Source organism: Trachinotus anak, unplaced genomic scaffold, assembly GCF_046630095.1.
Source record: "Trachinotus anak isolate AG129_WGS33_773 ecotype Australia unplaced genomic scaffold, CSIRO_AGI_Tana_v1 ptg000024l, whole genome shotgun sequence".
In the NCBI taxonomy this organism is placed as follows: domain Eukaryota; kingdom Metazoa; phylum Chordata; class Actinopteri; order Carangiformes; family Carangidae; genus Trachinotus; species Trachinotus anak.
This window is the reverse complement of record NW_027273875.1, coordinates 783,916-926,145: the sequence shown is the minus strand read 5'-3', so window position 1 is coordinate 926,145 and position 142,230 is coordinate 783,916. Positions and strand designations below refer to the sequence as shown.

General features: G+C 39.7%; 6 protein-coding genes across 9 annotated transcripts; 2 read left to right on the top strand and 4 right to left on the bottom strand.

Moving 5' to 3' along the window:
- Positions 1-10,916: 10,916 nt before the first annotated feature.
- On the bottom strand, positions 10,917-13,516 carry LOC139607712 (5-beta-cholestane-3-alpha,7-alpha-diol 12-alpha-hydroxylase-like). Its single transcript, XM_071460841.1, has 2 exons — positions 12,057-13,516; positions 10,917-11,966 (listed from the first exon to the last, which is right to left on the bottom strand). Exons 1-2 carry the CDS (start codon positions 13,163-13,165, stop codon positions 11,630-11,632), a joined length of 1,446 nt encoding a protein of 481 aa, XP_071316942.1. The 5' UTR covers positions 13,166-13,516; the 3' UTR covers positions 10,917-11,629.
- A 22,270-nt stretch (positions 13,517-35,786) lies between these two features.
- Positions 35,787-39,026, bottom strand: plac8l1 (PLAC8 like 1). 2 transcript variants are annotated; one of them, XM_071461387.1, is made up of 5 exons: positions 38,867-39,026; positions 38,228-38,442; positions 37,419-37,651; positions 37,050-37,186; positions 35,787-36,561 (listed from the first exon to the last, which is right to left on the bottom strand). In XM_071461387.1, exons 2-5 carry the CDS (start codon positions 38,251-38,253, stop codon positions 36,430-36,432), a joined length of 528 nt encoding a protein of 175 aa, XP_071317488.1. In that variant the 5' UTR covers positions 38,254-38,442; positions 38,867-39,026; the 3' UTR covers positions 35,787-36,429. The 2 variants fall into 2 exon arrangements, with proteins under 2 accessions (XP_071317488.1, XP_071317489.1); XM_071461388.1 differs by having other exon boundaries at positions 37,437-37,651.
- Positions 39,027-40,752: 1,726 nt separating this feature from the next.
- Positions 40,753-64,346, bottom strand: LOC139607507 (leucine--tRNA ligase, cytoplasmic-like). Its single transcript, XM_071460420.1, has 32 exons — positions 64,227-64,346; positions 63,761-63,882; positions 63,251-63,338; positions 63,031-63,111; positions 62,567-62,704; positions 61,877-62,038; positions 61,409-61,521; positions 61,105-61,168; positions 60,537-60,625; positions 60,158-60,383; positions 59,554-59,641; positions 58,550-58,626; positions 58,172-58,225; positions 57,861-58,001; positions 57,173-57,250; positions 56,858-56,943; positions 56,635-56,700; positions 56,403-56,485; positions 55,057-55,195; positions 54,250-54,462; positions 53,455-53,512; positions 52,988-53,051; positions 51,504-51,687; positions 49,550-49,640; positions 49,116-49,256; positions 47,861-48,001; positions 46,342-46,452; positions 45,997-46,107; positions 44,592-44,696; positions 43,412-43,507; positions 42,970-43,102; positions 40,753-41,913 (listed from the first exon to the last, which is right to left on the bottom strand). Exons 1-32 carry the CDS (start codon positions 64,230-64,232, stop codon positions 41,708-41,710), a joined length of 3,555 nt encoding a protein of 1,184 aa, XP_071316521.1. The 5' UTR covers positions 64,233-64,346; the 3' UTR covers positions 40,753-41,707.
- A 147-nt stretch (positions 64,347-64,493) lies between these two features.
- Positions 64,494-84,706, top strand: rbm27 (RNA binding motif protein 27). 3 transcript variants are annotated; one of them, XM_071460422.1, is made up of 21 exons: positions 64,494-64,769; positions 66,333-66,451; positions 68,046-68,173; positions 68,492-68,571; positions 69,485-69,684; positions 70,182-70,523; positions 71,651-71,878; positions 73,153-73,338; positions 74,263-74,409; positions 74,504-74,657; positions 75,460-75,613; positions 76,135-76,368; positions 76,495-76,626; positions 77,295-77,420; positions 77,614-77,688; positions 77,866-77,994; positions 78,140-78,244; positions 80,070-80,297; positions 80,421-80,504; positions 80,671-80,790; positions 81,918-84,706. In XM_071460422.1, the coding sequence occupies exons 1-21, from the start codon at positions 64,711-64,713 to the stop codon at positions 82,020-82,022; spliced, it is 3,135 nt and encodes a 1,044-aa protein (XP_071316523.1). In that variant the 5' UTR covers positions 64,494-64,710; the 3' UTR covers positions 82,023-84,706. The 3 variants fall into 3 exon arrangements, with proteins under 3 accessions (XP_071316523.1, XP_071316522.1, XP_071316524.1); XM_071460421.1 differs by having other exon boundaries at positions 77,866-78,042; XM_071460423.1 differs by lacking the exon at positions 73,153-73,338 and having other exon boundaries at positions 77,866-78,042.
- A 3,202-nt stretch (positions 84,707-87,908) lies between these two features.
- pou4f3 (POU class 4 homeobox 3) lies at positions 87,909-90,536 on the top strand. Its single transcript, XM_071460854.1, has 2 exons — positions 87,909-88,133; positions 88,524-90,536. Exons 1-2 carry the CDS (start codon positions 88,014-88,016, stop codon positions 89,460-89,462), a joined length of 1,059 nt encoding a protein of 352 aa, XP_071316955.1. The 5' UTR covers positions 87,909-88,013; the 3' UTR covers positions 89,463-90,536.
- Positions 90,537-104,880: 14,344 nt separating this feature from the next.
- On the bottom strand, positions 104,881-129,634 carry rad50 (RAD50 homolog, double strand break repair protein). The gene is made up of 28 exons (XM_071460938.1): positions 129,544-129,634; positions 127,939-128,072; positions 127,726-127,809; positions 126,975-127,126; positions 126,679-126,864; positions 126,342-126,546; positions 125,539-125,667; positions 124,338-124,503; positions 124,109-124,167; positions 123,602-123,736; positions 122,958-123,164; positions 122,454-122,636; positions 121,996-122,153; positions 121,721-121,896; positions 120,756-120,993; positions 117,914-118,103; positions 117,547-117,673; positions 116,210-116,403; positions 115,802-115,912; positions 115,309-115,401; positions 114,960-115,073; positions 114,467-114,594; positions 114,124-114,225; positions 113,741-113,863; positions 107,011-107,096; positions 106,740-106,882; positions 106,462-106,595; positions 104,881-105,726 (listed from the first exon to the last, which is right to left on the bottom strand). The coding sequence occupies exons 2-28, from the start codon at positions 128,065-128,067 to the stop codon at positions 105,540-105,542; spliced, it is 3,939 nt and encodes a 1,312-aa protein (XP_071317039.1). The 5' UTR covers positions 128,068-128,072; positions 129,544-129,634; the 3' UTR covers positions 104,881-105,539.
- Positions 129,635-142,230: the final 12,596 nt, after the last annotated feature.

The following is a 142,230-nucleotide window of genomic DNA, read 5'->3' as shown; positions in this document are numbered from 1 at the left end:
TAATTCAAGATTGTGATCACATCTGTGAGTGCCAGTTCTGAAGTCTGCATCACTTTCCACAGTAGGTGTGAGGGCATTATATGTGGGACCACGTGTGCTAGTGTCAATATGTACAGGCATGTAATGTCCAATCTATAAATTCATACATATTTGAATTATTCCATTTCCACAGTTTAAGGACGTGTTCCCACTCAGATTTGAAAACTGCTGATGTCAGTGGCAACTTTTTCTGCATCTTTAGGAGGCCATTTCATAGAACAAACACTAATCTAACAAAAGGATGCCGTTAATGCCACGCATGTCGAGATCAATCTTACAATTATCGTTACAGATGACTGTTATTAAGCTGTGAGTAAATGGATGGTGTAAAAAGAGAGTGAGAGAGAGAGAGCGAGAGTGAGAGAGAGAGTACTGTAAGAAGACAACGACCCTCTCCTGTCTCTCCCCTGACCGAGTGTCGGCTTAATCAGATTGCAGAACAAGCAAGTATGGTCACTCAAGCGAGAAATTGTTTCGGGTGCATCGCAGAGACGGAATCGTTTAATGTGCCAGGATTCTTGCTACTTTCATTTTAAATTATTGGGACTATGAATCTGTCCCTCTGTGTCTTCACATTAACAGTTCATGTATGTTATATTATCCCCATTATCTTCCCTAAATATAATATACAATAAGAGCTTCATCGCTCAGGTACAGTACTCGCTCTCTGCTAGCTATAGACCTTCATCTAATCCATTTTCACTACTGAGGGTATGGATCGAAACTTCGAAATAATAGTTTTGGTTTTATTTTTTTACTGTGCTAGTGGTAATGCATTTAGACCTGAGTGTGCAAGACAAGGCTCATTGAGCCACCGATTTAAACCCACAATGTAAGTCTGTTCCCCTGATGGCCTGATGCAAACTGTACCAGTTAACTATTGTGGATGTGTAAATTAGAATTGAAACTCCATCTGATGCTGTATCCATGAACCAGGTATAAGAATGATGAGTGCAGGCTGCTCCTCTTTAAATCTTTTAAATCTGCTTCTGTTTTGTCTTGCCCTGTGCACGTTAGCAATATAACATACTCCAAGTTGTTTATGCCTCAAACACTCAGCAGCTACAGTACAACATCCTACCTTACCCTGCACCAGTGGCTGCTCATTATAGGAGTCATTTTGTGTTTATAGGAACATGTGCATGTTAAGTTTGATTATTTTTTCCAAGAGTACCCTAAGGAGGTGTGTGCATCACACATGACAAGTCTCACTCTGAGTGGCTGAGGGAGGCATATATCCTTGCCACCAGTTTCTGGTGCGTAGGCCTACTGTTTGGTATACTCTCTATCTCCTTCTCCCTTTCTCTCTAAAGTTTTACCTTGCGTAACGCAATAAAAATAAAAAAATAAAAAAAAAAAAGAAGGTGAAACTCTCACTTTTAAAAGACACCCACTCATTATTTTGCTTGTACTATTTCTGACGCCCTCCCAAGGGGAATGGTATTGACTGACTCTCACATCAGCAGCACCTATTTTCAGACAACAGTGGAACAGCCATCAGTCAGAAACACTGGATTCAGTTTCTCCATAGCAGTCACTATCCTACAGGCACGTGGAGCATCATTTTTTGGAAAAGGTGGAATTACTTAGTGTCACACAAAGATTTCCTAACAATGAACTGTCCCTTCAAGTCAGCAGACTTCAGCAATGAGGTAATGATCACCTGGTGTTTGTCACACATACACACATGCAAAAATACAACAGCTTTGCCATTTTAGACTGAAACTGCTATTATCCTATATCCTCCCTCTCTTTCTCTGCCAATTTCAGCACCAAGCTCAGATTGTACTTTTTGACTCTCTTGCGCTGCCCTTAGGCAGCTGACAGGCAGGAAGGAGGAAGAGTATGAGAGGAAGACAAGATAAAGACAGATGGTAAGAGGGAGAAAGGGAAAGGCTGGGATTAGAGATGGATGGGACTATGGGGGAGAACCAAGGAGAGATAAGGGAGGAGCGATGAAGCCACAGATGAAAGACCATATTTGTCTTAAATCATGGCTGAATGTCACATCCTTTCTGAAGGTTGCAGGCAAAAAGAAAAACACCTCAGACAATAGATGGGGCTGGGCTTCATCTAGTCTCCAAGTGTCTTTCTAACGAGTTTCATTACATCTATCACCAACTTGAATGTAAATACACATTCTTTATAGAAAGGGCCCAGGTTTATAGGTTGTATACAGAGAGCTGTATAAGAGCTGAACAATGAGATAACAACTAAAATCAATACATTGTGTGGGCAGGTTCTTGTTTTCTCTTTTTTTAATGTAGGACTTTGCATTAGTGTGATATGGACCATTATTAAACAGACATTTCAATCCTAAACAAGAAATTTCTTTTTAGAAAGAATCTACAACATTGGGTGTTTCTATAGGGTTTGCAGCAGAGAATGCAGTTGCTGTGCGTGCAGCTTTCTACGGTGTTTACTGACTGTCTAAAAAGCTAATAATAAGGTAGAGATCATACATACACGGTCCAAACTGTGAGACACTTTGGCCTTGGTATCACAAAACCACGACAAGTCGTACAAATGTCTGAAAGTTCAAAGTCTCCTGACTATCTGTGCCACACATTTTAGGATCCCTGTGTCAGTACAACGGCTTTTTACGCAGAATTGGTTTAGACAAGAGTCCCCTTTCTATGCCAAAAAGGTGAAAAAAAACTTCTTATTTACTGAGACTTGTGTACAAAAACAGGGGAGTCTGGTAACAGGTTAAAAAATACCCTTTGCATGAACAGATAGAGTAATTTTTTTTTTACTATGAGGAGATGGGACTACATTTCAAAGTGGTTTGACTTTAGGATTTCAATCAAAATTACCTGCCCAGGATTAGATCAGGTGAAACGTCACTTTACCTTGCCAAAAAAAAACCAAAAAAAAAGACAGCCAACTTAACAGCAATTAACATATAAATGACTTGATTTATATTTCAAAAACAAACTCTGATAGTGCATAAGTTGTCCAAGTTTACTGATGACAAAGCAGAAACCTTCAACACTGAATTAGATTAGACTGTCATTTAAAAAATTCTGTTCCACAGCAGCAATGTTTTAAATAGAACTACTAATGCATTTAAACTTCATTATCTTAATTACAGTGTCTATCAAATGATAGATGTTGCGAGTCACAGTCAAGTTAATATTTAATATTTCACTGGGACTGAGTTTCTATCTCATTTTAATTAGCTGTATGGTTGTGGTGGTGTTCGGCTCCCATGAAACCTTTAGCTTATGCAGATGCTACAGAGGCCTCCTCCTGTGACCTCTCCACCCCACTCTAATTTCATCTTCAGAAAAAAAGTCCCGTTCAGAAGATGATGCATGACTGTCTCCACCAACTGCAATCCCAGCCAAAATGAAATTCAGGACAGCAGCAGGGGAATGAGGGCAGGGAACTGGCAGGAATCAGCAGACACTCCTACTATGCCTTGTAAAAGTATGATTTTGTTGCAAGAGGCTTGTGAAGTAAAGTTATATTATCTGAAAACCAAACTGAAGTTTGCTAACAAACATAATTCTGTATTTGGCTTCTAATACACTACAGCTTAGCAGCGTATAAGTTGTACTGAGCTAAATGCTAGGATAATAATGCAAACATGCTCACCATGACCAAAGTGCTGGACCTCTGACAACTTTGCCCTTATGATGGCACTAGAGGGAAAGTCAGTCACCAAAGTATTATCCTGAGACGGCATAAGAAACTGCATGTACCAAATTTCATGACAATCCATTTAATAGTTGTCAAGACATTTCACTCAAAACCACAGATGTCAACCTTGTGGCTCTGCTAAGGAAAAAGTCAGAGGCTCTTTGAGGTCATTAGAATACATCCTCTGGTACCATGGATATCTGCACCAAATGTGATGGAAATCCATCTAACAGTTGTCAAGACATGTTACCAAAAGGCAAAATATGTCAAAATATCAACCTGCAGGGCCTGTCAGAGTAATTGGAGGACTGCCATTAGGATTCATTCATATTGCTACAATATCATACTGTAGCAAGCAATCTAATTGTTGTTGAGATATTTCAGTGTGGACTAAGGAGATGAGCTGATAGATTGACATTGCCATGTCTAAAGCCATGGTGTTGTAATGGCTAAAAAAATATGAGCGAACTAAAGGAACAGTGGGGCCATTGTGGCGAACTTGTACGTGGAACATTTTGAAACGACTGCATTGACACCAGATCCAACCCCACCTGACATCTGGTACTTGTATGTGGATGACACTTTGATCAAAGTGCACTGCTCCAGCTTCACCCAACAATCCCATCAACCAACAGAACAAGTTCACGAGTGAACAGGAAGACAATTTGATTTCATTAGTGAAGAGGAGGGCAGAGAGAAAAGAGGCTCATTCTGCACCAGTGGTTACGAAGAGTGGATGATGAGAATCCCATCTTGACTTGAGACCAAGGCAGACAGAGCCAACTCAACCAGTGCCACCAGAAGCATCCCAGTGGGACTCTTTCAATACGTTAAGATGTCTGCTGCATCGCAGACAGGAACACCGTGAAAGGAAAACTGCAGGGGGAAACCACATACACACACATCTCATTACCTTTTATCTTGCTATTCCAAACCTCTGTGAAGTTGTCGTGTCAGAATTTATCAGGCAAACTTGAGATGGGCAAACCTGTCTTATTAGCATAATAAAGGATTTCACAAACAAGTGCATAAGTCATCATTGTTGAACCTGGGTATTAAAATGTCGCACCGTTTCAATAGGCCAGTGACTTGGGTTGTGATCGACTGGGCAATTGTTGGAGCATTGTGAATGGGCAGTGAGGGACCTCTGAATTGACATATTCTTTAAACTAGATAGTTCAAATTTAATCAGGTCGTAACTTCAGGCAGTCAAAAATCCTTTTAAACATTTTGAATATTGTTTGATTAAAAGGTCAGTGCAGTGACCTTTCTGTGCAAGTTACCCATATGCTAAAAAAAAAAAAAAAACAACTTTAAATCACCATGTATCCAAGAGCACAATAAAACCAACATTTAGAAACATGCACAAATCCAACTGTGATAAATAAGATGGCAGAGCAAGATCAGGATGGACTGACTGAGAGGTAGATCATTATAATCACTGACAAGTGAGCAGTGGATAGGAATGATAAGTAAATGATTAGAGGAGACAGAGTGAGAGACTGTCCCATTTACTTGCAAGTGAAGGATTTGTGAGTGGTGATCATGGGTGTATCTGGTCAAATTCTGCGTTCTGCCTGAAGTGACACAGTGTCTGGAAGTGAATATGCAGTTTTTGGCATCAGTTGTACAGGTTGATAGAATGCACCATGCTTTTATAGCTTCTTACCAGTGCTTTATCACTTCACCTTTTTATCACTTCACCATTTTACTGCTTCACCTTCTTTGAAGCAGTAAAATGAAAGCATCCTGGGAATTGAAGACTACAACTGAGATTAGCTCTAAACAGGGAGGAGTCAAATAGCAGATGAGGAAAAATGCTCGTGAGCTGATCATTTTTTTGGCTGATAACTATGGGCTGTCTGCAACCTGAGCTCACAGTTTACATGTCTGCAGAAGCCTTTGTCTGCAGAAGACAAAGCCATAACCAGGCAAAGTTTGGCAGGTGAAAGCAAGAAGACAGAGATAAAGAGTCTAGTTAAGATTTTAATTTAATTTTGTTTTTTTTCCCCAGTAACTACGTAGACTGTCTGACTTGACCTAATTGAATGTAAGTGTGTTCTTTTATGTTTTAATCTGTGCCAGAGTTTTGTTGTTTATTTCTAAAAATAGCCAAAGGAGCAAAGGAAATTGAAGCAGCATTTGGCTGCATCATTCCCCATCTAGTGGTTTTCTTGGCTTCAGAGGAGGCCCTCATTTCAAGAGGGTCTGGCTGCACTGCAAAGAGAGGAATGACTGTGGCAGATGTCACTTTAGAAGAGGGAGTTTGCTCTGGAGCAAAATAAAGTAAACACATAATAATCCAATATAAACACTATGGCAGCACGCAATAGTCTGAAAATCAGAATTAATGTCCAACACCGCCAAATTAATTTGTATATATTTTGATATAATGGCATCAATAAACACTAGTTGTCTTATAACTATTTGACAAACAACATTTCTTTAAATTATTTTGTGATTGTGTACATTCATGAATGGCATTTTATATTAATATGTCATGTCGGTCTCCTAGCAGAGATATGTTCTGTTATGGCAGCTGCTGATGTGTTTCGATATAAGAGCCCTCATTCTTTGGTGCTTTCACTAAATTACTCCAGGTGCATTTGATTTAGTTACTTTAAAGAACTCAAGAACAGCTTAAGGCAAGACACTACTTCTTATTTTTTTAAATATGCAAATGAAGAATTATCTAATTAGCCATGCAAGATTTGCATACATATCCACAATGGAATCTGAACATTGGATAAAGCAAGGTTCAAAATTATTTATACATTTATTTATTTGACGTAGTAGAGTCCAAGGTTTTTACAGAGGGGATTTTGAATATCTTCTTTTTTTATAATCACTCCATAAAAAAGGAAATACTGTCAATAGTCATTAAAAGAAATCAATCTTAACCATTTTTTTGAATAAAATGTTATATAAATCAGACTGTTAATGATATATGAACAAATGCCTAGGTAAAAACCTGAGTTAGTCAAATCAAATTAATATCTTCCAAAGTTACTCTGTTTTTTGTACAATATTATATTTATCTATCGCTATCTTTTTGTTGATACCCCTCAGCAAGAGTACACTGTCTGGATTAATGAAAAGTGGAAATCTTGCACAAAAAAGACTGTAATATAGGTTATATGCAGGCTATATAGGTTATGCATCAACAAAGAAGCTAGTGCAACTGAATCCTGATGAAGAGATCAATGAAATCAAATGTCAGAAATGAACTCCTCTTACCTTTTTTCAGGTTCCCCACTCAATTGCCACACATTACCTATCATAACAACTCTGCAAAGTTCTGGAAAAGTATACTGTGATTGTACAGTTTTTGTAAATTAATTCCCTGAGGTGTCACATTTGTTTTTCATCGTCACTGTCTTTGTCAATTTCTCTTTCACCCCACCGACCCAGCATTATAATTGGTCTAATAATGGGGTAGATGACAGCCTGTGGCTGGGGCTCTGCACTCAGTCTAACATACTTCACCCTGCCATAGATTCCTGTTATTCATATAGGGAGAACTCATATCATCTTTCCAGTCCACTGATAATCTGCTCTCTCTGCAGGTCCCCAGTTCAAAGATCACTTTTCTCTCTTTTTGTTCACATGCCACAAGACCCGAAGGAAAATATCACAGATGAATAAAAGACAATGTGTGCATGGAGAGTAAAGATTTTTCTTTTTCAAAAATACACAAGATTGAGTAGTTTTCTACTTGAATTTGTTACAGCTCACAGTGCAGTTATTAAAGTTCACAGAAATACATGAAATTGTAGCAGCCAGTCAAAATCAAATGAGAAGAAAATATAGTCTGAATATTATTCTTGCTCTCAGCTGTGTTTACATCTCATTGGCTATTATAGGATCCAAGCAAATCCACTGATGACCTTTAGAGGGATATTACTGTACATTTATAATAACATGAGCATGCACAATGGGATTAGGCCAGAGAAATGACAAAAAAAACAAGCATCACCTCATATTTATTATGCAGGAGACTGCTGATTCTTATAGCTGCAGCTTCTTTTCAGTTTCAACCTCCTTGTGAAACCTTACTAATCCTCAATACAAAATACAGAACTATAGCTGTAGTGCTGTGCTGTATGTGCTTTGTGATTCCTGTTTTATTAATAGCTTTGTAATTCCTGTAAGCACATATGACAGTAATTAAAAATTGTGTATACGAGACACATTTCTCAATGCTTGACACAGCAGAGACGACCCACAGAGAGAGAGAGAGAGACACAGCTTGTAAACCTCTGAACCCTGATGCTCAACTAGTTGTAAGAGTGACAAAACAGTGAGGCAGTGCTACTTCTTAATGCTTCATGTCTAGCTAAATCTTTCTATGTGTGTGTGCGTGTGTGTATGTGTTTGTCTTTTCCCTCTTCTAGAGGCTAATGTTTTCTATGCACAACAAAGAGCAGCTTACCATCTCTTGGTTGGCTGTCGTTCTGTTGTCTGTCTGCCCATTCTGTCAACTCAGCCTGTCCTTCTCCTCCTGAATCCTGTACGATAAGCCCAAAACAAGAGATGTCACGCACACACAAAAGAAAATTCGAATAAAATAATTCAGAGACACCTACAACAATGCAGCCATAGCCAAAACAAATCAAATTTTACTGTACTAAAGGGAAATTGGGGCATGAGCAACTAAAAAGCTACTACTTACCATACTGGCAATATGGAAATAAAACAATGAGCCATCATCTCACAAAAAAATGGCACTCTTCTACAATTTAGGTGTAAGGTCAACTACAATATTAACTATCGTATTACAGTTAGAGCAAACAAACAAATACAAAAAACATATGTGGTCTTGGTTTAACTCAAACAAACACTGGCTTCTTTCCCTCAGGAAAAGTGTGAGCCTTTGTCCATTAATGCCAGCCACAGATTGTACAAGCATGGACTGGTGTGTTATGTGTCATAAATAAATGCACTGTGTGGCAATGGACTTTATGCTGTAACATGTTATGCTCCAGTGGCTGTTTTGTCTTTGGTGGATTTTTACGATAACACTTATAAGGAGCTCTTTGTACGTTTTTGCTGCTGCTACATAGCCAGCGTTAGCATTAACATTTGTTTACTTTCCAGTCTTGAAGAAATATCGCAACTTCAGCATCAAACTTAATTCCTTTACTCGCCCCAAGCCAGTAGTGGAAAGAAAACCTTTTGTTTTTCCTCTATTTCCATCCCTTTCTTTCCCTCTATTAAAGTTACCATGCTAACCAGTGAGCCTTGGACTGATGGGCCAATCTCATCAATTTCTTATACTGTGTCACTGTAGCATCCAGTCTCCAGTCAAACACAAAACCTACTCCTTTAAAAAACTTTTTTTTCAGGTTGTTGTTTTAGAGTGTTCCTGATTCACCTGCTGTGTTTGGCTCTCACATACAAATTCAGTAAATAATCAATCAATCAATCAATCAATCACAAAAATGTGAAATTAGGATTATTCTTTTTGGAATTCCATAAGCACAATCATAATGGATGTAGATATAAACACCCAAATTGGTATTTTCCATATTGTTCGCCATTTGTTATTTAAGGCAAACATCAGCCTATTGTATTGAGGACTTAATATGATATTACATAAATATGAATTCACCTGTGCTGCTTGGGATGTAAGTTGGAACTGACACCTGCTCCTTTGTATACACCTCATGTCACTCTCCTTAAATACACTGTACACACAGTAGCAAAGAGCTACCATTTATCATCTTTCTAGTCCACTGATAAATTTTGACAGCCCTGAGTCGTGTAACACCATGGTGGATGATGTTGTCTCTTAACTCTTTTCCTCTCCTCACCTCCTCCCCTGCTCTGACCTCCATTTCTGCTCCCCTCCTCCATTCAGTGCTGGATATTTCTCTCTTGTCCTCCCTCTAAAGCGGATTTACCTGTCATACTTTCACATCCCCGAGGTTTCCTTTCTCTCCTCCTTTCCTTACTTACTCTGCTCTACTCTTCTTCACTCTCAGCAACACACAACTGTGTTGTGTTACTCTGACTTAAACATTCAATTTATTTGATACTCTGAGTCTTCTCTTACAAAGCTGGGGCTTCCAGGGCCAGGGCTGAGTACCACACCAACAACTCACCTACATGAGCAGCTTCAATTATACATGCTTCTCTGCATGATTACCAAGTATGACACAAAGCCATGGTGACAGAACACTTTGAGTAGACCAAGACTGGGGAAGAAATGAAGGTAATAAGGGAGAAAGATGTGGAGGATGAACCAAGACAAAAATAGTCTGTATCAGTAGGTCATTAAAGTGTTTAAAGTGAGAATAGACAATTTTTTTGCTTGAACCTATCATTATGAAGTAAATGTTGATTGAACAATGTAATGGCTACATAATAATGACACAATTGCAGTTGAGATTGGTTCCCTATGCACCTCATTTTCACTATGCAATTCTGTTTACCACAGGGTACAAAATCTCCTGGGAATGCGAAGACTCGATTTTTGGCAGAAAGGAAGTGTGTCTGCTGTTGCACAACCAAAGCAGGAAGAGGACTGCTATCAGTAGCTTTCTCCAGGTAGTGGAAATGGCAGACAGTCGAACAACCACAGCAAATATGGAAACTCTGCCCGGGAAAAGAAAAAGCCCCGCTGTCAGAGGAGGCAAAGAAGGCAAAGAAGGAGAGTGACAGAAACAGAGGTAAAACAAGAGTGAACCTAGGATTGGCATTCACTTGAGAGAGAGAGAGAGCCGTTTGTCACAGACTGGGACAAAAATTCAGCCCCCTGGTATGCTCAATGGCCAGTCCAACTGTGGAGAGAGCTCCGGTAGCCATGTTGCAATCCAGTGTTTGTGGCAGCAGCGCCAAACGTGATATGACTTGGAAACGCTGGAGGTTGAAGTTTCCACTGTTTCCACTTTGAAGGTGAGGCAGCTATGCTTTCACAAATCAAATAATGATAATCTTCAGGGTTTGACAGTTACCAGTTCAGAAAATGTCTATCTCTCTCTCTAATTACTGTGTTCCCGGAATGTTTGGGAAAAACTGGTTTGAATTGTACATTTGTACACAACACTTCACTTCAGTTTAGCTCACTGATTATCATCTATGATAATCACCTATGTGATCTGATGGATCACATACGTGATTAATCACATAGGCACAAACACAAACTAATCAGAAAAAACAAAATATGAATTGTCACATGAACAAGTATACAGAACACAAAAAACACAAATGACAAGTGTGTTATTGATTCAGTTTTGCATTTTGCGCATTTATTAGATAGGAGGGCATAGAGTGACAGGAAATGAGGGGGGAGAGAGAGGGGAATGACATGCAGCAAAGAATGGGACCAGTCAGGGGTGAAACTGGTGACTCATCTGCTCAGAGCATATACATTCACATGGTATGTGCCATAACCACTTGACTATTGGGTCGCCCTGATTCTACTGATTGTAAATTATGTTAATTTATGTTGTAATCCCATACAAGACCACAAACAGTCTTCAAAAAAAAAAACGAAAAAAAAAAGACAATAGAGTTAAGAAGAAAAATGCGTCCAGACTTGTAACTCAGAATCACTGAATTATTGAATATTTGTTCATCTTATGTTACTGTATAATTTACAATCTGTATAATATGAAATAATGGGATCACCACATGACACATTTCCTCCATCACCAATTCAAAGACACAGTGCAATTTTTAATGATAACTGGGATACAATCATAACTCAGTGACATGTTTGCAACAAGAGTTTGTTATTATTTAAGATGATTGGATGGTTTGCAAAGTGCAGATACATTTTATAGTACATAATAGCAAGGTTACAGACAGAAGCTGAAGTTGTTTTGTTTCACGAGTGCATAAAAGGAGTCAGATTTCAGTGTTGTTTTACATGACATCTGATATTTCCTAGACACTGAACTGTCAAACTCCCAAGAAAAGGAAAGAGGGTGTGATCATGGCTTCAGAATTTGAATCTGTACCGAAATGGGATGTCGTTGATGGGATGAAATGCTCCAAGGCCCAGACGATTGATGACAGGGCTGGGTATCTTCTCATCAGGGTTCTTCAGCTCAAACTCAAAGTAGATCAACATGAGGAAAATAAACAGTTTCAGCTCAGTGTTGGCAAAAAACCTTCCCGGACACAGGGACACTCCTGCCCCAAAGGGCATGCTGTAATACTTCACCCTCTTCCCTGCTTTGTAGAAATCAGTTTTCTTGCTCCCATCTGGATTCAGAAAGCGATCAAATTTGAATGAAGCTGGCTCAGGGTGAATCTCCGCGTCAGTTTGGACAGCACTGTGAGGAAAGACAGCCATTGCGTCGCCCTTGCGAATATGGTATTCGCGACCATCAGCCATTTTAAGAGTCATATTTTGTATCACTGACCTGATGAGGAGTGGTGCAACGGTGAGTCGGAGGGTCTCATTTATAGCACTGTCCAGGATTGGTGTTTTCATCAGCATGTCACAGGTCAGGTTGATCAAAGGACCACCAGGTATGACCTCTTGTCCAGATTCCTTCAAGACCTTATCTATCTCCCCCTTTACAGCTGTCATAGCTTCTGGGTGCTTCATGAGGAAGAAGAGCAGCCAGAATGCAGAAGGCCCTGTGTTACCTTGGGAAACCCAAAGAAGAACAATCATGTACTTGTCTATCATTGACTCCTTTATACCCATCTCCTTTCTGCCCTGCTGCATGTCCCATACCCAGCCACTAATGTTTTCCTTAGTCTTCAACTTCTGCATTGACAGAGCATTCCAAAAAAAATTCTTCAGCTTCTCTGCCTCCATGTTTTCCCATGGGGACTGGACTCCAAAAAACAGATTGGGAAATAAATCAGCATATTTATAAAACTCGTGAAATAAGGCTTCTGATTCAGCTATGTCTTTCTCTTTGGCTTTCTCTACATTTCCTTCTGTCATGGATGATGCGTTGCCAAAAAGAGATAAGTAGCCAGCCCTAAAAATAATATTGTAGCTGTATACAAACAGTTTTTCTTCCATCCAGGTATTTTGGTTTGCAGCTTTGTCAATATTCTGCAGCATCATTTTCTGCATATTACACATGATGGATTGTGTTAACACCTCCAGTCCTGGTCCGCTCAGGTATTTGTGGCTGGCTGACACGATAAGGTGGTGCTCATTCCCCATAGATTTGTAACCAGAGATTCTGTGCACCAAGTCCTTGGCAAACACGTTGAAGTCAAGAGTTTTTCGACTCTCCTTAACAAATACCCCCAATGATAGAGGATCCTGCATGAAAGTCATGTAAAAGCCTCCCAGCTGTACTGTGAATACATCACCGTGCTTTTTCTTCATCCTCTCTAGGAACTTAGCTGTGTTCTTGCGAAATTCTGGGACATGACCAAGCCAAGGGATGAGCCCCTTATCCAAAGGGGGTTCTCCTGGTTGCCTCTGTCGAAACACCCCCAGAAGGTACAGGCCTGAAATGAGAGCGGTAAGAAAACCAAGGAGGATTGGAATCAGCAATGTCATGACTGGTTCCTCTCACAGCAACAACGTGATGTGAAGTGAAGGTTCCCTTTGCTCATGGGACCAGTTTTACCAACAAAAGAATGACTCACTTTTGTATTGGTGTAAGATAATTTACCGTATTTTACTTAAGTAAACTCCTTGTTTGTTGAGAACAAAATATTCTTTTTCAGCAGTACCATGTTTCACAGAAATTACAAATTTACATAAATTTTCTACTACAAAAGTCAAGGTCACAGTGAACTCACAAAACTTGGTTTTGGCTTCGTCAATGCAATAGCTTGGATTCACTTGGACTCAAGGACGAACTGATTAGATTTTGGTGGTCAAAGGTCAAAGTCAGTATGATCTCACAAAACACTTCTGGCCATTACTCAAGACTTCACACAGCAATTTTGACAAGGTTTCACACAAATGGTTAATATTTTATATGACACTGGATAAACAGGGATGTAATCTGATGCTAGTTTGAATGGTGGAGGCATACAACCACGAGGCAGTAATTTTAGTTTACATTAAGACCACTGTTCATTTCTCACCTTTGTCTGTGTCTGCTCTCGGGACCAAAACAGTTACAGAACAATCTGGCCAAATATGGACCCAGCTGACTCTGACCCCCTCTGCCAAGCTTTTGCCTTTCATTGTGCAGTTATTGGACACCATGAACAAAGTTAGGGACACTCTATGAACCCTCACCCCCAGTGTCTTTCAGCTCAGCGGACAAATGGATCAATTAATCACCCATCTCCCTGTCTCATAGACAGCAGGTGCAACAGCAGCCCCAGTCAAAGCCACTAAAGCTCCTCCAGTGCAAGTCACTTCAGCCTTCCCTGTGAGCCTTTTTCACTACTCCTGAATGCTGTTTGGGAGATACTTGATAATATTGAGAATGAATTAGCGGCCAGGGATGACACAGATAATTTAGATTCCCTAATTTCTCTGTCCTTCTCTGTGAACATTGTAGGGAGAAGTCAAGCCATCCACAAGCCCTCACTTCTAGTCCACACCCAAGAATTACTCCATGTGCCAGTTCTGACAACACCCCCTCTGTTAATCCTCATTCAGTTCACCCTCTCCATTTAACAGTGAAGAACCCATGCAACTAGACAGAGCTCATCTCCCCCAGCTGAATGTCAGCACCTTGTTAAAGCAGGCCTGTGCATTAACTGTGACCAAGCTGGTCATTTCCTTGCTGCGTGCCCCATTTGCCAAAAGATTCTGCTAATCAGTAACCAGGGAGGTCCTGATGAGCTACACAACCTCCTGCTCAGCCCCTCCGTCATGCATGCAATTTAAAGGAACTTTTCTGTTTTCTGGTGAATTCTACAGCTGACAACAGTTTTATTGGTTTATATCTTGTGACCCATGCAGAAATACCTGCTGAACCACTACCAGTTTCTAAGGACATTAATGCTCTTGATGGTAAGCTCCTCGCATGCATCACACACACCGCACTCTTCCACTAGAGCTATCCTTTCTGGAAATCACAGTGGAACACTAAATTGTTTGTCATCTCCCCTCATCATCCAATAGATTTTGGCATACCCAGGTTAAAACTACACAATCTACACATAAAGTGACCTTCTGATACAATCAATAGAGTATTTTCTGTCATTCCCACTGTCTCCAATCCACTCTTACCCCCACTCTGAACACCATTACCCCACAACTGGAACCTCCTGATCTCACCTCAGTTACATCTGAGTACCATGATTTAGGATATGTTTTCAGTAAACAGCATGCCTCAAGCCTGCCACCACGCAGATCCTTCGATTGTGCAATAAATCTCCTCCGCGGTGCCCCCCTTCCTTCTAGCCGTCTGTACAACCTCTCATGCACAGAGAAAGAAGCAATGGAAAAAAACATTCATGACTCCCTCGCTGCTGCCATCATCCGCCAATCTTCTTCCCCTGTAGGAGCAGGGTTTTTCTTTGTGGAAAAAAAGGATCATACTCTCTGCGCCTGCATTGATTACAGAGCTTTGAATGATACACTGTTCCTAATAAAATCCCTTTCCTTCTGATTAACTCAGCTTTTGAGCTCTTGTATAGCGCCACCATCTTCAAACAAACCACTGTTAACTTCTCACCTCTGTTTGTGTCTGTTTTTGGGTCAAAAACTGACAAAACCATTAAAAGGTCTTTATTTTTAATTCATACCGGTACTTTAGTACGAAGCCTCATTTTCAGTCACTCCTGTTTGCTGTATTAAGGATACTGCATTGCATCTCAACACAAACAGTTCTTGTGACCATTTTAAATTTAAAGCCCTCCAGAATTTCAGTGGGCAGAAATCCTTTATTTCCTAACAAGAATTTTATTGCGGTGCTGCAGTAAGAGTTTGCTGATGTCTCTGTTGTTTATACGCTATTCAGATCTGCTAATTTGTGTAGCAGTTACTGATGACTTCTCTCTCCCCCCTCCATTCTCCTGCTGGCTGAGTCTTATGTTAAATTATTCCTCTGCCTCCTTTAGTAATAATGATACATGTAATTAAAGTAGTTTATTTGCTGTTATGAAAGCAAGGCTCAGTGTATTTGAAGCGCTCCTCTGCTTCCCTGCAGTTCCGGTAAGCTGCTCTTAACAAGAGGTGTAGCCCTAAGCCCACGGTTGGCATCCATGTACAGCCCAGCCATGTACTAGGTTAACACCCAGTCATGTTTGAAAAAAAGTCTCGGAATCTTGTGACAATGATCTAAGTTGGCAACACTGCAGGCTGCAAACACCCTGCTAACAGAAGCTGTTTGCACCAGAAACTCCAACTCAGTGCCGGGACATTCGGCTGAACAGTGGTGGAAATATGATCACTCAGTCAGTCAGTCAGGAATAGATTATAGGGCTGGCCCAACTGTTGCGGTTCAGCCAAAAATAAAAGTACGACAGAATGAAGAATCAGCTAAACTTAAGGTCTACCGTGGCTCTGTGAGGCTGTACTTAGGCAAAGTGGTGAGCAAGGCTGGAAAACTAACTGAGTAAAGCCAACTGCACAGCTACCCTACACCTCCAGGGACCTCAAAAGCCCCAGGTTCACCCCATATAATTTGAGTATACATAATTTGCTTAATTGCACATTTGTTAGAAATTTGCGCCACTGTAGTACAATATCAACTTGAGCCCTTCATCCTCCATCAGGCCTTGAGGAGGGACTCTTAAAATCTAGTTTTAATACCTTGACTCTTTTTATAAGGTAATATTTTTGGCTGGTTTCTGGGCATCTGGGGAAATAATGAAACTGTCAGGTCAGTGAACAACAAATTTTAGACTGGGTATTCAAATCCACTCCTGAAGACAGACATGGCACACTACTTTCTTATCCTTTGGTGATACAAAATACATTCAGCTACTAATGGTCAATTTTGAATTGAGACATGATTGTGAACTGAACTGATAACAAGAATTGAGACAAAATCGTATCATAAGATTCCCAGTGATTCCCTCCCTTACTTACATTGAAGCAGCAACTGGACATTTGTTTTTCTTTTCACAAACACTAAAGTTATTATTTGCCAAGAACAGTTCCAGTTTCTCCATTATCAAAAGCTATGAAAGCTTTTTGTACAATACAATGTCATATTCCCGACCTTGGCTTCTGAAACGAATAGTACCCTGACCTTGCCATGTCACCAAAACTTTTTCCCATATCTCATGCTCTGTTTTTACACCCCTGTTCTTACTGCCATGTTACAATCAGAAAAAGACTCAGAAATGACAATAACAATCCCTGTGATCTAAGACTTGAATTTCAGTAAAATAAATCAGTATGTAGTACTCGATGTAGCACATAATAGTGCAGTGAAGCCCAATTGGATCAAGATTATAGACTTGTTACTGAATAAAAGAGAATTGGTGTGCAGAAAATCATTCCAAACTATTACAGGATTTTATGCTTTGAATCAATTTCAGTCAAAAAAAAACAACAACAACTTTGTTTATCCTGAATGTTATGGCAACTTTTATCCGTCATGATATGCATTTTTTATTTTATTTGTTTACTTGTCCAATGTCAAAAGAAAACAAATAGCTGTAACTGTGAGAGGGACATAGATAGATAGATAGAGAGAGAGAGAGAAAGTGAGAGAGAACTGCACCATAGAAGGACATTCATGATAATTCTTCTGCATACCCCAGAAAACAGACTAGACTAAGCCTAAGATTATCGTATAACTTGATCTCTTACACAGCAGCCAAATTTTAAGATGGGAAGCTATAACTGCTTAGATTCCTTTTTAAAGAGCTAATCAGGGTTAAACTGCCGCAGGGATATGATCATGTTCAGGGAGGAAGAACGCTGATAAGGAAGCTCAAGGACAGTTGTTTTAGAAAGGCACTATTTGAAGTTATCGATTTATTCCCCTTCACAGGTGTTAGTGCTGATTTAAATGACCTTGCTGAGCTGTTAAAATCAACGTCCGAGCTGGTGTACCCAGCCTTCAGCTCCTCTTGTATTTTATGCCATAAAACATTTATTATTGGTAAAACATTAGCCAGTCAGCCTTTCCTGATGTTAAGATTACTTTTCCTCAATTAATGTAGTGTGGAATGTGTGTGAATGAACTTTGTTCTTAGCTCTGTCCCAGTGATATGTAAATGTAAACATTGCACATTAAAGTGGCAAAAAAAGATTTCATTCTAGCCTTTTCCAATCTGCCTTCCTTTAATCATCCCTTTCTTTCCTACTTTATCTAAATTCTTGACCTTTCTTTGTCTTCATTTCTTATTCTTCACCCAGCTTCTGTGGATATCTCTCTCAGCTTGCTATTACTGTGGTATAGTGAGGGGAAAAGAACAAAAAAAGAACAGCATGGGGCATTTCATGGAAGCACATTTCTGGCATGGTTTTCCCCAGTGGAAAAAAGAAACCCTTCGATGCCACATTCTCTCTATTCAGCTACATTTCTCATGGACAGTGCAGGGGGTTCGCCAGCCTTGCCGGGGCAGACACATCACTGTGTTTATATGCACATCTGGAGTCAACTGTGGCAGATTTTTAGCGAGAATGGGGTAAACTTATCCACATTCTTGTCACAAAGAAACACAGCATTTCATGGTGCTTTCATTATCTGTGGTGGTTAAATGTTCTCTGTGAGCAGCCAGCATGAGTACAAATACTGCAGTACTGCCCTCTATTAGTCACTCATCTTTATTCTAATATACAGTTTCACCACAAGTTCCCTCGAGTGGAGTCTCTGTTATTTTCACTGGGAGACAGAGGAACTGAGCTCAGCAATGAGAATATATTAATGCTTTAAATACACTAATATCCTACTATTCTCACCTTCCTGTCTGTCATGAGTAAGATCTGTGGAGCTCCATACACTTTGGCTGTCATTTGTTTTTCCTGCATTTGATTTCACTCTGTGTCTCTTCCTGTCTGTGCCTCTCTTCTTGTCTTTTGTCTTTCTCATCCTTGCCTGCTCATTCCTTTTTACACATTGTTCCACCGAATGTCAACATCGAAACGTCAGCTTTTTTTCCCTCTTCAGATTGTCACTGAATCTCCGAGAAGAGGATGTAGAGCATATTGGTGGCTTCATGCTCCTTTCCCCTCTCATCTCTAGTTTACATAAAAACTTGTCTGTCTGTCTTTGTCTCTATCCTGATCTGTCTTGCTATTTTTATCACAGCCTTTCTTCCTGTCTGGTGTTTTGGTCTCCCCTGTCGGTCTTCTGCCCTTTACTTTGTCTCTCTCTATACTCACACAGTTCTCAGTTGTTCTAATGAAAGGATGAGTGATGTAGTTGTTGGCTGGGGAATGGAGCCTGTCATTTATTTTCTGGTTTTCTGCCGGGCTTGCCTGAGGCCAGGCTCATCTCGACCATAGATGACATTATCATGAGAGATTTTAGTCCATACTGAGATGGCACACATGTTCGGTACATTGTACTGCCGCCATACATATGCATGAACGGACCCCACACACACACATACACACACACACACACACACTCTTCAGCCCTGCCATTGCCACTGACAGACTGATGTTTCCTGGTGTCCCAGGGAGTGGGAGTTGGAACAATACTCCGTAATTGAATCCCTGTTGCCACTGTGTACCTTCCCCATCCCATTGTGGTAACAGTCTCTCACAGCCAATGTCTTTCTTGAAGTGTGTTTAGTTGCCATCAGTGCTTTCTGTCAAAATGTTCTTTATTTTTGCTTTTGTCTTTTCCCACTTTCTTTTCTCCTTTCTTATTTCCCTCAGATGTTGTGTTTTTGCAGAGGCTACTTTTGCATCCCTGTGGTCAATAACCATTTCTGTCACTGTTTGCATGTGTGAACTTGTGCAACTTTGTGACCATGTCTGTGCACATGGGCATGTATACCACTTTTGCAAGTGCATTTGTGGGTGTAAGTATATACATTTCCATGTGTGTGTGTGTGTATCCTCTGTGTGCTGAATGACACCTCAACCAGTCGGTCTCCTCCATGCCTCATCGCTCTTCATTGCGTTCCTGTTCGTTTGACTGACATGTCATCCTCAAAAGATGTTTGCATCGCCTAGGCACTCTAGATTGGACACGCTTGCGTGATCCCAAGCCTGGGCTGCGTTTGTAGACAGGCAGTTTGATTCTGGTTTATTTATAGTCTCTCATAGTTGTTCACACTTGAGACTGTTTTGATTAGAGACGCCCCACACAGAGAGATTAGGGCCTCAGTAGTCACACATTATCTTCAGTATTTGTTTTAATGCTCTCACATTGGTGAGGTGTGTCAAATCAAGATAATACAGATACTGTTTCTGGAAAGTTTGACAAATATTACCTTCTGTTAATATTTGCGTAAACTCAACCACAGCCAGCTGACTAAGCCAACGACTGATAACTAACACAGAGACAAAGGATGCCAAAAGACAAAACTGAGCTTTATTAAAGGTCATTCTGGGGACAGCAATAGAAGGGGTCCATCCAAATGTAGTGTAGATTTGAACAAAATTGTAAGAAAAAAGGGCAAAAGAAAGTTCACATTAAGGTGTCTTTTCATCCATGTGAATATTAGGAGTTGGTTCATCTGGATAATCGACTGGTGTTGCCGACTTTCCACTTGTGCCATTAAACAGTTGCATAAGATGAGGGTGCAATTAAATGACACAAATAACAGAGCCTCCAGTCAAACCTCAGATGTGAAAAACAATGTAGGTAACATGATGGAAATGTGGTATTAATGTTTGTTTCATGTATTCATTCAAGGAAGGTTACAGTTTGTTGCTGCCGCTATTTTGGTTTCTTCAGTGGATGGTTAAGTGACACGCTTGCTGTACATCAGGAATTATTCGCTAAGTCTGTTTCCATTGCACTTTGTCGCATTTTGCTTTTATCAATACACAAACCTTCCCACCTCAGCCAAGTTTAAAAACGTTTTTGCAGTATTCTGCGCTTTTCCTGATTTTTCTGAATTTCCACTGAGGTTTTTGAAAGTTGCAAAAGGGATTTGAATTGTTTTTGAAAATGCATAATGGAAACCTGATCTATGACTATATACCTGCAAAACCAGTTTCATTAGCCTCAGCTGAACTTGGTGCTCTGATTAACAAATGTTAGCATAGACTGGTAGCATTGTCATTGTGAGTGACAAAAAATAGATAAATAACTACGGTCTCACAACTTACCCACCTGTGGCCACACAGCTTATTTGGCCACGTTTTGAGAAACTTCTAAGAGATTTCTGCTTCCAACCTAAAGACAAACAAATGTGAATGGAACTACATTAGTGGTGCCCAAACCATTGAAAAAAATGACATTTATAACAGTAGTATCTATCCACCGACCTCATGAACGGTTTTCATGGGAACTATTTTCTACAGAACGGCTGTGAGCCACGTCAATGTTTTAAAAAGGCCACTGTGATTTCCTCTTAAAAACACGGTGTATAGTTTATGGACATTTTGAGGCACATGGGTTAACTGTGGGAGAGGGCTGAGTATGAGATATGGACAGGTGAACAAGAGAGGCTTACAGTAACCCACCACCCTGTGAAGAAAATGCTCTGGTCATATCTCTAAGTGACAACTGTGACAAGCACATACAGTCATCTAGGGGTCTGTGATAAGGTAATCCATTTACTGGTGGAAACTAGTATCCTGCTATCATGCTGAATGATGGAAACCAGCTTTCATTTTTCAACTCTCTCTCTCTCTCTGTCTCTCTCTCTCTCACACACACACACACACAAACATTTTAAAATCATTTTCAAGGATTAATCATCTTATGAGTATGTGTAGGTGGCAAGAAGAAAACTCAACCCCACACAGATAAGCAGTATAATGTTTGGTCTGTAGCCTGTAGGCAAGTATGATGTAATTCATTCACTTTACTCGAGACAGTAGAAATATCAGACTCCTCACCAGGTTCAAATATTATATAGAGGCTAGACATTATTGAAGGACATTTTAAAATAAAGTAGATTAATGCCTGTGCAGATAGACAGCTGTACTTCAGGTATTTAGGTAAATAATGGCTTTTAATGGAAAGGGAAAGTGAATTTATGTTGAATTTACTCTGAAAAGCTTCAGATTTGGGCAGACAGAAGAGTTAAGAACATTCACATGGCTGATGATGACCTCGCGCACACACCGACACACACACACACACACACACACACACACACACACACACACACACACACACACCTGTCACAGAAGGGGGTTTCGAAACATTGGGTTTATTGGTGAAAGTCTTTGAATTAAGTTCTGGTCCATCTGTCATTGTGTGTGTGTGTGTGTGTGTGTGTGTGTGTGTGTGTGTGTCTTAATGAGGTCCACAGAGCTACTTTGTGTTCTGATGTTTTATTCTATTGTTCATTCTTCATCTCTTTTTTGTGCTGTGTGTGTGTGTGTGTGTGTGTGTGTGTGTGTGTGTGTGTGTGTGTGTGTGTGCGCATAAACATGCGTATGCACTGTCTTTGTTGCCAATTAAATTTTTTGATGTTGTGGACATGGAAGCCTATTGACTAATGTTTCAGTTATCGTCCCGGAGGAAACTCAAATCTACAAACAAGGACCTTATTCTGGAAAACAAGCCTGTGGCCTGATCTGGTAGCAGTTCTTAGAAAATCCTTGAAGAAGCAGTGAATCTGGTTTCATCACTCTGTATGAATATTTGAATGGAAAAATTCACATCAGCAAATATAAAGCATGATTGAAAGTGCTGCTTGAACACTGACTGCCAACATTAAAGGTAAATGGAACAGAAAAAAACATATTCAGAAGGCAGCGCTTCAATTAAATCTTTGTATATATTCCACTATGCTAAATCTACTGTTACAAAGAACGGCTCAATATTGATAAATGTGGCCACAAGGTGACACCACAGTGGGATCATGTGGGGAATATTGGGTATGAACACTGGAGAGAGACCTTGACATTTTATCATTACATTGAGGATGTGTTTTCAGCCATTAATGACAAGCTGTTGCATGGAAATAGGACTATTAATGGAACAGTCACACATGTACACATCCCTATTCCTTGCTCTGATTATTGGCCATAATCTGATTATTATGTGCATGTAAACATAGTCATTGTCTGGTTGTCTAATTCCACTTCCCCTCATTCAATTTGCAGTGTATGCCATATGTAATTAGATCTTTAAAATTAGCTTGAAATGAAGTGCTGTGCCAGCTCACAATGACGTCTTTAACATACAGAGACAAGCATGAGTCACAAGCAGAACTGCCAAAGCTGAATGTCGGGGTTAATGTAGAAATGGCAGTACTTGTAATTTATGATTTTGAAAATTCAATTAGAAAGATACGAGTATCACAGAAATGATTTGTCGTAAGGATTTTTAAAATGATTTTTAGAGATTTTGGGGCTCTGTATTAAACAAAAGGATTTGGGATGGAGGTTTTTTGCAGTAAACACAGTCTGGCGTTTGAATTGTTGTTTTTACACACACAAAGAAGCTCGAACTTAAACAAGATATAACTTTTTTTTATTCCTGAGATTTAGAGATGCTGATTATGGTGGATTTTGTTACATTTGCACAATGCCAGACTGGCTGTTTCTGTCCATTTCCTGTCTTTTTACCACACTAAGCAAACCAGCTGCTGAATGTAGTGTCAGATTTAACAGACGGATATGAAAGTGGTCTCAGTCACCATAGTTAACTCATATAACAAACATATATATACATATCAGGCATTTTTGGGAAATAATAGTCTGCAGTGTTTTTGGACTTAAATGCAGAAAAAGTATTTCTATACTTTATTATATTGCTTTGTCGAATAGTCTTTGTCTCTTAGTTTTGTGACATTTGAGAGTTCTATGGAAATTCACGTTTCCATTACTCATTTTTTAGTTCAAAATTTCAAATTGTGCACGAAGTTAATAGAAACTAATGGATGGATATTGTCAGGGCAGAAAAGTCAAGACATCAAAGGGCTTATTTGAAATGAATAAAAGTGTCCAATAATAACATCACAAATAAAGTTGTTCAATATTAGCATAACACACTCCTACATATTTTGACTATGAATAGACTTTCTTTGATAGGTGCATTCACACTCACAGATTAGTCATTTGGCTGATACTTTAACAGTGATATACAATGTGAATGACAGGATTACAGTGAACTGATAATGTCATGTGTGACAGTTAATTGCAGATGGAACGCTACACATCACTAAAACAAATCACTCATATTTCCCATGTGTTTGTGTGTGTACTCAGTTGAAGTAAGGTGTGTGTTGCAGGCTATTATAGTGCAAATTCTCTGTTACTCAGTGTTATGCAGCTGATATGTTTGTAGTTAAGATGACAAACATCTGTGGACCACATCTGAAGCTGCTATACAAGTCTAGCATGGGATGAAGGAGGGAGAGAGGGAGTGCGGAGAAGGATGGTGTGGATAAATCCCAAAGACTGTGCATCATTCGCTCTCACACTCTCTCTCTTTTCGTCTCTGCACCATTGCAACTGCCTTCGCAGCATACACCCACGCATTTTTCCACACTTACCAAGGCACTGCAGCCTTTTGACATGTAGTAATCGCACACACACACACACACACACACACACACACACACACATTTTGAGGTGCCAGCAGATGAAAGAACACCTACATCAACTGCAGGACTGTGGAAGCGCATGTGTCGTAGAGATAAAAGCATTATGCAACACAACCCTTCACTTCATGTCAGCCATGAGGCTATACACACACACACACAGACACACACACACACAGACACAGACACACACACACACACACACACACTTATAGGTCATATACTATTGGTTCATCTTCACAGAAAGACATATAGAACTCATAAAGGACAGGAAAACTTAATGTGACAGGACTGACAGACTGAAAATGGCCTGTAGGAACGTCCCCGGTGCAAAGGATGATAATAGACGACAGCATAACAGAAGATCATCTTCGTGGCTTGTGCAAGAGATTTATGTTTCAGAAAACTTTAATAGAAATATTTACTAACAGGACATAATGATGTAACAAATGCATAATGTGGACTAGCATAAATAAGTATATATAAAAGTGTGAGACAGGTAGGTAGACAGGTAATAAAAATGAGGGCTATTAGTGTTTTATGAAGGAAATCAATCACATGGACAATTCACGAGGATTTGAAGAGTTTTTGGTCATTTCTAATCAAACCGTAGGTACAGTCTGAATCCTATGAATCCTATGCCAACTTGCTTGCCCAATAAGTAAGATGCCACTTTCCATAGCATACAATATTATGAATGGAGGAGTTGTCTTTACAACCTTATTTATCCAAGTCAATACAGCTCTCTCTCATTCCAGCAAGCAGGCTTCTACTGTACTGACTGTACTGAGATATTACAGGATACAAGCCCAGAGCCTACAGTTAGGCATCATTCTGTCAGAGCTGCATGCCATCTACTCTCCTGTGTCACATCAGCCAGCAGTAAATAGAGTGGATAATGAGCAGTAAAGCCCCTGGGACAACATCAGGTCTTGTCTGCTATGACAGTGTCTACCACTCTGTGCTGTTTTGTGTGGTACGAACGTACATTTTTTTAATGAGATTTTTTTTCTTCCTTTCTTTTTGGGAGGGATTTTCTGAATTCTCATTTCAGTGCAAATGTTATATACATGCACATCAAATGAATATAATTATGATAATAAATTAATGCTGTCATGAAAGTATCGCCATTTGTGAAACACTGCAGCATCCTTTAATATTAATGTCACACTGGTGGCAACAAAAGGTTTCGCAACTCTTTGAAAATAATGTTTTGATGTTTTCTGCTGCCAACTTACTTTAACAGTTGCTGTAATGAACAAAAAAAAAAAAAAAAAAAAAAAAAAAATCGGAATAATTCATTGTAGAATTATAAAGAATAAGAAATAAAGTCTAAAACTTTTATAAATAGCTTAAAAGCTGTTAGAAGTTTATTATACTCATAAATGATTTACTATCATGTGTTATGGAATTAGATGTAATAAAAACATGAGACATTTTGGTTTCTCTCCAAGAGCAGTACTCTTACGTCTGTGCATTAAAAAAATGGAGCTGGACCCAGGAAGTGATTAGCTTACCTCAGCACAGACTGAGAGCAAAAAATGACAAGTTGTGGTTTTTCGCAGAGATTTCCTGCAGGCAGTCACTGCCACTGTTCGCCAAGAAATAGTTACAGCGAGAGTCCATAAGCGCAAACAGGCACATTTCCCAAAATGTCAAATTATTCCTTTACAGATGGTTATATTCATGAGATAAAGTGACCTACAAAAAACACTAAAAATATGTGATGTATAAATACTGAATACTTGGGTCTTGAGGACAACTTCTTTTTATTTACATCAACTAATGGCTTCTAGCGCTTTATCCATTATGCAGAGCAATCACATACATCACAGCAGGCAGCAGACAATATACTGAGCACTTTTTTTCAAATGTAAATGGACTGAGTTGGAAATGGATAACTCAGACTGTTTACTGTTCTTCATTGCTCACGGCTTCTGGTTTTTGCTCCTCATGTCCATGGATGGATTCCTGTATGGTCCTACCACGCACAGAGCCTGTGTCCGATAGGCCCCTGTAAGCAAGAGTGGCCCCTGTAAGCAAGAGTGTCTGTATGAAGTGACTCTTATTAAGATTTCTCACTGCACAGTGAAATGGCAAAAAGTCATGACCTAAACACTCACTTTGAAGTTGTCACAAGAAAGAAGCCGTCATGACACCTTCAAAGGGAGTGTTTATCCCCTCAGGTTTTCTGTTGGACGTTTAGGACCAGTGCTCCTTACTGATATCTTGCAATATGGGCCCTCCAAGTCCGCAGGGAGAAAGCAAAAGGTGACGACACTGTTGCAGTAGAAGGCATCCATGCCCAAAAAAACCCATCATTTCATAATCCAACCTCACATCAAAATATGTGTGTTTTTGCCAGGGGAAGACTCAAAAGCCAGTGGTACTGTGAGCATTTCTGTACTGAACTCCACAGGTGCTCAAAGAAAAGAAGAAACACTGCGGAAAATTACACCTCCACAAGAACTGTAAGACTTCAGCATCCTGGCATTACTGTGAGTATTAACAGGATCTATGCAGGAGGGAAAGAATAAATCAAAAAAATGATCTGGCAAATGATTTTGCCTTCTTTGGGGGTGTTCAAACAAGAATGAGTGACATTCTTGACATTCAGCAGAGAGGGATTATTTTTGCTCACTGTTGTGCTAGGAGGCCCCGGATTGTCTTGCTACTCTTCATTTTGTTTTTCTCCAATTTCCTTGAGCACTAGTTACAGCAAAATTCTGCAGTCTATTATTAGTTTGTGCTTATTGTATTATCTTTGTTATCATTTAATATATTTGCAACTTGCATGTTCTGATCCTCTTCTTACGTGTATTTTTCCTAACTGTGGCACATGGATTTTGCTCAGTAGAGATTTTTGTTCTGCAAGAAATCTTATAGTTTGATCTCCTTTGATATCAGTTGCTTGCCTAATGTTGCTTCATCTCACATATAAATGTGATCACATCTGACCTTGTTTCAAGATGACATATACCTCAAATTGAAATTTAACTTTGAAGTTAAGAAGTTTAGAATTTTTTTTTCTATTTGGTGTTTCATCTTAATTCAGTTTAAACTGTTTCAACATACTGAAACCTGTGTGTCCATATTTCACATAAGTGACTAACACTAATTTGCAATTAGGAAAAGTAAAGTAATGTTTTGCTGTTACTGACTTCATCATCAACTGATTTAATTCTTTCAAAACATTCATTTTCTATTATATAACCATATAATTCAGTATGACCCACAACTAAACTGTAAACATAGCCCATATTTGTTTATTTTAATTAACGCTGGAGGGAAAAAAATGACATCTGCCATGTTCTGGCAACCGCCACCATTTAATGACCTCAAAGGACACAAAGCTGATATCACGAAAAAGATGATCCTCCCTCTTCTCGTCAGGCAAGGAATTTAAGAATAAATTCTTCAGCAGACAAGAATATAGGCCTGCTGCGCAACAAAAGCTACAATAGCAGGCAAATCTCTAGTATTATAATCCCTGTGCATGACAGTGGTTTTTGAAGTCAAATCATTCCTACAACAAAATCCTCTTCCTGTCTGTCTTAAGAAGAAAAAAAAAAAAAAATCTATAAAACCGCCTGCTTAGTCTGAGGAGCCGAGTGGTGCCAATAAATTCAAAGCTTCCATCATAACACACATACAACCCAAAACAAGACAAGTCCGCTCAGCAGCAGAGCACACAAGCTGCTGCATAAACTGCCAGCCCCCCCCCCCCAATACCTCCCTCCATGATGATGATGTGTTTGAGAGAAAGGCAGAATGAAAAACAGAGAGAGACATAGGAAGGGCAAGGATGAAACAAAAGAGTATCACAGAAAATGATATGAAGAGGCTGTGAGGAAGTGTGTGTGTGTGTGCGTGCGTGCATGTGTGTGTGTTATGTAAACCCCAGGTGGTGCTTGTTGTCCTGGATAGAAGTATCACCAGGGGGACAACTGCTCCAGCTTAGCAGGTCTCTCCACACCTCTCTATTTCCTTTCTCTCTCTTTTTTTTCACAAACACACAAACGGAGGAGTCGGGAAGACAAGATGGGAAACAAATAAAAAGAGGGCAATGAGGAAGAGGTGAATGGAGAAAGAAATGGGGTGATTGAGGGAAAGAGGAGATGGAGGGAAGGCAAGAATGGAAAGAGCAAAAGGAGAGCAAATACATCCAGGAGGCAGAGACAAGTGTGCGCTGATCAGAGAGATGGTGAACGAAGAGAGGCGAGTCAAATGTAGAAAAATACATTTCAGAAATGTCAGTGTAGTTTGGGAGAGCACAAACACTCTGCCGTTTGCTCCTTGTTATTCAGCTGCTCTGTGTGTGTGACTTGAATGGGAGGATGTGATCTATTTTTGCCAGTGCCATGTTCGGTATTTTATCCGTTTGCTTATATCGCTGTAGTTCACAGTTCACAGTGAGCACAATCAAAGAAAGAGCCTGTCTAGATACATCTGCATACATCACACCCACCCGCCCACACAAACACACACCCCCCCCGAGGGGCTGTTGTGGATAACAGCCTGCAGTCTACACCTGATGCCCCTGTAGGGATAGTCGTCTTTGTGCTGACGCAGCAGAAGTTTTATGGTCACTGTCTGACTGCTGACTTAGGAAGAGCTTCACTGTTCCAAATCTTGAGTTCTGCTGCTGCTGTGGAGATTCCAACTCTGACCCCAGATCAGCAAGTAAGACCGATTTCAGCCCAGTGAGCAGCTGTAAGAATAGGGAACAGACACTAGGGGCCTAGATCTGGGGCAACACTGCCCTCTAATGGTTCACACATGGAGGTGTGACTGATATATATGACGTAAGGCCAGTCTGTCTCTCTGTCTCTCTCTGTCTCTCTCTCTCTCTCTCTCTCTCTCTCTCTCTCTCTCTCTCTCTCTCTGTGTGTATATAACAAGGCCTACATGTGTTTGGGGTCTGAACACATGCAAAGGTTACAGTATTCATTTGATGTTTTGAGGTTAGTTTCTCAAAACAGCACTTAAGGATACAGTATTTTAGAGTTGAAGAATCAGCTCAAAAATAACCAATGTGGGGTTTCTAAAACAAGAAAAAAAAATCTAAAAAAAGGGGAGGTGGCTAGCTTGACCCCAGTGGGCCCTGCACCCAGCCATCAAACTTAAGGTAGATAGAAAGATAAAATACTTTATTAATCCCTTGGGGAAATTCAGATTGTCCAGCAGCTCTGAACTGTAGCTGCTTCTCTGGCCTGCAAGGATGATATGGAGAGGGTGGTTGTAATTGTCAAAGGTGGCCTGCATCAAAATTGTATGCGTCGTTCCACAGCAGTCCTCAGTGAGTCCCTAGCATTTTTTACTGGCTTGTCCAGTCTGCTTGTGTTCTTGTCTGACATGCTGCCGCCCCAGCAGACTGCAGCATAAAAGAGGACACACTCCACCACTGACTGATAAAACATGTGCAGCCTTTCACTGCAGATGTCAAAAGACCTGAACTTCCTGACGACTCTGCCCCTTCCGGTAGATGGCACACACATTCAGGGACCAGTGCAGTTTACTGTCCAAGTGCACACCCTAGGTATTAATAGCTGTGTATCACCTCAATGTACTTCAACTTTGACTGGATGAAGGGGGGGCCTTCTGAAATGATACACGCTTCACTGGAAAAGCTCAGCTTTACTCAACACGCTCCAAAGCCTCGATGTCTCATGTAACATCACTAGTACAGATACTCCTGGTTAAATCTTAAATGTTACTCCAAGTGAAAGTTGTTCAGTCTTATTTTTACTTGCATTAAAGTACCTGTGTATTTGCTTTTAAATATAATTAAGTATACAAAAGTACATTTAATGTCAACGCATTGCTGTATTGTTCCACATTTACAGAGCCTAATGACTCAAACAACCTACTGAATGAATGAATGAATTAATGACTGTATAACCTGTGGGATAAAGAGCTTGTACAATATGACATAAAGCCTGTAGAAATGGTCATAAAAACAACTGAATCAACAAAAGGAGCCATTGTCATTTTCATATGTCTTTTTTCTCTCTTTTAAGGCAGTGGTGAAGTTTGGTTGTGGTAAACACAGCAAACATTTTAAATGAAAGGAATATCTATTTCTAAAATTTCAAACATGGACTTAGGATAAGACCACGGTGCTCTGGTAAAGAATCTTCTGCCTCTTTATCTAATGAAGGGATCGTTAGGCCACTGCCAAAAAGGCAACGAGCACAACATGACTGACAGCGTAGGAGTTGGCTGTGATTGGTTTTTCTCCTCTGACGAGCACAGTCTATAGTCTATCACATTTTCAAAATAAAATAAAATTCATTCCACTGACTGAAAGCTCTTGTTCAAAGTAACAACTACTTCAAAGACATAGAGTGGAGTCAAAGGTACCATATTTGACCTCTTTTAAGTGCAGTGGGAATAAAATGCTCAAGTACAGATACTCAAAATATATTTAGTATATACAAAGTACAGTACTTAAGGAAAAGTATTTTGCTACTGTCCACCTCTGGCTGTTAGTCATATGACTCAGCCAAGTCCAGCCCGAGAGGTCAGGTTTTTTTTTAATTTGTCGCTTTGTCTCATGGACACACAGGAAAGAGTAAGGAAAGCCTAAACCAGCAAACATGAAGCCCAGAAAAAACACCAGCTGTAAGTGACACAAAATCCATAAACTTCAGCTGCTAGTAAAGGAATGTTCAAAGTTAATAAGCTGCAGCAAAAATCCGTAAACTGCAGTAGTAAGTGAAGGTAAACTGCAAGTAAAAGTCCAACAGCAGCTGTACAGGAAGTCCAAGCTACTAATAAATAATCATCACACAACATACATAAACATACAGTTCATTCATTTCAAAGTAATTTTGACTAAATAAAGGTAAATATCACATATGTTATTGGAAGCATAATGCATTCACTTGAGGAAAAAAAAAAATATTCTGCTATTTTTCCCAATTAACAAGATTAGCTCAGAATTCTCATTAAAAAACAATCTGCTTTTCTGAATTATTATCTCAAAATTCTGAGAATATATATTTTTTTCCTCAAGTATTATGCCTCTGTAGTTATTCCTGTGCCCAAGGACAGTTAAGTCTGTATTATCTGTCCTAAAGCTAGAAATCAGAGGGAATCCTCCAATGCCACTCCATAACACAAGGGGCACTGATTTCGAAGTATCAGCAGTTCATTAAAATATCAGTTAAATGGCATAAGTGATAAATGAAAATGTGGAATGCAGGAATTGCATGTGTCTTTTTAATTGAACCCCCCACATTTAGAGCCATTGAGTGCAAATGATGAACTCACACAAACACACTTTAGAAGTATTGTAAATGTGAGTCTAAAAATGTCAAAGGCTTGCTCTCATCAGTCAGGCTACTGAAGTTATATAGCCGAAATTACTTTGAGCCACTGGAGGAAATAAGATACCTCAGTAACCCAAGAATCTACAGTAGCTGTGGTGTGTGCAGCGGGTTTCATCCACATTTTAAATTGGATATAAAGTTTAAAATTTGAAACGTTGAGGTGACATTTCAAGATTCTCCCTTTGGTCTCTAACTTTAGGGGGAAGTGCTGCATGTTCACAACTATTGACCAAAATGTTCTAGGGCACAGGAACACAAAATGTTAGTTCTCAAAAAGGGCTATAATCTCCTTTAAATGCATGATTCATTATCATAATATAGTGTTTCCATCCTCAAAACTTCAGGTGCAGAAAAATAACAGACTAAAATTATATTTTAAAGTCATTGTAGAAGTCTTTGGGGGACACATGTATGTGTTCTAGGATTTCACTGGACTTGACTTTATATGAGCAAGATTAGAGATTAGATGTACTCCTCAACAACAAAATCAACATGATTTGAGGAAATATAATGTCATAAACTACTCACTCAGTGCACTCAGGAACAAAGGTGAAATGATGGAGGGAAGCAGCTCAACTAAAGGGCAAACAGAGCATGAGCTCAGGACACAAACAAAGAAAACTCAAAGCACCTGTGTGAGCTGCCCAGTCAGCACACCTGTGCTCTTCAGCCCAGCAGTCATGTGACCCCACTCCCCACAGGATGCGTTATTTAGGTAAAAGTTCAAAAGAAAATGCAGTAATCTGATTTGCATTTTAATTTTCACATACTCATGTGGGCCTTCTTTAACCATATTAAAATGAAAATTGAAAAGCTGTTGAAAATTAATTTACAAAGACTTGACCTGCTTTACAGTAGACAATATTCAAATATAATAAGCAAACAGTCCTCAGTCCATTCATTTACAGTCAGTCTAAATTTATGTCACCACGCTCTTCTGGGGTCAAAAAGAAAATGAAAATACAATCTGTCAGTCGTCTCATCAAGGCAGGTTATCAGTTGTCTGTTGTCTGTTTGTGGGACAGTGGCAGCAGCTTGTTTTACTGTTTTGTGTACGGAACTGTGTTTTATATCAATACAACTCAACAGAAATAACTAGATTTAAATAATTTGAAATGTATTACAATAAGTGATAAGAAGCTAAGAGACAGGAGTCTGGTCGTTATTCTGATCCCAGTTGACAGCAGAGATGCAACCAGCAGAGGGTATCAGTGCAGACCAGTGGGGTTAGGACTGACTGATAATCCACTCTGATAAGCAATATTTAATGTTATTGGAAACTTTGTGATCTCCCACTGTTGTGAGTTTAAACAATGTTTGATCACGCAACAGAGATTTGTGAAAAAAAAATATGAGTGATGTATTTGACTACATGTTAATGTAACCATGGTAAACAACAGGGAACATGTATGTTTGAAACTTGAACTGTTACTGTGTAAAAAGTGTGAATGGGAATACAACCAAACATGAAGGAAAGATTCTGTACATTTTGAGTTTCGAATGGAGTTTCTACCTAAAAAATATAAATGAGTAGAAGGGGTTGAAAAATGCATGAAAAGTTGTGGAAAACTAGAGATTTGGTCCTTTCATCATAATGGGAAAAATGTCACCAAAAAATGTAGAATATTTTGGAAAATATGAAATATCTCAACAAAAAAACCCCCCAAAAACAGTAATTCAATAATGAGCTGACCATTTTAAAGTCTGAATGGAGTTTCTGTGTTGAAGTGTCTAGAAGGAGATACAAATCAAACTGGAGTTACCACCTCACGGCTATATGCCTCTGCCAACCAGCCAAGTTGCAGGAAATATGGTCAGAATCTCCCCTTCCCGAGTTACAGCATTGAATAATAGCCAGAAGTGTTTTTGTACATTATGTTGCAGTGAAGTTGACCACTGACCATTTGGATATAAAACGGTGGAATAATTTTAATTATTAAATAAAAATAATTTTAGAATTCTACCACATTCCACTGATTAGTAGCAACAATAACGAGCTAGTTAGTGCATTTCAAGCAACTGAACAGTTAAAGCATAGAGAGGATCTACTTCCCAAATAGTACAATTCTTTATCACTATCAATATAACAGTATGTCTCCCTCAATAACTCATTACACTGATTTTTTAAATTTATTGATAGCCAGGGTGGGCTGTATGCAAACAGGAATTTATTTATTTATTTAAAAAAAGGGTTAGGGTTAGGGGCATTTTTCTGTCACTGTCACTTTCTGGAGGCAGCTGCTCAAGCCTCCTTTGAGGTCTGTCTATGTATGTGCCAGATTCAGGATCAGCTTCAGACCTCACCAAAATGGTTTTCATTGTGACATTGGAAGAAGTTCCAGTGAAACTCCTAAAAGCAAGATCTGTATATTAGTCTAACTGGAACATTCATTCTGTTTATCACATAGTTGAAGTAGGGCAGGGGCAAGCAGACTTTTGTGGGGACCTGAAAAAAGTGTTTTTAATGCTACTAATATGGAAGGAGCTGCTAAGGCAAAGAAATGTCACTAATAAGGTCATATGCAACTACTTAAAAGATCCTGTTGGCTAGCAAACCCTCAGTAGGCAGAGAGCAGAGGATCTGCAGGAGCATTTATCCATCCTTGGCTGATCAGGAAACGCTGGAGCCTGATGAACACATAAGTAAGATATTTTGATCTTATTACCACGGTGGCAATCCTGAACCGTATAAGTATTTTTTATTTCAAACTGAGGACTTAAAATAAAGCAACAGAACTTTATAATTTTGTAAACAACAATTCATGTTTTATCATCAAAGGTATTGTAGCTTATACTGGGTCATTTTTCTAGTTAGCACGATTAGAGTCTGTACCAGTATGCTATTTGTTTATTTATTTAGGCGACAAAAACGTGAACTTACTTTTAAGATGGTTTCAGCTGGGACTTTGTGAGTTGCAAAATGTTTGTCTGCTTGTCGATGTTTCTTTGATCTGCATGGGTACACAGCAGCATGATATGGGCTGCTCTTGGTCTTCTGTGTAGAGTCTGAATTCGAAATGTCCACAGAGGGACATAATCTGCTAGATGAAACCCCTCATAATGCAAAGTGAGGGAGTGATACTCTCTCTGAATCTAGCAGCATTTGTAAGCAATACAAATTTGCAGACCACTGTGTCCAACTAATCTCTGAAATCATTTGTCTTTACCCACAAGTGTGGGTTACCACTGCATAAGAGGCATTATCTGTCATTCTGATGAGGCAATAATAATTAATAATTAATAATTAAATGAGAGACTGGCAGCGATTTAAAAATATTTATTTTCATCCAGCAGATTAACTCCTTGAAGACTGTGGCGTACTATATGTAAAATATGATGGATTTTATTATTCATATATCTCTATTATTTTTTATTTATTTATCTATTTTTTCACCAAACCAATTTCTCTTTTCCCCCATTTCATTTGAAGCAGCTGGCAGGTGGGGGACCACATGTGTAGAAGTTCACAAATTATATATTTGCCCTTTGAGGACCCATCTGCTTTGAGCATAAATAACATTTTCATGTCCGTTCTTGCTGGTTGGTATTTCAGGTTCAGGGAAGAACTGGATTAATAATATGATTGAATGCCTGAGGGTGAACCGAGGAGTAGAAGGATAAAAGAATAACAGAAATATGGAAATAGGCTTTATTATCATCAGACTGTACCTGAGCTGTTGACTGTAATCTGAGCTGGACCACCCGGCTAAAACAGGTGGCCCTGCATACTGAGTGGAGCACCACTCTTGTCTCGTCCCACACAAATGAATCAACCTTCAAAAGCATTAATGCTAACTTAAGAAACCAAATGACTGCCTCGATCAAACTGAAGTGGCATGCAGCTTTCCTGTACTTTATTTTAATTTAGTTTTAAATGTGAGACTGAAAATTAGATCTATTATTATTCTGAACATGTAGATATTGTCTCATGTCTGAGGAGGACTGAACGCATTAATGTGTCTGGTGACCTTTGGCATGCATGACAGAATTAAAGAGGACGCTGGGTTTGCACAAATCACATTAATATCACCTCATTTGCACTAATTTGTACACTTTCTATTGAAGAAATTGTCCATATGAACTATTGTTGGCAAGATTCCTGAAATGTCAAGAGCAGGTTTTTCAAATCTAAATCTTTTTAACCCACACAAAGAAAGTTCCATTTACCTCCATTACACTGCTCTGACCACAATATAACTCAAACTAAGCATGCCTGGATACCATTAGTGGTGAGTGATAATATATTTTGAAGATTTGTGTGAAGTGAGCTTTGAAAGAAATCTGTCAAACCTGTTATCATGCCGCTCATCAAATAAAATGCTTTATTAAAATTGTATATATCTTAACATGGGTTTAATAACTTTGATTAAGATTTATCTTGATTAAAATAACCAGACGAAGCTGCTTACATGACAGTTTCAGTAGTTCGGGTATTGTCTTGTCGGGTTAAAATGTAAACACATTTAGCATAATGTCTAACTGAGAGATTCCAGATGTTTTGCTGTTTTTATGGCCACTGAAACCAAATAATTATGTGTCTTGCCACCTGCTTTTCACTCAACTCAAAATGTAATCAATGAATTCTTGTCTCTGCAAGAAACGCACAACATAGTCATGATATCCCCTCTAAACAGAAGTCCAACAACAGTTTAAAGGTTGGTTTAACAACCTCTAAGGCAGTTTAAAACCCTACACACGGGTTCAGACCTTACAGCTGTTGTTGTTTACCCTATTAATCAAAGTTCATCCTCTCCACTCTTTTTCAAATAATGTACGCTTGATTTATTGTCCCCGGGCATCCTCAGGGTCATTTAAAAGTACGTTCACGTCTTTAGCATTGATTCTTCAAGCTGTTTATAGCAGGAATCTCAGCTGGCCCTCCCCAGCCTCTGTCACATTGTAAAAGGAAAAGCTTCATCTACTCTCCACTGTTTCCTCAGGAGCACTCCAGGGCAGTGGACACATGATACGTCTGAGTCTTCATCCTCCTCTTCATCTCTCTTATCATCTGACATACTGCCAGAGGGTAACAGCAATACACTGTGGTCCAGTCCTCACATGCACTTCCCTGTGGATAAATGTGCAGACAGGTGCGCCCACACACACACACACACACACACACACACACACACACACACACACATATGCAAACACATATAGAGGAAGCACACATGTGGACAAAACAATGCAGCAAGAACATGTCCAGACCCATGAGTGAAGAAATTCAATCACACGACTTAAACTGAACCGATGAATGCTTTTAGTAAAGAGTACATTATGATTATCTACCTTTCTGGTAGCCTTTGGTTTTGCATTTATTATAGAGTCTTAAAACTTACTTGAGAAAAGTAAACCACCGTGCTGAATATTCTGTCACCTTTGCCGTCTGCTTGCAAAGTTACTTTCTAGATGTATGCCAGTGCTGGTATGAGCAGGAACTATTTTGCAAAGTCTACCTGCTGGGGTCTTTAAGGGGTGCTCTAAAAAAAACAGGGCCAATCTTCACCTCCCTTTGACAAATACAGCATGTTTTTGCAAGTGAACCCACACACTCACCCGTATCTTGTACCGCTCTCTGATCCCGACACGCAGGGCAAAAGTGGACCCTGGTAAGAGGGGCATGCACAGACACTCGCCGTACTGGTGAGCTAAACTCAGGTCTAAACAGCACGGCACCAGAGCCCCGAGAATACCTGCAAGCACGGACACAGGTGCGTGTGTCAATGACAGTTTGTGACAGACGTGTTTATTCTCCAGCACAAAACATTTTCTCAGAGTGAATATGAACTAATGATGAATGAACGTAACTGTTGCGCACATCAAATTAATTTTGTGCAAATATACATTCGAATTTAAAACAGACAAAGAATAAGAGTCATAAAGTTGTGACTGGTGTATGTAAGTCCTGTGTTGTGTTCATGTTACATGTAGTCTTGTCCCCACAGATGTCAAACAGCCCGGTGCTCCAGTCTCCTCCTGTCTGCGTGATGGTGGTGATGGTTGTCGTAGTGACGCCGAGTCCGGGCTGTGTGAGTACCGGGTCTGTTGCTGCAGTGACATTGTTTGACCTCCAGTTATCTTCACTTCCTGCGGTGAAGCCCCCCACTTCCCCCTCCTGAACCGCTGATGCTGAGGCTTCAGTGACTGACACTTCTGGTCTGAAATGAGATTTTTAACGATTCCATCTCGAGACAGGTGGTTGATAAAGTCACCATGACTTGTCAAGCCTCTAACATGCCACTGATACTCAACTGCACGTTTAATATTACAAGCAAATGTCTCAAATTAGCCAATTACTGTGTTTTGCTTTCCTGAGAGCAGGAATTTAATTCATTTAATCCATTCAGCTAATTTCATTTTCCTACAGCAGCATGTTTTGTACTCGGCTCAAGCTTCTATGAAAGATTAGCAGCACAATTACACAACTATAGCCAACTAATATTATCCTACCACTGGTAAGATACTGTATGTAACAGCATTTATGTTTATTATTGCATCTAATTTAGGCCTTCAGCAACACTTTAATCACAGCAAACTGCAAAATCAAAATACATTTAATTTAGCAAAAGCTGCAGCAACAGTATATTTATAAAATGGTCCTGTTTCATTTGTGTTATCATGGAGGCATAAAAAAAAACAAAAAAACAGAAGAAGATAAGTGAGCTATTGGCTGTAATTCCATTGTGCTCATTGGTGACAAGACTTTGTGCTGGAAGGGACAAAGAAGCACTTACTGGTGTGTGACTGTCGTCTGCTCCATGACTGGAAGCCACAGGCATCCAGAGAGGGGTGAGGCGAGAAGATGAGAGAGGAGAGGCTGAACAGAGAGTCAGCAGAAATGAGGGGGTGGGAGGGGAGTGGGGGGGGGGGGGGGGCAGGGAGACACTTCCCCAGTGAGAGGGTGTGTGTTGGAGCAGATAAACCAGCAGTCGGATGGCTTGGCCAGAAGCTGTGTGACAGAGATAAGTCTTAGTTGTCTTCTGCCTGAGTCTACACTGTGCCGACCCCACTAATATAGAAAATGCTGAAAAGGGGAGATGCACATCAGGGTGCATGAGCATGTATATCTGGCCTAAAATAATCAGATATGAATGGATGGGTACAGCACACACAAGCACACGAGCAGGACAGAACAGGCTGAACTCCTGTAAAAGCTAATTATGTATTCACATTTACATTTATAGGATGTACCGCACAATCCAAAACACGTACACAAATCAGCAGTCAAATAGATTCATTTCATTTGGATGTCAAATTATGGATGTAAAATAGCACACAGCAAACAGTTTGTTTGACCCATGATATTCAAAGGCATTCATTGCTTCTATTAAAGCGATGTATTTAAAAAGACGCAGAGCAAATGTTACACTCACCCTTAAGGCAGAAACACAGACTCGCAGAGTGAAGAGAAGGGAAGTGAAAGATGTATTTTAGAACCAATGAAACACCTGTGGTTCATGTTTAAAGGGGACTTACAGCATTCAGGCATTTCCTGTCTTCTGACATTGGCCTTTCAATTTGGACCGATACAGTAGAGTGAGTGTGTGTGTGCCTGCGAATGACAGAGGGGGGGAGGAGTGAGGGGAGCTTTACGTGGTGGAAAGACACATAGTGAAACCTCCATGGGTTTGGAGGCTCACACAGTTCACACACACACACACACACATATCAGGTCTTAACTGAAAATTATGAGGAAATGTAGTACATGAAGAGACACTTTTTTCACTTTGTTTAATTCCTATAAAAGAGATTAAAATGCATTAGTCTAAACTTAATAACCCAAAGTGAAAACATAGCTTTAGTAATTTTTCCAAATTTATAAAAAAAACAAAAAACAACAGAAATCTTTTCATTTATTAATGAAGAAAGTATTCAAAACCTTTCATTCAGTACTTAGAACCCCCCTTTGGCAGCAATTACAGCTTTGAGTCTGTACAAGATTTGCACACATGGATTTAGGCAGTTTATCCCATTCTTCCTGGCAGATTCTGTCAAGCTCCGTCAGATTGGATGGGAAGCATCTGTGAACTGCCATTTTCAGGTCTCTCAACAGATGTTCTCTGGGGTTTAAGACCGGGCTTTGGCTGGGCCACTCAAGGACAGTCAGACACTTGTCCTGAAGCCACTCCAGCGTTATATTGGCTGTGTGCTTCGTGCCATTGTCGTGCTGAAAGGTGAACCTGTCGCCCCAGTCTCAGGTTGCATGTACTCTGGAGCAGGTTTTTTTTTTTTTTTTCGGGGACCTCTCTGTATTTGGCTGCATTCATTCTTCCCTCAATTCTGACCAGTCTCCCTGTCCCTGCCACTGAGAAGCTCCTTTATGCTTCGCTACCATTGGGATGATATTAGCCAGGTGATGAGCATTGCCTGCTGTTCGCCAGATACAATGTTTGGAGTTCTGCCCAAAGAGTCCAAATTGTTGTCTCATCAGACCAGAGAATCTTATCTCTCATGTTCTCAGAGTCCTTTAAAGGTGCTATATGTAAGTTTTCGCTGCCACTGATTGTGGTTTCTTGATGGGAGTGGGTGATGGTGGTGGTGATAATGGTTGCTTGCTGACAGCTTCAGCCATCGTTACATTTACAAGGTGGTTACGAGGTTAGAATACGTTCTCTGGGCAGCGCTAAGTCTTCATCCCTTTATGCTGAACTGAGGGCAGACTGGACGAGCAAGCTGTTATGAGCCTTAACTCAAAGATATGTGTTAATTACTGACTTAGGCGCTGAGAGGTTGGTTTATCAAGCTTTAATTTCCAGTCTTTGTGCTAAGCTGTGCTAGCTAGCTGTTGGTGCTATCACTGTATTTAGCATGCACACGTGGTAACAATCTTTTCATCTAACACTCATCAAGAAAGTGAATAAGCATATTCCCCAATAGGTTAAACTTTAAACTTTCTCAGTATCTTGAACCCAATGGTAACGATATACTTATGTTTTATTCATTCAGTCAGTTGAAGTTTATTGCCTATTCCATCTCCTTTTCATACTCCGCTCCATGTCATCAATACATATTGCCTGTAGGTGCTGAATTCTTACAAACTCAAACCCCTCACAGCCACAGTTTGCAGCTACACATCGACCTCATCAGAAGCGTGCTCATACAGAGTCCGCGCCGTCTATGCTATAGAGGAAAAGATCCAACAACTTCCCCAAAGCATCAACACACTCTTGAGATGAGTCTCATACTTGTGGTGAACACTTGTCTGAGTTTTTTTCCTTAGAAGAAAAGCACAGAGCAGAAAGAGAAAAAACACAGAGGCTGAATATTTCATAGGTTTTTATTATTTCTCTGGAATAGCACAAGTCAGACACGTGCCATCCATGGCTAGAAAATAGGAAAGCTGTCTGACAGGCTGATGAAACACGAAGGAACGATATACCTCACCTTCGATGTATAAAACACCACAGCAGACACATTACCATCTATATGAAAACAACAGGCATTCAGGCGGGTGCAGGAGCAGTCTCATTTTATGTAATAACATAAAATAACTGGTTGGTCAGCGACGAAATAGGACATGGTGGTAGATGTTTGTTCGTTCCCTTTCATAAAAACACATTATTCAAAAGCTGCATTATACAAATAGTTACTTATTTATTGTGCGTGATGCTAAACAGGAATAATGACCCATGGGGAAAACTTACAATTTTAACCTGACAGAAAATGAAGAGAAAGAACAGAATACAAACCCTGGTGTTATACTCCCATCTCAAAACATGAAAAGAACGTTTCTTCACACCATTAAAGAACCTAATTTAGGTACCAAGAACCCAATAGTCTTCAAATTTTATCAGTGGGATAGGGTTACAAAAACCGTGAACCACCTCTATTTTGTCCAGACCAAACCCAGAACTGAATGTACTACAACTGTATGAGATGTTTGAAAAAAGGAAGCTAAAGGCAAACTGTTCAGGTCCCATTACATACAGAAATTCCCTGAGGTCATATTCAGCAGTGACAAGATGAAGAATGAAAACTCAGTGACAGTGAGTGGGAGAAGATCTTTCAAATCGAACACCAGAAGCTGCAGCAAATGGTGCAAGTACAGAAACTGAAATTATAAAACGTGCAGTTTTGAGTCAGTGGTCTATGGCTTCGACTCAAAATGCCCATTTCATTATAATATTTCATGATTCATTTGAACCTGTCACAAATGATTTACTGCTGAATGTGTCCCCGTGTGCCTGCGTGTGTGTGTGAGAGTGAGTGTTACTCTAATGAACCAGATAAACCAGAGTGTCCCCTATGTCCACAGTGAGACCGTTGTCAGCCACAGTGACTCTCTTCTCCTGCAGATTGATGTTGAACACAGATTTGTTAGAGATGGGCAGTTTTCCCTGTTCCTCCTGTCCCAGGATGGGCACCCGGCGAGGTCCCAGCATGGGGTCCTCATACCTCATCAGCTTCACTCTGGACAGGTCTAGTGGAAGAGAAGGATGCAGAGTCAGAGAGATCAGAGGTGAGGTGAGGTGAGGTGAGGTGAGACAGACAGAGGCAGAGGCGAGACACACCAGAGGAATCAGGCAGGAACAAGGAATGGCACAGAAAATAGAGGACAGAAGGAGAGGATGAAGTGAAGGAGGTAAAGTGATGAAGGAGACTGAGAAATCAGAGCACAGAGGGGAGGAGGAGTTATAGGAGAAAGGAGAGGGGTGACAGGGATACAGACTACGAAGCAAACTGGGTCATATATTGAACAGCTCTTACATAAACTACATAAACTACATTCTGCTTTTTAAAAATCTGCCAGCTTGTTAAATACTAAACTAAAAAGATAATGGGGAGCAATGGAAGGAAATCCTCTGAGAAGGCAGAAAGCCTGATGGTAATGTAATTAGTGGAATGTTTTCTGAAGTTGCTCATGAAGGGTGGTGGTGATGGTTATTCTGGCGGCACACTGGTAAGAGATTTGCCTTCTCTTTTTTCTGCCCGTATAGAATGGGTGTACATTAACCTCACATGAAGCACACAGCTTGGTTCTTCCCAGCTCTAATGTGACGTCAACCACTTTTTGTGAGCTGACTAATCAGTAATAAAGGAAAAATGCCACCTTTACTCCATGTGGGCACTTGCTATATCAACATCACAGAAAAGCACAACCATTAACGTGATTCAAAAAGCTAGCAGTAGGTGTTTTTCTGGTCACAGTGCCTTACCCAGACCCTGTGCAAAATGAAGGCAGATGGGAAAAATGTAAAAGGACCGGAGGGATGACATGGACAGATTCAGCTGTTGAACAACGATTACATAATGCGTCTTCGTCAGCTGAGCCACCAGCGCGTGTGTTGTACTTTCTATTAAAAAGCTTAACCCTTATGAACCTTGATCCAACTGTTCCGACACATTTTCACCTAAAGCAAGTAAACATTTTCATCATCTTTGATTATAGCATTTATTTTTGGATATTAACAATCCCAGTTTTGGTTCCTAAACATAGTTAATGAATTTCTTCTATATATTCATTCATCTTACAAACCTTTGATGAGTCTGTTGACCTTGGCTAGTCTACGGACGATGCTGTCTCTGCTGTCCCCCTGCCTGATGTCAACCTTTGTAGCAAACATGCCGTTGCATGGCTGAGGGTTGACCAGAGACACACACACTCCAGGCTGGGTAGACAAAGGGAAGAAACAAATGCACAAACACACAATTAAATGCTGATTTGTGTGTGCAACAACCACTTTTTTGATCAGGGACACAAACACTGCTGCTGAAGGGATGCACACAGTCGAACAAACACCTACAGAGACAAGCGCGCACACATGCAGAGCAAATATACAAACAAAGAGCAAAATGAGATCTTAAAAGCTGACAAATGGGTGACTGAAAAAGAAGCTGTCCTCTAACACACACTCACACACTCACACACACACAAAGTCTGCTTTGAGAGCAGCCAGCACACAGCCAAAAGCATTTACCTCTGATCTGAAAACACAGAACGGTTTCCCTGGGCAACAGTCCTCCTTCACTTTGTCGTCAGCCTCAGATGCAAACAACACATCTATCTGCTCCAACTGCAGAGGAGAAACAATGTAATGGAAAACACAAAAACAAAACACGATAATCGGCTGATCAGTCCGCTCTACCAGATAGTGTGTGTACACAGGTGTGTTAGGTATGTACACTGGCAAACGCTGGTGTTGTTAACCAAGCTCCTGCAGTGATCAGTGACTTGACATCTGGCTTTGTACTAATCAGTCACATATTCCCAGTCAGGGATGGTATTTCAGTGCAAGAGTGCACAGAATAACCAGAAAACTACTCTGCCACTGCTGATGCCAACGGCGGATTAAACTGGTTTGAATTCAACAGAGACCAGTTTTTACAGGGAGGAAAAGTATCAAAATGTCCATAGAGAATTCTCAAACCACATAAACCACTTCTCTGCTGACTATTCATATTATCAGCCATGCTGTCTCTCAAAGGACAGATTCAGTGGAGCCGCACTTCGATTGAAGCCCGTTCTCAGTGTTGGTTTGTGAGGTAGGTAATACCTTTTTTGGTCCTACATGATACAGCACGTTTCTGTGTCATTATGCCTTTTGTGCAGGAATTCATCTTTAGCTTTGATCGATCAGACACATGGGAATTGGTTTCAGGGTATCACTTTGACATGAATTATGTACAGCTTTTCTTTTCTGTGCTGGTTTGACAAACATATCTCAAGGTTTTAGTTTTTGACTTGGCTAAGCTTCTGTGCAGACTAAAAGTATTAAAGGCTTTTCTGACTGACAGCTGAGCTCAGGATTGTCTCAACTGACTTTTGCAAAAGTAGTGAAACTAGGCTGAGGTATTTCTGAGGAAACCAAAATGCTGTAACTGCATGTTACAGCTTGACACATGCAGACAAATGGAACCTAATCAAGAGGATTTGGTTAATTGCTCATATTTGGGAAGAGCTGAGATGTTGTGTTTTGCTGCTTGTGTTGTTGTTGAGCCTCAACAAATTTATTATTACACTGCTACCCTTCTTCAGCTCTAGGCTCACAAAAATGTAGACCTTTCAGGTGTGGTTTTGGTTGGTTTTTTTTCCCCTCTCAATGGAGTCTGCCTTAAATGCCATGTCTAATTTGAGGACTAATGGATCACAAAATGCACCTCCAGAGAATTGGTTAAGTAGACCAAGTTCTCCATCAGAACTGCCCGCTCATCAAACTCCAGCTCCAGATCCAACACCCTGGGCCCGTTCTTCTCCAGGTTCTCCTGCAAAACACAAAGCAGAACCCAAATAGTCAGAATCACTGAGACACAGATTTGAATGATGGACATATAATTAATAAATAATCTGAAGAGGTTAGCCTATTCTGTTTTAATCAGCTAAGTTTTCTAACACATTAGCAATTCGTAGAATATGAGAAAACCTGATATTTCATCCACCTACTACAGAAACAGGTCTTGGTTTATAATTCAGCATAATGCAGAATGTTCATTGTTATGCTGATGTTGCCACCATGAGATTATTAGGAAAAAAGATGTCTGAACAAAAGATGCCAAAATAAACCATCAAACAAGGATAGAAAACAACTTGAAAGCTGAAAGACCAGCTTGAGAGACACGTCATGGACAAACACAAAGCTCATCATGACTATTTATTAGTTTCATTCTGTTTGATCACTGCAGTGAAAACAGCAACACCTGAACAAAGCCCCGGGCACCTGGGAGATGAGACATCTAAAATTTTAATAAGCATCGTCTCTCTGATCACTTATTAGCGACTAGACCTTAAGTGTATTTATACTTACACTTAACTGTAGTGAGACTTTCATGGTTTTTCCTGTCGTTTTAACCATCATGTCCTGCCAGGATGTATTTACTGAACGCTGCTATTAGATTGAACGAACACCTTAACTAGCAGTGGTGCAGTTTGCAATGTGAAGTTAATATAATCTGCAATGTAAGGCAGCTAAATTGTGAAAGGCTGGAATAAGAATTAACAAAGACACATAGACCCACTGCCAAGTTGTTGCCGAAAAAAAGAAGAAAAAACCCACCTATTTTTAAATTTTTATGAATGTTGCAAACAAACATATGAATAGACTGAGATAGCCTATCAAACGGGTGTTTTGTACTCTTTCAATCAATAAACTCTGCAGACCAAGTATTCCTGCAATTTCTTTGGCATTTCACTGTAATACTGTTGTTCAAGCTGTTCTATCATATTGGCTACAGTTTTGCCATTGTTTGACACAAAGAGGGATTAAAAAAAAAAAAAAGAGACAGGATTTGAAAATACAGACTCCAACATTTCAACAGAATTACCAGGGGAGACTTTCGACCAATCAAAAGCAAAGCTGCATGCAAACACAAAAGATAAGCCACCTTACGGACATAATGAGTAAACAGCTTCTTAGAAGGCAAACAACACAAAAACACCAAAAAGCTATGATGGAAAAAAGACACATAAAACGACAAACATGCATTCATTATTATTATGCCCCAGTTAGAGGTCGGCAGGACACATAAACACGACCATACTGTCACCCCCCAACTCCTCCAAACGTACCTTGATCATGGCCACAAAAGGCATGACTCTCTTCATGTATTTCTTGAGTTCAGGCAGGGCTCCCAACTCGCTTGCTATCACTTTGTTGTCTGGAAGGACCCCGTTGTTGTTCTGGACAGACACCAAGGAAGAAACAGGAAAGACATGCAGATAAACAGAAAAACACAGAGAGAGATGTACTGTTGGAAAAACATCATAACTTACAGGATCATTTAAGACACAATAAAATACAATATTTGTGAATAGCACATCACTAAGCTATGGACCTCTGTATTTTAGTATATAACATATGTAAAAACGTCCATATGCTGTGCATGAATGTGGGGTTGTGTGTTTGTTTCTCACCTTGTAGTGCTTGCCAAGCAGGGATAAGGCACTGTGCTGCCATGGAGGGTAGCTCTTGGCTACGTAGATGGTGCAGTGGGAGGGCTTGGCTGGGGGCTTTGAGTCACCTTTCTGTTGGAGGAAAACGGTGTAAAAAGGAGCATTTCACATTCATCTCATTTATCCCTATAGTCAGGTAAACGAGACTTTGATGGTTTGGCTTTTACTCAGAACAGTGAAAGTATATATTGTGTGCGTGGGCGGCCTCAATAGGGAAGCAAACTGTGTGTTTGGATAAGCTGTTTTTCATGTGCGTGTGATCTTCTACAATGAAGATGGGCATTTGTGAACTTATTTTACGTGACAGCTGTCAAGTCTACTCTGGTCCTGTACGGTATGCGTGCCTGTTCGTGTTTCCATTAATGAGTCTTGATATGACAGTATATTACCACTATAAATTAAACATAATGAAAATTAGAGAAAGGTCTTGAATAGGTGTATTATGCAAAGAAAAAACATTTAGCCTTTTCAGCAGCCAGTTATACAGTCTTTACTGTATCAATGCCGCTGACTCCAATTTTGGCCTTATTACTTGAACTGAGAATGCATTTAGTTGGTGAAGAACGTCGGAAGTCTATAAGTTGCATAACAAAAACAACATTTATTTACAAATAATTTGTTTTAAATATATAGTCTTTTGCACATTGTGTCTTGTATAATAATGGTCATGAGATGCCTGACGCTCCAGCTAGGGGGAGGCTTGAATTAGAAACTTTTTTTCCAACAAAATGTATCGGCCTCCTTACCATGCATGTATGAAAATGCTATTGCTATCATGATAAAAAAAGACAGCCTCATCCATCTTTCCTGTTCTCCTCTTTTCCCAACATCTCTCCATCTTGCCTCAACGGCAGCAAAACATTTGCAGCAAATCGATAACAGCATGAGATATCGGCTATCTCAAATCTTGTCAATACTTATTGAATAGCTGAATCACTAGCCTTCCTGGTGTAAACACAACATAGACTTGAGTTGTACAATGTATTTAAAAGGATACAGGATGCCTTGGCAAAGACAGAAGGTGACAACATCAGTAATCCACGACTGCTGCATGCTGGACTAGGAGGCGGGACTGCTACCCTTTTTATATTTTATATAAGAAGATTTTATGCTGGATACTGGATTCAGATATGACAAAATACTGTTGAACCCCAGCTCTGCTTGTGGCTGCTGTTTACTGATATTTTCAAGCTTCTAATTGTGCTCCTGTTTTTTTTGGATTATTTTCTGCCTCATTGTGCTCCCCATGAATCAACCATGAAAGTGTTAAAAAATACCTGAGGGAGAAAAGACTCTAATACGTTGCCGCCTCAGATTCGATTACCACACTTAATGATCACTCCCAGACTTGTGTTGGATTTCATAAAAACTATTAAAAACAATGCAATCAATATTCATTTTCATAGTTGCTTGAAAAAGCCATTACAGCAGTAAAGTAGGGTGGCAGTGAAGCATGTGAAATAACAGAGAAATATTTTACCTTGTTTTTGGGGGGAAGCATGTAAGCTTTGAATCGCAGTCGGAGGTCGTGTGCGGTCTCCATCAGGTACTGAGAGGACCGGATCAGAATCTCGTCAACTGGACCCACCACAGGCCATGATGCTTTCATCAGAGAACCGGTCTACCAGGGAGAAGAGAAAGGATTGAATGGAGGTGGGGTATGATAGGGGAGAGACTGTTGTTTGTGCCTTTTGGTTTAAAGAAATTTACTGTGTGGAGAGGAAAAACATTTCAGATGTTTGACAGGATTCCAACACCTTCTTAAAACATCGAATTCAATGACTTTTCAAGGACTTTCCAGGCCCAATTCCCTCAAATTCAAGGGCCCAACACGACATAGTTTGAGATGCAGATCAAGGTTAATTACTGTTACAACACTAAGACTTTCTATAATGAGAACTAGCAGGCTATATAGAAAAAAAGGTACATTCAATTACCGATGTCAATTTATGTATATTCAAAAACGTGCAAGGCCTTGATTTTTTAATCCCTCAAATGCACAAATTTGAAAAGGATTTCAAGGACCTGTGGGAACCCTGGTTTGAGGCCTATTGGAGGTTTTGAATCCTATTAAACTGCACAGCCAGTGGTCTCAGCATCTTCATGACAAAACCAGGCACACAGCACATTAACTGGGCATGTGTACAAATCACTCACTGCTGTGTGTACCTCTGTGCCCACTGAGTGCCTCTTAGCTCTTTAGCTAGCGGTGTTGAACACATGATTGGAGAAAAGACTGGTTGTGGGGCTTTTGTTGTTGCTAAGCGACAACTGAAAAACCCATCTACAGTGTAGCAGAACTCTTTCATATTCATAAATTTGAGTGTTAAAAATATTCTCAGCTGTCTGTGCTGTGGGGAGTGTGTGCATTCCTTTCATAGTAATGAAAGAAAGAAGCCCATAGTGTGGAGACAGGCTCCTGGTGGACATGTGCAGAGGGAATATGTGTGTGTTAGTAGCCATTTCACACAGATAAACAGCAGTGGGATCAGCAGCACTGCAGGGCTACATGAAGCCTGTATGTTTGTTACCTTGTTGATCCCAAGTGTAATCATGAAATGTAAATGAACACAGGGAGTTAAAATGTCTCTTTTGAGTGTATTTCTATTTTAACTCAAAGTATACAAGGGAGATTAACTCAAAAGACAAAAGTGAGAAGCGGATGAAAGTCAGATTTGAGCCCACCGTCAGAACATGAAATCAACATTATGATGCCAAATCTGTGTGTTTCTTACCTTGCCCAGCAGACCCCAGGTGTATTCACAAAGGTGTGGGCAGATGGGGGCCAGCAGCAGTGTTTGTCTCTCTATGAACTGGAAGACAAGGTCTCTGTGCATTCCCTCGATAGCCAGCTCACGGTACTTATCTTTGGCTGCCTGCATACACAGATAAAAACATTTTTAAGGCTTAAAGGTCATCATCATAATCACTGGTTATTATGCTTTTCCTGCACTATCCCACATCTTATATTCAATCCAGTAAATTCACCACATCCTCTGGATGAACATAACTCAAGATTTGAACCTTGAGTTATGTTATGGTCTAACTATTGTTTAATCCGTCACTGACATATCCATAATATCATCTCATAACATGAAAAAATGCTTTTCTTTGAGATATAAGGACGATTAAGAGAACACTAGAGAGCATTTTTCTATCTTTCATTTACCTGGAACTCGAAGAAGCCACTCTTTAGAGCCTCCTTGTACATCATCCTGTCGTAGTGCTGCTCTGTCTTCAAGATGCCTGCATTCATCTCACTAGAGAGGACACAAAACCCTTTCAATCAGTCGGCAGCTTACCACTCATGTTTCAGCATTGTACAGCACAGACTCAAAAAGGTCAGGATCTTCAAGGGAATCTAAACTCTGGAGGACCAGCTTATTTGTAGTTGCCTGGTGTCATTTCTTGCCTTGTGAGTGCCAACTGACTACAGTGTATCTTATGTTTACTTAAAAACTAAAATATCCTCCTCGCGGTTGTAAACCTCTGCAACTCAGATTGGTTTCAGATTACATCCCTGTTTATTCAGAGTCAGATAAAATATTAACCATTTGTGTGAAATTTTGTCATAAAAGTCTAGAATAATGGCTAAAAGGTTCATCCTTGAGTCCAAGTGAATGTTTGTACCAAATTAAAAAAAAACCCTCAAGGCGATATTACATTCACGAGGCCAAAACCATGTTTTGTGAGGGAACCGTGACCTTGACCTTTGATCTTTTACCACTAAAGTCTCATCAGTTTGTCCTTGAGTCCAAGTGGACATTTCTGCCAAATTTGATGGGATTCCCTTGAGGAGATCTCCAGATATTGCATTCACAAGGCCAAAATCATGTTTTGTGAGGTCACAGTGGCCTTGACCTTTGACCACCAAAATCGAATCAGTTTGTCCTTGAGTCCAAGTGGAAATTTCTGCCAAATTTGAAAATTTTAAATTCCTTCAAGGTGCTACTGAAATATCGTGTCCACAAGAATGGGATGGACGGATGTGCAGACGGACGGCCAACCCAAAAACAATACGCCTCTGGCCCTGGCTGCATAAACCAATCTGACCAGTGCTAAATATTTTTGCTCAGCATAGACAACAGCTGAAATAACTTGTACAACTATCAAGTAAATGATAATCAACAACAATTTTAATAATACACTGTTCTCTAATTTATTGATTTATAAGAGTAAAATTCTATTTCAGCACTAAGTCCAAGGCAAAGGGAGTTATTCTCTCCCACAGAAAACACCGCTCCTGAAGTGCCTGAAACACCTTGTTTGGCTTTTTCTCTGCAACTTATCTCTGTGACTGTGTAACACATTCACATTATGCCCTCCTACTGGCTGGTTTGGCACGCCCTCAAGCAAAGCTAGATAGAATGGAAGCCGAGAAAAGTTTGGTTAGTTTTAGCCCATTGCCATGTTGCCAGTTTTTTTGAATTGTGGATGTTCTTGCCGTCCACTCTCATATTCTGGATCAGATTCAGGCTCCAACATGTACAGATGGATTTGAGAAGCTGCAATATTAAATCAATTATGCTTTCAGAACCTCTTCACCAGTAAGAGGATGAGGTGGCGCTCACAAGCACATGGTGCTGCCCTGTGGCAGGCTCAATAAAAATATGGAGCTGGAAATTAATATAATAGGTCACCTTTAAAAAATAAATCCTTTTGGTTTAAATCATAATTTAGACACTAAAAGACATTGGAAGATGACACTTTGAGCTCTTGGTTTTACAATGAGTCTTTTTCCTTATTGTCTGACACTTAATAAACTGAAATATTGATAAGAAAATTATATTATAAATTAATTTATATATGGATTTGAAAACTATATATATATATATATATATAAAAATATGGTTATTTCAAACCCATTTTTCTGTTACTACTACTTAGCCATTATCCATACTACTGCTACTAACTATTTTTTCTTTCAATCAACAAATAACCTGTTTATTGTTCAAGTTATCAAGAATCAAATTTACCTCTATATAGCCCATCTCCAATGATTTAAAATCCCCTGCATATAGCCTTTCTTAGTGAGAATACTGCACCTTAATAATTTATGTGAGCTACTCAGTCTTGGTACATGTCAGTCTACACACCAATTCTTAATGAATTCCTGCATCTACCTGGCAAAGACTCGATCGTTGAAGGTGTCAGCAGGTCCTGTCCTCAGGTTGTTCTGGTTGGCAATCATCTCCTTCACCCACTCCACCCAGGTGTAGAGGCGCAGGATGCCAGCATCAGCCATTGTTTCTACAAAGTTTGCATCTTCCACTGTATCACCAGCATCAGCAAGAGCCAGACGCATACCTGAGAGAGGAAACGAAGGGGTGTATTAAAACAGCAGGAACAACAGAATAGCTGCAGTATAACATGTTCGAAGTTGATTTGTAGTTCATGTTTTGGAGCATTGCATTTGGGATTTAAATATCCAACTATATGGGTCCCTTGATCCTATGATATACATACAAGCACTGAACATAGCCCTTCTTTTCTCTTCTGCAAAATATTTTAACAAACAGGTGAAGTTCACAGACTTAGCAGAAATCTCCACAGTCTGAGAAAACTTCAAATACCCAGCAGACATCCCTCCAAGCTCTTAGACAGAAAGTCAACTTAAAAAGTATATCTGCTGTCAGGCTATGAAGTTCTTTTCTCCCATGGTAGGGCAGGTTCCACAGAAACAACAGACACATCTATCCATTATTCAGCTCTTTCAGAACATGAAAAACAAAGCAAGAGCAATGGATATCAGGGTTAATCTGTGCACCATCCAGGCACAGATGAAAAAAGAGCAAATAATTATAGCTGGAAAATAGAAAACATAACAGAAAACATATGTAGATAAACAACTTTCTCCAAATGAGTTACTATACTAATTATGCCAAACATGACCCCACCACTAATATAAGGCTTTAGTTTTACATTACATTTTCAGAAACCAATTCTGCCTCTGTACATCAAGTCACATTCTTGGTTTCTGAACTCCTCAGTGAAAATCTTGTCTTCCTCTCATGTTCCTATGAATATTAGATTTTTAGAGTTGATACTTTTCCTCTTTCCTCTGGAACATGTTCCTGTTAAGACACCAGCCAATTGACCATCATACATTACATGACAATTCATGACTGATTAGAACTTTTCTATTGCAATAAAGCTGTTGCACATTAATTAGTTGCTTCTGGTTGAGAGAGCATATTGGATATACACTGCCTTACTGGTTACACTTTGATTAAAGCACACATAATAAAGTATTATACTAAAGCTCATTGCTTACAGTGCAGCATTAGAGATCTGACAAGTACAATGGCTCATGGCACGCAATATCAACACTTCAGCTATCTTATAAAGACAGGGCACTTTCTAATTATCTTCACCCAGGGATAAAAGATGTTTATAGTATAATCAAGTGTAATGGCCCATGCACTATGAAAACACACTGTAATCAGTTCTAAATGTACACCTGATGTGTTTTTCTCTATGTTTCAACAAAACATTACAGAGATATTAAAAAAAAAAAAAACAGAAAATCATGCGAGATGGGGAGAGAGAGAGGAAAAGATGAGACAGACGACTTGGGGGTGAGATAAATCAAGAAAAATGAATGTACCATCTGCTGAGAACTTCTCAATGGCTTGGGTGAGAGTGAGGAAGTTTCCAGTTGATTTGGACATCTGGTGAATGGAAAAACAGATGTTAGCAGCCAGAGTCTTTCAAGTATGCCCACCTACACAAGTGCATTACAAAGCATAGAGGAGTAAAACCATTGAGTCACAAACTGTCTGTGTTTTAATCTACAACAAAGCAAAACAAGTGCAAATCAGCAGCACAAACCGTAATTCAATTTTCAACAGCATCAAACACGAGTTGATTACTAGGACATGAGAAGAGCAGTTTTTAAACAAATAGCTTTGCTGCAAAATATAACAACACTTTTTAATGTTTCAGATATGTCAGTCAAACAAGCCAGACAAAGACCATTTCCTCTTGAATTATAGCCTTAGAAACAAATATATATTTTTACATATTTTGTTCTAATAACAAAAAATACTGTATATTCATATTCATATTTCGCACCTTTTCAGAGTTAAGGAGCAGATGTCCATTGGCTCGCACTGCTTGTGGCCACTTCCCACTGTAGACGAGACAGAATGTTCTCATTAGTGTCATATTCACCATCACCATCGTCATCATCAAGTTTGCTGCTCACTTTTTTAAAATCAATGTTAAATCTAATATGTTTCCACTGAACAGGGTGCACTTTGTAACCTAGGTTTTGAAAGGTGCTAAGTGATGTCTGAGTATTTATACTGAGTTATTGCAATGCAATTATGCAATTAAAAACACACAAGGGTGCCAAAACCAAGCCAGTGTAAGACTGAACAAATGTCAAGGGTGAGTCTAAATACAATGTACAGTTGTGAGCTTTGGGATGTGGTGGTGGGTGAATTTTAACTTTGTTGGACTGTTTTTCCCCAGTTTACATTCTCTCTGCTAAGCTAAGAGGCTGCTCTAAGCAGTAAAGTGGTATCAATCTTCTTGTGTTAAATCATAGTAAGAAATTGAAGTGCATTTGCCAAAAATATGTTATTTCCTACAAGTCCGATGGACTGTTAAAGAACAGTCTGAACAAGTGGATGATAAATTAAAAAAAAATAAAAATCTGTAAAGCAGGACATTATTAAAATAAATAAAATCACAATCATACTAGAAAAACATTCATTTATACTTACATTCCTCACAAACAGATGCTTTCCTTAGATCTTAAATCTCCTACTGTTGTCGTTGCTAATTATATTTCATGATACAAATCTAGCCCCTCGTTTATTGACTCCAGTCCTTTGTACATGTCAGTCAAGTGGGCGAACTCACTTGTCTTTGGGCCACATAGCAACATGGTTGTACAAGTAGTATGACAGGTGGTTGGGAACCAGGTCTTTGCCAGACACACGGACATCGACAGGGTACCAGTACTCAAACTCCCTCCTCAGCTTCTGTAGATGCTCTTTAGGGATGTTTGTCTTGGGGAAAGGAGATGTCTTAAAGAAGATAAAGTCCCACACCTCCCTGGTCATCTGCTCTGGCCTGTGGGAGATACAGAAAAAATGAAAGAATGGAAAAAACAAGGCTCAAGGTTAAAATGAGGGATGTACTGGGCTGAAATGAGGCGAGAAGACACAATTAAAAGCTTGTCTGTGACTGCTTTTGTGTCATGCAGTGTTCGACAGTGTTTGATTTCTCTTTGCCAATCTGGATCTGGATGCTGAGGATGAGATTTGAGGATGCTTAACTGAGTTTAAAAAAAGAAAAAAAAAAACCCCCGACTGTTTCTGAAATGCTGCATTTGTCATTCAACGCATGGTATATTGACCTATTTATTGTTTTATTTCATGGATGAATACCGTGCAACAAATTGACTTAAAAAAAAAAACCCCAACAATGTCTGAAAGGCAGCACCTGTCATTTGAAATGATTTAATTTAGTTATTAAATCTGAGTCTTTTCTCCCTCAGGTGAATCATGTTTGAAGGCAGAAAGAGAACGACAAGAGAAAGTATAATAAAAGATAGAGAGCAAATTACTTAGGGTTTAATCATTGTGTATTCTGGTGTGTAGACGTGTGTGTGCTTGTGTGTGTGTGTGTGTGTGTGTGTGTGTGTGTGCGTATGTTTGTCCATACTTTATGCCCAGTGGTGAGGCTCCTTGTCCATTGAGCACACCTCCCTGGAGAAGGTGGGCTACAGTGTAGTAAGCCATGTAGATGGTGGAGTCTGATAGAGACTCAATCAGCCACTGTTCATCCCAAGGTAGCCGCGTTCCTATGGTAACCAGGCGACGTGCACAGATACAGACACGCACATAATCAGAAAATCCAGTGAGAGAAAGACATGCACATAATCATAACAGATAAAGCGAAAGAGACACAAAATTATGTAGAAAGACAATTGATGTCTCCTCTGTATTGACACAATCTTTTGTTGCATTAGCCGCCTTGTCAAGCTGGTTACAAGCTGGTGCCAAGAAAAACACTAACACAATGGAATAAGTCCCGGGACTATGTGGGTAATCCGTGGCAAACAAGCTGAGATGTAAATCTTTATTATCAAATAAACTAAACTCAACTGAACCACAAGTGGTGGACCTGTTGTTTTTACAGACACCAGCAACTTCTTTTTTTTTTTGCTTGAGCAATTCATTTTCACATTATGTGGTCTGAGCAAGATTAAATGTGAATTAACTTGCTTTACTTTGGTGTTACAGAACACAATGTCCACATCATTATATTGTTATTATTTTTTAATATTATTTTTTTAAAACCCAAAAGGTGTTAGGTTTACAGTCTATACACGTTGTGACTGGAGTAATGTCTCTCTATGCCTCAATGATTTTTCTTTATGAAAAAAATTAAAACTTATACAACTTTTCTCTGTGGTCATGTTGATCAGAACACACACTTTCTTCTTCCTCTTCTTTGCATTGGACCTTTTAGTGTATGAACTATTTTATGCTTCCACAAGCAAGACAGAAATGAAAGGAATCTTCATAACCTGTGCTTCATGATAAAATCTCTGAGCAGCATATCAGCCTGTTCATGTGGTCAGCCTGTGCTTCATGTTCTGAAAATGTGTGGGGAGATTTCTACAGTAGGAGTTTACAACAGGCCTAGACTGTACTGCACTGGCCTGGACTGTATGCCAGCTGGCCTACAGTCTACATCTATTCCTGTATGAGTAGAAAGGCAGACTGTTGCTGGGTGCTATTTTTTTTTTATCATCAGTCCTCTGTCTCCATCTATAGACCACTAAAATAACCATATAAACATCAGTCATATGCCTGTTCAAGGTCCTGTTCATCTGTGGCTGGGTGGTAAATTTAATCCTAATACATGAAATAAATAATATTTTGATTGAGACAAAGATGAAAACATAATCAAAACTGTAAATAACATTACAGTTGTATGGGTAACCCGCATAAACATTCACTGTGGTCCCGACACACACAGACACACTAGAGGAAAACGCTCACCGAGTCCATAGGTTCGAGAGCAGGCATGCTCCTGTAGCCAGGCCAAAGTTGCCTCAAAGTTTCTCCTGGTCTCTTCACAAAATCTGTGGTGTGCCAAATTACAAAAATACACACATATTTCACGGTAACACAGGAAGTGGATGCAGTAATTTATCTTTTTTTGATTAATTACAGTCTGTAAAGTCATTAAATTTGCATAAAAGAGGCATTGCAAAGGGGGTAACTGACTTACGTTTCCAAAGACTTGAGGGCTTCATTGGCCTGCTGCTTCCACTCAGCATCACCATAATCCAAATACCTGAAAACCAAATACAACATTATCTTCAATCATCTCTTTTTTTGTTCGGCCATAATTCATGAAAAGTTTAGCAACCAGCATGCTCCTTTTACTAACGAACACACTTTATATTATAAAACTTAAAGATGGTTATGGTGAGAATTGAGGTGTTACTTACCACTGGTCACAGAGAGCCACGACACACTCATCAGCTGAGCGCGACATCACTTGTTTTTCTGGCTCCATGTAGATCATGGCCTCACCCTGTGATAGGTGGACACAGGGGAAACAACAATGAAAATAAAAATAAAATCAAACTGCTCATCTCTATCATACTTGAATCTAAATGCTCTGCAATGGCGCAGAGACAGAAAAAAAACACCAAACACAATTCAGGATCAAGTCAGGATTTTAAGTTGTTCTATATATGTCTATATGCTCTATATATTCAAATGTTACTTGAATATACTTTACTCTACAGATAATGTCTCACCTTCTCCACCATCATCTTCTGGATGGGCTTCTTGACGTCCTGGACCTTCTGCCCCTTGTAGCCATCAACCAGCATGATCTAAGACAGGAACACACAGAAACATATCATTTACACTGATGCATTTCTTTCACAAATCTGGAAGCTCTGTCAACAAGAAGTGGGCCAAGTCTCTGCAGTTTACTCTGCATTCACAAATGATCATAAACTGCTCAGTTGGAAGACACATACTCAGTATACACATATGAAATGCACTCCTCTTGGTGTGCTGCTGCATCGCCCCTTGTTGATTCTGCCTACATTTAAGTTCTTATCTCTTTCAGATTTACAGTCTACTGACAGTGAAAGCAGCTGACTTTGTAAATTCTAACATGACTAATGTCATAATGTTGTGACAGAAAATTAAAAATCCTACGCCACATGTCTCTGTTTGGGTTTCCTGTTATACAAATTCAGCATGCTCTTAGGCACACTAGTTGACAGAACCTAACTCTGTGAGGGCAACACATAGCTAATAGCCAGCTAATGAATAATTTAGTCTAGCCTTAATGTGTGAATCTCTTGGTTTGTGTCTGGGAGATAAATCATATGAGCTTCAAACCTTGATTTGAATCCACAGGGGGGTTTGGAGAGGGGCGGCATTTTGCTCTTTTTTTTTTTTTGTAACCCATTAACCCCTACGTCGACTCACCCCTTCATAAAATCCTTTCAGGTAGACTTTCTCCTTGGCCTCAGCCAGCTTCTCCTTGTCATTCTGGCTCTGGATTTTCAGCTCATCACAAACCAGAGGAGCTGACAGGTTCCCGTAGCCTGGGATATCTATGATTGGGACCTGACATGCGCATAAACAAATAACAAAAGCACACACACACACACACAAATTAAGACTGCGTTTACCGACTCAGAATGATTTTTCTTTTCACATTTATGTCTTCTTTATAAGAACTGATGTGTTCAGTGGAACCTGACTGAAGTCAAACTGACTTTAGCAGATCAGCTTACCGGCTCAAAAGGCAACACCATCTTGTCCTCGATTCCATACTTCTCCCGCAGAGCCTTTTAGGAAACGCAAGTATTAACAGTAGCATTAATAAAATCTTAAATGTAGCACGTACTTAAATAATACATGTCTTTAAATGGTCACATTTTCTTTCCTCAGAAACCTGCAATGTAGTCCACCTGAACTTAAGCAATTAGCATAGCAGATTAGTTTATAATAACAATCTGTTATATCATCTAATTAAATACATTTCCAAATTGCATAAGACATTTCATTAAGGTTCTGTTTTCTGTGAATCTCTGCAGCAGGCTTAATTTGAGCAATAAAACCTCTGTGGATGGCTGCATTGTAGTTATTTAGTTCCAGGTTTGTAACTTCACCTGTTTTTTCTTGATGTCCCTGAGAGCAGCGATGTCATCAGGAGCATCAGAAGGAACACTGGTAACTACCCCAGTACCTGAGGGAAAGGTAAAGAAGGCAAAGGCCAACACATAAAATGTATTCATGCAAATCAGGGAGTTTTGTTTCTCAGGGATACTGTAATTTACATAATACAAATTCAAAGCTATGAAATGTACATTGCCAACACATTTCTACAAACTAATAAACTGAGAGGGAAAGAAGTAAACCTGATCTGTAAAATGATAAATGTTGACCCAGATTCACCTTTGCTCATTGCTGACACACCAGGCAGTTTCTTAATGAAATTATGACATTTAAAATTAGTCATTCAGAGATTCCAATTAAGGCTATCAACAGGACACATGAATACAAACAAGAAAACTACACCCCTGGAGCACAACACACCAGAAAAATAGGCAGGACTGACTTCTAAGAAAACAGAGGAACTATGTGCACAATTATATAAATTTATATCCTTACAAATGTTCTCCCTCAGGCCAAAACAGCAGTAATTACCTCCATCCTTTGACATCACAGTGCAACACATAAATTCTATGTTAACTTGGCCTGCTATTTTGAGACTCCTCAGTTTCCCACGCACCCCACTAAGAATATGATTAGACAAGGAGGAATAAGGGATGAAGCACAGTGAGTAAAGTATTGCCTAAAACTAGAATAAATTATCTTTATTTGAAACACAGATATAAACATATTGATACATTTCAAGAGTTTTTGTTGGACTATTCAGCAGCTAAAGTTCAAGTTGGTACTTAAGAAAAGAGTGCAACGCACCTCCACTCAAGAGTATTCTGACTGCTGAGCAGCACTGGCAAAGAATCTAACAACAACTACAAACAACTACAGCACTTTAACCAATGTGACTTTATTCTGCTTTACAAAGCCATTTAAAGCAAATCTATAAACACAACCTCTCTAGATGAATTAATCTCTTTGCTATTTTCCTCCATATCTTGACTCGTACCTTTGTCCTCCTTGATGGTGAGCATGGGCAGCGCGTAGATAATCTTATAGGAGGTGAGGGGAGCACTCAGGGCACAGCCAAGGATATCCTACAAGAGGGGAAAAAAAATGATAGAGTCTGAGTTGTTAGATTCTTGTAATGTATTGCCAACCTATCTGATCCTGCTCAGAAAATTTGGCTGACCTATTTATTTCAGAGGAACAGGTAGAACAGAGGTCCCTGCAACAGCTTTATTTTTTGGACATTTAGAGGCAGTGGAAACAAGATGGGAACACAGAACTGATAAATCACTTTTTAAGTTGATGTGGTGAACTTGTTGGCAAAGGATCACTTATTTACACATCAAGTAGGTCCTTCAATAGGAGTGACCCCCTTCCCCATTACATTGTAATTTGATAGATCATTATTATAAAAATATCAATTGTACCACTTTAAAGGAATCAGTTCTGCAGCTTGTTCATACCATAGCCATGAACATTTAACCTGCCAGCTGTCTTCACATGGCAAACTTACCAAACTGGTTTACTGTTTTTACATAGTGATAGTTTTGGCCTTATATTATTAGCTTGAACTGAATGAAAACAAATAGACAAAAAGTTAGTACCTGTCCCAGTATTTCCATGATCACTGGCACCACTCCATTCTCCTTGGTGAAGCCCTGGAACGACATGTTCCTGGCAGACCTACTGGTGCAGATGAAGATGTCTCCACTCGTTGTCTCAAAGGCAACATACTTCATGTCGGGCCTCACCCAGCAGTTGGTCTGACCGAACATGGTTTCTGGTCTCAGAGTGGCAGCCACCAGGAAGATGTTTTTACCTTTCATGCCACTGTGGGGACGACAGCATCAACACTTTACCTCTGTCTTAAATCTAGAGTTAGTGGTTTTGTGTTTATTAATATCAGAATCACACTAATGTGCAGTAGTGTTCTTCCCAGTCAGAGTTATTGGTAATAAGTGTTCAGTGTTTGTTATTTGTTACCTGCTGTAAAAGACTTTGGACTTGAATTTAGCTGTGTACGGCTCAACTATCTTCATCTTGATGAGAGTGTACTCCTGAGGTCCAACTCCCTGCAGGTGAGGGGAAAATGTTAGATGAAAGAAGAAGAACTAAAAACAGCTCTCAGATCAGCCCAGATTCAATGTGAAAGAACAGGTTTTAAGGATTTTGTTGTTTTTCCTGATATTGTAGGATTTTGTGCTCACATCAGTTAAAAAAAAAAAAACATTTCCAAAATTCAATATGCAGAATTTTCTTCATCCCTAGTAAACCTCAGGAACAGGCAAAAATGAAAATCAAATAAAATCACTATTGATTCAATGGCTGAGTGTTTTGAATGTGAGGTCTGAGGTAGTGTGGTGCATTTGCAGTACAATAAAGTACAATAATTTCAAGTATAGGCCTACTACACAGAATGACTCAAAACTATGACAAAATTGTGAGAACAGTTTTTTAAATGTTTATCATAGGACACACAATGGATTACAAGTATATCACAGTTTTGTTTTTCACAACTAATTTATTATTTCATTGAGTCAGGTAAGTGTACCTCTCCTGTCTGCCTGTCATGGTCCATGCATGGCTGCCCATCCCTGGGGGAGTAGATGGTATACCTGCAGAGGTGTCAAGGACAGTGACGTTATGCAGCTAAAAGAGCATGAATACTGCAAAATCAAATTAAACTGCTGTAGACCAAAAGGCAAACTTTAAGGTCAGTTATCTTCAAAGGTCTTTATTTAAAAGTTCAAGTTTGCTTTTAATCAATGAAAATAAATTAGACTGAGAGGGACATTGCCAGAGCACCAGTAAAAAAAAAAGAAAAAAAGATTCAGAAACCTCTAAAACCATCTCACCTTTTGCCAAACTTGATCTTTTTTCTCTCCTTCAGTGTGACAAACTGCCACCTGACAAAGGAGTCATAGAAGGGGTTCACATCTGTGGTGATGAATGAACGCCTCCAGTCCACCTGTCAGGTGATAACACGACACCAGGATTTAGGAATTGATTTTAAATTAATTTCTTAATCTAATTATCCGTGGGGTCATAAATCCGGGCAATTTTATCTTAAGTATCAAACAAAACATCACTATGTGCATGTCATGAGGGTTATCTAGTGTGTGCATCTTAACACAGATGTTTAATTTGCCTCCATGATATTCCATGATGGCCCAATAGTTGACTGTATTTCACTCCTAAAAAAAGAACGTGAATCAAAGCACACATTTACTTGCATATTCGATCATATATAGGGTCAGATACAGGCAGATTCAAAACAAAAAGAGGTGGTCGTTTGCTTGTGTTAGATTATTATATTTAGTCACCTTGACACCCATCTGTTTGAGGTCTTTAACAGCCAGAGGAGGGAAGTAATCCAGCCAGTGTTCAGCATTGGCAAAGCTGGCAATGTCCTGGTCATTCAGGCCCAAAGACCTCATAATGTCCCACTGGAAAGTGGAGGATCCAGCTTTGGCCGCTGCTTTACTCTAATAGAGGAAAAAGACAGAGTTGTAATATTGTAAATAAAAATGAATGCTTGTGAATGTTGAACCAAGCATTATGTGGGTAACAAGGGAAAGAATAAATCCCATCACAGACATGTTAAAAAAATAAAGGCCTGTATCTCTATCCAGTAGGTTTAGTACTAATATTTACTCAATCTCATACAGTTAATTTAGATTCAGGATAAGTTGTTAATATGGCTTATCAGCAAATACCCAGATTTTTTCAAGGAACACATAATCTACACTAATTTTAGCAAAGCAAAAAAAAAAAAAGAATCCACCTTTTACCCATGCTTTTTTTTTCTTTTACATAGTTTAAATTAAAACTACATATTGTTTAAACTACAGATTGCATTTTTGATTTTTATCCAGTTGTTAAACTTTTTAATGTATATATTTTCTTTTACAAAAAAAAACAAGCTCTAGTTGTTACTAACAAACCATACTCTAAATTAATGTTGTTCATCCCTATGCGGAAAATGCCACCAATCTGCTCGGTTGGATCCTGACCTTCTTGCCCTTTGCTTTGTCCTTGATGATGATTTCATCAGATGTCTTTGGCTTCTCCTTCTCCTCTTCCTCCTCATCTGGAAACTGTGGAGGGTTTCCATACAGCTCCATCTCTCTCTTCAGCTTGTCTGCACAGGCCTGATGGATACAGTATGGATGTATGAATACAGAAAATTACTAAACATTGATAAAGTAGAATGAATGAATACCACTTGTCGTTTTGTTTCCTTTAATTGTGCAGAGACATTAAGAAAATAATGTGGTTGGTGACAACCTGCACATTGTGTTTGTTGGATGCATGTGTGTTCTTAGATCATGTGTCCTCATAAAGAATCTATGTTGATGTTTGTTACAAGGCAACATCAACAATGATCATACCTAAAATGACCTCTGTACCTCATTTAAATTGCACAAATAACACTTCATGGACTGAAAAAAACAAAACAAAACAAAACAAGACTCACTTTGATTGGCATTCCTGTGCAGTGCAGCCCAAATGGGAAGAGGCACTTCTTCCCTCGCAAAGCCTGATAACCAACGGCAAACTGCAAGAAAAAGGTTGAACAGCAGCAACTCAGAGACCAGTGATCATAAGATGAATATCTGCATCTCAAGTATCTGTCATTGGTGTAGATGGATGAAGTTCGTTTCTCAGTGTTCATCTATGTCTGTGTGCAAACTTACCTCACACTTTGACAAGCTGAACGTATGGCCAAGGTGCAATCGGCCGTTCATGTAAGGGTAGGGGAAGGTGACAAAGTACTTGTTTTTGCTGGAAGAAAAAAGAAACGATCGCTCAAAATATGTATTTAAGACCAAAAGGATTTGATGTCTGGCATCTTTTTTCCAAGCAAGGTGCCTCAATACAGGAAATAACACCAGACTCAAAGGCTCACTCTACTCACACAACTAAACGGCATAGCTTGTTTCTTCAACACCATCAACATACAGTCTACAACTGCATAACATACCTACATTATTACATTAAAAAAAATTGTTTTACACATAGTTGCATCAGGGAGAGGTCAGTATGAGGAAATACACTTGTACAAACTGCTCTGGCATTCCCTGAGTACAACTATATGAAATACTTCCTTCACCAGTGGTCTTACAACTGCATACAGGACTATTCCTGCACATACACACACAACATAGGGTGCTCCCTCATTATAGCAACACTGGGCAGCTACTCACTTTGTGCTTTCCCCAACTGTTGTGGGAGCATCTTGCTCAAATGTCCTCTCCTTCTCCCATTTCTCCTGGATTTCAAGCTCGATCTTCCTCAGAAAGTCCAACTTTGCTGTTCCTTTCCGCTCCTGGAGTACATTAACGAGCAATATGAGAGTTAAAAAGCTAGTACAGTGATAGCCACAAGTAAACTCAAAACAAATTCCATAATAAAAACCCCCATGTTGAAGGAACTGTTAATACCCGAAAAAAAAATAGAAAATAATGTTAAACATGTTTTTAATAATAAAACTGTAATCTCCAGATGAGTCAGATTTCTTTCATGTCTACTTATGCAGCTGTCTCGAGAACTAGCTTGATAGCTAACTTAGCTAATAGCTAAAGTAACTTAATATAATGATATAGCGTAACCGCTGCCTCTACATCCGCATTAACCACTCCAAACTGCAGAAAATTAGAGCATTTGACCTACCGTCATTTTGACCCGAATTAGCCGCTATTTACAAATCCGCAGAAACAGTTTCCAGATTGACAAGGGAGACCCACGCCACCGGTGCCTGGCTGACGACACCCACTGACAGATTCTCGCATGGGTTTCTGGGAAATATAGTCCGTAGAACTTTACAAGCGTCGTATTGTTCATTTTTGCGCAAATTAAGACCTTTATTCGTGTAATAACACTCTGGTTATCCCTAGATATTTTAATGCACCGCTGTAAGCGCGCTGATATGAATTTAATAAATCGCGGCTAAATAATTATACGGTATGATAATAACGTCCGTCGCCAGGCCTGCGTTACGACAATTTGCCTTGTGTTGCCATGTCGTAAAACACTTTGTCCGACCTGCCAGTGAAGAGAGACAGGAGGCCTTAAAGCTTATAAATTTATAGATGATGAGAGTAGGGTTATCAAAACGCACTTTCATTTTATAGACAGTGTTATAGTCTTTCTCACGATGATCATAGAGAATGTGGAAGCCTTGAAGTCATGGCTGGCAAAACTCCTGGAGCCAATGTGAGTGTTGAATTGAAATGACATTTAGCTTGCATGCTACGTAGCTACGTTAGCGGGCTAGCCAGCGGGTTAGCCTCGCATCAATGGGGACTTGCTAGAAACTGATGGCAGATTCTTGCACGAGTTAGCGAGCCACCATTGCCGCTAGCTGGCCTTTTCATAGCCAAGGGAGACAGCGGGACTTTTCATTAACTACAGAAATGAGATTTGCGCACAATGTAGTGTGTTTATCTGTGTTTGCTGCGCTGTTATTTTGGGTTAGTTAGGCATGTAGTTGGCTCACGGTAATGTAACTTTATCACAGCTCTGTAGCAAGCCAGCAAACTGGAACAGATAACCTTACTTACATGGTGCTACTTGTGATTTAAATAGCTAGCTGTTGAATCTGTTGGACTGTATGTATAGATATAGCTTACGTTACTAAGTTCTGGTTTGTCATGTCTTTTAAAAATAAACGAGAATCGTTTGCTCATGGAGTTACCATTGTTACAATGACTATTTCTCCCTCTCTTTCAAATGTAAAATAGTCTAATTAATTAAGTATAAATGGAAGCAGATGTTGCCAAAGAACGCACATAAATAAGTAGATGCATTTAAATATTTGATAAAGCAATTTAAGAAGGGTTGGTGTGTAGAGGCGTGGATAGTGATACACTGGTAAACAGGTGATGCAGTAACAGTCACTCACTGTTTTGCAGATTATGGTTTGCTCTTAGAAGTGTTGCTAGTATGCCACTTTTTGCTTCATAAGGTCTCTAGCAGTTAGTTGAATCTCGATGCAGTTGCTTTGTTGAGTTTACAAAAAGACTTATCCCTGACTCCTTTTACAGTTTTCAAATTGTAATTAGTCGCAGGCTCATGAATGTCGCATTTGTAACAATGTCTTTAGGGTAGCCCTGTTTGCAATGCCTGTCCTTTTCTTTTTAAATGCTAAATTATGCTCAAGCATTGTTTGCCCGGTTAGTGTTTCTGTTGGTTATTTTTTTCAGGTAACTAACTAACTACTGGTGGCTTCAGATTAAATGGAAGTTAAGGTAGTCTTGAGAGTTAACAGTTAACAGTAGTTTGGTATGTTTAGTGTTTTCATTAGTGCTTTCCTGGGGTTTTGTCTGTTTATAATGTTAGTAATATGTAATAGTCTCACCACTTGCTGGCTGAGAGGACTTCTAGCATGCCCTGTTAGCAAACATTTAGTGAAGAGTGCTGTGTGGTTGGAACTCTTTCTTTCGGTTTAAAAGTTTGGAAGCTACTTCAAAGTTGTTGCAGTAATGTTCTGGCCTGCAGGCACTGTTAGGGCTTTCACTTGGCACTGACAATGATTAGGTTCATTTTGAAGATTTCTGCATGCATGGATAGTTGGACACTGACACATCACTGGCATTCAGACAGTATACTGCATTTGGTTGAATTAAGAATTGAATTCAATTTTCTCTCTCAGTTTTGTCACCCCTATTGCTCTCTTTAAATAGTTTGAAAAAGCCTTCATTGCTTTTTCCTTTGCATTGTTTTGTTAAATTAAGATACTCGCTAGCTGATACTGACAAGACATATTTTAACCTGCAGATGTGATGCTGACCCCTCTGCATTAGCCAACTATGTGGTTGCTCTTGTGAAGAAGGACAAACCAGAGAAGGAGCTGAAAGCACTTTGTGCTGATCAGCTTGATGTCTTCCTACAAAAAGGTATGAACACCACACAAAGCATTTCTGCCTATGTGACTGAATGCAACATGCAGTTTTGGTATAGGCTCGAGCTCTTGCTGGTAGTTTTCTCTGCAGCAGAGATTTCCACCATTCAGCAAACAAGGGAACAGCATTCATCTTACTCTCCTCATACATCCCACAGACAATAGAGGCTTAGCAGTTATGTCACAAATCCTCTTGGAGCTACAGGCGGTGGCATTGTGGAGATCTTTCAGTGAAATTATTTTTTCCCCAATAATGGCTAAATCGACAAGGATCAGGCTGGAAAAAGAGTCTCAGACAGAACATGTTGATTTTAAACAAGGCACTGTTCTTTAGTATTATTATTATTATTATTATTATTATCAAAAACTGTTTATTCAGAAACAACAACAACAAAAATATTGAATTTCCTCTTTAGGTAACTGACACAAACTGAAGTGACAAGTGTCAGCCTTTATATCAAAGCACTAAATGTTGCTCGTAACAAATCAGTTCAGATAACCTCAGAGGGCTAAAAAGGGCTCATTTAGCACCACACTAAGTATTAAACCTTTTAACATAGATCCAGTAAAGACTCTTACCAGTATCCCCAAAGGTCCAGTAGTCCAGAAGTCACATGTGCTGCCAAGGGGTAGTGATTCTTAGCCAGTCTGACACTATACGTTGTTTACATTATACAAGCAGACGTAATGTTAGCGGAGCATCAGATTAAAAGCAATGAGACTGTCAAAATGCACAGAACTTTTCAAATTCTTTCAGACCATAGACTTTAAGTTATACTTTCAGAGATGCACTCAGCTATACATTATCACCATCTCCCACTTGTATGTCCCCAATATGGCCACTAGAGGGCATGTCATATCATTTGAATGTACTCTTACCAGCTGGCTGGTAATGGGGCATCAACTTGCTTGCTTGAGTTGAGTTGTACTGTCTTTCCTGGTATGGTTGAAATTATTTAATTTTTTTTTTTTTTTTTACTTTTAATTGTATAGTATTACAATCACAGTACAGTACAATTGTAATAACAGAAGGATAATAATGTGTTTACAGTGGATTGATTGGGTTGGTGATGAATACACATCTTAGCCATTACTTTAGCTCATGTTGAGAATTCTGTTTTTTAAAACAGTTTGGGTTTGTGCTGTTGCAAGAACACCTGAGTTTTTGTTCCAAACAGCTGCTGATAGAAGTAACACTTCTTTAACCATTCCTGCACAAAAGCACACCACAACCTGTAGTCTCTAGAATAACATACTTAAAGACTGCAGTCAAATAAATGGGTTCAACTACTTCCTTGAATGTACTTTCAATTTTGCATTTGCTCCTTTATGTTCTTTTTTTTATTATGTAATTTAATTTTTTTTTAAAGTTTTCTCCTTTTCATCTCTGTGCTGTTTCTGTTTTACTTTGGATACATTTAGTTTAGCCAGGGGCAGAGGAATACGTAGTGTGTGTGCAGTGTGATTCAGGAGGAATGTCAGTACATTTCATGCCAGAGGGCCAATTTGCTCTTTGAGAGATAATGTGCAAAACTGCACACAGTTCTCCTGAAGGTTATCTATTCACACAAGTCATATTGTCGTTGCAGAGACAACAGGATTTGTTGATAAACTTTTTGAATGTCTGACAACCAAGAACTACCTGGGAAATCCTGCTGCCAAGGAGCCTCCTAAAGAGGAAGTCAAACCACCGGCAGTCAAGTCTGATGTTGTGGAGGTGAGAAAAGTTTCTGAGAAATGGCTACATTTGGACTCTGAAAATAAATGGCCTGCCTCTGGTCATATATTAAAGCGTCTTTCAAGTGGTTTTGTAGATAAGCGGGTTAAGCATAGCACATGGGCATTCTGTTTGGATGAAAGGATTTGATAAATATCTCAGTGTGTGTTATTAGACAGCACTTATTCAGGTACCTTGACCTTATAACCAATATTCTCTCCAGACTGAGAACAAAATGTTTTTTGATCAGATCTTAGTGCCCTTCAAAACATGAAATAGAGGTGAGTTCAAGTCATAACTGTTTCTTTTCCCCTCAAGGCTGAAACTCCTGAGGAGGAGAGAGAAAACAGGTGGAGGAGAAGTCCTCTGAGAAGCCGCCCTGACTTCAACGAGTCCAGGTATGGCTGTGGCTTCTGGGATTTGTTTTTCAGCTCAGCTTAATGACCGAACATGAAGCAAATGCAGATATTATTCTGACATGTGAGATATACAACACTTAAATTCTTGCCTAATGCTGAAATTTCCAATGCACAGGGCCCTTTCTTTCTTACTGCTGATGAAAAGCCAGAATTTTGCATGGGCTAGTTGTGTAGAGATAGTAACATGTGGGTACATTTGCATGGTTAGTTTCAAATCTCATGAGTCCACCCTGGTGTCCAGTAGCCTGTCCTATCTGTCCATAACAGCTAGGACAGTACAATAATTATTACTGTCATCCACAGCAACAGTTGAAGTGTGTCATGTGCTTCAATGTGTAACTTATATCTTGCAGCATTAAGTCAGTTAAACAACAAAGCCATGCCACTTGCTATGAGTTTCTCTTCATGACACAAATAATGTTCACTTCACTGTGCAGGGGGGGAAAAGGGATTATTTCCCCACAAATACTTTAAGAGCTTCCGTGTAGAATAGATGGAGAAAAATGTTGAAGTTTTCTCAACAGTAAGCAGCAGCAGCAAATTAACACAATGCATTGGAGCAGTTCAGAAAGAATAGGATGATCAAAATATTCTTATAAAACAAGGGACATCACTAGGAATTAAAACCTCTCTCTAATAACGTGTCTCAATTAAAAGCTCAATTCTCTCCTCTGTGCAGTTAAATAAAGGCCACTGCTTGAGAACAGATTGCAAGGTGCATATTAATAGATGCATTTTAAAATATGATCCATGTGTCCTTATTTGGTAGCCAATAAGACCCATATTTGTCTCAGCCTATTTAAAATTTCCATCCTGCTAGAACCCTCTTAGATATGTTTATCTGACTCTTAAGTAATTCAAATGTATTCCCTTTAACCCGTCAACCCTACAGGAGCCGCGATGAGAGGAGGCGAGACGAGCGCAAGCGCCGTGACTTCGATCGGCACGGGAAAAGCAGCAGTGACTCCCATCGCGAGCGGGAGCGGCACGAGCGTCGCAGGGGCAGCCCCCGCGGGAGGAGCTACAGCCGCAGCCGGAGCAGGAGTGGCAGCCGAGGAAAGAGCAGGGACAGGGAGCACAGAGGAGGTAGAGGTGAGAAAGTTCCTCTCCGCACTCCACCCCCACAACCAATAACAAAACAGCACAGGGGACCGGACCCAGGAGTATAGAAGTTCCTGAAGCTCCTGTCAGCAGCTGAACCTGAACTGTGCATTAGTGATGCAGAGGTGCTGCTGGAGGCATCTTGGGTGTGAGGGGCTTAAGATCATTGAAAAGGCAGTGAATGGAGATTTGGATGTAGCCGTGTTGGATTCGTTGGTCAGTGTCGCCGGGAGTTTTTATCGATAAGGAACCATGTGGACAGCTTTGCAAATACATCAATGGAGATTCAACAACATAGGCTGGGATTGGCTTTATTACCCTCAAGGTTAATCTACATCTCTGAATGTTTGGTGTGATGAGAGGAGTGGTGTTTTTAAAAAGCATAAAACTAACAGAGATTAAATTTGTGCTATGGTCCACTACTTTCCTGTCATGTTTAATTTGTGTTTTGTAAAAATACCTGTCTATTTTATGCTTGTCTTACACAGACTTTAAGTCAAAGTTCGAGGTGGAAAGAAAGGACACCGACAGCTACAACTCTTCAACCACGTCCGGCTCCCAGCAGCAGCAGCAGCAGCAGCAGCAGCAGCAGCAGCAGCACCCGCCGCCTCTCCTGCCCCTGCCCACCCCTCCGCACCCTTTTTCCTCCTGTTCCTCATCTGCTGGAGTCTCAGGAGCTGGAGGCGTCCCCGTAGCAACACTGGCTCACCTGCCCGATAGCACTACAGATAGCTGGTCTGGCTACTATGGCACCCAAAGGCAAGATGGTGTGGGGAAGCCATTTAACAATAAGAGCGCTTCACTCAAACAGCGTTGCAGGGATTATGATGGTAAGAATGGAGTGAATAATCTTTTCCTCCTTACCTTTGATGCCTGCCTTCTATCAGTTATTCTGTTCTTATTAGCCTTCCTTCCTCCATCTGAAGGTCTTTTATCTGTTATTGCCCAATAGAAATTTGCACGATGCAGCTGTTGCATTATTATCTCTGATTTGAAAGATGGCATCAGAGAGAAAGGTGGAGCTTTGGTTCAAATAGAAAGAAAATGTCGATGTTGAGCCTGTTTTGCTGGTATACGACATGTACATTATAAGGTTTGCTCTGGCTACCTCTGCCTCCATCTTCCCATGAGGGTTACTGATTGCCTTGTTTAGTGTCATCACTAATGACCCCCCCCCCCCTTGTCCCCAGTGAAAAACAGAAAAGCAAGCAGACTTGCACCCAATTCTCCACAGAAACACAAGAGGGTTTAAACTTAACACCATCCCTGAAGCACACTGTGATCTGTCACAGTGCTTAAACACACCCACTGGGGACCCAGTGCCTTAATGAGACATTGGGGTAAATACATGCACTGTAGGTCTTAGCTGCTTTGAACTTGGATTCCTATCGCTGTTTAGTTTGCTCTTATTTTCTATATATTGTCATATTTTTGTGTGAACCTCTACTAGAATTTAACCACCATGAGCCAAAATCTCTTATGGCGCTGACAAACTGAGAGATTTCAGCAATCCAATAAGTTTATACCAGGCAACACTGCGCCTCATGGATCTAATAAACTTGATTACAGCATCAAGTTTGATGTATGTAGACTGTGCGATGATGACACCCCCTGAATAATAGGCTAAAGCACAAGTCATTATGCAAGAATGAAACATCTTGAATGTGCATCATCCATCTGCAGTGCTATAGTGGTAAACAATGAAGCTAAGTAAGAATCAAGCACTCGCTGTAGTTGTAGTTGATTGCTGCATCTTTCATCTGGGATAGCCCAAAATGGCATTAGAAGATTTATTTTAAGAATAATGTTACAATTAGGTACTCAAAAGTATCTGGAGGAAAAGCACCTAGAAGATTTGTAGGTCTTGCTTAGAGAATGTTTTTGGTCCCTGAAACTTCTAAAACATCTCCATATATATATGAAAAAACAAAGTTTTGAGATTTTTTTTTCTCCACAGAAAAAGGATTTTGTGTCCGCGGTGATCTTTGTCTATTCGACCACGGCAACGATCCTCTCATCGTGGATGATGTCAATCTACCAAATATGATTCCATTCCCGCCCCCACCTGTTATGCCCCCAGCTGGCCTGCCCATGCCTCCGATCACTGAGCCCCCCCCTTCCCTCAGGATGCCTTCAATGCCACCCTATGGCCAGCCACCACCACCGGGCGTCTTCCCCATGACTGGTAAGTGGTAATGTTTCTGACGGATAGTACAGTCATGAAACTTGTGATTTCTACAAACTGCTGCAGCTAGTGGAAAGAAAACGGTCTGTTATTCTCCCGCTAGGCACTTGTTTGCCCTATGATACACATTTCCTCCTCTTCTCAATTTCTTAATATGGACTTTTTGTTATATTTGGAAACATACATTTCCTGTCACTTCTGTTTATCTTTAAGTGACCACCCTGATTTTTGTTTCCACCACCAAGTAGATTAGACAAGGTGATTATATGTTGTAATGATAGATTTGACAACTTATTTTAGATTATTTCATATTATTTCATTTTATGTATGGGGATGGGAGTAAATGGTTAATTTTAATGACATAATTTAATTATATTTGGTCCTTCTTTCATTTCTCTCTTCAATGTATCTGGGGAAAGAAAACAGCTTCTGCTCTTCTGACCCTATCTTATACACCATCCAGCCTTTCAGTTCCAGACTTACTGAGCATCTTATGTTTGCTCGTTATTATTATGTTTTGTGCAATTTATTATTTGGTCACTCAGCACGATGAAGAAGAAAATGTTTCAATTTGGAGGTGAAATGCAAGGCAGAAAAAAACTGTAGCTACTGTCCTGTAACTTATTACTGTGGTCTACTTATTGAACAGCAGATAGTTTCAGTAGTTTTATTTGTCAGATATGTATTAGGACATCAATGTATTCCTGAATAATGGTCTGTGTGATTGTTGTGTTTTGAGAAAGGAAAAAGGACTGTTGATATTCTTAGTTCTCTTTTGTGCATTTTTAATTTGACTATGACCTTTTATCTTCTTATGTAATGACCAATGACAGCTTCAGTTAAAATTCCTAAATCATGCATTTACCTATCTTCTTGCATACTAATAATACTACTAATTGCTGGAAGTTTTAAGATGTACTTGTTTTATTCATGGTACATGAACAGGAATTAATAAGCAAACCTATACTTTACATTTTTTAAAAGCAAAGCTGATGGTGATTAAAACACTGCAGTGAATTTGTGGCTTATTCTGCCTGTTGTTACTGGTTCTTAAAGTGATGCTGTTTCTGTGAAGTGTTTTTTTTTCTTCTGATTTGCTATAAATTAGAAGCAAAATATATAGTCTGTCGTAAAAGTTAAAGCATTGAATCAGTTGTTTCTACTTCCTGCCACCCTCCCTGTCATATTAAAACAACCAGCGTGGCATGAAAAAAGTTTCACTGTCATACCTGCGATATACCTGAGACATTAGCTTGGGCTTGTGTCTCCCTCAGGACCCCCACTGATAGCAACCAGTGGGATTGATACCCCCAACCACCAATCTGCAATCACTTCTTCTCCTCCTATTGGACCGCCTGGCGTGGGGCTGCCACCTACTCTTCCTCCTCCTCCTCCTCCTCCACCTCCTCCTCCTTCATCCTCGTCTGTGTCTCTTCGTCCCCAATATGTCCAGTCTGAATGTAAGCAGCGATGCTCTTCCTATTCAGATTGGGACTGTGTGTTTGGAGGCAACATTGCTGTGGCTTTTCATTTGAGTTTACTTTATATTAATAATGGTGCTCATGTTATTTAATGCAATTTGACTTTCCTTTGTGTTCAGTTTATAATTCCAGTAGATCAGACTGCTTTTATTGACTTCTGTTTTCTGTCATTTTAAGTTGGTTTGTGTGTGATGTTGTAGTGTATGCACTATGTGATGTCCATGTATTTCTTTAGGCAGCAGTAACAGCTGTTGACCAGAGGGGAGCACTGTTTATTTACCTAAGAGACGATGTAGCTTTAAGCAATTCACATCTCTACTGCGTCCAATTGTTCTGAGTGCTTTTCACTTAATTTTGCTCATGAATAGTTGCAGTTATACAGAAAAGCAGGTCTACTTTTAATTTAATTACAAAATCGGGTTTTCAACCTTAATTCAACTCTGATGGCCAAATTTACAACTGACATGAAAGGCCCCATTTTGTTAAGCTGTGGCTTTGTATAAAAAGGATCACCTTATGGTGTTTCACCGTGTTTATCATCTTTATGATAATTTCTTTCAGTTAGTGTAATTGTACTTTATTTTCTTCATATGTGTATTTTTTTAAATATTTTTTTGTCCATGTTACATATTTTTATGACAACTCAGAGCTGTATTTAACATCGAAAGTCACAGGTTTAAACTCATGGCATTCTACCATATTGTTGTGTTAAAGACCATGATTGCCGGGCGCTGTTTATTTATTTACTTATATATGTAGGAATCCTTGTTTTCATTGTGTAATTTCATTTTCTGTTCTGTATTAAAGTTTTGTATTTATTTATTTATTTTTTACATTTTTATGACGGTTTGTTTCATATTCCAACTAACAGCCTGTGTGTTTGTGTTCATTATTACATATTAGATAACTATGATCCCGAGGGCTACAACCCAGAATCCCCAGGGCTGACTGCAGCAGGTCGGAACCCGTACCGTCAGTTCATTCCCCGGGTGCAGACCCAGCGCTCTAACCTCATCGGCCTCACCTCTAACGAAGGACAAGGATCCAGAGGTAGCAAGTGTTGCCCTGCTTAGTACTAACATTTTTCCTATTTACTTAACTGATGCGTGTGTGTAATGCGTGTCTTTGTGTGTGCATCTTTCAGCTGCAAACATAGTGATCCAGACAGAGCCAGCCACTACAGCCAGCACTCCTGGAAGTAACGTGTCCCGTTTCAACACAGAGCAGGACAGCAGGAAGAGAACCATGGGACATAGTACAGCTGAGGGACCAGCAGCCAAAAAGCCCTGGATGGAAAAGTAAGGATTCAGTGATGCGCACATTTGAAGAGTTTCCCTGTGAAAATAGGAAGGAAAGATCATAAACTAGGATTGAATGTAGTCTGTACTGCATCAGCATTATGTCTAAGGATCCAGTCACACAAACCCAGAGAAAGAAAACTGAAGTGTTAGTATCTCATTCAAAGAAATTGTTATGACATGCAAGACTGTTCTCACTTGCCATGACAATGTACACTGCAATAAAAGGAAACTGGAAGCGCCAAAAATGGTGCTAAGACCATTTATTTAAATACAGAAGCAGCTAGTCATTACTGTATTTAAAATTAAGCTGGGAGCTTTGAGATTTGTACCAGTGCTCATAGTGTTCTGGATATGTTAGCAGTGCCTTAACCACCTGGAGATCTCAAGGTGATCATAGACACTTAATACCTTCACTGAACAGGTTCTTGTTTTGTGAAGAAATCTGAAGAAACTAGTTGGCATCAAAACAAATTGGTGTCTTTCCCCATTTCACATTACTGGTAAGAGAGCCTTGTGACTCATAGGTCAGGAGCCGATCTTTTGTCCCAGTTGTGGGTAGCAGGTACGCACAAACATGCCCATAATCCATCTTGAGTGTCAAGCAGCTTAACATGTGGTCCTCTTTTTCATATGTTACTGTTACATGGCTTATAGGGATTCTGTATGAAGGTCATCAATGTGGTTTACATTTCACTATAAGGATTAGGATCTCGGCCAAAATGTTGATTGGCTTGTCTTCTAGTTTTCGTCTGAAAAAACACTGTGGCAAACATGCACACTCTATTTCTCTCTGTTTCAGGCCAAACTTTAACAACCAACATAAGAGCAGTTTTCCTAAGAGGAATCACTATGTGAACACCAAGCTGGAGGTGCGCAAGATCCCTCGTGATCTCAACAATATCACCAAGCTCAACGAGCACTTCAGCAAGTTTGGAACCATTGTCAATATACAGGTAAAATGCATCACTGGCTCCTCTGCACTAAACACTCTGCAGTTTTTTCAGTTGCAGTTTTAACAAGTGTAGGCGAGATGAGTTCTTATAGAAGTACTATAACTTAGAGAAGTTTGATTTGCTAAAAAGTTATTTTGATTTTTCATAGTTCAAGATACATTACAGAAATACAGTCCAGGATCCACACTAGCTGCTGGACATGGAGTAAAAGCCATCACATTTACTATATCTAGCTCAGATACTCTTTTACAATCTCAACACAACTTGAAAATTGACTGGCAGGTCTATTAAGAGTGAATACCAATAAGGAATAAGTAAAGCCTCTTTAAACATGATAAAATGTGACTGCAATCATCAAATTGGATGCTAGTCATGCTTTTTTGGATAAAGCACTGATCAATTATTTCGGGAATTGTGGCTATTTTCTTCATCCAGCAATGAGTTCATGAAATTCAGCTTTGAAGAAAAATTTGTTTCATCGTTTACGTACAACTAACCCACACGCTCTGCTCTCAATCCAGGTTGTGTTTGGTGGAGACCCAGAGGCAGCATTGATTCAGTACACAAAGAATGAAGAGGCCAGACGGGCCATATCCAGCACCGAGGCGGTCCTCAACAACCGCTTCATCCGTGTGTACTGGCACCGCGAGCCTGGCAGCAACACCACAGGACTTCAGCAGCAGGAGCAGAGCTCAGGGAGCCAGGGAGCTGGATCACCGCCCAGCCAGGGGCCGCAGCACAGCAACATGCACAAGGTTAGCACAAAGAGCTAAAACACATAGATGGCCCTCATCTTTTAATGCTGATTCCCTTGTCTTACCTTTTTTATTAAAATCTTTCTTTAAATTTACTTTTTTTCCTCCCGTATCTTTCACCTGTAGGGGATGAAACAGCACAATCCTGCCGCATATGTGTTGAACAAGACTGTACCAAAGCATCGCCTGGCAGCAGCAGCTGGGACCACAGCTCCAACCAAGCTGGATAGCCTGAACCCAAACACAGACGCTGTCACTGTACGTTTTAGTCGTTATGCATGTGTGTGAGTGTGTCAGGTGATGTCAGTCTTGAGCAAGATAACATTTTCAAAACTTTTTTTAACTACATCAAAGAGTAACATATGGGCTGTTGCAGCTTCTTAGGCATGATTTTTCTCAGTATAATATAATTGGGACTGCTTCTGGCTCTCCAGTTAACAGGAAGAGACTTCCGTTTGTCACAGGCACTATTGCAGTAGTTAGAGCTGAACAGTATAGTCTATATTAATAACACAATCACATGGGGTCACTACACCCAGCCCTATGGTTTGTGCAATCACAGAGGGGAGAGCGCACATCACTGCAGCATTTTCAGCCATTAAGACACCACGGTGAAACTAGAAGCTGAAGAATTTTTATAGAGACATGAAGATTTCAGTGCAGTCACACTGTCCATCCTGTCAGAAACAGCTGTCAGAGGATCTGCAACAAACAACTAGAGAAACTTATGTAGAAATAGATGGTAATACAGGAGAACAAATAATTATTTACTTGCTTTCATCCTTGTGATGTGACATTGAGATATGAGCTGTTGGTGTTTAACAATGCACTCATGTTTGTGTCTGTCTACTTCTGCTGTCTGCTGTCTGTTATCTCATTCTGATGACCTAAATGTGTCGCACTTTCTCTCTCTGCTTGGCACTTAGGTGGCGCCTGCACTGACAAACACCCAGAAGGGCCCCTACACTTCCACAGCCCTCAAGTCGTCATCTAAGAGCCTTGGGAAAACGGGAAGAGCTCTAGAAGCACAGGAAGTCCTCAAGAAGAAACAGGCATGTTGCTTAATTTTTTAATACATATTTTGACTGCTACGAGAATAGCAGAGCTAGGATTAGCTATTTGTGTTTCTCAGGGGCCATTAGTGAGAAGCAGGCTTCCACTGAGAGAGAAAATGTCCACCAGTAGCAGTCTATTTTCCACCTCTGTGAATGTATTTTACTTACTGTTGTTTTTTTTTTCCTTCAGGAGGCACTAAAACTCCAGCAGGACATGAGAAAGAAGAAGCAAGAGATGTTAAAGACACAGATTGAGTGCCAGAAGGTAAGACTTGACTTCCTATCCATTTATCTTTCTTGTCCTTATCCTTTAGTTCCTGTGCTGTGTCCATGTCTTGATTTTCTCCCATCTTTACTGAACTCTACCTCCACTTTCTCTGGTGGTTCCTTTTCCTGTCTTTTACACCTTCCTCTGTCTCACTGCTTGTCCTTCCTCTTCCAGGCCTTGATAAACCGTCTGGAGAAGAACCGAGGGATGAAACCTGAGGAGAGAGCCAACATCATGAAGACCCTGAAGGAGCTGACGGACAAGATCACCCAGCTGCAGAATGAAATGAATCCTGCCAACCAGGTCTCCAGCACCAAACCCAACCACAGCCAGACCAAGACCAAGACCGATGTAAATTTGGCCTCTTTTGGCTGGTCTGTTTTGTTGCTCATTGCTTCTCTAATTCAGTGAACTGAACAATTTCTCATTTTCCTTGATATGTGACCAGGCCCAGAAGGAATTACTGGATGCAGAGCTGGACTTTCACAAGAAGATGAGTTCTGGGGAGGACACAACAGACCTCAAGAGAAAACTAGGGCAGCTACAGGTTGAGGTAATAAACACACAAACACATACAGTACACAACCACATGCTAAAGATCTGAGAAGATAGCTCAAACAACCACAGGAGTGCATCAGCATTTTTCTGGAGTACTAAAGCTGACGTTGTGATACCAGGAAATGTCTCAGAGGAAGTCATATATCACTTCTAACACGACTTCACAGTCATCTGAAAACTCACTGACTCTAATGTAATAGTTGAGTGTTAATGGAAACTTCCGCATAGGTATACAGTATAACTTATAAACTGCACAGGTCTCTATAACGAGCTGATTTACAGTTTATCATTGTGCAGCACTAAGCATTTTGAGAATTGAATGGAGTCTGTACTATATACAGGTGCCGTTTTATAAACACAATAGGACTAAATGGGCCTCCATAGACTTAAATGCATTATACAGCTCATAAATTGTAGTTAATCTCATAATGTTGAGGTTTTTAAAATATGAATGAAAGTAGAACTGCATACAGTGGCTGTGAGGTTGTTTTTAAAATCTGTTATAAGAAAACTCATAGGTGGCAGCTGTAAAGATTTATACACAATGTCCTGGGTAAATTACCTGGTGGCATTAAAACTAAGAAAAAGTTATGCTTTCAGGGATATCTCATTAAATATGCTCATTTTATGAAAATGCAGGAAGTCATGTTAAATTACACAGGTTTTCATACATGATTAGTATATAATATATAGCATATATGAGTTACAAATGACCAAAAAGACCCCAATTAATAATGATGATAATAAAAACAAGAACAATGCCAATGTGCAATCACACAGCTTTTCTTTGCTTAAATTCAAGTTTACAGTGTTATGTTTATCAGTCCAGGTGGAGGGAAATCCTCAGATGTCTCTTTGTCATGTCCATTATAAGATATGCAAAGAATTAGGTATTTGAAGCACAGTTTAAATTCTTGTTAAATCTCTAATAATTGACCTGATAATTCTTTCTTACATGACTCTGAACACAAAAAGTACATGAATATGTGAGTCTGTCTGCTGAGGCTGTTCATCAGAAAATCAAATGATTTTTTTCTCCATAGAAAGAACAGTTTTCTCAGTTATTCAGCTCAGGGTTGGTCCACACCTCTTCTCTCCCCGCTAGCAGCACACACAAACACAGACGAGGCCGGCTATGTCACAAGATCAGCCTAACAAGAGCAGAGCTTTTGTTAGCAACACCCTGCCTAGCATGTTTTTTCCCCTCTACCCCCGTAGGGCCTTAAATTAGCTAGTTGTTAAAAATGCATATCCCCCCCAGTCCATCCAAACCCAACCCTCCTTCTGCACATTAAACTGCAGCCACTTAAGGAAGCCCAGAGGAACAGACGCTAACGAAGCCAAATCAGACACAGGTCCTACGCTGATGGAGCCCAGTCTCATTAAAGTTTGAGTCACTGGTCCTTGTAAGAAAATCGCAGGATGACAATTAAAGGGAGAAGTGAGGGAGGGACAAATGGAAGAGAGTGGTTGTGGGGTTGTGGAGTGGTTAGGAACGTGGGGATGTCACTTTAAAAATGGAGGAGTGACAACTAATGGTAAAGGGCAGAGAGCAACAGAGGATGAGACCAGAGTCGAGCTCGTGGGGCATGTTTCAGCACTGAAGATGAGGAAACTGTGCAAATATTTTCCTGTGTTATATGGGTTTTTTATTGTGATTGTCCATGAACTTCTTTACTGTCAAATTAAGATTTGATTACTTGTTTGTATGGTTGCTTTCCCATCGAAAGTAAAAACAGTGCAGCATCAAGTTGCACAGTCTGGTTACATTTTCTACATCTGTTCATAAGCATTAAACCTGCAGGCATGTCTTCCTTTAGGCGACGCGATTGGGTCTGATTCGGCCTCCAGCTGGTCGGGGTCGGGGTCGAGGGAAGATGGCACTGGAGCCCGGTTCGATGCACATGGGCCGTGGCAGGGGCCGAAGCCGGGAGATGATGGCTCGCGGAGGGGCCGTGAACCGTATGGTGGTTGACCACAGACCCAGAGCCCTGGCAATTTTGGGGGTGACTCAGGAGGAGAAGGAAGAGCTAATGCCACACTTTGTGGTGAGGACTGTGCAACTCTCTTTGTAATAATTTAGTTAAAGTGTCAGGAGTCGCACTGATAAAGTGTTACACAGAGATTTCAGATGAAGTCATACTGATCTTTTTTTTTCTTTTTGAACCTAGAAATTTGGGGAGATTGAGGATCTCCGTGACCAAGACGCCAACAGTGTGGTCATGACCTTTAAAACACGAAGTGAAGCTGAGAATGTAAGTTACATGACTCCAAATCAGTTTAGCCTGTCTCTGCCTTTTTCTTACCCTCTCTGTTTCTGTCGTTCTTTTTTTCCTTCCTTTATTCCTCCTTCATCACTGAAATTGTAAAATAATTATAACGTAAAGTATAACTTTCAATTTTCCTCCCTTTTCTTTATAGGCAGCCAACCAGGGAGCTAAGTTCAAAGGTCGAGTGTTGCAGATTTCCTGGTACAAGCCCAAGACCCCCTCTGTGACAACAGAACCGGAGGAGGAAGAGGCTAAAGATGAGGACAATAAGGTATGACGCATCACACGCAAACCCAAACACTAGCCACCGGAAACCAGGAAGGACGTACATGTACAGAACAACTAGAAATTCTAAGAAGGGAAAGTTTGGAAGTTTTAGTTATATTCACAGATTTTACTTGTACATTTCTTTCCAGTGCTGCTAAATTTTTCACGGCAGCTCCCAATGGAAAATCAGGGCAAGCCTCTCAGTACTAAGAGCATCTTAGCCCTTTGAGTAAAACTGCATTACTGTCAGATGAAATCCTCATACTGTATTTTCATGTTTTTAGTTAGGTCATTTAGGTTACATTCTTTGTTGTGTGCAAGCAACTTTCATGTCCTCAGGGTCAATCTGATCACTTAAATATGCATTTTATCATTTTTAGAATTTCTATTATAATTGGTCTGAAAATATATCTTTAATATATCTTTTGTGGTCAATGCAAGGTCACAAGAACTGATACCAGGTACCAAATTGATGCCAAAATTCTGAGAATATGACAGTACTTGTTTTTCTACAGTACCTTCAGTACTGTAGATGTCGTAGGTACTTGAGATGTGATTCTTCTGGGTTTGATGAGAGCAGTATAATAACTCCCAAACATTTTAGTCTGAGATCAATTTTGAATAGAAAAAGGGAGGAGAGACGAGGGCAGGCACAGCAAACAATAACAACAGGTGGAATGGCAGCAGCAACAGGTCTACCATGACTTGTGGAGGGGGGGGGGACTGGTGTATGGAAATATTTTGTGTTTGACGCGGATCAAAGGGACAAGATATAGACAAACAAAAGCCAGTGTGATAAAGGTGGCACACAGCATTTCAAATGTATGGAGGAAACACCTCAGACTGGTCTAAGCAGCTCAGAGACAGACATTTGGATTTGTGCACAGAATTCAGGGTGAGTGAGTTTCAGTTGTTAACGTCATATTAACAATGCGTCGTCAAAATGTTCATGTCCTGAAATGTTACCGTTACTGTTTGTGAACGGTGACAGCTGACACCTGTCGTAGCAAGACTCTCACAAAACGTTCACAAAGGCTCACAAAGTAACTTGTTCGGCTGTAATTTATTCAGCTGTATATGTTTTAGACATTCTCATGTGTGATGTGGCATCCCCCCCCCCCATTCAAACAGAAGGAAGCTAGCTCTTATTTGCCTGGAGAGGAGGAGGAGGAAGAGGAGGAGGAGGAGGACGACGACGAAGACGACGAATACGAGAGCCGATCGTGGAGACGGTGAAGGCGTTGTGATTCGTCGTTACCTGCTCTCCAGCAAAATCAGTGATTATTTGTCCTCACATGCAGATCAATTGAACAGAAGTCTTCATTTTTTTTTTCCTTTCCAGTATTTTCGAACTAAGTAATTTTAGACTCTAATCAAAGTAAAAACATCTTTACTTTATTATACATCAGAAGAAGTTTAAGAGGGTCGACAGTTTTTGTATCCCTCGACTAAACAGTTATTTAAAACATCTCACTTTTGCTGAGAAAGATAAATGTTAAGTTGTTCTTATAGATAGAAAAACCTATGTAAGTTTCCGTGTGCTTACCAGATGATTAATATCAGTAATGCACAACATTTGTGTCTACTGTGAATAGGTATTTTTATACATACTGTATTTAAGCTCTTTTCTCACCAGTTTTTGAAAAATCTTGTCCTCCGTTCAGGGACAGCCATTCCATCACCATTAGAACGTTCTCTGTTGCTACCAGAGAGATATTTATTTATTTTATCATATGAATGCCCTGTGCCGTACCTAGGTCGGCACAGTGTGGTATGGGTTTCCATTTCACTTATCTCAGTTTGTTCTGGCATGGGTAAGCCCAAAATGTTAAATCCAAATATTTTTGACAGTGGCTCTGTGTGCTGGCATGAACACATGCTAGTTTGTGCATGTTGCAGTCCCATAGAAACAGCACCGCCCCCTCCCAGCACTCAAAGGTGCTGATGCTGTACCACAACCATATTAGAGCCAGTGCAGGTACAGAAGGATACCAGTGCAATAGAAAAACCCTAACAATGTTTACAAATTGCCATGTCCATGCACGTCAGATACAGTCTTGTAGTAAAAATTCAAATTTTTCCCTGTGTGTATTTTGTTGTTCACTCAATGTCCAGTGCCACTCTGTGTAAATACAAACACCCACACGGGTGTTCTACATTTTCTAAGAGTGTGTTACATTTTTCACTTGTTTTATTCTGTCACCTGTTCATCCAAAGGGCCTGACAGGACAAGGATCAGATCACCCATTTCAAAAATGTGAGATCCATAGACAGGTGTCTGAATGTAATACTGAACAGTTGATTTTAATATATATATATATAATTTCTTTGCCTTACACAATCAGCGAAAGGCTGAATTTTTACAAGATTTGTGATTTACTTTTGTAAATTTTGTAAATGCTTGAAAGAGAAATTACTGTTGTACTTTTTTTTTTGTTTGTTTGTTTTTTCTTTTTGAGTTTTGTTTTACTGTCATTTTAAATGAATGACAAGGATGTGTCAGGTAGAAAAAGTCAAGCAAGAGTGCATAGCGTCTCTGCTTATTCACAAGAATTTTGCATTTGTGACCAGTCCACATTGTTATTTCACTAAATTTGTCATCTAAGTAGCACATTTCTTTTAAAGAAACATTCAGAGCTGCTCTGATCTGTGGAAAATACTCTGTTGAAAGGCACCGGGGGGTGGGGTGGGATAGGATGGGTGGGAGGGTCATGCACCTCACAATATTATTTGTGCATTAGTGCAGCTTTGCCTACATCTGAATATTGTCAGGCAAAGCTCTACAACCCACTCTGCGAGTGAAACCACAATGTGCACCTTTCATGACAAAAAGTTTCTTGTGTGTGTTTTGCCTTTATACTGTATTTTAGAATCCTCAGGGTGGGAGGAATGAAATTCATTAAAGTTCAATGTACTCAGTGCAAGATAATACATTTTTGACAGTTAAAGTTTTTCTTTTGTGGCTTCCCTTAAACAAATAACTATGTTTACAAGCAGCCTAATGAAGTGTTTTTTGATGTAAGCTTATCTTAACTCAACTGATCATATCCACTAATATAACCAGACAACAACAGAGCACCCCAGAAAAGAAGAGATATTAACTGTAGCAGTCATTTACATCATCACGCAGGCAGAAATCTACATGCAAGTACACTTGCAGATTTCTGCCTGCATGTGAATGCAGTCGGTAGTAAATCATTTCCTCCCACCTACGATGGCAGTAGCGCTTATGTTTGGATTGCATATCTCACTGTTGTCTCATAACTCAGAAGCCTCCTGCCATCGACTTCATTGTCCCACTAAAACCTTTTGAGTTCATTTTTTTTTTGTCTCCAACATCACTGTGTCAGTCAAAATGAGGTTCAGGTGTGCGATGGAAAGCTGAAGCTTTTCTCTTTGCACTTAGTACTTTCAAATGATTTGCTCATGTGATAATTTTTTTTTTATATATATATATGAGGTCTCTGGCAGTTTTAAAGGACAAACCAATCCTGGCAGGGTTCTTGTTTGTGTAAGTGAGGATTCAGAGAAGGTCTCTCTCCCACTTTTTGTACTATCTTCTGTATGCTACTATCACACAATAGTGTAAAAAATGTAAAATGTTTATTGGATAATAGTTTTGGATTTGTTACTGTTTATATTTGCAGGATGTGGATGTATTTTCTTCATGTATTTTGTTTGTAAAAAATGGATTTCTAATTTACAAGCATGTTTGCTTTTGCCAATAAAGATAGAGGAATGGGGTGCTTGTCAAAAAAAAAAAGAACAGAAAGAAAAAAAATACAATTTGAATTGGATCTTGGAGGGAAAAAAAAGAACATTTTGAGTTAAAGAAAGAAAATTGACCAAGAAAGAAGAAGTCAACATTGGCAAGGGGAAAAAAAATCAAGCAAAAGCATTCCAGAAAATATTACCTTAAACTCTTGTGTGGTCTCCTTCATTTTGCATGTTACCTCTTAAAACATGTCAGTGGGTACACAGCACACTGAAAAGATGGGGTGGAGGGTTAGGGGCTAGTGTTTTTTTAAGCCTGTATGGAAGGCAACTACAAATTTTAATTTCAATATATATATATATATATATATATATATATATATATATATTCTAATACAAATGATAGATAGCTCAGTCACTTTACTAAAAGTAATCATTGGTACAACCATAAACTACAGAGGCCACAGAGTTGGGCACTAGATAAATAAATAAATGAGGCCTCTGCCTCATTCATTACATTAATTCATAGGACAATAGGAGCTGTGCTCAAATTGTCACTGATTTCTAAAAGTTTGTATGTCAGTTTAACCCATGGCTGGGTACGGTTTAGAATGGTAGATAGTCAATCTATAAACAGTTTGATGGGTCCTGGTGATTTTAATAAAGCCTTGGCAGCCAGTCAGAAATGTGGCGATGATATGATAAAAATGTATCCCAACAATCAATTAAGGGCTCGAAATATTCGTCAGAAATACAGTCAGGTTAAATAGTCTTAAAATTGAACTGATTAAACTGTATTATAATGGTTTTAGAATCAGATTATTGGAGCTTGGAAACTATAAGCCTATGTAAAGGGGTAAATGTAACTAGATCGTCAACAGAATTCATGACCTCCCACTGTGTCCATCTTATTAAAGGAGAACAAGCCAATCATTGCTCACAGACACTCACTTTGACACCCATGTCCCCCCAATAACTCTCACCAATGTTGACCTCTGACTCTCAGATTTAATTACAGCACCCAGTGACTATGACATATTAAAATATCACTGAATAATGCATGAGAGTTTCTTACTTTAGGAAGTCAAGTGAAAAGACTCAGAGTCTGTTTAGTTTAATGCAAGAGCTTTTGTCTCTCCCCAGGGGAAGGGATCTGTAACTGGGGGCTGCATAGTGCACTGTTCCTGACAGATACTGTGGTGGCCCCGTGACTGGGAGGTGAAGAACCAGCACGGGGAGAATTGGGGTCTATGGAAGCCAATTCCTGCCATTATTATCTGAGATCAGTGTAATATGAAAATAAAATGAATAAGCGATTTGTTAAAAATTTTAATGTTTTTCAAATACTCGTAAAATAGTAATAGAATTTAAGAAATGACAAGCATCATCGAAGTTAAATGGTATAACTCTTTAGTAAGCCACATTATGAGATACTAATTGTGAGAAATTCATGATATACTTTTTAAAATCCTTTTCAATTTCTAAACTTTTGCTCCGGGTGATTATGGGCTTCCACAGAGCTTAATAGACAATAAACACTGTCAGGGGAACATCTTCTAATTTCCATTTTGTGCATTTTAACATTTCAACTTAGGAAATGTGTGAAAGAAATGCACACAAGTCTTTGGGTTAAATTTTATAAGATAACTTCTACATGGGAGGATATAGATTAAACCATCAACCAACCATGAAGGTATAAACTGTTTCAGGAGTATGGCCCCACAGGTGGATATACAAAATATTTGCCAGAGGTAATCAATTTAAGTCAAACTTTGTTGCTCGTCTATGAATAAACAAGCACATTTATAGAAATTAATATAAGATAAGTAAACATGAATAAAGTATATTCATATTTTCAGTTTTGATAAACAGAAAAAAAAGTTTTTTTTATGAAGTCAATCTCCATGCATGAATGTAATTTCCAGTATATTATCAAAAGGAGGCTACCACTGTTTGGCTGTTTTACTGAAATCACATCACAACAGGTACTTAGGTCATGCGGTGGAGCTGCAGGCCAGATGAGGAGTAAAAAACAACAAACAAAAATAAATAAATAAATAAACAAATCCAAAAGAAGAGCTGCTGTTACATATGGCCACAAATATAACAGCAGTCTTCATAAAACATGTCAGATGCAATCTTCAGAATATGAAAAGCACAGAGTTGACAGAGTTGTAAACAATGAGCGTTAAATTATGAATAGTGCCAGCTATATGACAGCTATTAAGAGGGGAAGTGGGAAGGGTGAGAAAAGGGACTTCATGCTTTATTCAGACTAACTAGAAATTCAGTGGCATCCATAAGCACAGCTTTCTGACAGCTCCTCACATGTGTCCTTTTTCTACAGGACATGTCTTTATGAACATAAAAAGATTTTATTGATGCCAAATTTTTCACTTTCACATTTACACCCAGCAGTTACAGAAAATCAAATGTCTAAAAAAACGCCCAGTCTATGATTCAGTATATCGACCAAAGTTTTAAAATCATTTTGTAGGTATCCTAGACTTTTGTTGGCTTGTGTGAATTCACAAATCAGAGTCTATAGCCTATGTGTTTTTTCTCCCACAGCACCAAGTAGCCAGTGTGCAACAGGTTTGCGCGGTGAGAAAAGACCTTGGCTGTTTTAATCTGTGTAATGAATAAGAACATGCCAACGTTGTAATGGATGCCTGCCACCGTGCTGCTAAATTATTTAGGGTCTGGGGAACCAGAGAGGCGGCAAGCGGGATCGGATGGACCCGCTGTGTCATCAGTCCGCCTCTGCCCGCCTGGCTCCTCTTTCCGCCCGTCCACCACGGCTTCATGCGTTTTAACCAGGCGGCCACATGAGAAGCCTGTAAAGCAGCCCCGGGGGTGGGCGTTCACAAGGGAGGACATCGGGCCAAGGCCGCCGGGTCAACTGGTCAGCAACCTGACAGGCCTCAGATACAATCTGAAGCACGTAGGGCCGAAACTATTGCCCAGTTACTGAAGCCTCAAGGATGTTTCACCGTCCCCAACAATTCCAGCACCAGGCGCAGCGCAGGTTGGTCCAGGTCGCTGCTGCGCTGTCCGTGGTGCTGAAATACTGAGCGCGCTGCAGTGGAGGAATCCGCGGTTTCAAAACCTAACTCTCATGTTTTGTTTATGCTGTTTAACACATGTGCTGAACAGGATCTCATCAGGAATTTAAAAAAATGTCACGCAAAGACATAATAATGATCCCATCAATCAACAAGGTTTTATTAGATTATAGTGATTTTGTCGGATGTGCACAGAAGCCGGTACTTTGCAACTTGTAAGCTGAGCAGAGGAGCAGGTGGGAGGGGAGGAGGAGGGAGGCTGAAAGAGGAGGAGGAGGAGGAGGAGGAGGAGGAGGAGGAAAGGAAGAGGGAGAGAGGGATGCCGGGAGGCGCTGCCGAAGTTAACAGCTCAGTCTGGTGAAGGAGAGTAGAGGAGCTCTGTAGCTGTCCGCTCCCCAGCTTTCATGTTAGGGGCCACACTGCTTGCGAGGTGCTTGCAGGGAGGAGGATGATGACCATGAACGGCAAGCAGCATTTCTCCGTGCACCCGGCTCTGCATGAGCCCAAGTATCACGGCCTGCACTCAGGCTCGGAGGGCATGCGCAGAGTCTGCCTGCCCGCCCCGCAGGTACGTTCAGGTCGAGGGAGACCGGCTGTGGAGTCGTAGCCTAGTGGGTTGAGAGGAGGGAGGGGGGAGAAAAATATCACGCTGGAAAATGTCTGTTAAGTTGATTTGACAGGACTTTGTTCTATCCACTATCTCTCTCACTCTCTCCTCTGTCTGTGTTCCCCCTCTCCCCCTCCCAACCAACCCACCCACCCCACCCCCCCACCCCACTCTCATCCACGTCTGTTCAAGCAATGCTCTTGCTTTCATATTAATTTTTATGACCTGCGCTTTGAGGAGGGTTCTCTCCTCTCCTCGGCGCTGCTTGCCTTTGGAAAAATGTTTTTTAGATCCTGAGAGCTGCCTGACAGAATTCCCCACTGACTCCAGTATGCGCACTCTTGCTTGCAGCTGCAGGGCAATATATTCGGAGGCTTTGATGAGAGCCTGCTGGCACGGGCAGAGGCTCTGGCGGCTGCTGACAGCATTGTCTCTCACGGCAAGAGTCACCCGTTCAAACCAGACGTGACTTATCATACCATGAGCAGTGTCCCCTGCACCTCAGCCTCCTCTTCTTCCTCCACCACCGTGCCCATCTCCCACGTCCCCTCCACCATCGCCTCCCACCACCACCACCACCACCACCTCGGACAGACCCTGGAGGCCGGGGACCTCCTGGACCACCTCTCCACCAGCCTGGCCGTGACCGGGATGGGTGCTCCGGAGCCTCCGGGGATGACCACGCCGGCACACCACCACCAGCACACTCACCACCACCTGCAGACCATGGGGCAGCTCCACCAGGCGATGGCCACCATGGCCCACCCTCACTCCCTGTCAGTGCACGGCGGCATGGCGTGCGTCAACGACGTGGAGTCGGATCCCAGGGAGCTGGAAGCCTTCGCCGAGCGGTTCAAGCAGAGGCGGATCAAACTCGGCGTGACCCAGGCGGACGTCGGGTCAGCGCTGGCCAACCTCAAGATCCCCGGAGTGGGGTCCTTGAGCCAGAGCACCATCTGCAGGTTCGAGTCCCTCACCTTGTCCCACAACAACATGATCGCGCTCAAGCCGGTTCTCCAGGCCTGGCTGGAGGAAGCCGAGGCTGCGTACCGGGAGAAAAGCAGCAAGCCGGACCTTTTCAACGGGAACGAGAGGAAAAGAAAGCGCACCTCCATCGCCGCGCCGGAGAAGCGCTCTTTGGAGGCTTACTTTGCCATCCAGCCCCGGCCCTCCTCGGAAAAAATTGCGGCCATCGCCGAAAAGCTGGACCTGAAAAAGAACGTGGTTCGAGTGTGGTTTTGCAACCAGCGGCAAAAACAGAAACGAATGAAATACTCTGCGGTGCACTGAGTTTCACACATCATGAATAAAATAGCCTACTACATTTTTGATCGAGTGATTAATAATAGCCTGAGTAGCCTAACTAACAGGGATTTATCAACAGCTCTTCACTTCTCATCTGGGATTATCTCCAAAAAGACTTTTCATTTGATTTTTCATTTGGTGTCACTCACTCTTCGTTGTTGCACTTTTTTCTCCCCATTTCGTTATTGATACGGGACTTTGAAATGACTGTCATAGACCTGTGGGGGGGGGGGGGGGGGGGGGGGGTTGTTGATCATGTCTCTTGCGCACTGAGTATGAATTTTCAGTAAGTTCACCCTGACAGTTCGTCACATTCAGGGATATTAACTCACTTTTTTGAAACTACAGAAAGGAGTTCAGAGGCTACAGTTGTGGGCTGTGTAGTTGTCAGTGTTGTTAAGCTGGTGGAGGAAACAGTGGTTTTGTGAAAAGATCAGTGAAATGTTGTTTTTTTTTTTTTTTTTTGTATTGTTGGTTGAGGTCAGAGTCGACCCCCCGAATCACTGCCTCACATATGCAGAAGTACACCATCATATCTTCACCTGTATTTCCACCTGTTTTTTTTTTTTTTTTATCTATAAGATTTCAGTGGAATGTGAGTTCAACGATGAGAGGGTTCAAAAAAAAAAAAAAAAAAAATCACCTTTTTAAACCAACACTACGCAGCATTTTGCAAATCTGCTCTCTTCTTGAACGATGTGATAGTAATTTACGCACAAAAAGAGTAATTACAGTAACTCTTTCACAAGGTATGACACACTGAGTCTCTTTATATTTAATGATTTAAAAAAAAAAAAATGGAAATGACACCGTCATATATGAGGCACATCCGTGTGGCTTTTGGCTGCTGCTATATTTTAATATTTTGATGTGAACATGTTTTGGAGCATTACAGGTGAGCTATATATTTATTATATAGCCCAAATATATATAGTATATGGGCCTACATCACCTAGCCTAATTTAAGTATATTTATTTTTTCCTCACTCTTGATTTCACTTGAAAAAAAAAAAAGTGTGTGAAGTTTAAACTTAATAAATTACTGATTATTTTCTAAAATTCCTCTGAAGCAGCGACTTTGTTATTTTTGTGCTTTATTAAAACATTAATTCAGTTTCGGGGGAACGGGACAAAGCCTGTGACAGTGGCAGTTTAACGCTGGTTGAACCAGAGAGAAAAGAGAAGGATGCAGGTGTTGTTCTCCTGATCTCCCAGCTCTGAGCATCCAGACACTCACCGACGGGCGATGAAACCTTTGTAAACTGTTTGTTGTATTGGAACTCTTTGGGGTGTTTTATTCATGAATCCCCAAACCTCTGCTGGGATTAAATATGTATTGTCGTATACGATATAAGCGCCGTGGATAATAAAGGGCCTCCATTTTCACAGTGGTTTTCACACCGCGCAGCGCAGAATGCTGCTAATGGCCCCTTCCTCTCTAATTAGTGCTCTTTTAATTATGGATGCCCTCATGTCGCCGGGTTATGTCGTGCATGGGCTTTGAAATTATTAAGTAATGACGATGCAATATTAATTATAGGCTATATTGGTATAAAACGGAGCAATGTGGAGGAGCTGGGAGGAGAAGCCCGACCGGGAACCCGGGTGACTCTAGGGAGAGACGAGCTGGATACACTACAGGTTGACCGACGGAGGAGGGACATTTAAATGCCAATTTTATTTGGCCTATTTATTATGATTTTTTTGTTTTTTGTTTTTTGTTTGGCTAAGTAAGTATTTTTTTTTCCATTTATTAAGTTTATTTGCATTAGATTTAGCCTATTTTTTCAGCGGACAGGGTCATAATTTCCACTAATCTCTGTTTATGTATTGTAGGCCACCAAGGCCTTTACAGATCTTACATCATCATTAGTATTATTGTTCTTAGGCCTATTATTATCATCATTATTATTATTATCATCGTGGAAAATAAGTGTATCTCTAAATTGCATTCACCGTATTTTTATGCGTATTTTAGTGAAACAGCTTTAGGCCGATTTTATTCAAACCGCTAATATTATATTTACGCCCACTCCAAACTCCTGGTTTTCCGCTCACAGCGACGGGCACTGTCTTCTAAATAGAAAAAAAAAAAAAAAAACAGCTCTAAAGAATAAAATAAAATGAATGAAAACTAAATCATGAAAAGCTCCCACAGTAAACATGACCTCCGGCTGTGGGATTTTCCCGGTGAGACCGTTGTTTCAGCCAGAGGATCAATACTTCGCAATTACAGGGAAACGTTTGTGGCATTTATTAATATTCTCTTTGATGCTGAGAGGTGATTAATTATTGTTATATTATAATTTATGGTGTTAAATATGACTTTGTGAAGGAGGAGGGGGGGGGGGGGGGGGGGGGGGGGGAGAGAAAATGCAAACGTAAAACTGCGTCGTTGTTATTGTGTCTGTAAAATGTGTCACAGGGAACATTTTCACAGGGCTCGTCATTAAAAAAAATAAATAAATAAATAGTATTAGACTTTCTAAGAATGATAGTAACATTATCAAAAGCCACACATGTTGGTGTTGAGTGAGGAGTTTGTGTGAGGTTAAAAAGGTTGGCCGTGTGAATAATTGATCTTTGTAATACCCTGTATTGATATCATAACGCTCTGGCTGCGTGGTAAGTTGAGCTGAAGGCTTGTGAGCGTTAGCAGCATGTGGCGACTGAGGGCTCCTCAATTATTCAGCGGCAGCTGACAGGTATATTGCATTTTCTCCTGCAATAACAGCGACGTGTCGGGGGCCAAACCGTGCGTCAGCCCGTCTGTAAATACGAGAGCAAGTTTTGGATCAAACCTTATGAATGTTGATTTATGGTTGAAACAACTGTGAACTACTAGAATTAAGAGGTGAGAAAAAAAAAAAAAAAAAAGACAAACAGTTAGAAAGAGCCAGAGAGAAGAAGAGGAGTGTGAGAGAATTAGAGACAGTGTGTGTGTGTGTGTGTGTGTGTGTGCGTGTGTGTGTGTGCGTGTTTGCTTAAGATGTTTTCATGCAGGACAGACCATTTTTGACAGAATGAGGATGAAAGCTCTGTTTAATTGCTGAGGAATGCATGCACATACATATACACACGGTCTCTTCAACCCCCCCCCCCCCCTCCCCCAAGACAAGACACCCCGAACTCAATAATTCATCCGATGCCAGTAGCAACAAATGAGAATGTGACCAGAGCGGGGGGAGACAGCTACCTCTGCGCTCTCTATTAGTCACCTTCTATTATCATCAGAAGACAGGCCGACTCAGGACCTGCTCAGTGCTATACACACACCTGCAGCACAGGCATGGCCTCACACACACACACACACACACACACACACACACACACACACACACTGAGCTTGTGTTACTCTCTGGAAACCTGAGGCCTGGGTGATGGATGTCTTTTAAAGCTGAAGCAGGAGATGCTGTCCATCTGAAGCTCCTGTTCCCTTCTCTCATTTTCCGCACTTTGGTGTGTGAATCCACATTGTCTGTGTGTTTGATTCAGATGAGGGCAAACAGAATGATTCTAGTGGCTACAGACATGTTAGTGGTGGGAAAACACAGTCACTCCAGTACTGTGTTAAGTACAGTTCTGAGGTACTGTAGTTTTGTACTATTTTATATCTGTACTAGGTTATACAAAATTTAAGGGGGTCACTTATATGTTACTAATTAGATCTAATTAGTAATTAATTCGATTAATAATTACTTCACAGATATTAAAAACCTATAATCATCATATAAAATACAACACAATTTTATACAGCAAATTAAACTACACAGCAGTATATAAAACAGCTAATCAGCTTCATTGGTAATAAATATCTAGTAATGTCTTCAAAGTCTGCACTCCACTTACTGATAGACTTATTGTGTAAATTTAGCATATAATAGTTTTCTTTTTTAACTTAAATACAGTTTTGAATGTTGGACTTTTGCCTGTAATGATGGGATCACTTTTACATAAGTAAAGGATGAAACTGAATCATCAACTACCCTGATAATGGATTGATTTAAATCATTGTTCATTTCATTAGTGCCTCAAGTGGCTACAAGGCTTTCCTGCTAAGAGAGAACTATTCATCATATGACTGTGAATGGAATATCTTTTGCTTTTGAAAGCAGCACCTTTGATGAGCTGTTTTCACAATATTTTTAGATTGAAAAGTATAAATGATTCATCATTTAATATAAATAATATCTAATAGAAAAAAAAGAATTAATAGGAAAAAAAAAACGACACAAAAACATAATTGTAATTACAGCTCCAGTGTCACAACTACACAAATGTGCTGACTGTTGTTAAGTATTTATTACCAAATGTATTTAAAGCTAAACATTAGCCACTGTTGTTGTTACCATACTTACGTAAAAAATAAATCTAATCAATGATTAAACGCACTAATACATTCTGAAAATACCGATGGCCTCTGTTTACACAGGATTATTAGTGTGATGCTGCTCTAAGCATCAGCTCTACAGAGAGAAACATTTAGAGTCTCAAAGTCTGTGTGGGAGGTCAAGCTGTCTGCCAACTAACACAACATACATAATGCAGAGCCTATTGAGATGTGCACACATACACACGAAGAGATGCGAGCACAGGGAGAGAGAGAGAGATGAGAGGGGTATTTCAGCATACATTAACAGGGTTTACTCCACTATGTCTTCACAGAGCTCAGCTGAAGTGTATATTTGTGTTCTAATTCCAAAAATGCAAAATAAGAGCATGGACTTGAAGGGATATTATGTTAGAGACACTAACAGAAACTCACTTATAAGCACTTGCTTAATTCATTCAGCGGGCCTGAGGAAGAAGTATTATACACCCCATTCATTATTCAAGTCATCTCCATTATCAAAGTGCCCAGAGAAATAAGATTAGCCCAGCCAGAAATAACTCACTGTGGCGTGATTTTTTGATTTTTTTTTCCACAAAGCACTTAGCTGGTCGGGTCCAGGTCTTCACGCAAACTCAGATCAGAGGATACGAACATATAATCACCATACAGGCTGCCGAACATAATAATCCTCTCCAAGAAAATGTGGATGTAGTGTAGTGAGACAGAGGAAAGGCAGAAGAAGGGAGGAGGAAAGGAGATAAAAAAAAAGGAAAAGACTATTGGAGGGACGCATGAGTGGAAGACCAGAAAAAGGAAGGAGAGGGATGGCAACCAGAGAGAGAGAAGGTGAAAGATGAAGAAAAAGAAAATAAAGGGATGAAATCAAGTAGGAAGGAAGACAGAGAAATAGATGGATGGAGGGAAGGAAGGGAGGGAAGGAGGAAGATGGGTGAAAGAAAGAGAACCAAGAGAGAAATGACATGTGAAAGGGAAGGACAAGAAGAGAGATGAAAAGAGAAGAGAGGATCACAGGATGAGCTGAAAGAAAGAAAGAAAGAAAGAAATTAAAAGAAATCCCTAGTTGACATGTCTGTCATCCTGACTGTCTGGATTTAGTTCTTTTCATTTCCAAGTTGATCCCGTCAAGGTGAGTGCGTCTGTTGGCCTGAAACAGTCTGATGCTAAACTTGTGCGACAGCAGGAGCACCCAGAGGACCCACAGCCAGGAGCAGAGGAGCTGCGAGGAGACTACACCGTCCTGCACAGGAGGGACACCCTCCAATCTACAGTCATGTCCATTTACACACCTTCTTAATGAGCTTGTCACTCCACCTGTTTTATGTTTTTTGCAAATACGTGTACAAGAGACTCTGAATATAAATGCCAGATGGATGAAAACTACTGTGTGTGTGGACAGAGAATGAAAGTTACTGTGAATGTAATATTAGGTGGGAGGAAGCTTCAGTGTGTGATTGTCTTGAACACACAGTACCATGTGTGTTTTAATAAAGCGGCCAAATTAAGATTCTGCCAATGCACATCACCTTAAAATCTACCCAAGTGTGTTTTATTTTTGTTAATGTTAACCCAAGATGAATAATTTACATTTTATGAATAATAATCATGCTGCCAACAAACTATATAATACCAGAATTTGCCTGAAAAAAAAAAAAATAGAGTCACATGATAGAGGAAAGGAAGGCTTGAAAAATCATAGCGTTGGATGGAAACATATCTGCTGATATCACTGTGTGCATTCTACACATCTGGCAGCCTTGTGGGTGAGAAACATGTTATGAGGGCAGTGAAAAGCAGCTTGGTGTTGACATGCTCCATCACCCCAGATCCTGTGCAGCGACTGAGGGCACACGCCAGGGAGCATAACAATGGCAGCATCACTGTCAATGAACTGTCTGCCTCTCTCTCTCTCTCTCTCTCTCTCTGTCTCTCTCTCTGGGGCTGTGCCTTTGAAGACAGACATGAAAACCAAGCCAGGCCACAGTGGGGCCCCTGAAGGAGGTCCCCTAGCAGATGCAGCCACCCGCCCTCCCCATGTGTGCTCCCACTGGCCCCAGGCCCTGAAGACAGCCCTGAGGCTAATCGACCAGGAGCACAATAAAAGAAGCAGCAGAGGCAGCCGGTGCTGAACATGTATATCTGTGTGTGTGTGTGTGTGTGTGTGTGTTACAGATCAAGGGGAAGAATGTAACATAAAGATATTTATCAAGCTGCTCTAAACATCAGTGAGGATCCAGGATCAGCTTGGCCTTTTTACACATCTAAAGAGATGTATGTTTACATGATGCTAGTCAAAGAGTAAAGATCTGATCTCTTGTTGTGAGGCGTTTGTCACAGAGACAGCACGATAACCTGCTGGATCCCGTCAGACCAGGTAGAAGAACAGAGCTGGTGTGACATGGTTGAATAACAGACCAGGTTATGTTGCCTTAGGGTGATTCAAGCACATTTGCATACTTGCGTACATTCCCACATGGGGGTTACACTGGTAGCCATGATAATATTTGCTATAACCCATACTAATAGTAGCAGAGCGGCACTAAATCTCATTTTATCCTTTACTGAGGCCACATGATACCAATGACACAGATTCCTTTAAAATTACTTCACTACAAAACATAACGGTTAAGCAGAAATCTCTTCTCTTGAAATATTAATAAAATGACATGATTAAGTCAATTTTTATTTATATAGCTCCAAATCACAACAGAGGTCATCACAAGGCACTTTTCATATAGAGCAGGTCTAGACTGAACTCTTTATAATATTGATTACAGAGACCCAACAATTCCTACTGCAGGCAAGCACTTAGAGACAGTGTTGAGGAAAAACTTCCAAGAGGCAGAAACCTCGAGAAGAACCAGACTCAGGGTGGGTGCAATTCTTCTGAACATCAAATGACTCTTAAAAAGGCAAAGGTGAAAAAAATCTCAAACCATACTCTCTGCTAGTTTGACAAAAAGATACTGAGCAAGTGTCAGTAGCTTTTTATAGTATAAGGCATAATCGTAATTAGTTAAAAGTAACATATATTAGGCAATTTGATTTAGTGGGGCGTCTCAGCAGGGCAGCGGCTTGTGAACCCTGACCTCTTGGGTTGAGAAAGGCCTCATACTGCAGGTGGTGCGTTCCCTTCCCAGCATAATTTTGACAAATATTTATCATCAGTGGTGGAATGTATCTAAGTACTTTATACTCTTTGAGTGCTGTACTGAAGTACAATTTTCAACTTTTTGCACTTTTTATTTTATTCTAAAATTTTTGCATAAAATAAGATGCATTTTCAATCCCGCAGCATGATGTGTACATCCAGTGGTTTTTTTTTTTTAAGATAATTTTTTGGGTCATTTTTGCCTTTATTATACAGGACAGCAGAGAGTGACAGGAAAGGGGTAGAGAGTCAGGCCGGTCCGGAGTCGAACCGGCGCTCGCCTGCTAAGAGCATCAGCTCATGTGGTATGCGCCCTAACCACTCCGCCACTGGGCCCCCCATCCAGTGGCATTTTGATGATAATAGCTCTCAATACTTGTTCCACCACTGTTGATCTGTCTGTGGTCTACGAGAAAATGACCTTGCACTGTAATGACCCGGTGAGCATGCAGAAAATGATCTTCCCTTTAACACAATGTTAAATTGATCTGAGACTTTATTTGTCCTTTACAGTCCTTCAAGAAAAAAACAAGGGAGGGAAGGTTATACAAAGTATTGAGACTATTCCAACAGTTCTATAAAAAGCACAGTTGAAAAGGAGAGTGATTCTTTTTATTTAGTAATGAGGGAGTCACGGTTCAGTAGCGCACATACACACAGCTCAATGCCACACAGAGACCCAGCCGCCACCAAGAGCAAGCCTCCCCATAGCTCTCACATTGCATCAAGTCACTGAGTGACGGGTACATTGTCCAAGGCAAGGGGGAAAAGAGTGGTGAAACATGTTTCTCTCAGAGAGCTCCTCAGTCAGTCAGGGAACCAGTTCACCACAGCCAGGCAGAGAGCATCTACACAAATGCTTTTCTGGGGCGCCCCGATTGGTTGAGTGCACTCCATGAAAACAGGGTTCTTCAGAAGTTCTTTGTGGGCTGAATGATTTACAGAATCATTAATATTTGAGCAATCATTTGAACTTCTAAACGTTTCTGCATTGCTATTTCCAGACCCATCAGTGTTCCCGCACACACATAAATACCAAAATACTTGATCGTGTGGGTCCCTCCCGGGTCCTATTGAAAAGTAAATGATCAAGCGATCACCTGGGTTAGAGCAGCAAGTACTCACCAGTTTGATCCTAACTTGTTTTTCATTTTTGCACTCTGCATTCAACATTCTTTTTCTCTGGTGTTTTCAATGAGGAAAATGTTCGAAATGCAATGTGTCTGTGTTAGGGTGAATTTTGCATTCAAGATCTTGAAAGGTGAAAGAGCACATTTGTTTTCAATACAAGTCAAAAACACTGAAGTCAGTCAGAAGACCCTGAACGAGAACAGTACCAGTAAAATGACACACAGTACAAACCAATATCCATACACGCTGCATTCATGAACAAAAAGATTTATTTTTTCTGGAAAACACTGAGCAATTGCATATAAATACTGTATAGTAAAACTATAATAAATATATAATTCAAATATTTAACAGTCAAAAGCATAGAAGTGTATTTGACAGAAATTTAGATCACGACACCTGCATCACAACAACGTCCAATGCTGTATTTCTGAATGCTCTGGCTTGTTTTGGTTGACAGTATTGTTAAAATGCATGTATCTAATTTTTGTTGGTAGTCGTGGACTGCTGGGGCGTGGTCCACCTGAAGTTGTTCTGCCGGACACATTTCTGCACATGGGATAAAAGTGTGCGTACAGGCCGCTGATCTCCAGTTTTCACCCCCTTTAGTATTGCTGCACAGTCTACCTGAAAGACAAGCCAGCCAGTCAGCACACACATCCCTGTTTTATTTGTTTTGTCTATCTAAAGAAAATAGTGTGGTAATCTAAACCTTTAATCTTTGTATCACAGATTTCTGCCACATTTGTCAATAGAACACTGCTCTCAGTTCTTACTTTTCTGGCCTCATTGTACTGCTTCAGGGTTCTCGCAAGTTTTTTCTGGATAGTGTGGTCACAGAAGATCTTAGAAGGGTTGTTGTGCACAATATCCTGCACTTTGCAGAAAAATGCATCCTGTGGGGAACATAATCAAGAACATTTTACCTTATAAACAAAAACAAGGCAAAGGCTATGCAGCAAAAAAGCTTGGTTCTCAAATTTCCAACATAGATGTGAGTTAATTATCCCCTTAAGTCTTGCAACTGGCTTTATGCTCTGACTACTCCCATGCACAAGGTCATATTATTATATATATATGTGCACAATATGTATGGAGTGAAAGTATTCCACTGATCCACGTTCCATTTTATTTCAAGTTCAACCTATTTATCACAAAAAACAAACACATAAAATAAAGCAATCACAAGTAGTTATGTGAAGGGACCATAGAGATGTCTTTACAATTTCAGTCAGTTACCGCATTTTGTGCTTTTATTTGTCCATTAGAAAATGTATAGACTAACAAGAACAGGGTCATATAGGGCACCCGATGTCCTTGTTAAAATCTACATAAATGACAGGAGTTCATATTCACCATCAGAATTACTGGTGGTATGAAGGCTTTGAAAACACACTGTGAGCAGATGCAAGTTTTTCTAAGGCCCAACCACAACTATGTACAAAATACTGCTGCTAGTGTATAACTGCAATAGTAATATTTCTATTGACAAACAGCCCAGCACATGAACTATGACCAACAATCTCACAAAACTTACCTTACATCCGTTGTTTTCAGCCAGATCCGTTACATCTTCCAAGTAGGTAACCTTGTGTCCATGTTTCTGACTCTAAAAGATTTTGAAACACAATAGATCAACAAATGGTTTCCAAAATAAGTCAAGAAAATAGCTGTGCACATGAGACGAGTTTTTACCTCAGAGAGAGATTTAGTGCAGTTTTCAGCCAGGTCCAATACACTATTCAGGAGGAAATGAGCATCGGAATGGTGTTTGGGATGAGGTGTGACAGCAGCTGGATTCACCAGCGGAGCAACAGCAGACACCAGCAGAAGCATCATCATCTTCATGATTCCAACCTGTTTCAAGAAGCTCTTGAACTGATGACTGAGTTTGCTCTGAGATCTTGACCGACAACACAATATTTATACATGCTTTGCCTACGCGTCTGACTTTCCATTCCATTACAAAGAAAATGACAACTGTCGGTGTGTTTTAAGATAAGATGTGACTGATTACGGTGTGGTTGAAAACTGAGGTATGTTTCTCTGAACCTAATCTATAGGATGGTTGCCAAACGTAGGCAAAAAAAAAAAAAAAAAAAAAATGAACAAGCAATTTTCTCATAGGTCATAGCCTGGGTGTTTCCAAAGAGACATATGACATATTATGCAGTTATAATACAAAGAGAATGGCAATGTTAACCAATGGAAGCTCATAAAGACAACAGTGCAGCTCTCAAAGCACTATGGAAATTAAATGGATCAATCCATTATAACACTCTAACAGTAGAAATGTAATTATCAGTGAAAAGAACTACAGATCTAGTGCACATGGACTGTGGGTCTCCTCCAGATGCACTCGTTATTTTTGTTCATATAGGTGCAGAGCAGTATGTGCCAAAGGGCTAAGTGGAATATAACTTAAAAAAAAAAGTTGAATGACAAGAATATGTAGACCACAGGTTTAAATTTGAATTTGACAACATATCAAAAGTGTGATCATTTCATGTTTTCCACTGACGTAAAAAACCTTGTCCGGTTTTACTTTGAGCTGATTTAAATATTATAGCTAAGCGATAAACGAAAAAAAATAAAAGGTGAATCTGTATATATGACTGCATGTATTCAATAAAATGAAGAAATGAAGAATAAGTTTGAAAGATGTTAAATTCTGTCAATCTCATTATGGGATAGAGTATATATCAAAATGTCTATTTTTCCTAATGTTTACTATGTCTTAAAAATTTTACTAGCTGCCTTTTTAAAGATCTGGTTTAATTTACAATCACTTTACCTGGGATGGAAATAAAGCGAGATGGTCATATTTATAGCTAACAAATTCAAGTTGTAAATGTGGATTACCATGATCAAATATAGTATATGCAAAAAACAAAACAAAAACAAACAAAAAACAAAAAACAAACCAAAAAAAAAACCACAAAACAATTCAAAATGGCTGGATTAAACCAACTAGGGGGCCCTCTGACCCTCTGACCCCCCCTCCCAGTTCTCTCACTCTGTGCATTGTGTATCATGAACCACCATGGGTTCTGTCTCATTCAGGTTTACCTTGTGCTGAATTATTTTGTTGTAATTAGTTTGAGTATATTACTTTTTCAAACCACCACAAACCAGCTGACACACAGTAAAAGTGCAGATTTTTTGGCCCCTGGTTTTCTTGTGCCCCAGGGCCATTGCCAGCTTTGCACAGTCGGTAATCCTGCCGTGGTGCCACTGACACAAATGTGAAAATGTGTGTATGCTGATATAGAAATATTGCAGGAAAGACTCTGAACCATAAGTTACTACTGTACCAGCAGATTTGTCTTCTGATAATTCTGCAATACAATGACAATGCAAAATTCTTCCGTCTATTGTATTCATACAGGACGAAGGCAAAAATTGATAAGAAAAACGTCAGTATAGGTGATTTGAGTGCTGCTTTCCTGAATACTGAGAAACATTTTATCGGTCATCTAGCATACTAATGAGAAACTTTCCTGTGGTTTAAAAGCAGGAAAGTGATAGCCGTACAAGCTCTTTCCGCTGCCATGCATTACATGACACGACATAAAATGGCAACAAACCATAAAGATAAAGAAACAGAGACAACAAAACATTCGTTATCAATCCATCTGCCCCTCTGCGTCTTATTTACATAATTTCATATGCAACAAAGGTCTCATAGCATTCGACACTCAATATAACGGGTGTTAGACGTCCATAAGTGGATCATGATCAAAACTTGAATAAAGTGATTATTTAAAAGATACAGTGTTACAACACAGATGTTGAGGGAAAAGGAGAGGAACACAGACACATCAAGGTGAGCTACAAAAAAAAAAAAAAAAAGAGGGAACTTTAATGAGTCATTGGGTCTGACTGTTCAGCAGAATTGGCAAGACACCTTTTGGGTGAGTAGGGAAGACCTCTTCAGGTAAACAATTTATGTTTTTGTAAGCTATTCATTTGTATGTTCCCACATAGCAAGTAGTTCTGTAAACACCAGTTGCATGTGAATAGTTAAATATGTCACTGTGTGGTTCCCCACTAGTACTGTAGAAAAGGAAATAATTAACTGGATTAGCAGTCAGTGTTCTATAAATTCTGAAAGAGTCATTTGGCCATTTTTCTCAGGTTTTTATTTTTAAAAATCAACAATGCTTTTTATATCTTTATATCAAAACATCTTTATATTTAATTAACAGATATTCAATTCAACTTGAGAGTACCAAAGACACATACGCGTCACTTCGTATACAATGAGGTCAATGCAACAAATGTAGGTCAAACACAAAATGAAACAGAGCTGAATTTGGGGCAGTTCATACAGGTTAAACTAAAGCTCAGCTGCATTCATAAGCTGCAGTTTACAGATCTGAACAGACCTTAAAACTTCTTTATATTGTGAGAGGTCGAGTATTTTACAGGACTCAATGAGAAAAGATAACTGGTCAAAACTACATCATCAAAAACCAATGCAACAAAAAAAAAAAACAACACAAAAACAAGATTAAATATATAGTCTGTCTATTAATACTGATTAACATATATACAGCACAAACTATTTCCATACACACTACACTCATGGACAACAAGATTTATTTTTCTGTAAACTCATTTCAGTGCTGTATGATAGGATTACAATAAATATGTCATTCAAATATATAAAAACATTGTTAAATACGATGACAAAAAATAAATATGCGGGTCACAACAATGTCCATATTTTGTTTTCTACTTGGGAAGCAGTTTGAGCCTATACCCTTTATGAAGTTGCTACAGTGACTGCTGTGCTTATTTAAAAACACCTAACTGGACCCACAGAACTGAATATATCTTAAATTTGTCTATTTTTACATTGTGTTGTAGTTTACTGTTTTGCTGTCTTGAACTATGCTGCCTGTGCATCGAGCTGAGGAACTGCAGATATAAATTAGCTTGAAGATAATGCAACACAAATCAAACTTTGTAACATTAATGCATATAGTTGCTCTTAAATACAAATCTATACCATAATAAAGACAAAAATAAAAACAAACTGCTTTAGTAACAACTTATTTTACCAAACCACACAGTAAAACACCTACAACATAAATCATAATCTCTAATTACGTCCCCTAATGATATGCTGTGTCATCAGGAATGTCAACTATTTTTTTTTTTAAATGAAAAGATGCAATTTTCAAATTAAAAAAAGAAAAAATGCCTAAAAGCTCAAATGATTCACTTTGACAGTTGTGTCACGGGTCTGGCAGGTATTCAGGAGTTGTTGGCATTGAAGTTTCTCCGCTTGATACATCTGATGAGGAAATCCATCAGCCTAGGTAACTGAATTTCGACTCCTCTTGGTGCCACATGCTTTAGTAATTCTGTGCAGGACACCTGAAAGACATGAAATCGTGTTGGTTCATTGTAGTGTTTCTCAGCTGTCAGAGTGTGGATCTTTAAGCTGTTGTAGAACAGACAAGACTCCTGATGACGAATGTGATATCAAAGGACTTCTTACATTTGCGTGGCTGTTAAATATCTTCAGGTTTCTCACAAGCTCCAGCTCGTCCTGTCTTTTAGTGAAGTTTTCATGCTTATGCAGGATATCGTACACTTTGCAGAAGAACTTATCCTGTATGGAACAGAAGGAAAAAAAAAAGAAACTTCAGCTTTAAAAATTAAACCATACAGGCTCTTGCTGTGAAATTATACAAAACGCCCATTTGCATTTTGATTGCAATTTGTGTTCTTAAGTTGTTGTGTTTGGTTCCTGACAGAAAAGAGATACAAGACTAACTACACACAAACACAAATATGATTCAATATAATACTAGAGCCACTGTCTGATTACAACAGTTAAATCGGTTTTGCCAAACACCACAGCATTTGTACTACAAGCAACGATGCTTGAAAAACATAATCTTCTCACCCCACAGCCGCTATCATGCAGATGCTCCACATCCTCCACATAGAATTGCTGCAACAGACAATAAAAAAATTTGATCATTTATTAATTCAGGTAGCTTGTTTTTCCTGACATGAAAGATTTTAATAACATTAAATAACAAGTTAAAAAGCAAGAAGACAGTTTGTCAGATGAGCTCTTACCTCACTGACAGATTTGTTGTACTTTTCAGCCAGGTCAAAGATACGCCGCAGGTTAGCATGAGGAGGGTTGGCAACAGCTGGGCTGACCAGCAGAGCCAGAGCAGATACCAGCAGAAGCATCATCTTCATAACACTAGCTTGTTGAAGAAACTATGTCAAGACTGGTGATGATCAATGATCAATTGTCAGCTTGCAGCTCTTTCTGAGGTCTTGGTTGACTGACTTATATGTGCTAAGCCCACGCCTTCGCTACATGTTTTCCTTCCATGCACAAGCAGAGATAAGATTTTGTGGTTGATTAGCAACTTTACCAAAACTGAGCTACGTTTCTCTGAACAGGATCTGTAGATTTGGATGCACTAGAGTTTTATATATATATATATATATATATATATATATATATATATATATATATATAAATGAGAAGAAAGAGACTCATAAAACAGCCTAAGTCCTTCACAAGAAATTTAATGACAAAATGTTATGAGTTTACAAAGAGGCAAACATGCAAATAACTATAAACTGCAGTTTTGCAATGAATTTCTAAGCAGCGCAGGTCCTGATGTTACCACTGCTGACCATCAGATGGGACACATTTTGCAATTCTCAAAATGACAGTAACAAAGAGTCTTGATCCACAGCAGTTTTCTTTAACCCTTCTAGAACAATTATTTATTTTTTTATTTTTTGCAATTTGTTATGAACAGAATTAGAAATACTCCAGTTAGTAGATAGCTCAGGGTTATTTCAGTGTGATAACATAGCGTGGAAGCTGCTTATTAGGATCATAACTTTGAGTGTCAGTTTGTTAAAAGTTTTGGATGTGTGGTGTCATCTAAAGAACCTTTGAACAAGAGACTGGTCACAGGGGACAGTTGGGACGTACTGAATTTTAATCAGATTTTTGTAGGCACTTCACCTGCTTACCTCTTTGGTGGAATGGAGGATGTAAAAGTTATATTTAAGCTATTGAACAGTGACATTGAAAAGTAAAATGATCAACACAGTATGCTTCCATGGAGTTGAAATTTCTCTCCAGCTGGATAGAGGAAACGATTGGACAGAGATTGCCCATTATGTTGTGGTGATGAATAAATAAGACTGTTGTAAAAATGTTTCATTATGGATATTTGTCAGTCACTTGGGTTTGGCTGGGTTCAATAATTTCCAGCCAGTTAATGGAAGGAGAGACTTGAAAGTGCATGCAACATCATCTTATTACTATTTTTAAACTAAATGAACTGAACGTGAACTTAGCCCAACCTAAACAAAACCAAGAAGAGGGTTACTGTGTTATTTCCACAGGAGATTTAAAGAGTCATTTATCTGCTCAGTGAAGATAAGATGAGAGGGAATTGATGCTGCACTTTGTGATTTCGGAGTTCTGGTCCTGGTTCTTACGGATGCGGTAGAAGTGTTCGATGTAGCTGGACCGCCCCAGCAGCTCCACGAAGTCCTCATCGTGGGTGATGATCAGCAGCTGGAAGTTGTGCTGGCGAGAGCGACTCTTAATGATTCTGAGGAGTCCAAGCAAGAGGACATTAAGAAGAATATAAAATTCATATAGTTCATAATATAATGAGTGAAAATTGTGGTTTTTATAATAGTGTTTGCTGAATGATGCAACTGGTAAAAGACACATTCAACACTGGAAATACACAATCTACATGTTAATGTTTGGCATGTTGGGTAAATTAAGATAACTAAGTGACTAGTAAATAAATAATCTTATCTTTTGTGTCTGAAATTTCTACTTTTCAGCCTATATGTATCTATTATTTACCATCTCATGAAATCACTTCCTCTTCAGATTGAAGACAGCTCTATATCTGTCTAATATGACTTCAAATGACTTTAAAATCAAACCCTGGAGATTTAATCTCCAAGTGGTTTCTAAATTACAGCCAACACGGTGCACAATCTCTGCATGTGTATTTCTATCCTTATGGGGACCTTACTGAGGTTCAGACCTATTTCTGTTACCTTCCTCATTTCTTCAGCTGTCTGAAGATTAAGACGAGGTTTCAAAGAGAGTTTTGTGTGTATGTGTGTTTGTGACCTTGTTTTACTATATTCCTGGGGTCCAAAAACCAGGACCCCACAAGTTTAGATGGGCTCTTGAGGGTTAGAACCTTTTATGGTTAGGTTTAGGTTAGTGACAGGCATTCTGTTGTGATGCTAGGGAATGCATTATGTAAATTACAGAACCCCACAAAGACAGGTGTACATGGTGTGTGTCTGTATGTACTGACTCGACGAGGGCATGTGCCAGTGACTCAATGTTCTCCCGGTCCAGGTTGGTGGTGGGCTCATCCAGGGCCAGGATCCCACAGTTAAGACAGAAGGTCTCTGCCAGAGCTAGGCGGATGATCAGGGATGCCAACACCTAGACACAGACACACAGACACACACATTTGTGGAAGAAAATCCCCCAAAACTTAACTTGTTTACATCATGATTTACTGGAAAATGCTGTAATGTTATTACCTGTGTGACATATTTGCTAATAGAGGAAATGCTTTTCTGGTACCTTTTGCCCGGCACTGCAGCGTCCTCTCATGTCCAAAGCTGTGTCTCCTTTCACCATAACTACTCTGTAGTTGTAAACCCTCCGCCTCACTCCAGCAGACGAGTTCTCATCCACATCAGACCTGATCTCCACATACTCAATATCTGGTGAGAGGGCAAGAGGGACTAATGAAACACTGACAGGAGGACTAGGGGAGGAAAACTATGTTCATAATAATATATATCATAATAATTAATGATATTTTTTTTTTTTTTTTTTAAGTGAAATGCACCTTGACCCCTGTAGGTGCTCCGCCATAGGTCTCTGATAATCTTGTTGATCTCATCCATCTTCATACTGTGGAATTTCATGATTGTTCTGAGGAAAACAAAAAGAAAACAAAGGTACAAACCCAATGGTGCACTAGATACTAAGTTCATGACCCTGAGTTATAAATATCAAATTGTACATTAATAAAATATTTTAATAGTATAAATATTTTTGACAACTGACACCACACTGGGCTCAAAATGGCGTTCAAGCATTGTCCATGTCTGTTGCTTATGTATATCTGCCATTACCTTTCACATAGTCTACAATGAGCACATCTGACTCAAATGTCAAGGTAAGCTAAATGAAAATGTGTCACTTTACTGTGTCGTGGTGAAACAGAGTGAAAGATGTGTAACGAAAGAAAAGGACATAAATGTAAATGTACCCAGTATCCCAGATGAAAAGGGGAGCGGTGAGACATGACCTAGTGCTGGATTAGAGCATACTGTAGATTAAACTCTATCTTGGTTACAAATGAAACATATGTGGACCACAACACAGTGTGCGTGCCAAAATGGCAGGTTATTGAATTCAAACTCATTACAGAGCTTTACATAGGTACACATACATTATTGCCTGACTGAATTCCAACATTAAGATAGTTTCTCTTAATTTAATTACAACGTAAAAATGAAAGCAAATGAAATCCATGTTATAGTGATACACGACAACGATAATATATCAATACATCATGTAACTGGGTGTTGCTTTCCTGCATACCAAGAAGCATTTTGTCTACAATCTAGAGAATTGATGAGAAGCTGCACTGTGGTTTGAAAACACCAGAACGATAACAGTATAACCAACAGTGCTTCTTACAAGGCCCATATATGGTGGATGAAGAGATGAACTATGAAGAGAGGAAGAAAAGATAGAGGGAACAGAGCAGTCCTTATCCATCCATCTGACCTACTGCATCTTATTTACAAAACTGCTTATGCAGCATGAGGCAGTAATGGCTTATGCTTTCCTATTTCAAGGGTATTAGACTGTGACTTGATCAGAAGAATAGAGTGATTTTATATTTGAAATAAAGCATATTGTTGATAAGGCCTATAAAAAGTATTCTCCTTTCTTGGACTTCATTGTTTAGGAATACCAAAATGGGTTTAAATAATGATTTAATCATTCCTATTTTAATCATTCCTATTGTTCAAAATGGTTGTTAAAACCACAGTCTTGTGCAAAGAGTTTATCAGAAGTTAATATAAGGCTTCTGCAGTCTGAGTTCCTCAAATTGAGAGGTTATCTTCCAAAGTTATGATCTATTCAGTACAGGGTTCTCTCCATGTCTTTCTCTGGACAGTGTTTCTTTGCTGAGCTGTAGTGGGGTAAGCCAACTTTAGATAATACTTTGGCCACAATGCAATGTGACATTATCTGGCAAGATTACATAAGTGGTCAAATCAGTCTCTAATCTCACTGAAAACAGATACATTTGACTAAGTCAAACTAGTGAGATCCACTTCATTCATCTGAATAACAGTAAGTCCTGTAACAGTGTAATTCACAACAGTGATACACATTCAGAGCTTGAATAACTCTAACATACTATATCATGGGTGGTCTGCTGGAAGATTTCTTCAGCCAATAGGAATGTAAGACCAAGAATAGGTCTGACAATTTTGAAGAAAATGTTAAAAGCAGGTGTGTGTTTACATCTTCGCTTTTAGGTTTCACCTGAGGAAAACCATCTGTGGTTGAAACATATCAGTCGTATCCACGTCTTCTCATGTCTTTTATCATTTGCTCTCTACTTTTCTGTCATTCTTCATGATGATTAGTTAAAGATAAATAAAGTTGCAGTTTTTTACCCAAGTCATATATGCTGCATTAAAACCACCACAACACATATAGTTTACTGAAAAAAATGGACTGGAAACAGAGTAAATCTAACTCGTTACGACACAACTCTGCATATTAGACATCAGTTTGATGACCAGTTTAAACACCAGGGAAAATATTTGGTTTACACTGCTACAGTGTCTGCTCTGTGTCTGTGACCCAGTAACCTAGAGGTCTGTTGGACATATTTTCAGTTCGAATACTTGAGCATCGCTTTGAACATGTTTCAGTAATACCTGGATAACTACACTTGTGTGAAGAGGTTCAGCCATAGTTACGTTTTAACACCAAATGTTTGTTACTGTTTTTAGGGAGTCACCAGAATAGCATAATAATGTACATTTAATACATTATATTACATTTGCTGTGCTGTGTCTGCAGATCCTTTAATAGTTTCTATTTTGTGCAAATGCTGCTCTCAATTATTTGACATATAAATGAACTACTTAAGAACAGAGGTAGAATTTAATTCTGCCCACTATAAATGGACAAATAAATAATAGTATGCAATAAATAAATACTACTAATAAACAAATAGCAGACACGCTCTCACACAGTCAGTTAAGGCTCAAAGTCATTTTACAAAATTGAAACACAGATTATAAGTGTGTGACTGTCACATTTGACCCATTATGCACTCACAACAACTTGTTGCTAAGTGAATGACAAATTGACTTTTTCCAAATCACAACATCTTACCATGAAACCATCTTCTGTGTATTCAGAAAGAAACTGTGACCTGGATACTTGGTCTGCTGTTAGGCTGTTACAGCCTGCTTTCAATCTTGATAACAGTGCAAACACTGGCGACTTAACTAACCCACACACGAGGGTAAATGATAAGTTCATGTTCTCTTCTCAGATGGTAACAGAGATGGTGAGCTTCCACTGAGACACACTCATGGCTTTCAACTTTAGTTAATTTATCCAAAAAGAATAAAAATGATTTTTTTCCGCCATGACTTCACATATTGCTTTTGATCCATTTCAGTTTTCTCTGTGAGAATTATAAGGAAAGAATGGAAAATGAATGAAAAAGCACAATGAGCTGAGGGTTTAATGCTTGAGTCACGTCTTATAAAATAATAACCTATTGGTGTTAATTGGCACCCGAACTGTTGCAGTTATGTTTTGACATTGAAACTCCTCTAGTACAGATGCACATTCTTGCATTCTGGAACACACCTGTCATTTTGTGACGTTTGTGAAGTTTTATGATAAGACAAACTTAAGACTTAAGGACTTAAATCTTTACACTGGAGAAGCTGGAACCAGCAAATATTTTAAATTTACACTAGAAAAATGTCTGAAATAATTAATCAGGGTTTCCACTTCTTTTATAAAGCTTACCATTATAAAACCTAACCATTTTTGCACAGCACCGCAACTGAATGAATGGAAAAAACTATGTTTTCTACCGATGTGTAAATCAGTAACTGAGTCAGCTGACTAGTGGCCATTGAGAAAGTGAGCTGCCTGCAGACATCCAACCGAACAAAGATTTTGGTAATCAGCCAAACACTTTATTAGATGGCTATGGGAGGATGAGAAAATTGCAGTTCAAATTCATTCACTTATAAATCTTGTTTTACCAGTACTGTTTTGTGTGGCACACAGTGCAATTACTCACAACAAAAATGTGATGGATGACTTCAGGACATATGTATCCCGTTAAAAGTAACCACAGGACCTAAGATCAACAGAAACCCGGGGAAAACCCAGATTGTTTTCTCTCTTGCCTAATTGATTACTCACCATCTTGTTTCTGCGCTACAGCTAGTCACTTAGCATGCCAATCACATATTTATCATAACACGCTCTACTGTGTTATGATAAGAAAAGATAAGCCAAAGTTAGAATTCATTACTACTGACGTGTCTCGGTGAATATACTTTTCCACCTACACACATGAAACTTGTCTATTGCAGAAACAAGCATTTCCTTTACCACAAATCTTATCACTGCTATGCCTGCTGTGAAAGTAAATTAAAGTGTTTTATATTAATTCACTACAGGTAAGGTTGTAGTTGCTAGAGGAGATCTCTGCAGATCTCTGGACGCTGGCTGAATGCCCTGGGAGCCAGTTTTAGCTTAAGAATTAAAACAAATCACAGAATGACACCTGTCCTCTTTGGTTAGAGTTCTTACCAAACTGTACCAAATCTACCTCTGAACCAGTTGTATCTGTCACCATCTAGACATCTACAGCACATTCAAATTAATGCACTGATTTGTATTTATGTCACAGGAACCTGAACACAAACCAGTGTTTGAGTGTACAGAGTGCAGATGCATTTATTCAAACCACTGACTGCACTGCATTCATCTCTCAACATAGCTGATATCTTTGTACACTATTTACATTAGTACACTATTTTGCACTACACCGAACATATTAAACATGATGATAATATATTGGCTTCTTGACATCTGACAACTGTGCAGGGTTTTCTCGACTTTTTTCTGTTTTGTAGATCTCTAGCTCAGCGACAGAGTGAGTGTCTGGTGTTGTGTTATTATTAAAATTGAAACAACAAAAACAAGGAGGAGTGGTGAGGTGTGCACAAAAGTGCAGTGTGAGCAATGGAGTGACCTAGATCCATGGAAAGAGATGGCTTTCAGATTTCATGACCTTGAGGGGAAGAAGGAGCTGAATAAGACCTGTGTTATGAGCAGGCTTTATATACATTTATAAGCGATTGAAGGTCCAATCATCACTGAAGTGTATGTCATGCAAGAGAGCTAATAAAAACAAATGAAATCGTCAGAGTTTTCATATTGACATTCAAGGTGTATTGATTGATTCGCAAATGTCAGTCATGCATTAACACAAAAATTCCACCTTAAAAGTTGCCAGTAGCGGCAGGTGTCCTCTGAGCTGCACAGTGAATTAAGATGTTTATCAATAAAGATGAGAAGGCAGAAAACTTCCTTGCATTTGTGATGCATTTACACAGAAACATGACAAAGTCAGCCTGTTACACTTGGACAGCTTGTGCTAGCTTAGCTACGCTTTCATATTAAATGAGCTGGACCTCTGCTGCACTGCAACTTCTCCTCTGAATGGATGTTTCCAATGTGGCTTCATTTGCTTGACACAAGTAAATGAAATCATTCAAAACATAAACTACTTGTGTTAATTCAGCTGCTGCTTAATGCCACGCTGATTACAACCTTCAACAATCATGGTATCGTCTAACATTACTGAGCTGGATGTTTGCGTGACTGCTGCATCATATTCTCAATATAACATTTGATCATGTGATCATAGTTGACTGATGTATGTAAATCTGCCACCACAGGAACAGTGGCTACCTTCGAAACAAGCTGCAACTTAACACGTGCATGCATGCCCACACGTCACAGGTGTGCTCCGGTACTTAAATAAATTGCACTACACCTCTGACCATCATCTATACTGTATATGAAATATATAGCCTCATGTACTATATGACCTATTACTGTTATTTTTTAATGGAGAAATTTAATCAAATAGCGAGATTTTCTGAATCGTACACCCCTATCGGGGTTTGATGGGCCATGCTTGGGGCATAGCTGAGGGTTGTGACTGTATAGTTGTGACATCACAAACTTACAGAAGTCCCGATGGTTCGTTTTAAGGTCCAGTTTCTGAATACGGGCTGTGTGCATTTCTCTGTGGACTGAGTGTTTTGATACTTCCACGGAATTTATGTAGCACCTGCTTTATAATAAAAAAGACAAGGAAATCTGGCTTTCTACAATATGGGACTTTTAACATGCAGAGAAAACATCCAAACAAAGAAATATCCAAGCCAGCCAGAAGTTCAAACCCAGAACCGTCTCATTGTGAGGTGACAGTGCTAACTACTGCGTCACTGCACAGTGGCCTCATTAGAAATTAGAGATTGTCAAATGATTAATGGTTGATACATTTCTAAAACACCCCCATGTCACTGCCTCGAGGAGTGATGAGAATTGACATCACTGCTCAAACTCAGGTTTCCACAATGAGGCAAGTGACTTTCTAGGTAACAGTCTAGAGACTTTGTTGTGGAGTCGGTGACCTAAAAACTCTCTAAAACCTTTTAAAAGTTTCTTTTAACCAATGCTCCCGAGGCTTTGGTATTTTGAGAGTAGGTGTTTTCTCTTTTACTTTTACTTATTGTTTATCTATGTAAAGCATCTTTTGAGTGGTTTCAAAAGTGCTGCATAAGTAACATTTACTTCTGTCTTCTTCTTCGCCCCCCATTAACAAATCAAGTGTATGTTTGTAACCTTATATTCCTTCACTTGTAATTGTGCAGGTTTCAAGAAGTGTTGTATAGTTCTATTTACTTTTATCTGGTATTGGTACTGAATAACTCTTTTAATTTATCATGAAACCCACAGACACCCATCACTTTAAGAGCCCCATTATTGAAATATCACACTAATACAATAAAACATACTGCATGTCTACTACGTGTTTTTTATGTAATGGTTCCAGTACAAAATAATAATAATACTCATTGTACTATTTTCTGTGCCTTTAAGATATTGGTGCATCTGTTCAAAAATGCATATGGTTACACTGTGATATCACTGATTCAGATCTGTTTCACTCTGTGTCACTGTATACGTATTGTACACATAGATTTTCCCAGGGTGACGTCTTCTACTAGTGCCATCCTCTCAACTAAAATTCTCAGTAATTCTCAGTAGTTTGTGTATGATAGTTCAAATGTTGGTTATAATTCAACCATATTAAAAGACAAAGAAAGATATCACTACTAACTTAGAATCTCTGGTTTGTTAAACTTACTCTGTAGTTCATACCTACTATACAGTAAGTGTGTGCGTGTACATGTTAGAGGAACACTTACTGATCAAGGGCCTTGTAGTAGAGATCCAGGTCCTTAATGACCAGCTCTGTGGTCCTCATTATGATCATCTTGTTTTTGTAGCGCTCCTCAGCTTTGTCGTACTGATCTTCTCGCAGCTCTTTTCTGAAAGCAATCAATTTACATTTGAAGAGAGTTCAATTCATTAAAAAAAAAAGATAATATTAGAGTAGCCATAGGGCTGCACAAAATAGTTGAATGATTACCTGCGTTTATGCAAATGTTAACTTGCTGGGGAAATAACTTATTTTCTCACCACTACAGGTGCATACAGTTGGTCAGTTAGCTACTAGACTGGTATAATGGTGAACATCTCTGAATTTGGTTCCACTCTGTATTGTGCAAAAGCAAACAACACGCCTCACCTGTAATGCAGTATCTCCTCCTCAAAGCCTTTCTGACGACCCAGTGCTATACTGCGGTTCTTCTTCAAGTCTTCCAACCTGCGTTCTGCTTCACGGCGTTCTCTGGACAACCACAGAGGAGGTGGGGTGAAAACACTGTGACTATCTTCTAATATTACTACCAGCCTAACCGTGACGCCACCGGAGTGTATGCCAACCTTTACACATTCAAATGTGACATTGCCGTGGTAAAAGAGACTGGGGTTGTCTTGAATAGTTAGCTTCTGTCCAGTGTGGTTCCTTTGTATCACTCTATCAAATGTTTTGATAAAACACATGACTGATAATGCCGCAGTGCTCTTACTGGCGTAGCTGCAAGACTTGCATGTTGCCTATGTCTTTCATAAGAGCCTCGCGTTTAGCCACAACCTCCTTCAGCTCCTCCACACGCTTCCTCAAGGTCAAGTTGTCCTGCAACCAGCGCTCCTGGACCTAAGAAATAAAAAAATGTTAAAAATATAATAACTTCTAACAACTCTGAGGGCCGAGGAATATATGGGTGACAAAGTATTAAGAGTGGAGGACCTGCATAGGGGTTCATGGGCAAATCAGATGAAAGCCACAAGCCAAGCCACAGTCTGACAATTAAGTTGGTTTTAATGTTACAAGTGTTGCTGGAGTTTTGATGTTTTAAGACTGCTGCTCCTTCTAATGCATCTTGTATGTAGATAAGGTTTTACAGCGTTGCACAGTGTTAAACTGCTCTATTACCCAGTATGATCGCAGATTGAAGTTACAGCTTTCTTTAGAAAGTATTAAAAAAAAGTCAAAGACAATAATGACTCAGGAGTCTGTACCTTTTGAGTGTCTATGTCCTGACGGATGTTTCCCATCTCCTTGTTGATCTTCTCTTTTTGCTTTTCAGCCTCATGTAGCTGAGTGTTGGTTTCTTGAAGCTCAGACTCTTTTTGCTGCAACAGACGGTGTCATTAAAGTTGTTCAATACTTTATTAGAGCCGAGCTTCTACAACAACGGAAACAATGACAAAGTTATTTAGAAGAAAAAGGAAAGCTGGTGTTTCAATTTGAAGGCAGCATACAGTTACCTTTTAGGGTAACCCCATGTGTTCAACATCCATCAAAAAATGACACATGAAGGAATTAGAAAAACACTTGTATTGAGTATGATGCTGACCAACATATTACCTCTTTGTATTCATCTTTGCCCTCATCAACATATCTGGTGATGTCCTTTTCCAAGGTGGTGATCGCCTTCACTCTCTCTTTAATGGCATTAATCTATCAAGACAAAGATTAAGAATCATATGTAGCAGAAGTTTAGAGTTGCTTTTAGTCCTTGTCTTACTTCAGTCATTATCAGAAAATGTGACCTGGTCAGTTTTTTTTAACTGGGACCACAACAGTAGATTTTTTTTTTTTTGATAACTTTCTTTCTTAATTCTGTTTTATTTTTGAATATTAACATTTCACTATTAAATATAATAGAAGTGAGCAGACAGCACAGAAGAGTCTGAGTAACAACAAAAGAAGAAAGCGATAACAAGGAGAGGAGAATATACCTACCTTGTTCAGCCGCATGTGAGTGAAACAACCATTTGTTGCTTAATATCTGCTGTTTCCAGTACAAAGAAAGAGAGGAAGTACAGTAAAAGAGAAATAAAAGTGAGCACATGTCCACCTTCTCCTGCCCCTCTTCCTGCCTCTGCCTCCTGCGCTCCACCAGCTCCTGCTTCTCCTGTTGCAGCTTCTCCAGGGCAGCAGACAAAGGGGAGAGCTGCTCCTTCGCATCCTGGTTGGACACATTAAGAGGGGAAAGGGGACAGCTTGGCATGTTTATGGGGAACAGACTTTCATTTCTGACTGTTCACCTATAAAAAAGAAATGAAGTAAACAATAGCAACACATAGAAAAAGATGAATTAAAGTATTGTCAAAAGTCAACACCACAGCATTATTTTACTGTGCACATGTACATGGCTGTAGAAATACTAGATGAAAGTACTGCACATTTTTGTGTGAAATACAGTGATTAACGAGTGCCTTTATAGGCCTACATTAGCTTATTATTATTATTATTAAAAAAGTACCCTGATGTCCCGGGTTAAGGCCTGTATCTCGGTGGTGAACTCCACACACTGCTCCTCCAGCTGCTGCTGTTTCTGCATATCACTGCTCAGCTGGAGCTTCTCTGCTCTCGTCTCATTCACAGCACTTTTCAGCATCTGAATCTGATCCTGCTGGTCCTGGATCAGCTTACGTTTCAGCTCCATCTTGCTGGAGGCTGCACGGAAACAAATGGGCAAAGAAAATTTAAAAACAATAATCCTACAATGCTCCTGATGTGAAGTCAGCCATGTGCAGCTGGGGACCACCAAGTCCTCTTTAGGTGTTTTCCGAAGCACCCCATAGGTTTTTAGATTAATGATGGATTCTGCATTTGCGTCATTAATGAATGTTTATATAACAGTCCCTGCTCTCAACTGTGTTGTCACAAAGTGCAATGATGACGATGCAAATGCAGGAAGCGTAAGTGATTTTAAGCAAGCTCTGCAAGTTCAGTTTTTCACTGTGTCATAAAAAAAAACCAAAAAAAAAACAGTGGTGGTGGCTTTGAAGATAAGAAAAACACACTCTTCAGTTTTTGAACCCATGGTCTACAACATGGTCAGCTTCTCTTTAAAGATGCACTGAAGACATAAAGACACTTCATTAAGTGGCTTACACTTCAATTATCAGTGTTTGAGGAGAAGCTATACTGTGATTCTAAATTGTCCATCCTTTTAATTCAAGACAATTTTAAACCGTTATCTTTTCTCTTCATGCAATGACGGTTAATCTCTGTAAATCTGTCAGACTAAAATTACTGTTAATCTTTGTTTTTAATCAATCCCCCGAAATCAATATGATTTTTTTTTTTGTCCCACAAGTAAGGTTGCTGGACAATTATCACTTTGTATAACAAAAACTACTTTTGATTTACAACAGTTAGGTTACTTGTTACTTGTCTTAGTATTTCTGTATCCATGTGTCATAGTGTTTATGTTTGTATATGTCTGTTGTATATGTTTATTTTTTAATGAATTCATTAATATTTTTTTTACAAATGATGTATAATAATATGCTCAAAAACATATCTCAATGTGGAGAGGTGCTGTGCAGTGGTTTACTTTATGAATTTACACTCCAGAAGAGAATATGAAGGTAAGAATTAAAACTATAACCCAAATTACCTGTTGTAAAAGTCATTTGGACTTTGTGAGCAAATGAAAGGGATGATTATAATTTCAATTCTTACTTCCAGTAAAATTGTGGGCTCTATATCTCATCAATATGAATAAAGACAAGAAAAGTGTCAGTGATGATGAAACAACATAAGAGAAAGACAGTTGAAAAAAATGGCTGTGCCAGTATATTGTCATCTTACTGGTGTCTAGCTTGTGCTGTGTTTCTTGTTTCTCCTGACTGACTTGCTGGATGGTTCTGGTCAGGTCTACCCCCTGGAGTCTGGCTGCCTGTTGAGCTATTTTCCTCTCTACCTCTTTAAGGTCCATCTGGAAAGAGCAAAAATACAGTAAGGTGAAGAAAGACATGGTGGAAGCATGTAAAAGACAGGGTGAGATGTCAGTTTCCAAAAAGATGGTCTTTCTGGACAAAGAGGGCTTGGAGACACAAAGGGTGTTAAGTGAAAAAGAAAGCGAAAGACAAAGAAATGCAGTTCAGAGGCAGGAACTGGCTTTGAAGGAACTGGCTTTATTTGAGATCAGAGTGCACATGTTGGAGGAGGATGGTACCAGGTATCTGTCCATGAGTGATATGTCCTGCAGGCAGGCCTTGGCTGTTTCCTCCTCTGACATCAGGGTACCAAGCAGAGTCTCCTGCTCCTCCACGTCTCCCTTCAGCCTCTCGATTTCTCTGTTCACAGTCTGCAGACGGTTTCTCAACTCAGGCAACTCCTTTTCCTGAAACTGTACAATGGACTGCCTGGGAGAGAGGAAAGAGACAAGAAATATACTATGATCAGAGAGTAAAGGCCTCTGTGTGGCATCCATGTTCACTCGGAAACAGTTCTCTCTGAAGCCTCCAATAGATGAATGAATTTATGTCCATGATGGAAATCATACTGATTTACACCCTGAATTTTTAACACAACCTTTCAAATGATCTATTTGTTTCCCTGAGGGTTCACCTCAAAGTTCACTCAGACATCAGAATGGTACTCTCAGCATACTTAACTGGAATTATACTTGACACAAGGGGTTAGCAGTGGTCCTGCCGTAGACACCTGTGGCTCAGGTTTTGATTTATACCTCAGCATTGGATTTCACCTGTTGATATTGCCAGCACAATACTGGTGTGAAGAGTTCATCTTGTTTCATCACTGAAAATGAGATTATTCTGTGGGGTCGGTGCATTAACTTTGTATCACTCACTCTGATAAAGAGTGGGGGAGGTCGCACTGAGGAGAAAGTTTACAGTGGAAATGTTTTTTGTTAGATGCATGTTATTGAAAAGGACCAGCATCAGCGCCCTCCCCATGCTGACCAATCACAGTTATTGATATCTCTGTAGCCCTGATGTACAGCGCCACGTTAGAGGAGGTGCCCATTGACTACAGTGTAGCCTATGGCACAGGTACAGTCTAACTCCTTAAGGCAGAAGTATAAATCCAGATAGAGTCAGTCTAGATTTAAGACGGGATGAAAGGAGCCTGTTGAGATGGTTCGGGCATCTGGTTCAGATGCCTCCTGGGCCGCTTCCATTGGAAGTCTTCCAGGCATGTCAAACTGGTAGGAGACCTTGGGGCAAACCCTGAACACGCTGGAGAGATTAGCTCATCCAGCCTGGGAACACCCCATGATCCCCCAGGAGGAGATGGAAAACGTTACTGAGGAGAGGGATGACAGGACTACTGTCTTTGCAAGCCTACCTCGGATAAGTGGCAGAAAAAGGATGGTTGGATGGATTTGATTTGAAGTATTCCTGACCACTGAAATCCTCACCTATATTTTCTCCTCTGATTGGTTTATGTGGCATTTTGCTTTGTAACATGTCAAAGATGAAAGTGTTCAATGGGTTTCTTTCGTTTTCAAGTAGTAGAATGAGCTTTAACTCAGTAATTTCAACAGATCAGATTCTTCTAAGTATTATCCCTCTTGCTGAAGGTTTAGAGATAAAACTGTAAAACTGAAAAGACAGAGAGGGACAGAGAGTCACTGAGCGGCTATTGTGTTACTACACTCTAAACTGTGGGTTGCTGCTTAGGTCATGAAAAGACAAGAGAGAAACAAGTACAAAACCTCAGTCATATGAGATACTAGCTCCATCTAGTGGAGCGCATGTCATTAAACCTGCTCTCTACTTTTCTGAAGTTAATTTCAACAATGAATTATTGAATTACTCTTAACCTTTTAAAATACACACTCCCAGCCCTGAGATGCTTTGGCCTTGGAATCGTTACTTTAGGATTGTTTCGGTCAGCAGTGGACTGAGTCGTCATACAAGCTTGACAAATGATACACTGCTTGAAAGCTCTAAGTCTGCTCTCCATTTTAGGATTCTCATATCACTGCAACAGAACACAGAACAGGTTCAGGCTTGAGGCCATTTCTCCAAAGTGTTTTCCACACAAAAGGTACTAGATATTCCTTTTTTTAGACAAAAAACCCTGCATTTCTACCATGTTTGTGCCTGTGTGACTTTGGTTCAGTATCTCTTACTCTACTTCTGACTTTATTAATGTACCTTTCAAATGGAGAACAAGGTTTACTGTAATCAAAAGGGCTCAAGAACAGTAACTTTTGTATCTTGGGTACATCTTTTGCACAATCTGAAGCAATCTGAGGGTCCTTTTGAAAACTTCATATTAAATTGGTAAGAGGAAAAATTGACTTTGTGAGTAAAGCACACAGCTAATTCAATTAATCAAATCAAATCAAATATACAGATACTCTATTTTACAAAAAAGAGGCTGAGACAACTTGTGGAAAACTCTAAACGGCAGTAGCGGACTTAATTAAAAGATGAATTCCACATCTGTCTTTCATGTTTTTTTCATAGTCAGTTATTTATTTTCATGAATCAAATTCAGTATAACAATCTCGTGGTGCACAGCCCCAGTGGGCTGCTGAGGACTCATCCTATTTTCTCTACACGCCCTACTGCTTGAATGAACACAGCAGATGAAAGCTGAAATTCTATTTTTAGTGTGACAAGAGAGTCCACAGTCTGTTGTGTTTGGGTGACTGGATGAATACATCAGAGATATTTTTGGCCATGTCAGTTTACTATCTTAGGTGACTCATGTACCCTAAGTGTTAGCCTTTTAAATGAGGACGCATATCCACTAATGAAGATGATGCTCCAGCTGATTTAAAATTCATTTGGGAACACAACTGAAGGTACTCAATCCTAAACACACTCAACATGTCTACCTTTTTAAGAGTGTCCTTGTTTTATCTTGACGTACGTTACATTGATTTTTACCTTCTTCACTCTTTTATGACATTTGACAGATTAATTACCGTAATTATAAAACCACCAGGATGAAAATCCTGCTGTCACAGGTGTTATGATAATTGTTTAAATAGCATTGCACATTTGTTGGACTGTCATTGTACACTTGTTACATTATACCTGACAGGTCTGAGAGCCAACATCTCATCTCTCTTCCTCTCCTTCCTCTTGAGGTCCGTTTCAGTGTTTTTCAGTTTGTCTGGCACCAGGCGTAGTTTGGACTGCATGTCGCTGATGACCTCCTGCAGATCAGAATCTGAGGGGAACGTCCGCTGGCACACAGGGCAGCAGGGCTCCCTCTCCTCTGTCAGCTGGCTGATGAACTGGGTGTACACTGCTGTGGCTCCGGCTAGCATGGCTATACAAAGCCAGGAGGAGAAGGAGAAATCTAATATGTTTCTGCTACACATTACAGTAATCAGCTTTTTGGTCGTTTTACTCCAAGTAAATTGACTCTGAATGTTATTCACACATTTGTCAAAGCATTGCATTGTGTGTTGTTAAATAAAGTAAATAAGGGTCAGTAAAGCACACACACCACAAACAGGAAGTGATCCCAGACAGAGCCACTGATTTGTAGAGGCTTCATGCCTTAAATACAAAGTTTAGCATGTGATTCAGTGAAAAGTTTGATTCATTATATTTATCTATGATCAGATAAAGGGCATATCAATGGCAATTTATTGACTGTTCACTGCAGGTAAGCAACATCATGCAGGTTCTGGATTTGTCTGGGACTTGTCCTGTCATTTAGTTGGTGCTCGGCCTCATTTATCTATTTTGTCGTTTTTGTTTTTTTTCCCAATTCAGTCAAAATGTCATCTCACCTAATCTAATCTAATCTAATCTAATCTAATCTAATCTAAACTAAACTAAACTAAACTAATCAAAACAAAACAAAACAAAACAAAACAAAACAAAACAAAACAAAACAAAACAAAACAAAACAAAACAAAACAAAACAAAACAAAACAAAACAAAACAAAACAAAACAAAACAAAACAAAACAAAACAAAACAAAACAAAACAAAACAAAACAGAGCAGACCTAATCTTTCTATTTCCTTTCCATTCTGAAGTAATCACCTCTTTGTTTGGATATCTTCTCCAGATCTTCCCCCAGTTTCCCCAGGTCCTGCTCCAGATCCTGACTTCCACACACATTGAAGAACTTCTCTTCATCACTGGCTAACTGCTGCTCCTTCTTACGCAGCTCAGCAGAAATGTGGCTTTTATTCTGCTCACTTGAGGCCAAGTCCTTACTGAGAAAAATTAAAATCACAGCACCAGACGAATCAGTGCCACAGAAAGGCTGTTTCTTTCATTATGAGTGTGCTTTAATGCAGATACATTTTACTCACTTGAGTTTGGCAAGTCTGTCCCTGGTACTGTTGATTTCCTTAGACTTGGCATAGATCCAGTCTTCCAGCTCTCTCTTGTTGGGAAAGTGGCCCAGTAATGACACCAGATCCTCGCTGTGACGAGACTTGATCTTACGTACCTGGTCCTCCTTGTCAGTCTGCAAGAACAACAGAGGAGAGGCAAGAAGAGAAGCAACAGATGAAGCAAAAACGACAGGAGCCAATAAAGAAAAAGGAGAAAGACGAAGAAGGGGAAGAGAAAAGCAAAGAGAGGAGATGAGCAAACAAGTTAAATTACTACCAAGGGTGACTTTTACTTGAGGGAAGAGACAGAGAGATGAAAAACAGTATAGCAGAGTTAGATAGTTGTGCATCTGATGTTTTGTAACAACTTTTCTCTCGCTCCAGTCTGAGAACAGGCAGGTGGTAAATACTCAACACCATCAGTTACGCATTACCTTGTCTTTTTTCAGCATCTCCATTTGTGTTCGTGCGGTCGTGTGTGTGTTGAGTGTCTCCATTTCTTGGTCGAGCCGTCTCTGTGAGCGGTCCAGTTCGGCCTTTTCTCTCTGGAGCTCCGCGACCTCGGCCTTTAGCTCCTCCACGTTGGAGCTCTGCACTGTGCTCTGCAGCTCGCGCTCCTGAAGAGGAAGTAAGGCAATGAGGACACAGGGCACTTGAGGAAGAAAGGGTAACGTATGTAATATGCGAGTTCTATGCTACAAATCTGTGGTTTAGAAGTATATTGTCAGAAATACTTGGCGTGAAAATACATATGCAGACTTCATACAAATACTTTAATAAGAAATGCATGTAACAAACTGACACTTGTGTACATAATCATTCACACAGTATTTTACAGACTAATGCAACTGAAAGGAGAATTCTCTTTTTTTTTTGGGGGGGGGGGGGCTTACAGAAAACAATAGCAACCTTGTCATATCAATAGTTTTTATACTCACAGCTTTGGCCAATTCATTCTCCAGTTCTTGCAGTCGAGTAGACGAACCCTCCAGCCTCTGCAGCTCTGCTCTGATGTTCCTCATTTCTTGCTGCTTCTTTCCCTGCAGGTCTCTCTTCAGCTCCACAGTTCTCTCCAGGCCAGTCTTCTTATCCCGCATTTCATCAATGGACTGCTGCTTCTGCTGCTCTTTTTCCTGCAGGTCCGCCTGAGTGGACAGAACGTAAGAGGAGAGACATTACGATCATGCTTAATGCATTTATTTGGGATCTGAGTCAGAAATCTTTTATGCAGATGGTTAAAATGTAAAATGACACAGCTGTTTAGTAGCATTAAATACCAGGGCTGCAAAATAATAAAACACAATCACCTACTGTGATTTTATCTTATCCATAATTACTAAAAATGAAATTATAACACTATAATTATTTGAGACTGAGTATTTCAAACTAGAATATGATTACACAAACCACCCTACATATTTCAACAGTAGCAAACTTTTTTGTAAAAAAAGCTTTCGACTTTCTTTGATTCCAACTGATCTTGAAGATATTAAACTAAAACAGTCCTGACACTGACGAAGCAGAAGGAGGAGAAGTGGTTTGATATTTTTCTTGTTTTAACATCAAACAGATAATTTCTTACCAAAGCCTCAGTGAGTGTCTCCTTTTCCTGCTCCAGTCTTTGAGTGACGTGACGGTGAAAACTCTCAAGCTGAAGAGTGGTGAAGGGCGTTCGGTCATAACCCTCCATTTCCAGGAAGGATGACAAAGAGCGAACCTGAGAAAGAGACAGGTGAGCGCTCATATGTTTTAAAATGGTATATATTCTTTATTTTGAAACAAATGATGAACTGTTTTCTTTATCTTTTAGGTAAAGACCATGTTTCCTCCATTATGAAATAATTTTCAACACACTGTTAATGACTTGGGTTTGTTTTTTTGTTTTTTTTTTAAACTGCAGTATAGTCACTCTACATTACTAGAGAGTGTTAGCTTTGTGCACCTGTTCCCCGTCTTTCATTGCATTACGTTCAACCTTCATGGGAACAAGAGCTGGATGTGGTGACAAATTTAAGTGCATCCCCTTCCCAACACACACAAAGAGTGAGTTCAGTGCTGCAGAACAGGTGTAATGATCTTTTTCTCTCACCTGAGTGTCCCGGTTCTTGATGTTTTGGGTGTGGCGGTCAGCCTCTAGCTGAAGACGACCTAGGAAAGGAGAGAGGGATTTCAGCTGCCAATTTAGTCTTCAGGAAATATCTCCTTATAGATCTATCTATGTATCACTGAGATTATTTAATAAAATATACACAGAATTAATTCAAAAATGCTGATCAAAAAGTTGACCCTAGTGCACTGATTGGTAAATGTGCAGGTACCTTGTTCTACCAGGAGGTCAGCCTTGACTCTGCTCAGTCTCTGACACTCCCGGCCAGCTCTCTCCAGCTCCTTCTGGCAGTCTGTCAGCCTCCGCTCCTTCTCCCTCACTGTCCTCTGGTGGTTCTGATACATTTCTTGCAGCTGCTCATCTGAACCCTGAAACACCTGCCGCATAACACAGTTCACTGGCTTAGAGTGGCTCTGAAGCTCAATGAGCGCAGCTTAGCGAACTGTCAGGCTCAGAGGTTTGACTCCACCGGGGGCCTTGCATTGTTAAAATATATGCACCAAGGAAATTTTTAAAAATGATCTGGATAAAAACATCATCAAGACACATCATCCACCTACTTCAGGTGTGCACATGCATGCGTATAGGAGGAGCATTATATCACTGAGGCGTTATTGCATCTACAGTAAACAAGAAGGAAATGTGTTTGTTTTCATAAAGTCTAGCTCCTCTTTTCTAATTCATATTTTCATGTTTCATTCCCTGGAGAGACACAAATAAGTGCAACCACTTTGCAACAGAAAACAGTGTGGTTTGTCGAAAATGTCAAAACTTTGACACATACACAATGTTTAAAGCATCTTCAGTTTTCAACCAAGACATGTTATCATACTGTAAATTCACCTGTCACTCACAAAAAAAAGCAAGACATACACTAAAGGAGACTCACAACATTCAATCACAACAGAGAAGCACCACACAGAGCTGCCAGGCAGAGGAGCAGAAGCATCCAACAGTTGTAAAAGAATACAGGCTGGTGATGAACTGGTTGGTCATTACAGAATTACAACAACCCTCATTCACCATCTGCAGTCTTTCTATTTGTTTCCCATTTATGTTAATGACACTTCATGTAGAGGGGATTCTGGAGGACTGTTTAGCTAAATAAATCCTCAGACAGAGAGAGACAGATGGGAAGACTTGAGGTGTTTTGTTTTTTAACTTCATCTTCATTCATGCATTTAATTTTCATCCCATTCTTTTTTTTTTTTTAAATCCATCCTTAATTACCTTTAAAGCCTCTTGTAAGGTTTCAGTGGTATGTGTGAATGGTGAGCAGTGATTCAGTGTTTTCTCCCATCTTTAATTAATCTTTTTTTTCTTCATTTTATTTTCAAACTTTTCATCATATAAATAAATAATGTTTGTTTACATATATATATATATATATATATCACGTATTAGTCTGTTACCTGTTCCATTGTTTCCTCCAGCTCCCTGTTGTCCTCCTCCATTTGTTTTTTTCTGCTCTCTAAAGCCTTGATGTCATTGTCCAGCTTCATCACTTTCCCAAGTTTGGTGTCAATATCCATCAGTCGATTCTGAAAATGATTAAGCAACTTGAATAATAACATAAAGGGCATCACTGTTATACTTTAGACATGCCCACATGTGGGGCTCAGGCTCCAGGGCTAACTGAATGTGAAAAATCTTTCAAATACACAATGGTCTGTTGGCCTTGTCTTTTCACATACACACAGTAATGTGAGAAATGTTTTAGGCACTTAAGATGTTTAAGTTCTTATCCATCATGCAATACCATAAGGGAGGCATCTTATTCTGCAGCATGACTATAAACATACATCCTGAGTCACAAAGAACTATCTTCAGGAAGAAGAAAACTAAGGATTCCTCCAACAGACGGCCACAGATTCCTCATCTCAACATCATAATGGAGTCAGTCCAGGTTTACATGAAGAGACAGAAAACACTGAGACAGCCTAAATCTCTGAGAACGTGTTGCAAGAGGGTTGGAGCAACCTAACTGCCAAGTCCCTTGAAAAACTGTGCATAGGTGTACATAGGAGAAATGGTGCTGTTTTAAAGGCAAATGGTGGCCATATATTTATTTGATTTGATCTCTCCATGCACTTTCTATGATCCTCGCTTTACTTTTTGTGCAAAAAACAAAAAAACTTTTGCATAATACATACATAATTCTGCATAACACATAATGAGGCATCAACATACACACCAACATACATCATCCACCCACCTCAAGTGGATCAATCTGACTCTCTATCTGCTGGATGTTGTCTTTAGAGGCCATCAGCTGAGCCTCCTTGGTGGCCACGGTCTCTCTAATCTGCTGGGCCTTTTCCTTGTTCTGCTTCAGGTAGCGCAGCTCCACCTGACACTCTTTGACTGTCTGGTTCTGTGCGAGACGCAGCTGACGCATCGTCTCCAGAGCTTTGATATATCTGGAAGAAAGACAAACAGGTTGTATTACAAATCTGAATTGTGTATGCGGATTAATGTTTTGCTTTAATGCATTTGCTTTAGATTTATTTAGGTGATATGATGCTTTAGCATTCAAAAAATAGAATACATACTTGGTTGCAGCGAAGATGGAGTCAAACTTGTCTTTGAGTGCCTTGCCCTCACTAAGTGGCCAGTTAGACTCTTCTTGGTGACAGAAGATGACATGATTCAGCACAGGCTTCGATACACCCAAGGCAGAAATCATCTCCCGGTCCAGTTCACCACACTTAGACGACAAGCTCACCTTCTCACCGTCTCTGGGTGAAAGATGATAGCAGTCACACATGAAGGAAAATGGTCATATATCCTTAATTTCAGTCCAGAGACAAGTTTAAAAAAAAAAAACAAACTTGAGATTGTGGCTTACTTTATTCTGGTGATGACCTGCTCTAAGCTTTTGAAAGAGTAGTTCTTTGCCTTCTGAGTGCACGACATGGAGCGATGGATGGTCACTTTCTCTCCATTAACATCTGTGAATAAGAGGCGAATCTGTGCCCGCACATCTGTCTCATGGGCGTCCTGGAATTCACACAGCATAAATTTACTTTGAACAAGAATAGCAGGAGTAATTCTCATCTCATAAAGACCTGAAGAAGAAGCTCTGGTACATTTAATAAAAGCACATAAAAGGATTATGAGTCTTCTGGGAAAATATAGAAGTAAGGTATGAATACAAATTAACTTTCGTTCCATAACTGCTTAAATCTCATGTAACTGTCATGATATGTAGATTTTCACGTCAAGATTCTCGTTATTAACCGACTTAAATTTGGCTTTCCATGCAAAGTGCACCTCAGACCGCTTTAAAAATTTCTTTGTTGGGTGAGAAGGATTGAAATAGTGAGAACAATATATCAGAGCTTCATTTTACATATGATCTGATATAGTATCTTCTCTTTCTACATATTTTCAGTGTTACTTTCACACATGACAGTGTGGGGATGAAATGCAATGAAATGAAACAGGGCATCTCTTAAAGTGGATGGAGTACTGTGGACTGGTGGAAATTCTAGCAACTCTGCATTGTTAGCAGTTACAGATTAAGATAAACTGACATCTTAAAAAAAAGGTCTCTAAAATTGCCAATTACTGTAACCAGAACAGGAGGGTGAGCTTACTTTTGGATCGTGAACAAAGGCACCTCCTTTAGATCCAGGGGGAAGTTCTCCTGATGTTGCATACTTAAGGCACTCAATAATAGTCTGGAAAAAAAAAAAGAAAAAGGTCATATTGTACAAGAATTAAAACATAAGAGTTGCATTTATCAATTTGAAATATTCATATATTTTTTTGCAGTCAGACTTTGCTCTAATCAAAACACATTCTCATACCGTCTTCCCTGCTCCATTGGGTCCAACCAGCACAGTCAGAGGAGAAAAGAAAGATATGACTTGTTTGTCTTTATCCTCAATCCCAAAGCTCCTCACACCCAGGATGCTCATCTTGTCTATCTTAGACATGTTTACTTTTTAAAAGAGAAAGAGAGGAAAAGATAGAAGGTGAATAAATGACTTAAATCAGCAGCCAAAGGACAGAAAGATCAACTGAAGGACATGTTGCAAAAGTTACAAACAGTTTCATTGTGGTAACTGGTTCTACCAGTTGATTTGCTGACTCCGGCATTTGGTTTTAGAAATTGCTTCCAGTTTGCACTGTGAAGACGCAAATTTACACTGACAAATATTAAAGCATATTTCTATTTAAGTACCATCCTGACAAACATTAACAGAGTTTTCGTCTGTGGTCTCACTGAAAAAAAAAAAAAAAATTTACAATTAAAATGTATTTACAATCATAGAATAGTCAACTTTGGAGACACTAACTGATTTACAGAAAATGTTGGTATGTGGGGAAACAACACATTTGTATGCAACACCTCCACAGTGACAACAAATTCAGCCAACAATTAAACTAATCTGTAATGAGTTTGTCTTGTATAATTTGTGAGTTATAATTCTGATAGAGATACAAATAGGATTTAAATACTCACTCGGCACAAGCCCTTGACTTTAGTACATTACTTGTACAGTAATGTTTTGGCAAACTAGCCGCCATTACATCTGACAACTCAACACAGCTTGCAGTTTGCTTTAATACTACTAATTAAGAACCGGTGGCTCCCAGAATGAGACCCAAGGACTCCCAGGTAGTGTGCTCTAATGGTCAAAAGTGAGTAGCTTCAAGTATTTCAACATTTACTAAATTTATATTAATTAAAGGTTTATCTCCATCTCCTAACATACAATTAAACCATACTTGCCCAGCTCTGCATCAATTTCAGAGGGTTGTCATGGAAAACTTAAAGTACCGAGATCTCTGTTTCCCCTCCATTAAAACAATGTTAGAGCTTCAGGTAAGTTGTGGTTAGGCCTAGCACAGACATGGTTGGGGAGATTAGGTTTGTTAGTTTTGTTTATTATCCTTTCAGAAAGTTCTATCTCTTGTATCTGTGGCAAGCTCAGCAACAAACAATGCAATAAAAAGTTAACGCAGTTATAGTGGGGCATTATGGAGGATCTCTGAGCAAGGGTACTTCACAGCACCTTGGTCATGGTTATGATGGTAACAACTCACTTCCACCATGGAGTGAGTGGATGTGTGCAGCTCTGAGGACTGCCTGCCACTCAGGGCTCACAAAGCAGGATCTTAAAGTTAGGTTCAGGTTAGGGGAAGCACAGGTCACTATCCTTGCACAGTTGCAGTGAGTTGACAGATATTATTATCTACATTAAAAGATGAATCCGTTTTTAAAGACCGTGAAAGTATGTCTGATGTTACACACACACCTGTCAACTTAGCCTAGCTAACAACACAAGTTTAGCTTTCGTGCTATACTGCAGCGTTTAACACACAGTCCACAGCGTAAGCTAACACAGGGATAATGTTCGTCAGTAGTGGCAACCTACAGCCATGACTAAGATATGAATTAAACTCACCTCAAGATGTTGTTTTCGTTGTGCAGCTCAAACGTGAAAGTGCAGTTTTCCCGCTGTGGGAAATTTTACGTCAAAAGCGGCGACGTCGGACTTCCGGGATATAGAATACAAACGTATAGAACAGTAATTCCGACTTTTTGTCACTTAGTTTACTGAGCTGTCCACATGAAATTAATGTTAATCTACACAAGGGGCAGTTATTTAATAGAAACACTTTTCACTAAAATAAAGAAGAATAATTTGCCAAAGAGCAAATGCTAGAGCAGCTTCTATTTATTCAATTTCTATGGCTAAAAGTCATCTGAGGCCAGTCCTGCATTGTGGTGGCTGACAAACTACAACGGGTAAGTTGTAGTTTAGTTATTTCTGTTATTTCTGTTCAAATGATAACATTTTCTTCTTATCTGTTTAATTTTTTTTCCGCTTTAACCCTTTCTGCCCATACCAATCTACAGTCTATAATTATAATCTATGTTAGATGAGCAGCAGAAAAACTGCAGCTATTCCTATGACTATTAATGTTTTGGTGTTTTTCAAGCAAAAAGTACCAGATATTCCCCAATCCCATCTTCTCAGTTGTGAGGATTTGCTGCCTTTTACATGGATGTTCATCACTATTTTCTGACATTTTAAACCCCAAATAAGGAATCTATTATTAGAGAAAACAGCTGAGCACTGTAGTCACACTTTTGCTGCTCTAGTGGGTATTTACAGTGCAGGTGTGACTGACTAAAATGCCCCAGTTCATCATAATGAAAGAACATGTGACTCAGCGCAACACTGTGTCTCACGTTTGTGTTTTTAACAGGTTTTGGACAAAAAATCAGGTCTATGGCACAAAGGCTTTGGCAACACCGACAATACTTATTTAGAATAAATGTATTGTAGGTTTAGTTGATTTCATGAGGTTTGTTGCCAGTACGAAAAATGTAGAATATCTCCAGTATCTTTCAAGGGTCACAAATCAGCTGAAACTTTTCATGTGTTGGGATTCTATTTTCCTTGCTCTGCTCTCTGTGCTGCTTTAGAGCAATGTTAATGCTTGTGTTTATATTGAGTCTAATTTTGTCTGTTTGACACATACATAAAACATATTTTTCCATAGTCCAGAAGTGATCCTCCTTGCAATACATCTCTTGTCATTGAGGGGGACCTGTTCCCTTATGTTTTTTCTCTCATCTCAAAACATTTACCACAAGAGGACAGTGTTTCCCTGTGGAAAAGCCAACCATTGTCAAATCTCATAGATAACAAGATAATCTCTCTCTTCTCCTCTTCTCTCCTTTCTTTCCTTTCCTCTCCTCTCCTCTCCTCCGCTCCCCTCATATTTCTGGGGACCGATTTGTTGGAGTATTGCTGTGATGCTCTGTTGTAGTGAGGCTGCTGGCCATTGCAGTATATCATTTATTAGAAGCTGGTTAAATGCAGATATTCTGTTAAACACATTTTGGCCTAATTTACATAATAAATTACAATAGATTTAAAGTCCAAATGTAAAAACTGTGCAATAGCCACTAGTATAATTTGAGAGAAAAAGAGAAAAGTCTACTTTCTGTAATCCTCTCTTCCTTCACATTCCAGTATTAAAACTAAACTGAGTAAAAACAGATGGTATGAGTAAGAACATAATACTTGCAAGACAGCAGAGACATTACGTATTAAATCTCATGTATGTTTGTGTGTGTGTGTGAGAGAGAGAGAGAGAAAGGGAAGGAAAGAATGAATCGAATTGGAATAAAGGGACAGGAGTTATTTTGAGTGTGTGTTTGGGGTTGAAGAACAGTTTGCAGACGTCCACAGGGACCTGCAGGACTGGTGTTCCGACCTGCAGCTAACCCCCTAAAAACCTGAGAGCATCATCTCTCTGACTTCCTCTCTCTTCTTTCCGCCTTGAAAGAAAACACACACACACATACACAAACCGCCTTCTGCTTTCAGCCCACTGATTCAGTCTGTCTGTGTTATCAGCCCACTGACTCATTGTGCCTCAGTCTGTCCAGCTCATGGCCCTCTTTCTATTTTCATCCTGTCCTGACATGAAAATGCCATGACCTTGTGTCTTGTGTTGGACCACTGGAGGTGTATGTGTCTGTGTGTGTTATTATGTGTAGCTATGCGTCTGAGTGTGAAAACCTCATCCCACATGCCCACAGTCACCCTCCCTGTCTAAATGGCTAATGGAATTGCTTTACTTGCCGTTTTTTGATAATCACACGGACGAAGCGGGAACCAGCTGGTTCACTCCTGCTTATCATCAAAATATGGTGGGAGAGCAAGTGAGGGTAGAGTGGTATGAGAAAATGTGTGGAAAAGACAGGGGGCGCGGAGGAGCAAGGGGTCGAAGTTAAAGGGGAAATAAAAATAAACAGCATCATAAACTAACAGCAGTTGGAAAGAGCTGTAATTTACAAATGAATACATGAGATGGTCTGAACTGACCGTCAGCAGCAGTCACCAGTCGCAGACGCAGAACTGACAGACTTACCTTTCACTGAACTGTCTGCTTTTTTTGTACATTTTCCCTTTCACAAAAATTGTGGTGCCAATACTTTATTAAATCCTGAGGGACTTTTTGGATGGCAAATCGGCCTCTGCGCTGCCCGCTCATTGGAAAGCATCTTGAGAGGGAGAGAGAGAGAGAATTGATATGAAAGAAGCAGAAAAAGCTCATTGATTTGGTGGCAGAGTGCTCTCTGGGTCTGGCTGCTGTGCAATGGATTGCAATAGCCTATTATCCATTTCACAGCAAAGTGTCCTTCAAAGCGATTAACAGGTTTTTTTTTTTTTTTTTCCAGAAGCAGCTGTTTTTCAAGGCAATCATTTCTTTTTCAGTTATTTGCTGGACTTTGCTTCTGCCTCATCTAGTTGTTTGAGGAGGGCCCATTTTGGCCAGTGCCCTTAAGATGGTTCTGAGCTGAAAACAGAGACAGATTGAGTTCTGAAAAGCCGCATTCCCCGCTCAACTCCCTTGCATGCAATGGATACTGACTTGTCCACTGCCTTAGCCCTGCTTTATCTGATGTTTCTTTTGTTGCAGTGTAAAACAATACACCTAAAATCCTTTCAACTACTACTACAACTACAAGAAGTAAAGAAAAAAAAAAGAATCACAGCAGTTCAGCTGAACCTCTCTGGTGCAATGCCCATCAAATAAGTACAAGCATCTGTGTATGAATCACTTCCCACTAAGGTACCTAGAGTGCATTCTTGTGCTCTCATGTGGCTTTGTAATTTTACTATGTCAGAATGACATTTTCAGCGGTTTGACTTCACATTTATGATGTGCTCAGGGCTTTACAGTATAAGCACTGGAATGTCTTAATACATTTTTTCCTTCTTTTTGATTTTAAAGTCCTGCTGCTTGTGCATATCTAGCACAGCACCTCCCACACAGTCAGGATTTGTCAGAATGAGTTTGAGTTTCAGCAGAGGAGGCTGTCTCTTCCAAAAACCTCTCAATAGGTTTTCATTCAGGGCGATAAGGAATAAAAATAGGGCTAAAAATATTTATTTTTCTTTGGCACAAATGCAGACTTAGAAGTATTAATAAACATTCTTTATCTATACCACTTATCTGTACAGGATCATGGCCTACACTGGGCAAGGGTGGGGTACACCCTGTACAGGTTGCCAGTATATCACAGGCATATATCACACTCACACCTACGGGCAATTTAGAGTCACCAATTAACCTAACATGCATGTCTTTGGACTTTGGAAGGAAGCCGGAGTACCAAGGAGGGCACCCATGCAGACACGGGGAGAACGTGAAAACTCCACACAGAAAGGCCCCAGCCATCTTGCTGTGAGGCGACAACGCCAACCACTGCACCACCGTGCCGCCCTATTAATAATCAGACGTCCTCTAACATTCTTCATTAGTAGCACCTCATTATGTTAAAGGTGTGAAATGCATTTATTTAATGATAAAACAAAAATAATGCCCTTTCCACTTAGAGGTTTGAGCCAGTCCAGTGTTAGCTTCTGTTGCATCACTCCTGCCTTTGTACGTGTTTTTACTTCACTTTACTCCCATTAGCTGAATCTAATCACAGCTTCAAAAAATGCTTCTGTTGCTTTGAGACCAGGTTCAGCCTACGACTGATAAACATTAGCATAAAAATCTGCAATACATTTATTGATTTTTTTCAGGGTCTGTCAATAAGCCACCATCATTTGATTTAATACAATGTATGTCTCTGGAGGCCTGTGATTGTCTAAGCGTATGAGCTAGTTAGTTAGTAGCTCAAAGTATCTTTGTCTGACTCGTACCATTGGTTTTGAAACATTTTTGGACATTATAGAAGTATACTCATACCACAAGGCAGTAATCTTCTTAAGTAATTTTGGCTACGTAGCCTCCAGATTGGCTGACTTATCATCTATTTCAGTTGGCCTTACCTTTGTCCTCTTTTTTTCTGCTGTCTCCTATGATATGATGTGGCCTCTGAGAACAGCCTTCATGGCCTCCCAAAGAGTGGAATCATCAACATCTCTGCTGTCGTTCATGTTCAGATATGGATCTATTTTATCTGAAAGACAGAAACATGGTGTTATTTAACCACCAGCTGTATTCACCCCTTTTGTGGTTCAATTTAAGATTCAGGGAGACAGGGGCATGATGATCCGATATAAGTATATCATGGTAGCTGCATTTAATGAGAAAAATCCTTTCCTATGGGGGGAGAGAAATCTCCAAAATATCCACCAAATTATAGGATTGCTATTCCACTGTTCTTATTAGAGCTTCCAGCTGTTTTTTGTTTTTTTTTCTTTTTCCTTTAGCGTGTTCTTCAATAAAGTCCCAGTTCTTTGTCTTCATGCTTTACTACACATTTATTCACTCATTTTGGGTCAAAAAGGCAGCCAAGGACATGACTGATGACTGTGTCAAATATTATGTAAGGTAAAATGACTGTGTCTGGCTGAATATAGCTTTGCTGACAAAAACACTGGAAGTTTCTGGGTAATTTATGGTAAGACATTTGATATTTTATTGAAATCCTCGAAAAGATTCCCTTTTTCTTCTTATTTGCAACATTTATCCAGGGAGGTCAGAGGTCAAGTTAAAAGGTTAATTATGCTTTAAATAAACTACTTTGTGCAGAGTGTTGTCCCAATACCTGTTAGGTGTTTATACCTGTTCCAAATGGTAGCTAATTTGTATGGATTTGTTCATTTCATACACACCCCAGATTGTTCAAAAACTGTCAGGCGCAGGAAATGTTTTGATACATAAAGAATTCGTGTGTACACTGAAGAATCACTGGAAATAAAGAGTAAATTGTGTGGTGTGGTTACTGAGAAGGGAACTGTGATGGAAGAGGAGACTGTCTTTGAGACCAAACATGTTGAGGAAAGAGAAAAGACTCCTGTTAATAAATCACTCCACAGGTCGCCTGTGCCAGCAGCTTATTACATCCCATATTCAAGATTTATTGTTTTATGTTTATTGGAGGAAGTGAGGTGATGTGTGCATATGAAACACAGGACTTTCACACAGGAGATTGTTGTTTGTTTCCCATGTGAAACCAGTAGCGTTGTAGTTAATTTTATCCATGACTACTCCACAACCTTAACCGTGTACTTATTATTCTTACTACTTGCCTGCTGCTGGTGGTTTATGTTTGAGGACTTGCTGAAAGAGCAGTGATGAAAAGGTGGTTGGAGAAAATATAAAGCCCATGATGAGTGCAAACAGAATATTAGTAGCATATTTGTAAAGGTGTACTTGCTCATTTTTATTTCATCTGTGTACCTCAAAGATGTCCTTTGCATGTACATAAAGTCAAATCCATCCTTCAACAATGAATAGCCCTTGTTGGAGCAATTACACACTTCTTACAACAACAATTGCTTATCAGGGAGAAAACCCAACATGCTTTCTTCTGTGCCCTTGGGAGTGTTTCCACTAATGGTGACTTTTTAATCAGGGAGACAAGTGGATGTTATTGATTTTGAACCAGGTAATTATGAGAAAGTGGAGACGAAAAGAGTTTGGTGGACATAAACAAGAGAGATGGGTAAAGAGTGGTGGAGGGAAATAACGGATACACGGCTTGAGGGTGTGAATTGCAGTAATGAGGCTATTGAAGTGTCCTTTCTGTTTGTGTCTCTGTATGTCCAATTGTCTGTCTGACTTTATTTCACTCTTTGTGTAAATCACTGTGTGCCAAATGTAATATAAAATCCACAGTAACTGTATATTGGGCACCTGCAGCTAATACAACTGACCATTGTCAGTGCTTTATTATTGGCTCACCAGAATCAGATTCACCCATTATTTACCTTATTAACTTTAAGTAAAAAGTGTCTGTCTGAGGTCTTGAATATGACCCTGCATGGTGCCAAAGCGTAGCTGCATCTGTGTTGCTGTTTATTACTCTGACTTCATAACACCAGCCATCAGTCTCATTTCCATTGTGAGAACCTGTGTCAACAGCTGTGGCACTAATTTTTTACTTGGAAAGTTGTCATGGAATAAAAATACAGTTATTTGCTTTCTTGCCAAGGTTAGATAAGGAGATCCATATGACATATGTATAGGCTTGACATGAATGCTCACTAATGAACACACTGTAACATTATTTGAAAGTATAATGTCTCCTGTCACTCCTACACTGACGACTCACAGCTTTACCTCCCACTGAAATCTAGGAATTCCCCCCAGCCTCTCCTAGATTGTTTAAGGACATTAAAAGCTGAATGGCAAATAACTTCCTTTAGCTAAACTGTAACAAAACCAAAATAATTATCTTTGGTCCATCAAAGTCCAGAGGCCATCTCACTAGTAAGCTAGACCACCTCACCCTATATGCAAAGTCTCATGCCAAAAATCTGGGTGTTGAAAATGTTTAAAAACAGTTTCTATAAGTTGAGAATCATTTCCAAACTCAAGCCAAATCTGTCTTTCTCTGACATGGAAAAAGTAATTCATGCCTTCATTACATCACCACTGGACTACTGTAGCTTTCTGTGTAATAGGCCTTCCCCAGTCTTTACTGGCACTGGACAGTAGTTGTTACTTCACCATTCATCCAAGAAGCTTTATCACCTCTGACGATGTGCTGAAGTGTCTTCAACTCCGTACACCTGAATGCAAATGATGAGCTGTACCTGTCAGTTACCTTTATAGCTGTTAGACCTGTGTAACCCTGACACTGCCAAACAAATGCTACTGCGAGAACAAGAAACAATAAACTGCCACTGTGTCATTTAAGTACCTAGGTAAATGTCCAACATGCACAAGAGGCCTTTTACACAGAAGATACTGTATTTTGGCTTGTCAAAGTAGGAAAAGAAACAGCGTTTTTACTAACATTAAGGATGGCTCTGTTCTATTCATGGGTCCCACAAAGCAGTGAGAGTGAGAGCACAATGCAAGGACCCTGAAACTGCAACTGTCAAACAGAATAAAGCATTTGTTTTATTATTTAGACTTGTGCTTTCCTACGATGTCAAAATATCTTCTGTGAAAAAAGCCCAATAGCAGAACTTGAAGGTTACAGAGCCAAATGGAACACAAGCAGTCTAGAAAAGCCTGTTCTGTGTGCCAAACTGTCCTAAAAAAATTACAGTGAGAATCATTATGATAATTGACACATTATTTGTGGAATAAGGAAAATAGGCTCTCTCCGCCTTTATTTATGGCAGCAAATACTAACGCAGAGTGGTGATCCCAGGCTGTGGCAGAGAGTGAATTGATATGACAGATGGGCAAAGAAGCCCATCGGTCAATTGTGCTTGAGCAAACTTTATAATCATTTATTAAAAATTAATAAATAACACCATGCACATATAGTATAGTGCCTTCATGGGATGTTTAACAGGGTTTACAGGAGTCACTGCAAAATGTGCCAATATGAGGGGCCATAATGTTTTTTCCAGGGGGTGCCAAATATTTGCCTGGTTTGCCTCCCCTGATGCTCCTGCAGAGAGAGACCACTTCAGACAGAGATAGAGTGGGTGAAGAGGGGGGAGAGGGGGCATGTGCTGTGCTTGGTAATGGGAGATAAATTAGCCTCCCTCTGCCGAGATGTAGCTGTATCAGGAGATACACAGCATTGATTGTACAACAGGGATAAACCCGGAGACCACCGCAGTAGGGGCAAGGAGGGAGGGAGAGGGAGGGAGAAAGAGGAAGACAGCGAGGAAATCTGCTCAGTTCTACCTTATATGATATATTATAGGTTTTTTCCTCATTTGCGATACAAATAATTTCTAATCATATTAGTGCCAACCATTTCATAAAACATGTCTTGTGGTTTGAATCAGACAAATTTATTTCCGTGCATTCTGAAAATGGACTTACAAAGACTTGACATGTGCTAGAGTACATCAATAGGTTGCTGTAAAGATCTTATCCTCTTTGTTGTTGACTCAATGTCAGCTGTGTGGCGATTTAAACCTTGACCAAAACTTGCGACCCCTGGGAAAATACCAAGCATGCAATACATCATTTCCTGTAGTGCAAAACATGACATGATTTATGTACAGTATAAATGAACCTCATTTACAGTAGGACACATTTGCTCCATAATTGCTCACTATGCGGAGTTGAATGTGTTGTGTCATGTTCATCTGCCATGCTTCCTTACTCTATGTTCCACTGTAGCATTGAATCAATACTACTTTTCCATTAGTTCTCGTGCATGTATGAATTATTTCATGGTGCGGAAATACTTCTCTCTTATGTTTCAGGCACTGAGCACGTTATTTCCATTTTAAGTAACTGAGCTTCTTCAAGTGATTACAGTGATCATTGCAATTTGTGTCATCCTGCTAACATGCCACATGACTCATTGTGGTATGATGTCACTCTTCGTATCCATCATCACACATACATTTCAAATGATTGACATTTTTTCCATTGAACGTATCTGTTTGCTCCTGGTATCGATTTTACTCAGCGCACAGTGCAGCTGTTGACAGTTCCTCTAAAGCTTTATTAAAGACAACACTCAGGACAGGACATACTGAGATGGCCGGTATCAGAATGACAACAGCGCTGATGAAAGTCTGGCTTTCACAGCAGTGGATGAAAACAGCTGTATTGATGTCTCTCTGAGTGGTGTTTTGATCTTCAGAGGCCAGACAGGTTCACTCCCTCCCCTTGAGTCAGTTCAGATCAGATAATCATTGAGACTGTGATGGATGAATGAATGGGAATGACAAACTTGCTTGTATATCCAGGTCTCAACAGCTGCTAATACAAATAAAACTAATGAGGTGGTTTCTGAGTGAACAACTCCTTGGTTAAGTTCGTTTCTTGTTATTAAACACTGTATGACTATAAAGTTCAAACTGGGTTCAAAGTAGTTGTGAGGAGTTTATATTTTATTGCTTTAAACATTACTCATCACCTAAATTTGGAAGTGAGATCAAAGCTTTGCTTGTGTCATTTTTAATATGCAAGACCCAAATTAGTGGAAAGTGTTTTAACTTGTTTTTGAAATAATTCTGTGCCTTTACTTTGTTTCTTTTCTTGGATACATCTGAGTGCATGTGTGTTGGTGTTGCTCTCTCTGTGGTGATTCTGAATCTGTATCTGATCACAGCCTGTTTCCAGAGCTGGTTTGCTTTCTCTAGTACACCTCCGGCTCCCATTTTGTTACTGTAATAAACCATCATACAGGATAAAAAATATTCTCACTCTGTGCCATTTCCAATTCAGCATTTTTTTTTTTTTCCACAAAATGTTGCCTTTTCTCCTTTCATTGCTCATTGCTGATTATACCCTTTGGCTGCTCCCTCTCCCCAGCCACCCTGGCTGAGAGGCACTGATTTCATATATTTCAGACTGACCAACCAGAGGCCAGACTGCAAGATCCCTGTTAGAAAGAAACACATTAAGCTTGTCAAGAAGGAAAGGTTGTAACAGAATAGGGTGTTAAGATGCTTCATTCATCATCGTTTTCCGTGTAATGCCTTGCATCACGCCACTGCATGCTTGTCTCCTTCATTAAAGCTGATATAACAAATCACAGACACACCCACATACTGTAAAACTACCTAAACCAGAACATCTCTAGCTTGGAGTTCAGTGAGATTAAACCTTTTGTGTTCATTGTATAGTGGGATGTAAGATACACTGACTTGGATTGAAAGCTGTGGTTCTGCTCTCTCTATAGCCTGCCAAACAGAAATTTAATCAAATCAATTTCCTGTAGCAATTAAAATTCCTTGGAATGGCCAGAAAAAACATTTGCCAGTGTCCTGTCAGGCTGCCACAGCAAGCACAAGACAAGATCAAAAGCTTTCCCTTAGTTCTCTCAACCTTTGAGGAAATCTACCAGCATATGTTTTGCCTTAGGACATCTCTGAGACAAACTGACTGAGCAGTGTTGTTAAAGTTGAACTCAAACACAGACACTGTCACATCCACATTCTCCAATCAAATCCTGAAACTCGGTTAAAGTGAAAACAAATTTGTAGACAGTAACAGAAGTCAAGTTTGCATGATCATATTCCGTGTCTGTGGTTTGTGACACTAGCATTTAATATCTGAACAAAGTAGTCCCCTGTTTTGGACAGTGAAGGGGTTTTCTTTTACAGAATCGTTACTGTAAACACAATCTAACATGACATTTGAAAAGTAAGAAATGTGGCGCTTTAGAATCATCTATTATAGTAAGGAAGGTTGAACATGAGCTATGAAACTGCAGTAAGACTTTATTTTGCTCTACTTCCTTTCAGGTAGGTTGTCTTTCTGAGTGTTTTGCACATTTTAAAACAAAAAAATTTCCTTTGAAGCAACAGCGCTTCACTTACGGAGCAGCAGATAGGAGCGGGGAAAATTACTGTCAAAGAATAATCTCACTGCAGTGCTGCAGAGGTATGGAGGAAGCCTGTCTCTGGATTAAAGGAGGTGAAAACTCCAACACACACTTTTGATTTTGATGTTTACTATTGAAATGAAAACAAATATTTTAGTTTGTCATACCAGATTATTTGAATCCAAAATGCTGGTGAAAAATCATGGTGCTATTTTTTTTTTTAATTTCTTTTTTTATACTTTGACATAAAATTTTGTTTGATAAATCAGAAGCAATTATGCTTTTATAATTGTGTCAGAAGGTTATATAGATACACTCTTGGCAAATAGTGTCATTTATTGTAGTGTTTATGGTTGGCTGTAAAAGCTCTAGATAGATAAAGAGATAGATAGACACTGGGCATGTGTGTCTGTGTGCACATATGTATGTGTGTGTGTGTGTGTGTGTGTGTGTGTGTGTGTGCAATATGTTTAGAGATTAACCTTTTGCATGACTGATGATTCCACTTCTTTATAAACCCACTTTATCAAATGAAGCTGCCGGCAGATGGTCCAAATATCAGCAACTGTGCTGAGTCTTTTATCCCCGGATATGAAGGCAGAGATGGAGGGAGAATGAGAAGAATAAAGGGACATAAAACCATGAACACTTGCCAGTGTGTGTGTGTGTGTGTGTGTGTGTGTGTTTGAAATTCTCTGAAATATGTGCAGTGTGGAGATTAAGCAGAAGTTACAAAGGAACCTCATAATGAAATAGTTCCACCAATGTAGCCATTTTTTCGACTTGTGAAACAATGAAATTTAATGAATGTTCCTAAATTTACATTTTATAAAATAGACTTTTGAATTCCCTAAGGACTGACTCTGCTGAGCCATTGCCACAACTCATGAGGAAATGTTGTTTTTATCCTGGTCATTGGTGACCGTCACCTCTTTGCTTTTATTCAGGTTCACCTACATTTGTGGGCTGAATTCAGGCTGAGCACATAAAGGCCTGAAGGCTGAGTGAGATCAGTCAGAGGTCCCTGTGGAAACACCAATAAACTTCTATCACACAAAAAGCAGCCACACACTGTGAAGAGCAGCATACATGTGATGACACCCACACATGCACACAGATCGTAGGTTTTGATGTTTGATGCCACAGATTGACACATTGTGTTGTTATTGTTGAACGTTATGAAAGCTGTTGCATGTGTGTGTGTGTGTGTGTGTGTGTTCACTGGTGAATCTCCTTCATGCTGGGGATCTGGTGTTTAGAACCCCGACAACAACAACTGGGGACCTGATAGATGACACACTGACAAAGAGGATTTGGAGGAGGACAGAGAGAAAAAGAGACTGTCAGCGAGTGTGTGTGTGTGTGTGTGTGTGTGTGTGTTGCACACTCATGGGGGGGGTGCATGAGAGAGAGAAATAGAGATAGGCTCACTTTTTAAGCCAGGGTCTCTCTTTTTGTTGAAGTGGGGCATATTTGTCACAGATTAATCTCCTTGGCCTCCTCTTTCTCTCTGCACAGAGACACACAGGCTGCTCCATGCACCGTAACACGGCAGTAAAATATTTGAAAAGCATGACTCAGTAATATCTGACAGTTCTCATTTTTAAATGCTACTCACTCACTCATTTCACAGAGAATAATCTAATGCCGATGACAGGCGTGAAAAACGTTGTCATCTTATACTGCGATCACCTTGATACAAGTCTCATCAGTTTCCACTGATGTTTTATTATCACAGCTCAGATTCAATTTCTTACTACTACAGAGAAGAACCAATACGTCTTTAAAAAGAAATCTCTCCTGGGAGTAAACATCAAATCTAAGAGAAGGAGTTCACAGCTCTTTGTAACTACTTTGTTGATAGATGGCGTCTCCTAAAATGCCCCTGACTGGTTGTTTTTCTCTCTTTACT

Coding starts and splice junctions, on each gene's coding strand:
- LOC139607712 (XM_071460841.1), bottom strand. CDS start 13,165: ATGACATTGCTGATTCCAATCCTCCTTGGTTTTCTTACCGCTCTCATT. Junction 11,967..12,056: donor GTTGCACCACTCCTCATCAG/GTCAGTGATACA, acceptor CTTTCCTCACAG/TGCTGTCCAAACTGACGCGG.
- plac8l1 (XM_071461387.1), bottom strand. CDS start 38,253: ATGGAGCAGACGACAGTCACACACCA. Junction 37,187..37,418: donor CTGTGGGGACAAGACTACAT/GTAACATGAACA, acceptor CCGTGCTTGCAG/GTATTCTCGGGGCTCTGGTG. Junction 36,562..37,049: donor GAGAGCGGTACAAGATACGG/GTGAGTGTGTGG, acceptor ATTTATCCACAG/GGAAGTGCATGTGAGGACTG.
- LOC139607507 (XM_071460420.1), bottom strand. Junction 56,701..56,857: donor GTGGCTCTCTGTGACCAGTG/GTAAGTAACACC, acceptor TTTGGTTTTCAG/GTATTTGGATTATGGTGATG. Junction 46,108..46,341: donor TGCTTGGCAAGCACTACAAG/GTGAGAAACAAA, acceptor GTGTCTGTCCAG/AACAACAACGGGGTCCTTCC.
- rbm27 (XM_071460421.1), top strand. CDS start 64,711: ATGATCATAGAGAATGTGGAAGCCTTGAAGTCATGGCTGGCAAAACTC. Junction 66,452..68,045: donor TGATGTCTTCCTACAAAAAG/GTATGAACACCA, acceptor TTGTCGTTGCAG/AGACAACAGGATTTGTTGAT. Junction 77,689..77,865: donor CACAGATTGAGTGCCAGAAG/GTAAGACTTGAC, acceptor TTCCTCTTCCAG/GCCTTGATAAACCGTCTGGA.
- pou4f3 (XM_071460854.1), top strand. CDS start 88,014: ATGATGACCATGAACGGCAAGCAGCATTTCTCCGTGCACCCGGCTCTG. Junction 88,134..88,523: donor TCTGCCTGCCCGCCCCGCAG/GTACGTTCAGGT, acceptor TCTTGCTTGCAG/CTGCAGGGCAATATATTCGG.
- rad50 (XM_071460938.1), bottom strand. CDS start 128,067: ATGTCTAAGATAGACAAGATGAGCATCCTGGGTGTGAGGAGCTTTGGG. Junction 116,404..117,546: donor ACAGCACAAGCTAGACACCA/GTAAGATGACAA, acceptor GTTTCCGTGCAG/CCTCCAGCAAGATGGAGCTG. Junction 106,883..107,010: donor GAGCACCTACAGGGGTCAAG/GTGCATTTCACT, acceptor CCCTCTCACCAG/ATATTGAGTATGTGGAGATC.